Source organism: Oratosquilla oratoria, chromosome 4 (genome assembly GCF_046742065.1).
Source record: "Oratosquilla oratoria isolate Oo_2021 chromosome 4, ASM4674206v1, whole genome shotgun sequence".
NCBI lineage: Eukaryota > Metazoa > Arthropoda > Malacostraca > Stomatopoda > Squillidae > Oratosquilla > Oratosquilla oratoria.
The window spans coordinates 84,628,951-84,731,585 of NC_134780.1; the positions used below are offsets into that span (position 1 = coordinate 84,628,951).

A 102,635-nucleotide genomic window follows, 5' to 3' on the forward strand; every position below is an offset into this window, starting at 1 on the left:
AGGGGTTAGATCGGTAATCCTGTCGACTTGATTGTCTCAGCTATGGACAGAGAACAGCCTTGATTTTGTGTACTACTAGCTTAGTGAGGGGTACCTGATTCCATGAGTAATACCATCCATATCTGCGTTCACTCATAACTGTTTCTGACCTCCCCTCCCCCCCCTTTTTTCAGAAGTTTAGTTCAGCATAACAATGATTGATGTTTACAAATTGGTTTCCACCTTTGTTTTGCCAGTCATAATATGGCATATGTCTCAGGTAGGTTCCGAGAACAGTTATGATCTGACCTTTTTCCTCATTCTCCTTGTTGTTTTACTCATTCGAGTACTGGTCCCCTGTACCCTACCTCTGGTGCTTCAGGTTATAATGTACTACTCATAGTAATTGCCCACTCCGTCCTGAGATTCAGGTAAAATGTTAGATTTAATTAATAGGTGACCCTATAACTACATGTTGTTACAGATGTAGAATATTGTAGTATATCATTAATGGTCCTACTCTGATATAGTACTCACTCATACATGTTGATACAGATGTAGAAAAATGCAGTATATTATTAATGGTACTACTCCGATATAGTACTCACTCATACTGTTTTGTTACAGTTTAACATTATTTTGTTGTTCCTTTGCTTAATGCAATGTTCCTTTTGGATGGTGCTCAAATATTTGGACTCAATGTTCCTATGTGTACAAACATTTCAGTAATATTAGCAAAACTATAACAATGATTATGTGTCATATGTGTACTGACTGGTATTACTCATGAGTGTCTCTGGTCCCCTCAACCCCCTATGTATGTTTGTCCGTGTGACTTAATGTAGAAAAATAACTTGATGAGGACCACAATGGAAATGAGCGTTCATGCTTTTTGTGTTATCCTCGGCAATTTACATTTATTATTTCGAACTGTGTGTTCTTGTCATTATTTGCACTTCATGTACATTGATTTATTACCAAATAAAGTCTATCTATCTATCTTAAATTTTCTAAATCCTCTTCGATATTTTTCTCCTGATATCTCAGTCTTCTGAGCTTCTTATCATCTATGTATATTTGCAACACGTCTGTGAAGTCACATGTTGCTTGTACTAGTTCCATTTCAACGCCTGGCAGTTTTTATGGCAGAGATATGGTAACCTTGGATATAACTAGAAAAACATATCAATGAATGAGAGTGCGGGTTTTTAAAGATACACAGAGATGTGCCCAACCATTCTGAATATTTTGAAATTGAGAGCTATCTTGGGCCTTGCATTGGCGGATACAATGAACGATTTTGGCTGAATCCTGAGATTTTACTCAGTCTTTTCTAAATGGCTAATGGCAATTTATGTATTTATTCTGGTTGCCGTCAGGGTATTTCATTAGGTCAAAAGTAACCTCGATTAACCCTTCCACTGCTGCTTACATCCTATATTTGTCCTGCCTGCCACCAAGTGATGCTATTATTCAGCCGAGAGAAACTGTGCTTACTGACAAAATTGTCAACTGATAATCATTCCAGCCTTGGGGCCCATTTTGTGAGTACGTTTTTATTCTAGTGTTATTGTGCCATCGTATCTTTTATGGAGAGAAAGAAAGAGAGAGAGAGAGAGAGAGAGATGAGGAGGGAGGGAGGAGAGGCAATGGCAAAAACCCAGTCGGGTTGGGGCGTAATGCGGCAGCAACTCTTTGGAACCCATCCACGGCAAAAACATCCATGATCTTCAATAGGCCTGACAAAGGCAAGATGTCCGTGAAAGGGCCTCGGGTACAGGAAGTGTGTCGTACAACAACCTCACCCGCATCCCTGTTTGGCATCTGACCTGGCGGCGGAGGGCGTGCGTATGTATACGTCGTAGTGAGTAGCCGCCGCGCTGCCAGTGGCAGGCCGTGAGCAAGCGAGAGCGCGCTCGGGCATCGGTTTGTGATCAATATGACGGAAGCGGCAGCGCCAACTCTCCCTCTCCATCCCTCTCCCTGTCCTACCTACCCGCCCTCCGCCTCTCTCTCCCTTCTCTGCCTTTCTTCAGAAATTGGGGTCGTAGACCGGAGGGCGTGGGTGGATATACACAAAGCACATGCAAGACACGGTGATCGTCTTGCAAGACAGGTGAGCTAAAATAAATTGACCCTAATTGTGGGCCCCGTATGAAGAATAGGCTGCTATATATTTGATGAAGTTCATATTCTGGAGACGTTGGTGACTTCCTTGCACACCAAGTCATTCGGTAATATTTTATAATCGAAAACTAATTCAGTCATAAAAGAATGCTGCACTTTGAACTTCTGTTTTCTCTCTGCTGTCCTCCTTACATCTCTCCTGTACGATCTTAACTCTACCTCTTTGGTGTGATATTGTTCCCAAAGACAGACGTACTGGTTATTACAGACGAAATACTCCACAATCGTGGGTGTGAGTTTGGATTTGTTGATCATTAGCACTAATATGTCAAAATAAAACTCTCAATATAGTTACTAATTTATCACTGTCACCGAATAATTCGCCATTAAAAAGTTCCACTGGATAATTCTCTATTCAAGCGTAGTTTTTGATGCCGTCGGGCGATTTTATTCAGCTGGAGTTAGAGGGTTAGGTGAGAGCCTCGGGTTACTCTAATGATCTGGTTCACGAGGAAATAGTTCAGCTTGAAAGGACCTCTGGCCATTTCTAAAAACAAATCTCTGTTTACCCATTAAAGTTCCATGGCAGTCCTAGGTGTAATTGTTGCCGACATCACAGTACTCGAACTGAAAGTGTGGGTAGTGACAGTGATGGAGGAGCATCACCACAGCGCATGTCTACATGATGTGCACGTAAATAGTTGCAGTGTTACTTACTATATATAAAAAATGTGTAAAAGCAAATTTTGTCGGGGGAAGACCATCAGCGTTTCCGGTACTGGTGGCATGAGAACGCTTTTTGTCAAACTGTTTTGCCGGCGACCGTTAAACGGCTTTATCAAGATTTGGGGGAACCTCCTTGCTCCTTTGAGTTGACATTGTTAATTAAACATGGTCCTCTTTCCCCAAGTTGAATGAAATAATTTGGTGACAATAATAAAGCACAGGAGTCTGCCGTAGCAACGAAATGGTGACTAAACCATGCAACCTTCTAAGTGTGGGGGCATTTCCCTTAGTTTACCTAAATAGCCTGTCGGAGGAGAGAAAATAAGATATACCAACTCTCTGGCACGATGAAATGTGAAATAAGACATACGTATCAAGGTATGGCGATAGGATTATCAGAAAAAAAAATGCGAAGTAACAAATTTACCCGGTTGAGATAGTTCATGGTCTCAACTATCCTGCCGACCCACCTGAAGCAGGTTAAGAGTGTTACTGCACCACACAAAGATGCAACGAAGCCGTACAAATCAGCGAGGTGATCAGGAAACATCCCGAACCAACGTTTCTGCCTGCTTGCCTCCCTCCCTCCCTCCCGCTGCCACCGTCGCAGTCTCCTACAGCCGCCGCCAGCCAGGCCTTGCCTTGCTTCTCATGCGCATGTACCGGCGGCGTAGCAGCACCGATCTCACTAATTGCATGTTGCACACCGTGCAATTGTTTCAAAGTCGCTTTGCACTGGTCAAGTCGCGGTGACGTAACAGGGGAGGCTACTAGCTATTGATCTTCTTAGGCGCGTGTGTGTACATGTGTGTGTTTACCTACATGTATAAAGTACAGGTATAACATGCACATGGGGTATTGTCTCTACGTTTGCACTTGTCAAATCTAAACTTAAATTCGCTTATACAATTTGGCTGTCCATATTATTCAACAAATCAATGGATTTATGCTCATAAAGTACCATCTCTGCGATTCTACAGGTCAAATTAAACTTGAAATATATCTATGAAATTTGGCTGAACTATTCCTCTATAATTCCGCGGATAAGTGCAGATACATGGAAAGTGTATTTCGCCATGGTCTTGGATTACGTGCTATACTTGTGAAAGGCCGCTATTACATCTTGAGTGAGAGTCAAGAGCTCGTATTGTTCGATCTATGGGCAAGGCTGCAAACATACAAACGCGCACGCGCACACACACACACACACACACACACATAACCAAAATTAAAATTATTAATAGTACTTTCAATTAAGAAGCCAGCATGCCGGATAGTATTATCGCAAGAAAGTATTTTGAAGCATCCTTTGGTTTACAGCAGAACAGAATGAAAACTGCCACACTGTATAGTATGGATTAACAGAGATAGTGTGGATTAATGTGGAATAGTATGGATTAACAGAGATAGTGTGGATTAATGTGGAATAGTGTGGATTAACAGAGAAGCACATGGAAGGTGTGAGCAGAAGGAAGAGAGGATAAACAGACAAATAAAAATATATAAGAAATAAAAAAGGAAGGCAAAGGGAAGGGAGAGGGAGAAGAGTCGGGGGAGAAGGCTATAGAGAAGTAAAAATGGGAAGGAGGGGAGGGGGGGAGGAGACGGTTGAGGAAGCAACGAACAAAGAGGAAGGGGCAGAAACATGGGAAGAGGGGAAGATGAAGAGAAGTGAGAATGTATGAGGAGGATCATGACGAAAAGGTATTTTTGTAACTAGTTTCATCAAACCTGCTCGAAAGAGGCGTTGTTTTGTAGGGACATATTCTTATTTAGTGGGAAAACTCGCCACTGGGAGATTTAAAACATACCGACTTCGAGTAACCCGTTCGGTCGTTGTGTCACGTGTTTATTACAGCTGCCTACGGGTCATTTCTATTCAGGCATGCTAAGATTTATCATCGATCTATAATAACTGCAGTACTCTATATAATATTATATATATATATATATATATATATATATATATATATATATATATGATATATATATATATATATATATATATATATATATATATATATATATATATATATATATATATATAAATTAACCAATTGTTCTGTAACAAAATTTAGCCACCGTGTCACAATGCTGCTCATTGGGAAACACCGTTGTCTGGCGTGGTTCAAACCCGGACGTTTTCGAAGACGCTCAATACCGCCCACGAATCTGCCCCCCCCCCCCAACCTCACTCAACAGTCAGTGCTTCTCTCCCTCCCTCCCTCCCTGCTCTCGGACTAGGAATTTTCCAAGCGCAGGGAATATTCATTCAGAATTAAATCTGGAAGACAGAATCTTGGTTTTGCACTTACAACGTATAAGCGTTATGATCAAAATTTGTATTTACATGTGTATTCAGTGAACAAAACAAAGCTCATGTGTGTGCAATTGATCTCGGATCACGTTTTAGTTTAATCGTGATCAACAGCTATTACCCTCCAGATGAGAGCTAAGAGCTCAAAGCCTATGTGGCCCGATCTATGTACAGTGTGTGTGTGTTTACCTACTGTAATACACAGAAAAGATACACTCGTGTCCTCTTATTCCCCAATTTTCATACACATAATCCTTATAGGTGTGTTTGTGAGGTGGGAGGTTCTTCATTACAAACATTTACATGTTCCTCTTTTTTTTTTTTTTTTTTTTTTTGTGCTCAAATTTTTGGTCTCAATATTCCTGTGTACAAACATTTGAGTAATATTAGTAAAACTATAACAATGTTTATGTGTCATATGTGTACTGACTGGTATTACTCATGATTGTCTCTGGTCCCCTTAACCCCCTACGTATGTTGTCTGTGTGACTTAGTGTAGAATAACAATCTGATGAGGACCACAATGGAAATAAGCGTACATGCTTTTTGTGTTATCCTCGGCAATTTGCATTTATTATTCCGAACTATGTGTTCTGGTCATTATTTGCACTTCATGTACATTGATTCATTGCCAAATAAAGTCTATCCATCTATCTAGCCTTTGTAATTGTTTCTCTTCTGACTGAATAACAACTCAACGATGGTCTTTGTATTCCCGTGGGGGCACCGGCGAGTTTCAAGAGGGTGTTGCTCGCATCTATGTAGGTCTCAAGGAGGTGTTTGACTTGGTGCATCGTGGGGTGCTCTGGGATCTTTTGCGGATCCGTGGAAGTCCTGCGAGGGTTACTGACTTGATGTCTTGCCTGTATTCTGGAACAGGGAGTGCCGTAGAGCGTGGAAGAAGCCTGCCTGGCCTTGTTTACTATCAATTCAAGAATGAGGCACGGGTGCGCCTCGCATGGATCAGGTACTGGCAGTGCTGTGAGGGACTGCCGCCATTGTAGAACATCCAAGGTCACTGACCCTGTCTTGGTTGATGATGATGTTCTTGCGGAGTCACTGGAGGTCCTGGCTGCAACACCCTAATCACTGCCCAGGGAGGCAAGACCGCCGCTGCCAAGACCCCCAAGTCAGCATAATTAGCGAATGTCAACTCCGGTTATATGGGCATCACGTGGTACGCTTCCGTAATGCTGATCCCACTCACAGGGTAATCTTTGCAAGAGACACCTTTTGTTTGACGAGACGAAGGAAGGGGACGCCCACGCAATTCTCGGTTGTAGCAAATTAACCGATCCTGCCGAAATCTATTTCGAATGGGAAGGGCGGCTGCATGGGGGATTTGGGGGAAATTGAGAGGAAAAGGGGCGGGGGGTGGCAGTGAAGCGACGCGCCCCAAAGCGTACACTTCCAATTGATGATGTGGATACCCTACATCTCGCTGCTCTCGCCTCGCACAAGGGCCATTTGTTAAACCAACTCGAGTAGGAGCCGCCTCAATACGCGCGCACTGCTCACCTCCGCAGGTCCATGCCAAGCCTCTCGCTGTTTGCTGCCACCCTACACCTGCACACATCTCACTCTCACTCTCACAACAACAACCATCCTCACTTCCCTTGTAATCATATTCACACATTTTGTATTCATACGCACTCCGCCTATGTGCTGGTGCCATATCTGTATTCCATGAGCATTCATGTATTTTGTATAATGTCACCTCCTAGCATTTCTGCAGGCAGGTTCCTCGTTTATTTACAAGTGTTTCCCTTGTGTTACATATTGCTCTACCTACAAATTCCACCTGGCAACAAGAGGGTGCCAGAATGTGAGCCAGACTCGATGCCTAGGGGCATTATGCGTTAACCTAATTGTGTTTCACTTGTCCAGGCAGAGTGCCTCTCGCCACCACACACATCAGTATGTTTCCATCGTCAAAAAACTGGCGATGTTCTTACCTGGTTTGTCTGGCTGTACTAATTCTCTTTCCATCCTGTATAGAACAAAAAATTCGGGCGGGGAAATTCATTCCTTAATATCTTTATTTTTTTCTTCTTCTTTGTCCTCTGGTTGCTCTTCCATACCATATCAAGAAGTATTATCTATCGATAACGCCCAAGCTTTTCATAGTTCTGAAGATTACAGTCATATCACTCTTCTTTCTTCTGATTTATTGGAAGTTTTATCGTGTGTGTGTGTGTGTGTGTTTAATCGTAGTATACAGGAAAGGAGCAACGCTCGTCGGGTCCCGTCCCTTACTCTCCAATTTATCATACCTACCCTAGATGTGCAGGTGTTTGTGATTCACTATGGTCTTGGATCACGTGTTGGATTCGTGAGCGACAGCTATTACCCTCCCGGATGAGAGCTCGTGTGTATGCTCGAGTGTGTATGTGTGCGTGCCAGCGCATTGTTGGGGGAAACTGTAGGTCGAACCCCAGCCACAACTAACCCCGAGAGCCCACAACAGTGATGCAACAACAAAATCCAAGGAGTAACCTCATTCCCCCCCCCCAATCTCCACACTCCCAGAGGAGCACTGAAGAGGTTACATAAGTAGAGCACGAACAAGAGGGGTTGTCCATGCGGGCGAGGCAGAAGTGTCTGGCGTCGGGGGGTAGGGGTGGGGGTGCAAGTCCGTTAACAGCTTCAATACCGACCGTGGCGGGCGTCCCGCACAGATCACACTGGGTCAGACGGTTTTATTCAACTGAGAGTCGATTTCGATCCAAAGGGACCTTAACTAATCACGACATTCTGGCAAAACCCTCAGCTGAACAAAACTCTGGCGACTGCAGCAATAAATGGATATGCAAATGAATTAATAAATAGATAAACGACGACGCTGCACCACGATGCAGAAGGCAACGACCCTCATAAAACGGCATAGCGGACAATGGGAGAAGTCAAAAGTACTGAAAAGACCAATAGGACGCAAGCAGAAGGAGAAAGGAGGGTGGGGGTCCATTAGAGTTCAGTGCAAGAGGCAGCAACAAGGTCCATCAGATAAATCATGCATGATGATGGCTGTGTAATGTCAGCGTTCGTGTAAACTTGCCCAAGACAGCGGCGCGCTCTAAAACGTGTAATCTAAGCCAAGGGTGAAGCTAGATCTTGTCTTAACACGTGCGGTGTCGTGAGAATTGTTTAAATTGTTATAACACTAAGAGTGCAAACGATGCAAGTATGTGATGCTTTATTTTCTGTATGGGCAGATCATCGAAGCCAAAATAGGGAGGGAAATTTGGGAGAGAGAGAGAGAGAGAGAGAGAGAGAGAGAGAGAGAGAGAGAGAGAGAGAGAGAGAGAGAGAGAGATTGTGATGGGGGGTGGGGTGCTGGGAGTGTGGTACTTGGTGCGACTGTAGGTTTAAGATATGTGCACAACACAAATCATCGCAGGAGGAACGTGCGTCACGCCCGAGAGCGAGCGATGACTGTGCAAGGGTTAGATATAATGGCGGTATTATATGCTTGTCTTCATGTACCCACACATAAAACATACGACAGTGATGAAATATGTGTGTTCTAATCTAATATCTGAGGGTAAACATGGGGGAGACTTCACACTTTAATCCCCAGCACTAGTAGAACCATCAAGCTACTCAGAGTAGAAATTCATTAGCTTCCATCTTTGGGGGACAGCATCGCAACGAAGAAGTCGCAAGGGAGAAACTGCAGGCGAGAGACAGACCAAAACATAAAATGTTAAACTGATCAGCATCCTTCTTGGATAGAGATTAGTCTCCAATCAAAAAAGAATACTGAACGACTAAGCATCGGCTGCATGAAACGGGCAGGCAGTCGATAGGGACATCAAACAGAAAACGGCCTCCTCAAGTGAGAGGATCTATCGAGAGCTTCTCAAGCTCCTTGGATCGGAAGATGCTTTGTAGATATTATTTCATCTTGTGCCTGACGCATATGTTATGTTATGATAAGGGAGAGTGCGGGAGGGGGGGGAGGGATGGGCAGAACGAAAGAGCCGAGTACAGTACAGAAGGACGAAATGCCACCACCACTGCAAAGGCCAGAGGGTGGCTTAGGATACATCCTTCCTATACCCATGCACGTTTTATGTTATTTATTTTTGCCCCGTTGGCAATAATCAGCGCTTCTGCCCATTGGGACAATTTCATGTCGAAAAAGTGGAATCCCAGAGGTAGTAAAGGAACTACTTTAGGGGGGACAATCGAAATCATCACTTCCTGATTAGGGTCTCCAAACATATCGTGTGATTCTGGTCCGTAGAGGTGCCCCCTAGTCCTTAAAATTCCGCCTCTGCAGCAACTTCATGCAGTCAGTATCCCCATACACGAGACCGATTCATATTTGCTGTCCAGAAAAGTGGACCAAGAGGCAACAACTGGGTATTGGGTGGGTGAAAGGCGGGTTACGTATATGCCTTGGTTGGATATATGTGGGGGGGGATAGGCCTTTTGGTATATGTATGTATGCATGTACTGTTTAGAAAATTTACCAAGGACCACTGATGGATACTTGCACGAGTAACGGTTTTGCAAGGCAGTCAGTAAAGCTACCAGTTTTCAAAACCCACGAACGATCTCCATCAAGAGGTGCAGATACTCGGTCTCTGGACTGGGTCAAGTATCTCTCTCTATTATCTCCAACTGTATTTCTTACACTTTTCCATCCTACATGGCAATCGGCAACTGCTCCCCTTCCCTTTCCGGCCGGTGTAGACTTGAAGAAAAAGTCCCACTCTTAGACAGCACAGACGCCTTCCATAAGATCTGTAGGAGGGCATAAGAACCGTTGACAACCACTGCGAGGCTGCGGGTTTTACACTTAGTGAAACTCGATGCAACAACCGATTAATTAAACAATGACCTCGTGAGCGGCGCTGATGATAGTGCGAGGTGGCGATGTCAATGAAGGAAATATTGACAACATAAATTGAGGCTGATCGTGCGAGGTTCTGAGGAGGCTCTACTAACGATTTCCAATAAGCATGGATAACCTGCGCAGGCTGAAGAGACTTTGCACAGATAAAAAAAAATCTATGACTGTGTTATCTCCAATGAGTTTGAGCCTCACTCAAGCGGAAAGCGATGGAAACTCCCCACCCCCCTTCTTTCTCTCTCTCAGCATTCTCGGATAGCCGACATCGAACCATCTCGACTCCCTGCTCACAGACCTCCTTAGATCTTGTATACATCATGTTCTAACTGCACTTGGGACGGAGCCAAGCTTTGGAAAGGGCAAAGAGCAAAGGGCACAGAGATTAGGGGAAAAGGAGGGCACACGGAGCGAGGGAGCCGGGCAGGCGCGCGTGCGCACGAGAATAAAGAACGGGAATGTCGGGGAAGGGGAGAGGAAAAGTGGAGAGAAGGAAGAGGAAACACGCTTGGTCCTTCCGGGTACGCTGATGCAGTCCGACTCTCCGCTCTCGGTGTCGCGTTCTGTCCTGCCAGGCGACTCGAATCGCCTCCGCGTGACTCCCCCTCCCCCTCCCTCTCTCTCGGGAGCGAGGAAGCGAGTCGACTCATTCCTCCCGTACAGAGAGACTTTATTTCTCTTTTTATTCTGACTGCCGCCGTGTCATTTTAATTCATCCCCGTGGCACCCCATCCATCGTCATCTTTGTTCTTTCCGACCCCATCCGGTTTCATTCCTTTATTGGACGGGCTCGGGAAGCCCACTGGGAATCCAGAGGACACCAATCGTTGCAACGAAATCGGTTGACGCCAGGGAGACGAGAGAGAGAGAGAGAGAGAGAGAGAGAGAGAGAGAGAGAGAGAGAAGGGTCGGACATGTCGCTGCGTTTGGTTTGGATTTATTATTATTATACACAGATATAAACATACAACGTATGAAATTTGCGAGGATAATACAATAAAGCATCACGAAACATTCCCATAGTGGCGCTCAGGAGGAGCAACGGGGGGGGGGGGTTGGATAGAGCACTTAGTATTTCGTCAGCAGGAAGTTGGGGTTCTGTCCTCGGGGACAACATCGCACTGAAGAGGACGTGGAATCGCGGAAGAGGTCAAGGAGGAGTGAGGAGGAGGAGGAGGAGGAGGAGGGTGGCAGAACGGAGGCATAGTTGAATCAAAAGTGACCTGCATTATTTTTTGGGTGGAGATTATTCTCCAATCACAATAGTGCTGAGGGACTCGGTCTATAGAATTCCGCTAAAGTGTCTAAAGTATTGACTGAATTAGATTAGAGCCGTCAGTACCTCGTGCAGGAATCGTCTAGGAGGAGGGAGAGGAGACTGGGGGAGGGAAAAAGGAGAGTCAATGACGAGGATAAGAAAGGAGGGGAAGAAAGCGAGGAAGGGGGGGGAGACGAGGGCAAAAAGGCTATTATCAACTGAGGAGTGGGAAAGGTTTGGCAGAAGGAAAGCAGGGAAGGGTGAATGGAACAAGAACGGGGGAGGGGAAATAGGGAGAGGAAGGGGATGGAAAGGGGGAAAAAGGAGTAAGGAGCAGGAAAGAAAGGAACGAAGACTAAGGAGAGAGGAGGATGCACGCTGGAAAAAGGGCAGACGTGGGAAGGAAGAAAGGGGAGTCGAGGGTCGAGCTGGGGGACAACAAAGGCCTTTGGGGGAGGGGGAGGGGGAGAGGAAGAGAGGGAGGTGGGAGAGGAAACGGCGGAAGAGGGGAGGTTGAAGAGAAAAGGATGCCACTAGAATGTTACCTTTTTGGATGAATACCCCGGAAGAAGCATGCTGCTACGAAGATTAACCATCGATTCGGGGAGGAAAGAACCGAGAAAGCCGATTGGGAAGAGGCAGAGCCGTGCACGACGGGAGAGTGGGTTGTCGCTCTTCTTGAAACTCAATATTCCCTCGACAAATATTCCGGGACACGTCAACCATGCATACCGCGCTGCTATATCAGGGTTCCAGTGATGCCTGGTTTGTGTGAATGGGTGCGCGCATTGCATTTCCTACAATGCGTATTGATCTTATGCAAGTTTATGTTGTCTGGCTGGTGTCCGAAATACCAGGTTCCTTTGTATGCAGGATAGTGTGGCCAGTTCCCTAGTCTGTTCTTAATTCTTCTTCCAATCTGCCCGACTGCTTAATTAGTTTCTTATCGTAACATAAACATCGAGGGCGTTCTCGAGATGTTTCCAAGTCATCTTTTTGTACTTGCAAGGCATACCTACCTCGTCGGCTGGCAGCAAACTCGAGGAAATGTCCATGCATTGTCATATTGATACAATTCTGTGAAGTAAAGAATACCCTCTGCGTAAGGGTCGATCTCATAAATTTCAGTCCGTCGCGTGTGTTGCACCTCCGCTCTTCGAAACGATGATGCTCTTCTCAGGATCGAAGAAATGGGCGCTCTCGTCAGCAAGCGTGGTGGAGGACCGCACGGACTTGGCAGACTGGAAGCCTGCCAAGTCCGATATTTACTGACGCCTTGGTTTCATTTCTACGTCGTGGTCCGTGAGCATAAAGAGTACGATCGGTTTTAATTGGTAAATTGAACACTGAAATTTTGGCACTTCTAATTCAGGAGTATGACTCGAGGATGTAAGCTTTTTACAGATTCCTGTACACTGACGTTTTAGAGCAGCCTATTGTTCATATCATGACTTTATTTTGTACTGACTGTAGATTCCCATTGTATTCTTTGGAGTAGCGAACAAAGCTGAGGATGTACGAATTAGCGTAGATGTTACGAATTGTTTGTATACTGTGACGAGTCTTTTTTTTTTCCAAATCATCTGCCTGCCTCCGTTCTGAGTATTTTCAATATTTTTCTTTCCCGACAAGATTTCTTGTGGGAAATGAAGATCACTGTGTCAAATAAGGCAAGATCTTTTTAGCGGTAGGGGATGGTCGGTCACTGAAGTGGCTAGTTGCTTTCTGGATTCATCATAGTGTTGCTGAGGAAATAATGTCCTGGTTTATGTCATCCAAATTTCCATCTCTCTGTGTATTCTTGGCAGTTATCCTGTTATCATGGTATTGAACAAATATTAAGTCACCTATGTATGTGAATGCCTTAATACTGTGTGAGGCGGCAGATGATTTCCTTCGCCGTCGGACGATTTCTTTCTTCCCACCATGAAGTCGACAGAGGCCTCTCAGCTAACCTCGAACAAGCGAAGCCTCTCAGCTAAGTTCGGTGGGATCACGTGCTGACCCCATATCCATATATCTGCTAGAAGACTCTAATCAACTCCAAGTCGCCCCAAGTATATGGTCATAGGTCAACGCTACGGTCGACGTTCTACATTTTGGCAACACCAAGAGTGCCACCCTTCTACATTTTCTTATTGGGTGCTCTCTCGTAGGGCACGCCCATTTTTGTACCATGTATCATTTTAGCTGGGAAGATCTGGCACCTCCAGAGTTTTCTTTGGAGCAGCCAGTCTCGATTTGTATCAGAATAGGTCTAGCAATAAACAGGAGAAAACGACCCAACGGTGTTTCAGCCAAAACACACTCCAACAACTGTTCTAGGTTTTGGGTGGGAAGGTTATATAAGAAAAGGTTGAACAGCATTGCTCCTTTGAGGACACCACTGTACAGTACATCCTCTTTGTCTTCAATATGTGTTGGTCCTACGACAATGAATTCTCTGCCAGCTAAAAATATTGTCATCCATTTCTTGTCATTATTGTACATAACTTTATATGATCTATCTTAGTAGTACATGTCCAGGAATGTCAATTGCCATCACTACTGTCATGATATGTGCTACCTCTTTTTTACACCATTTGATATTTGTTGCACGAGTGCTGGTGGAGTAGTATTACGTCCTAGCGTGAATATGATAGGATGTTTTGTATCCGCCAATGAATGTCGATTCCCTCATTGTACATTATGTACATTATGTTGAAGTGCATGCTGAATTATTTAAATTGTAACATTAAAAATAAAAAATAATTAATTTTATATTGTATCAATTGTTGTAAATGTATATTTGGAAATTATGGCGAGCCGTTAATAGTTGGAGGTGTGAACGAAGGGACTCATGAAGGAAATACGTTCCCGACGTTCGAAACATTTAATTTGTTTATCTAAGCAATATCTGGCGCTCCGCAGATCGGCGTAGTAGTGACGTCATCAGCGAAGCTAAAAAAAAAAAGAAAAAAAAAAGAAAAAAAAAAAAAAAAAAAAAAAAAAAAGGACGAGAGAAAATAGGAGAGACTGGGAGTGTTCCTGTTTTCTTTTCCAGGTAGGCAAGGACGATCTTGTGTTCCACCTGCTGGACCAAGAGAGCCTTGACTCGTGCATCAGCGAGAAATCTTGCCAGAGCTTTGGAGTTTACTTCGAAAAAGGTCGACCCTACTCCGAAGGGAGAGAGGGTGACTGGGCGTGTCAGAAGAATCGTTCTTGACTTCCTAGGGAGGCAAGGACGGTTTACTCGGCGAGCTAAGGACTTGGAATGAGGGCGTCGACTTTGTTGACGCCTATCATTACCCCGGGTCTGGTGTGCTCAGGCTGACTCTTGGCTCCAGAGCTGACCAGGACAATGTAGTCAGTGCAGGTTTAAGGGTATGCTTCATATATGTGCCCCGTTCCAAAGTGTAGTGAAGGTAACCCAAAGGCTGAAGCTGATGCAGTGCCTCAACTACTACAGCTTGAAACACCAGCCGAAATCCAATCCTACTCCTAAACGTAAAAAATTCTCTTAATTGTTATGATTGCAACAAGTTGTTGAAACACAGTGGGGAGGGGACGATTGACGTCTTTATTGTGGGTTATGCGTACATGGAGTGCTATGTGCTTACGTTAAAGGTGTCAATCATCCCCCACCCCGTGTTTCAATAACGTGTTGCAATGATAACATGGCGCAGTGAGTAGGATTTGCAATTGTTTGGAACTTGCAACAGTGAAACATGGGACGATACGCGAATCGGTGGCGCGTACTGAATGAAGCACTGACGGAACTAGACGAATAGGCAACGGTGTACATGTTGGACCATGAGTGCAGTGCCGGCAACAGTATTCATGCTGGACCGTGAGTGCAGTGCCGGCAACAGTATGCATGCTGGACCGTGAGTGCAGTGCCGGCAACAGTATGCATGCTGGACCGTGAGTGCAGTGCCGGCAACAGTATGCATGCTGGACCGTGAGATGCCGTGCGATAGTGTGACGCGCCTTTGTGGACACGTAGTGGTGCAAAGGGGCCTTTCATCCCACCGCTTCGACCTACCCGCCGCGAACGCAACTCCGTACGGAGCCCAGCTGACTCACACAGGCCACGCCCACATAACCTAGGCATTGGTACAACGCCTCTGCTCCATCGCTGCAATTACGTCACTGCAGGAGCTAGCGACCAACTGCCGCTCACACGAGGCATTGATGGTGACAGTCTCGGACGTCAAGGAGGACCAGCACGCATGCGCCGTGTCGGCATGCAAAGGACTCCGCACGAGGCACACGGACCCCCGCCCCCGCATCTTCTCCCGAGAAGACTGGCACCTGCCGTCCAGCTGCCTGACGGCCCTCATCGCCCCTTCGCCACCTGTCAGCATCCCTATCCATACGCTGCCTGACACAGGTGCGGCCATCACGGTGATAGACACTCGCCACCTAGGCATATTGGGGATATCCAGAGCTAGCAATTTACAGCCGCCGCTCCCGGTGGTGACGTACGTGCCCGACATATCTCACATGCCCCCCGCAACAGGACGCTTCCGGCCGATCGCCCTCCACCTGTCGGCATACGCATCCGTATGCTGCCTGACACAGGTGCGGACATTACAGTGATAGGCACTCGGCACCTAGGCCTGTCGGGGACATCAAATACCAGCTTACAGTCGCCGCTGTCGGCGCCGACGTATGTGGCCGACATATCTCGCATGCTTCTCGCAACGGGAGGCTTCCGGGCTACCTTGACGTTTCGAGACAGGGACTGCAACGCCGCCATACGAATTCGTGGGGAGGTCCAAACACCCTTCCTGTCCTTCGGCTTGGCCATAGTCCCACCCGACTTCCCGGAGTCTGTCCTGGCGATGACATACGCGAAGAGGGGAGCCGAGCTAACATTGCCCATTGACAGCTCACCGGCCGCCGTTCGTGACTACTTCCTACGGGAATTTAGCGACGTGCCGGTCTCTAAGGATGACTCCTACACCGCCCCCCTAGGAGGGTACCATGAGGTGGTGATGCTGCAGTTGAACTTTCTCTAGGGAGGAAAGTCTTCAGAAGCTTCTAGTCCTATTTGCATTTTAACAAGGAGCCATGATGAAATACAAGCATCACCAGTCTTGGGTAAAGAGTATGGCAGTTGACTATTTTCACTGGGTTTAAGGGGTTAACAGTGGAACAGTCTATAATTGTTACTCCACATGAAAAAAATTACCTTAAAAATAAACTAGAGGACAATAAAAGTTTAGAACAAAGATTTAAGGTTCAATATGTCTGCTATATGATTACATGAGAATTAGGCATTTGTTACTATGGACCACTGGATGGCCTATAGATTATGGCACAGAGTGAAAGACACCACCCATCATACAAAAAACAAAAACTCAATAATGGATATGATAATTATTATGATGATAATTATAATAATCATCAATTACATACTCGCATAAGATGAAACATATTTTACAATCAATAAATATTTTGTGGCTGTACAACAAACTTCATTTTGGCTGTCAAATCAATCCTTATCTAATAAGAGGGCCCCTATACTCCACAGAATAAGTGTTCTATCTTGAACAACTTGTGACAACATATCCATTATTCTATAGTATTCCTAGAACCAATGATGGGAGCCTGTGCATGGTGGTTCTGAAAGATGGACATAGGACATAAACACATCCCTATTACTTATCTCCAAATCCCATATACACCCTCACCAAGGGACTGGTACTTGGTCTCTGGATGGGGCCAAAGTTCTTTCACATATTTGATTATCTTTCCTGTACCTTTTGATGTAAGGACAACTAAATACCAGTTACTTCTCCCCTCCTTCTACTGTTTCATTATATGGTGATCTCCCATCCTTTTTCACTCAACCTACTTTATGAGAACATCCCTTTGGGATACATCATCCTTTCATTCATTCACACTCTCTCTCCACTTACCACTATCTTTTATTTTATTTCTTCCCTGCTCCAAATCTTCCTTGTGCATCCATGGCCCCCTTTAACCCATCCATCCACCTCATTCTTGGTCTTCCTCTGAATTTCACTTCTACTTTCCACACAATTTTTTTTTGCAAGTTTTTCCATACTCATTTTCTCCATATCAATAAACCATCTTGGCAATCTTTTATCTACACTATCCAACAGCTCCCTTTCCATCACAATTTTCTGATTTGCCTCCACATTTCTAACTCTATCCTATTTCTCAAACACTTCCTCTCAAAACCATTCACACTCTTCCTTTTTGCAGCCTTTATATTCCCAGTTTCTGCTCCATACTGGGTACAATCACTCTTTCATACAACAGTTTCTTCACATTCATCCCCAATTTCCCATCCCAAACTGAGATCTTCCCTGTCAGTATTGTCCATTCTTTTCACTGTTCTGAGCACAACAATAATGGCACCTCTCTTCCAATGACCAGAGACCCAACTTGTCCAACCTTTCATTACAATCTACTGGGCTGGTGACCATTTCGGTTGCTGTCCTTTGCATTCTCTCAATCATACTTATGAGTATATTTTGTTTTTGTTTGGGGACCCCACCACTGTAGCAAGTTTTCTATTATTTTTTTTTTTTTCCACATTTCCATCCATGACGTGAAATGCCATGGGTCTGTTTTCAGGACATACCCAATATTAGTGTATTGATTACATGGTAACATACAGCTAATAATATAGGGGCTGTTGTGAGGTCCTCATACAGACCAGAACCACAAGTCATTTACATGTTACTTTAAAAAATCTCTTATCATAGAGGAATGATGATACTTTTGTACTACACATGTCCCTGCTTTATACTGTTCCTTTAAACCTGTTCTCTTCCAGATCCCCCTGTGCTCTGCTGTGATATGTGTGTGTGTTTGTGTGTGTATTTACCTAGTTGTATTTTACGGGAAGGGGGGCTATGCTCGTGGTGTCCCGTCTTCATATCTCGTTTTATCTAAACTATTTTTAAATTCATATATTGTTTTTGCACACACTATTTTCTCATCTAACTTGTTCCAACTGTCTATTACTCTGTGAGGAAAGCTGTTCTTTTTCAGATCTCTTCTATAGCTGTCTTTCTTGATTTTCTTTCCGTGTCCTCTTGTATTTCTATCATCCCATTTTATTTGGTCCTCTCTATCAATAATTTCTATGCCTTTCATGATTCTGTAAATAGCTATCAAATCTCTTCTCTCTCTACTTTGCTCTAGTGTCTGTAGCTCAAGTTTTGCTAGTCTCTCTTCATATGATAGTTTTGAGAGTGTTGGTGCCAGTTTTGTAATTGCTCTTTGTATTCTTTCAAGTTTTTTTTATACATTTTTTTTGTACTTGGTGAACCACATCGTTGCTGCATATTCCAATCTTGGTCTTATCAGAGTGATTAGTATTTTCTTCATTTCTTCATCCTGGTATGTAAATGCCACTTTGATTGTTCTTATTAAATTATAAGTTTCACCAAATATCTTATTTATTTGTTTGTCAGGTGACATATTATTCATAACAATGACTCCCAGGTCCTTCTCATGTTCAACTTTTTCTTATTCTTTCTTCTCCCAATTTATATGATCCTGTTATTCTGTTTTTGTTTTTTCCAAATTCCATTATACTACACTTTTTAGTATTGAACTCCATCTCCCACTTACTACTCCATTCCCAGACTTTATTTAGATCACTCTGTAGTGATTCACAATCTTCTTCCATGTTCACTTTTTTTAATAGTTTTGCATCATCTGCAAAGCAGCTCATATAACTTTCAATTTCTTCATCCATATCATTAATATATATAGCAAACATTATTGGGGCCAGAACTGTTCCTTGTGGAACACCACTTATTACTTCATCCCAATTTGAGTGTTTGTCTCTTATCACTACTCTCTTATGTGGTACTTTGTCAAAAGCTTTTTTTTAGGTCTAGAAATGCACAATCAGCCCATCCATCTCTTTCTTGTATTATATCTATTAGCCTTGAATAGAAACATATTAAATTGGTGATGCATGATTGTCCTTGTCTGAATCCAAATTGCCTTGGATTTAGCACATTGTTTTTTCTAAATATTTTACCCATCTACTTTTGATAATTTGTTCACAAATTTTTGCTTTTGTACCTGTAAGTAGGGTCTTCTTTATTTCTCCCTTTATCTATAGGTACTATATTTGCTTTCTTCCAATCATTTGGAACTTTTCCTTCTTTCAAGGAACTGTTTATTATGCTATGTATTTTGTCTGCCAGTTCATTCCCGTATTCTTTCAAAATCCAGTTTGCTATTTCATCAGGTCCATGCGATTTTCTGACATCAAGATTACTCAAGTGTTTCAATATTTCATTCTTTGTTACTTCTATTTCTTTCACAGGGGGGACTTTCTCTTTCCATTCGATCTCTTCAGGTTGTATGTTCTCCCTTGTAAACACTGATTTAAAATGCTTGTTCATAATTTCTGACATTTCAATTTCCTCTGTGTATTCAACTCCTCCTTGTTTTAATTTCACCAAATCTTGTTTGTTTTTCAGTTTGTTGTTTACAAATCTGTAAAATAATTTTGGTTGATCTTTAAATTTTCTATGACATCTTTTTCATATTTTCTCTTTTCCTCTCTGCACACTTGTGCATATTCATTTCTATAACAAGTATATACTTTCCATTTTTCAGGTCTTTTGTGTTTCTTCCATTTGGTCCAAGCTTTATCTCTTTTGTCTTTTAACTCCCTACTTTTGTTGTACCAGCACTTTACATATTCTTTTCCTTGTTTTTGTCTTGGGACATACTTTTCCACTCCTTTTTCATAAATTTTTGTCAAATATTCCATTTCTCTTCCACTGTTGTTTCTTCTTTGTATATTCCTTCCCAGTTTTCTTTTTGAAAGAATTCTGTTTTATCAAAGTTTGTTTTTTCATGCATCATTCTTCCTTTTCTATATTGTTCATTTCTTTTCATGTATTTTTCCTCATTTAGTTCCAGTTCAATCAATATGTGGTCACTTTTACTTATTGGTGTTTTATATTCAATCTTTTCCACTATTCTAGGTTCAGATGTGATTATTAGGTCAAGTCTCGATGGTTCTTCTCCATTTCTATACCTAGTGTTCTCCTGTATCCACTGTGTCATTGTATGTTCAATAATCATCTCGAGTAGAACATTTCCCCATGAGCCATCTCCACCCATTACTGTCATCTCTTCCCAGCAGACTTCTTTGCAATTAAAGTCGCCCATCATAACTATTCTTCCTCCATCTTCCATTATCTTATTCAATGTTATCCTTGTGTCTTCTAACATACTTTTATGTTCACTCTCTTCCCACGAGGCTGCTTTTGGAGGCACATAATTTATCATAAACTTTCTGCTCTTCTTACCTCTGTCTTCCATTTTGATCATAATCATCTCTACTGTATTCATTCCATATGTGACACACCTCACATTTATATCCTTCTTAGTCAGGAACATAACTCCACCCCCTTGTTTTGTCTCTATTTCTAATCCAATAATTATATGCATCATGTCCTACACTGTTGGGTGGTAGTGGACCTTTTAATTTCGTTTCTACAATACCCATTATGTCTGGTTCTTTTTCCTTCAGATAATCATTCAGCTCATTCAATCCTGTTATTAATCCATCTATATTTGTATAAGACACTTTTAGTTTGCTGCCACTTCCATTGTATTCTCTATTTCCCTTTTGTTTTTCTCTAGTATGTCATATTTCCTTACTTTCATATTCACTACTCTCCAATAGAATTTCTCTTTTTCTGACTCTGTTCTCGTCTCGTTTTTTTCCTTAGCTTCATGTCTTTTCATTTTTTCCTCCTCTCTTTCTTCTTTATTCGTTTCTCTTTTTATCCATACCTTTTTATATTGTTCACTTGCTGCTAGTTTCCCTGTTTTTGCTAAGATATTCTCTGCCGTCGTTTGTGACCTGAATTTAATCTTAATTGGTCTGGTCTTATCTGTACTATACTTTACGAGTCTATACATCTCTTCAATTTGTTTCATGATTTCAGGTTCATCTTCCTGAACTAATTCTAGTAAACTGCTTACTTTTTCTTTTTCCTCATTGATTCTTGTGGTTCTATTTAGGTTATATTTCTCTTCCATTCCTAATATAATTATACATTTCTTTTTATCTGCTAAGTCTCTTACTATATTCTCCTTCTGTCTCATCACTTTAATAACTGAGTCTTCAGTTTGTTCTTTCATTTGCTGTTTTATTATGTCAGTAAATGCAACTTTACTGTTTTCTTGGATTTTTTTTCTAACCCTGTGCTTCTTTTGCTATGGCCTCTTTATTGTCTTTATCATTCCTCTTTAATTCCTCATTCTTTTCTTTTACTTCTTTTAACTGTCTTTTTAATTCTTCTATTTCTTTAGTTAAGTTTTTGTTCACCTTCTCTAGTTCTTCCAATTTTTCAACTCTCTGCGCAATCTTTGCTATGTTACTGAACCTACTTTCCCAATGTTCGGTCATTTTTCCAAGTTTTCCCTCTAGTCTTGCTAATTGTGGGAGGTTGTTATCCATTTCCCCCTCATTAAATCCCCGGAAATTATTATCCTCACCTTCCATTGTGCTGCTTTTATCTATATTTCTAATCTTTACATTTTTGTTAGTCCCTTCACCAAAATCATTGGTCCTTCTCTTGTTTACAAGACGCCTGGCCTCCTGGACCAAGTCCTCCCCTTCCTCATTTCCTTCCATTTCCCTCAGTAATCCCTCCCCTTCTCCTTTTTCCTCACTTTCCCACTACACCACGAGCTTTCCCCTTTCCTGTAAATACAATAAGGTACTTCCTTTGCGTTGAGATCCATGAAAATTTCGCTTTTTCTTCAGAACTCCAATCTTCGCCGTCCATCCGACGAAAGTGTGTGTGTGTGTGTGCGTGCATATGTGTGTGAGAATTCTGACACCATATTTCCCATACATGTCACAAAAAGTGACTAAATGGGATGGATTGATGGGACTAGGGATCTGGACTCTGTATGTTCCTCCTATAAAAAGTCAAGGCATAAGAGGGTCTGGGATGAGAACTCTAACCAGAATCCTAGTAATTGGGTCATTGTGTATAGTTGTGGTACAGATAAGAGTAAAATGGAAGATTCATGGTTTGTTTGTGAGAAGGAAGGTGGATGTGTTAGCATTTAGTGAAAAAAAGTTGAAGGGGAGGAGTGAGTTTCAATTTGGGAGCGTGTTCAGGATGGTGTATGGAGTGATGAGTGGTAAAAGGCAATGAGAGGTTCTGGTGGTAAGTGATGAGATAAGAAAGTGCTCGATGGAGTGAAGTGAAATGTCTTCGAGAATGATGTAAGTTAGAGTGAAAATGGGATAGGAGATAGGGATTTATGAGTGCATATAGTCCTGGTGGTGAGAAAATTGAAGAACTAACAGAAGCTTTTTGGATAAATTTAAATACATGTCTAAAGAGATAGAGAGTTATGGGCCTTGTAAATGTAGTACAGGTGGGGGTATCTCAATGCCTGAGTAGATGAGCCAATAAATGGAACAGTACAGAGGTTTGGAGTGTCAGATAAGAATTATGGTGGAGATATGATATTGAGAATGTATTTCTATGCAGCAGTACCCGAAGGGAGGATTGGATTTATTTTTCATTTTGTATATATTTTTTTTATTATCATTATTATCATTATTATTACCTTTTACTTATTGATTAATTTCTGAGGAGTAGCTGAGAATGTAGGAAAAGTGGAGGAGGAAAAGGGAGGGACCCAGAGAAGTGGTGAGAGTGAACAAGTTAAATGAAAAGGATAAAGAGAAACAGTACCAGGAACTGACAGTGGTGGTGGTGAGTACAAGAATATTTCAAGGAAGAAGTGACAAGGGTGCAAAGATGATACATGGGACACAGAGGTTCAGGAAGGAAGAGCAGGAGAGGCAGCAAATGGTGGGATGAAATGGTGATGGCAGCAGTGGGAGGGAAGTGAGCATATGAGGATGGGCTGCAAGGTAGAAGAAAGTAAAGGCAAAAAGGAGGGTGAAATAAAATGGGGTAAGAGTTTGACAGAGAATTGTGAAGAGAGTGAGGTGGGGGAAGATGGGTAGTATTTCAAACAATTGCTGGAAGTGGAGGAGCTAGAGGAAAAGATGCATTACAAAAAAAAAATGAAAGTGATGAGATCAGTCAGGTAGAGAGGAAAAGGTAAAAGGTTCAGATGGAAACATGTTAATGGAAGTAAAGGCAGTAAGGGGAAGACGGATAGAATACTTCAGAGTTGTTGAATGTGGAGGAAGTTGGGCACTGATTGATTGTGGCAGTGTGAGGTGCTATGAAAATGAATGTAATGGGAGAGGAAAATGATGAGGTTATGTGAAAAGACGAGGTACAAAAATGGAAGAAATACAGCTGAAGAGAGATCTTGGGGCCAAATCAGAGACCAAGCATCAGCCCCTCAGGGCTGCACCTCCAGATGGAAGTGAAGGTTTTGATGATGATTCCTTCTGATGTCCACCTTGCAAGATCACAGCATGCAGATATCTGTCATTGATCACTATGACAAAGGGAAAGTTAAAAAGAGTCCTGAAACAAGGTGTCAGCCCCTTAAAGGATGCTGTGTTTCGAAGATGCACAGCAGGGAGATGTGCATCATCTGTTTGAAATGCGACTATATTGTTGAGTATATTTGTATATAGCAAGTTGTTCCATTGATATTAAAATATCAAAACAAAGGTAACTCATATACAAAATTCTCCACAACTGAAATTTTGATGAACTTTTGTACAATTTCTTATTAAATACTAAATAACATTGGGTATTCTACAGCTCATAAACCTATGTGTAGGCAATAACACGTTATTCAACAAGTACTGCAAGGCATTTTCCTGAGATAAAGCCAGTGGACTTTGAAGGAGTGAGCATTATCAACAACTTCAGTGATATATGACTTTCAAAGAAGCATGCTTTAGTAGAATGCTGTCCTTATATCTCTATCTGGAAGGCACAATAATACCTACAGATCTTCTGATGGGTTAATTCTCTAACTGGCTCTACAAGGCTGTAACAGGAGCAGCAAATCCTGTCAACTATTAGGATACTATGATCAGAGAATGTTAAGAAAGACAACCTTTTTACTGTTAATAATAAAGAATAGAACTTATTGAACAAAGCCTTACTTGACTTCCCTGTTTGGTACCCACCAAAACAAGTCCCCCACACAATGATGCTCACCTTTTTTATGGGTTGCACAAGCTTTAGATACAATATTCAGTATAAATCTCCATCTGCTAATCACAGTTATGATCTGAAATGTATGTCCAAACCTTATGATAATAATGATTCAGGCATAGTTTCATGATGAAAGCAAATTGGCAAGAGATACAGACAGAAATACACACACAAACCAACCACATCAATAAATAAGTTATACTATATAAATTTGAAGTCTAACAAGCTCTGGTTACAGAGGAAGATGCACAAAATTAAACTATACACATATTAGTTTCCAAGTTGGAGTGTAACTGTAGTCTACAGGAACTTAGCAGACACTAACTTATTGAAATTTGGCTTTTTTTGGTGTTCTCCTATATTGAAGCTCTGCAGTACATCCTTTAACTAAACACAGAATGTTAATCTAAAATTGAATCCTAAATACTTTGATAATTTAGGTATCCTGTTGATTTCATGTAAGATCTTCTTGATAGATCGCAACATCACTGGCCTGGGAAGCAGAGAGATCCCTGGTATGATCTGATGCCTGTTAAAAAAAGAACAACTTCTATTAAACGAGTTCCAACTGATGGAGGGGTCAGTTCTACAAAAGAAATGTTACTTATCAACAGAGTTATAGTTAGGGACATGAACAGACTTCAATATCTTCACTGTAATATCCAAAATTCACTCATTCATTCTATATGCCCAAACCATCCCGGTATTCTTTGATCAGCCAAGTCCTTTTCCAGCCCAGCTCTCTGCAACACCTCTTCAATTTTAACTATCTGAAATGACAAGGTAAGGCAGAGAGTGGGGGATGGAAAAGGAGCTGGCAGATAGGGTTGATCAATGGTGGTTTGGGCATGCGGAAAGAATGAGTGAAGAAAGACTTGAGTGCAGAAGGCAGAGGTGGGTGGAGTGAACTTCCAGGGTAGACTGAGAGTAAGATTAGACAAGGTGAAGGGGGCCTTGTGTAAATGGAGAATGTCTGTTGAGCAGGGAAGGGAGAGGGCATGAGACAGGTGTGTAGAAAATGGTTGTGAATGGATGATAATGTGAGAAAACTCAAAGGGATTTCTCTTTGTCTCCTTTAATTACTCATGAGTGGATGAAGAAGAAGGGTTGCCATTTAATGAACCAGTGGGACTAAATCAGTTTCAGCTGTTGGGGCCTCCTCTGGAATTGCTGTGTCTTGCTGCATTGCTTCCAATTCAAGCAGTGGGCAGGAAGTAGGAATGACCCTTCATCCACAAACAGCTAAGATAACAGGGAAAATAAATAGATAATGAATAGGCGAGAAACAAGGAGTTGAGAAGAGTGGGGGTGGAAAAGGAGATGGGAGATAAGGTTGATGAAAGAGTACTGTGAGAGTATTGGGAAGGTTTGGACACATGGAAAGAATGAGTGAGGAAAGATTAGTAAAAGAAGTGTGGAAGGCAGAAGTGGATGGAGTGAACATGAGGGGTCCACCAAGGATGAGATGGATGGATGGGGTGAAAAGGGAGTTGAGCAAGAGGGGGATGTGTGTTGAAGAAGGAAGGGAGAAGGCAGAAGATAGGGATGAGTGGAGAATGGCTGTGTATGAACAATACTGTGATGAATCTAAGGGAGTGTGTGGGGGATGGGGAGGGTTAGGAATTGGTTATGTATGAATGATATTTTGATGCAGCCTGAAGGGATTTCTCCCTGTCTTCAATGTTTCTCCATGAGGGGACAGGAAGGGGGGTTGCTGATAAAATGAAGCTGCCTTACTGTGGACATGTTGTTTCTTTCTGCATTGCTTCTGATCCAGGGCAGTGGACAAGATGCAGGGATGACCTGACATCCATGATGAGCCAAGATGAGAGGGAGGGAGAGGCATGGATTGGGAGTGGAATGGGTGGGAGTGGAATGAGTGGGAGTGGAATTATGCCATTTGACTTTGGCTACCTCCCTTGTAAGGGGGCAAAAGCCCTTTGTATATGTATGTATCAATATTTAGGGCATGGTTTTATGATTATGTGTTTTTTTGCAGTCATACTAATTACCAACAACTCCAGTGATACTGTTTTTAGTTAATATTGGCATAATTTATTTGTGGCAGTCTATTGCTTCTGTAATTTTTAAAGCATTTGGTCACATCCATATCAAGATAATCGAGATGTGATACATTATTGACAATTTAATGTGAACTTTGAAACACCATGAATTGCCTTGAAGCTCATGTTGTCATTGAAGTCAGCATATCCAGAACATATCGGAAATCTTAGTGTCTCAATATTGACATGGCCACATGCTTTCAAACTTGCAGATATGATAAAATATGGTACAGTGTTAACTAAAAAACCTGATGAGAGTTAACCATTGTTACAGAACTGCCTCATACCTTTTTTTTTTGTAAGATTACAATGTATTTAGTCCTAGTCCTACTACTCAACATTCAAGATAGATCCATCCTCAGACTTCCATTAGTTTGTCTTCCACAACAAACAAAAACAAACATGGCTTCTCAAAGCTCATGTCAAGGTACAAGTAGTAGTGTCACATTTTGAATCTTGATATTGATGCCTACAAATGATTTAAAATTTAGATAGGATCAAATACAGCATAACTTATCTATGTTAATATTAACTAAAAACAATGAATATCATCAGAGTTGATGGTAGTTTTGGTAATTAGCATGACCCTTTATTTATATACATTACATTCAATGCACGGAACTTACAAACGGCTTTAACAGACCAGTAGTCCCCCCTTTATGCAGTTTCTAGGCTCTTCTGTACATATATACATATATACACATATACATATACCTAAGGCTTTTTCTGCCTCACAAGGATGGTAGCCTAAAATACCAATAGTATCTAGTGTTCCCAGGCAGTCCCCCATCAAAGTTCTATCAAAAACCAATGCTGCTTAATTTTGCTGAGCAACTTTATAGTTGATTTCTGGGGTGATTCTATTCTTGACCCTATCCGAGAGTTGACACCTTGATGTGGTGGATAGGCTTGAGAATCTTGATGATTACAAAAGCTATGTCAATAGAGAGAAAATCTCTGCAGGGTTACCCATACCAATTAGCTTACTATCAAATGTATATAAAGTATTCTCCAAGATCCTTACAAATAGACTGAGTCAAGTTTTAGATGAAAACCAAGAGAACAAGCAGGTTTTAGGAGTGGATACTCAACTCTAGACCATTTACAGGCGATTAACCAACTAATCATGAAAACGACAGAATACAATATACCCCAGTGTTTAGCTTTTGTAGATTACGAGAAGTCCTTTGACTCGGTAGAACAAATAGCAATACCAAACTCGCTACGCAATCAGGGTACAAACAAACAGATCGTAAGGATTTTAGAAAAGATTTATGCGAATGGTATCGCTATAATTTGACTACATAAAGATTCAGAAAAGATCAATATCAAAAAAGGAGTAAAGTAAGGCAATACCATTTCACCCAAATTATTTACAGCTTGCTTGGAAGATATTTTCAGAAGGTTGAGTTGGGAAGAGAAATGTTTGAAGATTAATGGCAAATATTTGAACTACCTAAGATTTGCAGATGACATTCTTATTTCAGAAAGAGCAGAAGACTTGCAAGAGATGCTAAGTGATCTAAAAAAAAGTCTCAAAGTAGGTTTAAAAATGAATAAGACCAAAACCAAAGTAATGTTCAACACGAAAGTTCAAAGTAAAAAGATTGTCATTGATAGTGAGAGTCTTGAAGAAGTTGAGGAGTATAATTATTTAGGCCAGGCAGTGGAAGTGACAAAAGATCATGATAATGATATAAAAAGACATATTACAATTTGTTGCAAAGTGTTTGGTAAGTATAATAAAATCGTGAGAGGGTCTCTACCTTTATGTTTGATATGTAAAGTTTACAATCAATGCATTCTGCCAGCAATGATCTACAGGTGTGAGACTTGGAAACTGATGAAGGCAATGGAAACAAAACTAAGGACTGCACAGAGGAGAATGGAGAGATCAATGATGGGAATAACACTTAGAGACCAAAAGAGAGCAAGTTGGGTGAGAGAGCAGACTAGAGTGAAAGATATTGTGGAGGTGGTGAAAGAGAGGAAATGGAATTGGGCAGGTAAGTTAGTGCGAATGACTGATGAGCAATGGATTAAGTGTGTTACCGAGTGGACACTGCAAGATAGGAAGCGTGGAAGAGGGAGACCAGACAGGAGATGGAGAGACGAGATTGAGAAGTTTGCAGGGGTGATGTGGCAGAAGTTGGCACAGTTGTGTGAATCATGGAATGCTGTGAGGGAGGCCTTTGTTCAGCAGTGGCCTCAGAATGGCATATTTAATTTTATTCTATTCTACTATTTTTGAAGCACTGTTCTAAATATTCATGTAAGCTTGGGTGCTCTTTGCTGCCATTTTGTATTTGCTGTGCTGGGTTATTATTGTAAGGTCATGTGCAATCTGCAATTTCTCTAAGAAGACATGTTGGACTACTGCATTTGTGCAAGGCTGTTCCTATGTCAATTAGTATTAGGAGGAAGAGAGGAACAACTGCAAATTTTTAGTTCTTAAATGAAAATGTGAAAGAAAAATAGTTGATGTCGATAGAGATATTGGGGTCAGTCACCAAGTGCCAACAATTCAGTGCTATAGACCCTTCCAAGAAAGAAGGCTACCACCTTGTTTTCAATCCCGTGATGTCATATGGTGAACAAGCACAGTCCTAACATTTGTTTTGCTTTGACATTCTAGTAAACAAATGAAATGCATTATGATGCCAGTTGGTCCTTGAAAGCCCATATGGTGAACAAGCACAGCCCTTACCTTTGTTTTTCTTTGACATTCTAGTAAATAAATGAAATGCATTCTGATGCCAGTTGGTCTTTGAAAGCCCATATGGTGAACAAGCACAGCCCTTACATTTGTTTTTCTTTGACATTCTAGTAAATAAATGAAATGCATTCTGATGCCAGTTGGTCTTTGAAAGCCCAAGCTCCCACTTAGTTTGAGATAAATTCTTCATGGAATGGAAACTGATGCATAACACTGGTATGTAATTGTTTGAACAGTGACCATATCCAAGTCCTGTGAAGACTGTACATACATACATACATATACCAAGGCTTTTCCCCCCTTACAAGGGAGGTAGCCAAAAAGGACAAGGCATAAAATCATTCCCACCCATTCCATCCCCGAAAACACTCTACACCCTCCCTCCCATCTTAGCACCTCCTAGATGACGGGTCATCCCTGCACCCTGTCCACTGCCCTGGGTCAGAAGCAGTGTCGCAGGACACAGCACGTCCACAGCAAGGCCGCTTCATTAAATCAGCGACCCCCCCTCTCCGTCCCCCCATATAAAGGAGAGGACGGGGAGAAATCCCTTTGGGGAAATTCCTAAAAGCAAAGGCAGAGAGGACTGTAAATACACTAAAAATGGCAGTCCTCAGTGGTTGAGGCATGTCCACATGGATCTTGACTTGATGTTAGGTGCCATGGTAACCATAGTCCAAGTGGTAGTATCAATGTTTAACAGGATAAGGTTCAACAATCCATAACAATTTCCTCTTTTCTGTAATAGACTAATCAATGAGAAACAAGACATTCTTCTTTGGACATTCCCTGACTCTGCTTCTCCAAATTAATGCAGACTGCTGAGAAAATCATGCAACACCTTTGTAGCAGGGCACTGTAATCAGTATATTAAAAACTATTTATTCAAAGATGAGAGAGTTCTAACCTATGCAATGATCATAAATACTTATCAGATTTTGTCAGTGAGGGTAATTGGTAGTGATGGGACGAGTACTCGGAATCGGAATCAAGAATCGAAAATATCGGAACTTTTTCTGGTATCAGAATTGGTATTGGAATCAGAAAATTTTAATTGAATTCCCGATTCTGAAAACGATTCTTTGGAATTCATATGTTTGCAACTTGAATTTTTAATGCAGGTAATACAAACATACATATACCTCCCTTACAAGGGAGGTAGCCAAAAAGGAAAAGGCATTAAATCATTCCCACCCATTCCATCCCTGAATACACTCCACACCCCTCCATCCTCCCTCTTATCTTAGCACCTCCTGGATGACAGGTCATCCCTGCACCTTGTCCACTGCCCTGGGTCAGAAGCAGTGTTGCAAGACACAGCACATCCACAGCAAGGCCGCTTCATTAAATCGGCGACCCCCCCTCTCCGTCCCCCATAAAGGAGAAGACGGGGAGAAATCCCTTCGGGCTGCGTCAAATTTTGCTCACACATACTACCTCCCCCCATCCCCCCGCCCATTCCACCTCATGTATCACAACATCATCCATATACAACCATTCTCCATTCACCCCTGTCTTCTGTCCTCTCCCGTCCTTCCTCAACAGACATTCCCCTCTTCCCCAAAGCCCCCTTCACCTCATCCATCCACCTTATCCTAGGACGTCCCCTCATGTTCACTCCCTCCACATCTGCCTTCCATATCTCTTTTACTATGCTTTCTTCATTCATTCTTTCCATGTCTCCAAACTATCCTAATACTCTTTCATCAACCCTATCTCCCAAATCCCTTTCCATCCCTGTTCTCCTCCTCACGTCCTCATTTCTCACTCTATCTAGCCTTGTAACCCCCCATCATATTTCTCAGACACCATCTCAAACACATTCAAACTCCTTCTCTCTTCCTCTCTTATGTTCCATGTTTCTGCTCCATACAGTGCTGTTGGCACAATCACTCCTTCATACAGTCTCCTCTTAGCATCCATTCCCAAATGTCTATTCCTCATTACACTTTTTAATCCACCAAGGCATTTACTCACTTCTCTCAATCTACAAATTTTGACGCCCCTCCTGAAATACCACAAGGCACAGACTCATATGATGTGTCTGAAGAGAAAAGTGATAATGAAAGTGACTTTACCTTCAGCTTTGAAAAATTCTTCTCTGAACCCAAGTACATGACTGGTTTACAGGTGGCTGTGGGTCTCTTCCAAGAGAGAACTGTGGCAACAGATTTTATATTCTCTTCACGTAGGATATTTTCGTTTAGGAATGTCCCCTGTGGGGCTACAAGGAGGTGCTAAGATAAGAGGGAGGGTGGAGGGGTGTGGAGTGTATTCAGGGATGGAATGGGTGGGAATGATTTTATGCCTTTTCCTTTTTGGCTACCTCCCTTGTAAGGGGGAAAAAGCCTTGGTATATGTATGTATGTATGTATGTACGTAGGATATGCTGGGCCCCGCAAGCAGCAAGCCCGAGGTAATGCACTGTAGGCGGTTGGCCTTGGGCATGAATAAAGACAGTACCCACACTCATGTATCACTCGCCTATCACATACTCCATTACTCTCAGTATTAAATTTCTGCTTGCCATCAAAGACCAAAGTATCCTTCTACAAATGTTTTGTTGTTTGTTTGTTTCCACTTCTCGTAATCATTGCTGTATGTCACTGTATGGATCATCTATAATTTCAATCTTGCTCATGAACAGGTAATTGCAGTTAGTTATGAAATCATGAACATGGATGAATACTTTCTTCATATGAAAAATCAATAGAATAAAAACAATATTATAAAGTACTGGTTCTTGATCCATCCTTCACCTGACAACAAAATATTATATGTATTATGTTTCAATATGCATCACATATCATTTTTTACCATAAGCCAGCTAATTTAAAAGTAAAATTGCTGAAGTTGCCACAGTACCACTTTGCATTTCCTAACCTCACCCAATATACATACATACATATACCAAAGGCTTTTCCCCCTTATAAGGGAGGTAGCCAACACCCAATATAATCTGATATAATTAATTTTATAGTTTATAAATGGCTATGGTGCATTAAATACATTTTCTGTATAAATGCTTAAATGGAAAATATTAGTTCCACAAAGTAATTCAAAATTTATGTAACTATACAAAGTATTTCCTCAAAATTACTCAATTTACTGGCTAATTACTAACTCAACACCAGTGTAAGCATAAGAGCATTCAGCCTCAGCCTGCAAAGAAGGCTATATAGAATGTCATATTTGAAGCAGCAAGTAGGCATAGGTAAATTTAGTTAGGTAAACCTTCAACCTGCTGGAAGACTGAATGGGTTCACCAACCAACCATACCACCCACCCACCACAGCACCAGAGAAAGCAACAAATAACTGTAATAAGGTACCATATGATAGAGCAGTGACATACTCAAATATCCCAAGAATCTTAACCAACACTATAGGTCAATGGATGTTGGTGGGGTGCTTGAGTGCATAATGTATGCAAGCATGTTCAGTGCATGTGTGGAGTGGTAAGCAGTCACTCCTTCTTTCTCCAGTTGTTGCTATTATAATATCATTGCAGTCATTTAATACTATACATGTCTGGCATTGGTGAACACCAGACTACTGTAATATCACATCATGATATCATGCTAATAAACTGTAGCTTACCATATTCATCACTAAATTAGCCTTACAAATTAAAAAGAAACTGATGAACACACACAGTTCAACCATATTTGTTTCCATCAGTGATATATGATGTCACTACCTGTTAATTCCACATCTCTTCACTGTAAAGTGCCTATTGTTGGACAGGTGTATACTTCCATCTAGATGAGTGGCAAGGAGACAATTCACAATTCATCACACAAGCCAGCCACTAGCAGGTGACCATTGTTGGTCCCACAAGAACTTGTATATAATAATAAACCAAATGAAAAGTGTAACCTACCATGGAAGATGAAGAATCAAGTATGTCTTCCAGATATGTGTCTTCATCTATTTCTTCTTCAATGTCTTCTTTGTCACTTGTGCTTCTGTCATCATGCAATTCCTGCCCTTCTGATGATCCAAAACAAAAGCATCAGTGAATTTTCACATATATCAGAAAATCATCCCATAATTAAACATAGCTTCATTTCCACACAGTATTCATCTGAATACATCAATTATTAAATATTACCTTTTAAACAACTGGATTTATCTATATCTGAAGGCAATGACAGAGGTGGAAGTTTTGAACCAGTGCTGTTGGAAACAAGATGAAATAATAGTATAAGAATATGTCTTCTCATTCCAATCACATCTATCAATTACTCAACCCACCGGTTGCCCTTAGTCTCTCTTGCAGAAGACACATGGCCTCCTAGTTTTACCTAATTGTAGTATAATGAAAAGAAGCAATGCTCATTGGGTTCTGTCTCTAATTCTCTAATTTTTCTAAGACACTGAGACTCAAATTCATGTACAGTTCCAATGTAACCTATATTCATGTTTTCCACTTCTCATATTTAAATTTGAACTCGTATATTGTTTGTGGGCTTTCTCAATTTACTCCCACGACCTCTTAAAGTCCTCCCATCTTTAATCAGGAGATCTCTTCTGTTATGGTAAAGTGTGACTGAGGTTGAGGCTAAATACAAACACAGGGGCTCTGTTCTGTGTCTTCTACAGTATATTGCCAACTAATTGTGTTTGTGGTGGAGCCTATGATTATTTGCAAACTGCTTTGCTCCATCCATTGTTGCTTTCCAGACTTTTTGCTAGTCTTTCCTCATTCTTTCCATATGCTCAAATCATCTTAGTATTCTTTTATCAATCCTATCTGCCATCTCTCTGCCCTCAGTCTCTGCCTCAACCAATGAATGAAAGTAAAACAAGAATGTAAACATGAATCCAATAATTCTGATAATAAGCAACAGGTGAGAGGAAGTGTGTGTACAAAAATACAAACATGACAAGTTTATAACTTACTGTTTCACAGGAGGAAGACCATTATTCCTTTTTAACGGATCTCCATCTCCTGCACTGGATTTAACAGAGGTCATATCCAAGGACAGGGATTCCAGAGGCCCAGTATTACTCTTCCGATTCACATCACTTTTAATGCTTTCCTGTTTAACTTGCTTTGACCCAGAATTGGCTGGCCCATCCGAAATATGTGACTGTTCTTCAGTTATCAAATTATCTTTCTTGATATTGATGTTATTCTTATTATTATTACTAGATGATCTAGTCTTGCTGTTCACACTGGCACTTTCATTGGAATTACTGGTTCCATTTGGTGTAATGGTCTGCTGATTTGTTTTTGAGTTGGAAGCTGTTGTAATATCTTCTGAGTAGCCTGCTGAATGAGAGCAAGACTGGGAGTCATCATTTGAGAGTGAGGATGAACCTGATGATGTTTCTGCAAAACTGTGTCTTGATTCCTGGGAAAGAGTAAGAACAATCAGAAGAGCATTAAAAACAAATTCAACAATCTAATTCATGCCTATATCAATAGTGACACTTTGGTAGAATTTGAGATAATAATAATAATAATTGTTGCCTCAAGCTTCAATCTATATATCAAAAGGGTTCTGCCTTCTCACAAGGGGGGTAGCCAGCCAAGGCATGTACTTATCTTCCACTCATCCCACACTTATGTATTTCCCTTTTAAAAATATCTTAGCTCCTTGTGGATGAAGGGCATCCCTGCCTGGATCAGAGGCAATGCAGCCAAACACAGCACATCCACAGCAGGGCCTGACAGCTGAAGCCGGTTTACCCCCACTACTTTATTTACATGGTGACCTCCCTCCTCATCTTGTAAGTGAAATGGCAGTGGGGTGGGGGGTGGGTGGCGATAAACCAGCTTTGTTTATCAGGCCTTGCTGTGGAGGTGCTGTTTCTTTCTACATTGCTTCTGACTCAGGCAGTGGGCGGGGGGCAGTTTCACTGACTGGAAATCCATAGCTTCACAATAGCTGGCAATTGTCCTCAGACTCTCCTACATATTACTGTGAAGAAATTTTGGAAGAAAGAGTGATTGTGCTTACAACACTGTACGGAGCAGACTTGGAATGCAAGACAGGCAGAAAGGAAACATTCTAATGTATTTGAGATGAAATGTTTGACAAGTCTCATGTGAGTTACAAGGATGGATTGTGAGAAATGAAGAGGTGATGAGGAGCTGATGGACAGGGGTGATGAAAGGTTACTGGGATGGACTGGGCATATGGAAAGAATAAGAGAAGAAAAACTGGTAAAAGGGGTGTGGAAGACAGAGGTGGACAGAGTGAACTTGAGGAGTACAACCAAGAATAAGTTGACCTTGAGGTCCCTCCAGACTCCACTGGTACTGGTGATACTTGACAGCTTTCAAAAGGAGCTCCATGTTATCATATGATTTCTTCAGATGGTCTGAGTGGGCAATAGAGATGCTGGGGGTATTTAATTCCTTTTAAAAAGACCACAATTCCTACACTTTCTGATTAAAGAAAAGTACACAATGCCCTACATAGGACAAATCTGATAGCTCTGAATGCATGTACACATTTATGTACACCTATGCATGTATATCTCAAAAACTAGAGGTGATAAGAGAAAACTGGTTTCATATCTGAAATCAGCACCCCAAAATTACACTGGCACAACTATTCTTATGCGTCCCTCAATTTTTATGTAAACCAGTGTAACCATCTATATATAGTTCATAACAACCACACTAGAATAGGTCTCCACAGCATGGTTTCCAATATAATCAGCAAATCACACAAACAATTTACAAATACTACAGAATGGAGCACTGAGAGTAATAATAGGATGCACCAAAACCATCACAATAGGACACCTGCTCTCTGAAATCAAAATCTTTCCAGTAGAACATCATATGAAAAAAATAGGAACACAATTCTATGCCAAAACCCTGAACAATGCACACCCTTCACACTACATCTCACAAGCACACCAACAGAACATAACAGTAAAACTACCCCAGCAGCATACTACTCAAATATTTACAATGACCTACCACCCAAACCATATGAAACATCTATACGGAAACACATTCACACCCAGATAATTAACCAAGCCCTTCGAGTAAGACCACTTAACTCAATACTACAACAATAACCCCCACAGAGAAAGCCCTCCCAACCCAAACAAGAATCACACTAGTATGAGTGTGTTCTGGAGCTCATCCATCATTAAAACAATCCCATCACAGAATAGGATGAGCTACAGACTCAAACTGCGTCAAATGTAACCACCATAAAGAAGACACAGAACACCTCATACTACTATCCCCTACACTGGCAATACATAGACAACACAACAACTTTTCTCTAAGTGATTTATGCTCCCAACCTGAAGCTGTTACTGGATTCTTGGAGGTTGCAGCCTGTCTTCTGTAAGATGGACCTGGGGCAATGCATTGACTCACTACCTCTCTTGTATGGTGGAAGAGGCCTTCTGGTATATAGATTGCTTAGTAGACAGTTAGCGGAGAAGAAGGATACAAGAACTTGTATTGATCTCCAATACTTATAAATTTAAAGAAATACTTACACTTTCATTTTCTCTATGGCTATTAGCCACAGCTAATTTACTTTCCTTTAACAATTGTATCAGAAGAGGAGATTTCTGGCCTGTTAATCAGAAAAAAATTACATGAAGATATCTATATGGATTTATTGAAGGACTTTGAAATAATAAATAATTTTAATCAAAAGCTGGAGAAAACTGACACCTGAGAAATACATGGGTAGAGTAAACAGACAGAAAAATGAAACAAGACAAGGTAAGGAATGAGACAAAAATATTGATGAGTTAAACACCATGTGAGGACGGAGCCTCTATTTGTACAGCATCTTGCTTATTACAGCTTTTTCAAGTACTGTACAAATAAAGGCTCCATCCTCACATGGTGTTTAACTCATCAGTCTTGTTGGCAACTGCTACTTTCATGAGGAAGAAAGAAAGAAAGAAAGAAAGAAAGAAAGAAAGAAAGAAAGAAAGAAAGAAAGAAAGAAAGAAAAAAAAAAAAAGTTTTAGTTCAACAAGAGGAGCTTGCTGTTCAGTAACATGGCTAAATATTTGTTTCCTGGTTTTATGGGCATCACAATGAACAGTGTCACTGAGGATTTTTTATGAGATGCCGACATCCTGTTAAGTCTCAATCATTTTTTTCCCAAAAAGAGAAGGGAATATTAAGAAATAAGACTGAAAGGAAGAGATGTTGTTTGAGGAAAGGAGAAAATGGGATGAAAATATAAGCAGAATATACAATATATACACATATATCATAACAGCATGTAATAAATTAAAATGACAACTTCATCTTTATATAGAGGACATCCATCAGAGTAGCATCAACCCTTAGCATGTGATGACACTGACATAAGTGTCATGAGGCATGAGTGAGTATACAAGAATGCCAGTGCTGGCGTACTGATTGTACTTTTTGAAGTTGTAGCTGAGTGACCCCCGTACTCTGTGAAGAGGCTTGATTGCACTTTCTGTGGCTATCAACATTCTGGACAAAAGAGAACAAGTCTTACAGCTATAACTTTATAATGTGTGTATTGTGATGCATCATCAAATCATTGTACATCAAGCAGCCTACTATGCACACAATTATTCGACTCATATTGAAGAGGTTAAAGGCACCACATAAGATCTAACAATGGGAGAGAGAACTAATGTATGAAGAATGGCTACACAGGGTAGTCATTCACTTTTAGGCCCTTTGCCATGGAGATATTCCTAAAGGTGAAGTCATCTGAAATCAGTCATATTTAAATCTGCAGAATATATCCCAGAGCAAAGGAGATGATAGAGTAAGTCTTATTCTATTTGTCATATTTCATAGGCTGATTTCATTGCATAAGAAAAGATAAAGTTAGAAATACAAAAGAGAAAGAAACAGACAGACAGAGAGAGAATAGAGGACAACATCAAAGCAAAAGATACATAAGTCAAACAAGGTGCTACAAAATATTCACATAGTGCTGCTCACCATTTTCCCGTCCCAAACAAAGTTGTGATTTGATGTCATCCCTGCCTGGAAAGTCCCAGTGTGCCTTATGTCCTGACTCTGGCCCAAATACTGCCAAAGAGAAGTCAAGGCCAAGACACTGAAGAAAATCATAAACCAGGGCAGCTGCAAGACTACCTTCGAAGCTTCCAAGTAATTGTTTTCCTTCCACATTCAGAAGTGGAATATCTTTCTGATGAGGAACCAAGATAGCACTGTCAGTTAATAGCAGAGTATATTACTTAAATTATAGGATTACATTGTAAAAATAAATGCAGACTAAAACTACAGTTATTGTAAATTGTAAGGTGTACTAAATCCACCTCATTCTCAGTTTTTCTCTCAAGTTTACTCCAACCACTTTTGCCTTCCATGCTTTTTGCAGTTATTTCTTCACTCACTCTTTCTGCATGATCAAATCATCCCAGTAGTCTTTGATCAATCCCATCTGCTAGCTCCTTCCAGCTCCACCCTCTGTCACACTTCCACATTTCCTACTATTCATCCTTGTAACAGCCACCACACTTTTTAACCACTGCATCTCAAACATATTTATGGTCCTCCTTTCTGCCTCCATTAAAATCCAAGAACACCCCCCTACACTATCATGGGCACAACCACCTTTCTATACAGCCTTTCATTTGCGCTTATTCCCAGATACCTATTTCTTATGACATTTTTAATTCCCCAATGATATTTACTTGCTTCCTTTACTCTATATTGTAATAAACCTCCACCCCTACTCTATTTCCTGCTACATGTGACCAATGATCATAAATATCTAAAGCTCTTCACTTTCTTTAGGTCCTCTCTTAGGTGCACTAGAATTCCCAACTAAGTTTATTATCATTAGGAAAACTTGACAAGTAAATTATTTTTTTCATCATAGTCTGGTGATCTGTCAAAAGTAAAGCAAATTATGTCACCATGCACAAGTATTATTTACTGACTTGCTTCCCAGTCTTACCTCCTTAAAATCTTCCTCTAAGGCCAAAAACACGCTAGCCCGGAGCTGCGCCTGAAAGAAAAAGAAATGTACATTTACATATTATCCTTCAAATCAATGTAGAAAGTATGCATGTGTGCACTGGAATTATTCCACGACTTTTTTATTGCAACATAAGTATACCCCCTTTGATCCAGTGACAACTACCATGGATGTTCTTACCAAAGGCTTTTTCCCCCTTACAAGGGAGGTAGCCAAAAAACAAAGGCATAAAATCCACTCCCACCCATTCTATCCCCACATACTCCACTCCCACATGAATTAAGTCATCCAAGGAATGGACCTTAACTAGAAAGGGTTAAAGCAGTGTGCTAAACATTACTTTTTGTAATTAATGATTTCATAGTTGCCTGGAGTTTTTTTTTTTACTAGAAACCCAGTCTCACAACAGATGGCAATGATTGTTAAGCCCTCCCATAGCCTAGGAAGAAACTCTGGACTGAAGTCAGCATTTCTGTATTTATTTACCTACAGTAGAAGCTCGATTTAACGAACTAATTCAGCCAAGGTCCACTCCGCTAAAGTGAATTTCCCGTTAAATTGAGCGAGTGAGTGTTGGTGTAACAGTGTTGCCAGAGCGGACTGTAAAAATGATACGTACCTAAAAATTCCCTAGTGTACACACACACACATACAGTATATATATCATTGTAAGTGAATTATAGGCAGCACAATCATGAATTGCAAACGAACAGCAATGTGCAGTAATTTGTGTGTGTGTGTGTGTGTCGTGTAACAATGATATGAGCTGTCTGTGAATTTCGCGGAATATTAGTCATAGCTTCGTGTTTGGTTCGATGTACATAATTCTAGCGATTAATAGGACTGGGCAGTTGGTTTTTGGATAGTGAGCGTTATTGTTGTGTTGTTGCAGAAAACGTAGTTTGTCGTTATAGAGGTCTTTTTTCGTGGTGATTACTCTCGCGTACTGATTTTGAATTTTCCCATCAATTTACTGTTTCATTATTTTGTTTTCCTATTATACCATCTATTTCTACTTGAATATATTTCTGCTACAATTATACTTTATCATATACTGAATTATATATTATTGTGTATGTATATATATATATATATATATAATGTATTATATATATATATATATCTATATATATATATCTATATATATATATATATACAATATATATTTATATACCTCCAAAATAAATTATAAATTTTTCCTTGACTCCACCACCACAATCTGGTAACATCTGGTAACATTGGACTCTGAGACACGCATGTGGCCAGTTGACGGAAAATGCTCAACTTAGCGGACTGTTCCCGCTAAATTGAGCTATTTCCGTAGACGTGTGTCTGGCCGGCTATTGGAAAATGGTCAACTTAGCGGACCATTTCTGCTAAGTTGAGTTTTTTCGTTATTGCTATTTGCAGTTCGCTAATTTGAGCTTCCGCTAAATTGATATCCGTTAAATCGGGCTTCTACTGTGGTTGTATTTTGCGGGAAGGGGAGCTACGTTCATGGTGTCCCGCCTTTGTACTCGCAGTGTCTAGTTTGCTTTTAAACTCATGAATGGTTTTTGCGCACACTATTTCATTGTCCAGTTTGTTCCAAGTGTCCACCACTCTATGTGGAAAACTGTTTTTCTTCAGGTCTCCTCTGTAGCTATGTTTTCTGATTTTCTTTCCATGCCCTCTTGTGCTTCTCTTGTCCCAGTTTAACAAGTCCTCTCTATCAAGTATTTCTGTGCCTTTCATGATTCTGTAGATGGTCAGTAGGTCCCCCCTCTCTCTTCTTTGCTCCAGTTGGTAACTGTGAGACTGTTTCCATGTCTCCAGCTAAATGTAACAGGATGGGACTTAGACATCATTCTTGCCATCATCAACCCCACTTTTTCTAATGAACTCCAGAAACAATCACCATACTTGAGCAATGCACTCCACATGAGAGTTCAATATCTAAGCTTCATTATATCAGGAAGCAAAATTTCATTGTATATATATACACTGGAGTCCCAAAATTCAACAGGATTGGAGATGGTTAAAGAAAATGGAGAGAGTGAGTGGTTTGAGGTAAAGGTGGGACTTCGTCAGGGATGTGTTATGTCGCCTTGGCTGTTCAATTTATACATGGATGGGGTGGTGCGAGAGGTAAATGCAAGGGTAGTGGGTCAGGGATTGGAGATGGTTAAAGAAAATGGAGAAAAGTGGGAGGTGAGCCAGCTGTTGTTTATAGACGACACTGCACTTGTGGCAGGATCAGAGGAGGGATTGAGGAAGTTGGTGACAGAGTTTGGGAGAGTATGTGATAGAAGAAAGCTGAAGATAAATGTGGGTAAAAGTAAGGTGATGAGATGTACAAGGGGTGAAAGTGGCAGTAGACTGGAAATGAGCATTAAGGGAGAGCGACTGGAGGAAGTGGATAGTTTTAGATACTTGGGTGCAAATGTGGCAGGAAAAGGTGGAGTGAAGGTGGAGGTAGAATGTAGACTGAGAGAAGCAAGTAAATGCCTTGGTGGATTGAAGAGTGTAATGAGGAATAGACATTTGGGAATGGATGCTAAAAGGAACATGGAACATAAGAGAGGAAGAGAGAAGGAGTTTTAATGTGTTTGAGATGTGGTGTCTGAGAAGTTTGTTGGGGGTTACTAGGATAGATAGAGTGAGAATTGAGGCGGAGAACAGGGGTGGAAAGGGAGTTGGGAGATAGGGTTGATGAAAGAATATTAGGATGGTTTGGACACATGGAAAGAATGAGTGAAGAAAGACTAGTAAAAGAGGTATGGAGGGCAGATGTGGAGGGAGTGAACATGAAGGGACATTCTAGGATGAGGTGAATGGATGGGGTGAAGGGGGTTTTGGGGAAGTGGGTATTGTCTGTTGAGGAAGGTTGGGAGAGGACAGAAGACTGGGGTTATTGGAGATTGGTTGTTTTTGTTTGTTGTTGTGATGCTTGTGGTGGAATGGGCGGGGGGATGGGGGGTGAGGTAGTATGTGTGAGCAAAATTTGACGCAGCCCAAAGGGATTTCTCCCTGTCTTCTCCATTTCTGCATGGGGGAACGGAGAGGGGGGGTTGCTGATTTAATGAAGTGGCCTTTCTGTGGATGTGCTATGTCTTGCGACACTGCTTCTGACCCAGGGCAGTGGACAAGGTGCAGGGATGACCCGTCATCCAGGAGGTGCTAAGATAAGAGGAAGGGTGGAGGGGTGTGGAGTGTATTCAGGGATGGAATGGGTATGAAAGATTTTATGCCTTTTCATTTTTGGCTACCTCCCTTGTAAAGGGAAAAAGCCATTGGTATATATATGTATGTATTGAACTGGGTTTGTTTTTTGAGGATTTTGATTGTTTAGTGTTGAAATTTATTTAGGTGCCTTCCAGTGGTGATTTCTTTGAGTATGCCATGGGTCTGGGGAATGTGACAATTACTCTATGTCTTCTAGCCCCCCCCCCTATATATGTTAGGAGTCGGGTGCATATGTGAGGTACCTCTTAAATATGAGTCCAATTCTTTTGCACAGCATTGGATGCCTGATGCACAATGATGTATTACAATATTCGCATTATAGAATATTAAGTCACCATTGATTTATTTGTTCTCATTCAAACTGAGTAATAATAAACACAGAAAACATGATCAAGCCAGTTCACAGAGTTCATGGTAACTCAGCTACAACTACAAAATAAATAGAATCACGACGTCGACGGCGGCATCCTTGTATACCCACTCGTGTCTCATTCATGATGCATATGTAAGCATTATTGTATGGAAGAGGTTACAATCACATTCCATTTCTAACTGTAAAGTCATTATCCGAAAGACTTGGGAATATGGTTTGTGCACTTAACTTTCTCTATTTCATGCACTTCAGCATAAATTAATTCTAAGTTTTGGCACATTAAGCCTCATTAAGCCTGTGGCATGCTGAGGAGGGTGAATCTGAAGAGGTGGTGACCCTAGGCATCCAAATTGGGAGGAGCATCCAATCAGATCATTTGGGAACAAGAACTTAATAAATTTGGTTTATTTATATTTAAATTGAATAAAGTGTTTATTTTATGTTTCATCTGTGTTAAAATCCCTTCCTTTCTCATATTTCTCAATTCCATGAGGCCTTATACTTGAATCTTTGGGGCATACAGTCAAGGAGTTGGCCCCTGGAATTACCAGATCTCTGCACAACACTGAAGATGGCTAGTCTAATAGCTGCTAGTGCTAGCAACTAATTAACTCATCTGACAGTGTTGACACTATAATGGTTTGGAGGCAAGTTTATTAACTTTCTGTTGACATTGGGGAAGAAGAGGGGTAGCTTACAAATTACTAGCACTAGTGGCTACTAAACTAGCTCCCTGACCTAATTACAAAAATTTCAAGCTTTGCTTATATCATGTTCCATGTTGTGTCACATTATGGGTGTGGCACTGTAACTTATGAAGTTGGTCCGTGACAGATGTATTATATAACTAGACCCACACATCATCCAATAATATGGCTCTTGCTACTTATTTTTAAAAGTTCCCATTGATGTTAAATTTAACCAACTAGTATGCTATCTTATGATAATAAGATGTGAAACCAAAAAGAATCAGCTATCTCTTAAGTGTTCCAGTTGCAGGGGACTTACGAATCAGAGGCAGAGGAGAACACAACTGGGGCATTTTGCTGCTGTGGTCAAAGGGCATCAAAACAACGATGGTGCAGAAATGTAATGCCATCTCAAATCATGAGAATTTCTTGACATGATTCAGATAGAAATTGATAAATTGTAAACCTTCTTCACACAAAAATAAAGTGGAAGGATTGTGTGAAGCCAGGTAAATAGGAATATACAGTGGCCGAAAAAAAAGTTACATTTTGAGCGCAAATAAAAATATTACACGCGAATCGACTTATAAATCTTATTCTTGTTCCCGCCATACGAGAAGTGGTGGAACTAGTGCTGATGTAGGATGCTTGGTCTCTCTTTACTCCCTTCTACCCCCACGCCTCACTCCTCTGAGCTACCATAGCTCGATGAGAGAGGATCACCTGAAGGCTGCTCCCGAGCGCCCCTTATTTTACTCGAGGGCCGCCTTTCCCGCCCTGTATCTCCACTTCTACCGGGCACAATGGTAAAAAGTCAGCTTTCTTTGGCGCAGAAGAGTCGGGCCCTGGCTCTATTAGAACAAGGAATGTCTGTGATACGCGTGGCGGCTGAGCTGCAGGTCACAAGAATGACGATTTACCGCCTCAAGAAAGCAGGTGGCGCTCTGCCCCCGGGTACCACACCACGAAGGAAGGAGGGCTCCGGCCGGCAAAGGAAGACTTTGCCACGCACAGACCACATTCTGAAGAGAGAAGTGATGTTAGACCCTAGTATAACGGCCTTAGAACTAAAAGAAAAACATCCGGAGCTGCTCAAGAAGGTCGCAGTCAGAACGATACAGCATCGACTTCAGAAAGACTTGAAATTACCAGCACGTCGAGCCGCCAAGAAACCTCTTCTGACTGAGAACATGATAAAGAAAATGCTGCAGTTCTTCAAGAAATATCAACACTGGACATCAGAAGAGTGGAAGAAGGTCATGTTCAGTGACGAGAGTACGTTCCGGCTCATCAGGGGTATTTTGAAGATCATCAGATGCCCAAGTGATGCCTCCCGCTATGACCCAAAGCACACAGTCAAAACCGTGAAACATCCCGACAGCGTGATGGTATAGGGCACCTTCAGCGGGAATAAGGGCGGAGGTGGCTTATTCTTCCTATCCAAGAACATCACTATGAAGTCAGACAACTACATCGATGTTCTGCTTGACCACATGATGAAGTTCTGGGAGATACACAACAGCAACTTTTTCATGCACAACGGCGCACCAGAACACAAATCAAAAGCAGTCAAGAAATTCCTCGAGGACAATCATATTGACATTCTAGAGTGGCCTGGTAACTCCCCTGACCTCAATCCAACCGAAAATGCTTGGAAAAAAAATAAAGAACACCCTGCAGAAGGAACGACCCAGCAGCATACTGGAGCTGAAGGATACCCTGAAGAAGCAGTGGATTTCGATGGACCCGGAGTATTTTGCCACTCTTGCCGCTTCCATGCCCAGGAGGATTGAGAGGGTCATCAAGATGAAAGGAAATATGACAAAATACTAAAATGTAAAAAAATTTGTATAAGTATTGCGATCATAAAAGGTGAACATAACCCATTTAACTTGTATTTTTGTGTTTATCTAACCAAAAATTCTAATTGTAATTTTTTTTTGCAGCCACTGTAGACTAGGTCTATAGATGTAACTAACTGGCATCTGTTGTTGGCACTTGTATGTGCTCCCCCTATAAAAAGGAGGGACACAGGCCATTGGACTCTCACTCTCACATTCCCGCCCGTCTTCATACTCCTCTGTCCTCTGTATTTGTGTAAATAATTAATTTTTGTTAATATTTTTATATTATGTAAATTAAATAGTTTGCACCTCACCTTTAATTTCAATCCCAGTGTAAAACATATTGAAGGCATTAAGCATGCTAGCAACTGAATTGATGGAACCGATCAAATCGTGGCCAGGTTTGATACAGCAACTCAAATACAATACGCTAGTCTGACACTTTGGTTGTTGCTAGACAGTTTTGGCCAGCTGTGGGAAAGAACCTAGATTGAAAAAGTTAAGTACACAAGAAAATAATGAAGGAGACTGCAAGAGATCATAAGGCCTACACTAGGCAGTTCCATGTCCATTACCACCTGTCATCCCCATCCATAAAGTTGTCTAACCATTTCTTATAACAACCAATTGTTTTAGTGCTCAATGCACGGTTTTTAAGTCTATTCCATTCCTTAACCACCCTATTAGTAGACCAGTTCTTACCCATTTCCTTTTTAAATCTAAAATGGTCCAATCTAAATTCATTACTATGATTCCTACCCTGTTGTCTTAATATGATGACCTTGTTTGCATCACCTCTGTTAGATAACCCTGCACTCTGCATCTTTCTAGAGATTGTAAGTTAATGTGCCTAAGCCTCTCTTCATAAGGTAAATTTCTGAACCCATGTATCGTTTTGATCATTCTTCTCTATATTGATTCTAGTGAACTGATGTTCATTCTATAGGATGGAGACCAAAAATAATAAAGTACTGGAGATGGGTAGGTGATATAGCCCAAGCTCAAACAATACACGAGTCCTAATCTAAGTATGATAATTGGAAATCAAAGATATAGATTAAGTTGGAACCGTGCATGAATTTGAGTCTAGATATTTCAGAAAATTAGAGAACAGGAGACAGAGACAGGACCCAACAAACATTTCTCCTTTCCTGTATACTACAATTAGGTAAACACAGGATCCCCCAAGAGAAATACCCAGAGTACCACCCATTTTACCAGGTAAAAAGGGCAATTACGGTGACCAGTATGGAAACCTGATTGAAGTTCATTTAGAAGATAATTTTCTACCAGCCTATAAATACCCACATCAGTTTTGCTACTCTCTTGATACAGTTGTACCACTCTAATTCTAGGTCATCTGGCACTATGCCTGGACTGATTGAAACATGGTTTATTGGATGGGCAATTACACAGGCACTGTCCTTCTCAAAATGAGCTGAGATGTTGTCCATACCAGTACCCTTACTGGGGCTCAAGTCTTCTAATTGACCACCTCATAGGATACGAGTGCATGCTCCAAATTGAAAATCCTTTCACTGATGTTGAGTTTTCTATAAAATATATTTACTACAACAAATCTGTATCTACCTGAACTATTTGGAAGTGCTTGAACAAGAAGCTATGGTGGTGAAGAATTCATTGAAATGATTAACCACATTTAGATATGTAAAACGCGAGATCACCAGAACCCCTATATGCCCTAATTAGTGGTATTTTTGCTTCTTTCAGCTAGGCTAATCTTTCTTCCACCCACTTCATCCACCTAATACAGTATAACTTGGTTAATATACCCCGATGCCTTTGGACCTACAGTATGTGATGAAAACAAGAGACAAATTGTAAAAATAAGTTCCAATATGTTAATGTTGACCTATCTCATTTCATGCCCACAGTATATTAGGCACACTTATTCCTCACTAGTTTAGGTTAATTAGATTCACACTAATTCTGTTATTCCAAAGGTTCAAACACAAATTCACTAATTTAAAAAAATTTCATGTTTTCATGGGAACTCCCTGATTTACTGGGAAAGCCTGAAAATTCTCAAGCTCTATTCATTGCAGACACAGAGAATGCTATATAGTGATTTATGTCTGAAAAGTCCTGAAGGGCACAGCACCAAAACCATCACAAAATGGAGGTGGTATCAAAATGAAATACCCCCCAGGCCCAGGTTTGGTAGAAACTGCAAAGGTCCATAAACAGTTGTTCCCAACAACTACGGCCGCTTTCAAACGAGTTTCCGTATGCACGTTCGAGTGCACCGCATTTTAACTTTCAGTGGAGTTCAATGGTACCTTTCACATGATGCATTTTGCGGTCCCATTGAACTCCATTGAAAGTTAAAACGCAGCGCACCCGAATGTGCATATGGAAACGCTCATGTGAAAGTGGCCTAAAGAAGATCAGGGCAGAAAGCTTCACCTGTGCTGGCCTGAAACACTTCAACTGTCTCCCAAGTGAGATAAGGGACCTATCGGGAGCCAGCACAGAGGCTAGACAAATTCCTGGACAATATCAAATATGATAAATATCTCAGATGACCCTCCAATCCTGCAAAGCCAAACTTCAGGAAGTGGCAATGAATTCAATTGCAGTCCAGTTTCAATATAATGTATGAGGCTTAGGCAGAGACATGGGAGTGGCATGTCCCCAGACTGGCCAGCGAATGGACAATACCCCCCAACGGACAAAAACCCAATCAGTGTAAAATGTGACTGTCATACCTGGACAAAAAGTTGAAAAACCCAGCCCAGTGCCAGTGCCAATCTACAGGTTGGATTAAGTTAGGTTATGTCCTCCCCTCCCCAATTTTCCTATTGGGTTTTTGTCTGTTATGAATATTGGATTTTTATCCGTTAAGGTTTTGTCATGTGTTCAGACTGGCCATAGCGCCATGGTGATGGTACACCAAAACCTACCTACATTTCTTCAAGACCTTTACCTGTATTTTTCCAAGAACTCCACTTGTCTGTAGTGTTTTGGTCACAAGATCTTTCAGACTTGCATCTTCTTCTTCTATTGACATAGTGGAGATAGTCTAATATAAATTGTTGAAATTACACCTTCACCTTTTCTCAACCTTCACTTGACTTGAATTTTTGTTATTTCGAACACAAAACGTAAACAGTGTTACCGATATTTTGAAGTTAAAATGATTACATGGCAACTGTAGAATGTTTATGCATCCGTTGAAAAACCGCTAAGTTTAGATATGACAGAAGAATTGTAACTATTGTAAAATTAATACCAAAACATAAATACATTGCATCACAATAATTACAAATTACGATAAAATGTTTATCTCACGATGCGCAAATATATGTTTATTTTACATTTAAATTGTCGTTGTCACTGCGAAAGGATAAAAATTGGATAAACAATAAAGAAGTAAATACATAAAATAATTTTTCATGTTCCTATGATTACTGTAATTATTTAAAAATCCAAAACACACACACACCCTACATGAATTTGAGTCTATGTTAGAAAATTAGAGAATAAGAGACAGAACCCAGCGAGCGTAGCAACTTTCCTGTGTACTGCAATTAGGTAAACACACACACACACACATATACTATTTAATTAGGTGAATACTGGGCGTAGTTTGTTCTGCCTATATGTCCAGATCTTGTATGTTAATATATAGTCCTTGGCCGGCGTGCAGCGAGAGTAACAGCGCAGCTTCATAATTAAATTTCACGTTTTGATGTATCCAATATTTATCCAGTCTTCTTTCAAATGTAGATCACTCGGGGCTTCTACAATAGTTGATGGGAGGTTATTCCATGTGTTGAGTATTCTTTCCGCAAAGAAGTTTTGCCTCAGCCTTGTACACATATGTTCTTCATTTATACTTGTGTCCTATTGTAGCTGGGCCTGCACCCTCATCGAGCTGCAGGTATCCCCGTTTCGTACTTTCTAGTTACTATTTGATATGCCTCTATCTTATCACCCCTCAGTCTCCTGTATACTAGTGTAGGCAGCTGCAGCACTTTCAGTCATGAGCCCCAGAATCACCTTTGTTGCTCTTCTCTGTACTTTCCAAAGAGGTTATATATTTTTTTTCTAATTGGACTCCAGATCATGTTACCATATTCAAGATGAGGTCTCACTAATGCAATATAAGGTTTCCTGAAAATTTCGTGGTCTAAGTATATGAAAGACCTGATAAGCCCCATAACTGTACTTGTTTTGTTAATGTTTTCATTTATGTTTTTCAATTCAATTGCTCACCCACCATTATGCCCAGATCTTTTCCTATGTCAGCTCTCTCTAAAGATACTACTTGGCTTTCATTCCTCATTGTATACTGCCTGTGTTCATATGACTTAGACCTTGACACTGTCAAATCTTGCAGTTCTTAGGGTGAAACTGAAGTAGCCATCTCTCTGACCACTCTTGAAGTCTATTTATGTTGTTTTGGAGTATATTTCTTGGTAAGTGGAGTTCACTATCTCTCTTAAACCCTTTGTATCATCCACAAACATGTATAAAGTTGAGACTATATTATCAAGCAAATCATTGATCTATAATAAACAACAGAGGTCCAATGACACTACCTTGAGGCACTCCACTTGACACCTCTTTCCATTCTGATGATGAGCCCCCAACAACAACTCACTGTTTTCTCCCTAATAGTAATGCTGAAATCCACAAAAAAAGTTGTCCACTGATACCATAGATTTTTAACTTAAAGATGAACCTCTTGTATGGCACTGTATCAAAGGCTTTTTAAATATCCAATCTAGCTCACCCCCTCTGTCAAGTGCTTCAGTCCAGACATTCATCTCATTCAACATTTGCAATGCAATTGTTCTGCCACTCATAAAACAGTATTCTGTCTCTTATTATAGATTCCAGAACTTTACAAATAACACATGTGAGACTTATGGATCTATAGTTACTTGGATTTTTCCTACAGCCCTTCTTAAACATTACAGATACTTTTGCTCTCTTCCACATCTCTGGTACTTTCACTCATGAGTCCAACATTTGATCCAAGACCATGGTGAATCATGTATATATGCAGTGGCACTATGGTCACCCAGTACTTAAAAGAATATAAGGAAAATCGAGAGAATCCAGAGAGCAACTATGAAGATGATGGCCCCATATGAAGACAGATTGTCAAAACTAGAATTACAGACTCTGGAACAAAGGGGAGAAAGAGGTGACTTGTTGAACATCTACAGAATTATGAGAGGTATAAAAGTCCTTGACAGAGAAGACTTACTAAATTGGGATAAGAAAAACACAAGAGGACATGAAGGAAGTTCAAAAAGGACAGTTATAGAGGAGACCTGAAAAAGAAGAGCTTTCCCCACAGAGTGGTGGATGTATGGAACATACTAGATGAAACAATAGTGTGTGCAAAAACAATACACAAATTTAAGAACAAATTAGTCATGGTGAAATACAGAGAAAAGACACCACAAGTAAGACACACCGTAAGATACAACTAGGTAATTATATATATATATATATATATATATACACACATATATATATTTATATATATATATATATATACACACATATATATATATATATATATATATATATATATATATATATACGTATACAATATACATATACACATTATATATATATATATATATATATATATATATATATATACATATATACATATATACATATATGTCATCGGTTCTATGGACGTGGTCAGTCTCTTCACCCACGTCCCCGTGGATGAAACTATTGACATGATTTGTAGTAGGATCTACCACGACAGAGAAGCAGGAGACACCCCCTTGGCGATACCTGAAAACACACTACGCTGTCTCCTTCGCGCGTGTACCAAAGAAGCCCCGTTTTATGGACCTGATGGTAATATGTATGTCCAAATTGATGGTGTTGCCATGGGGTCCCCCTTAGGCGTCCTCTTTGCTAATTTTTATATGGGCACCATAGAAAGGAGAATATTTCTGCATCACCCCGAACTTCTACCTTCTGTTTATGTAAGGTACGTAGACGATGTTTTCATTAGTGCAGAAAATGAAAACAGTATTTTACAAATCGTGAGCACCTTTAAACGTCATTCCTCCCTTGACTTCACCCATGAACTCGAAGCCAATTATAAACTCCCCTTTTTGGACGTTTTAGTTCACCGAGGCCCTCACTCTTTCTCCACCGAAGTATATGTGAAGGCTACAAACCTGGGTTTTTGTCTCAACGGTGCTAGCGAGTGCCCAGAGAAATACCGCAGGAGTGTGATAAATTCCTTTGTTAAAAGAGCCCTCACACATTCTTCTACTTGGACTTCCACCCATGCTGAATTGCAGAGAGTCTCACAACTCCTTGCCAATAATGGTTACTCAAAACAATTGGTTGATGAGACAATAAAGCGACATCTAGACAGTTTCGTGACACAAGCCCCCTCCACAACAGAAAAACCTTGTCATATTTCCCTCTTCTATAAAAACTTCATGTCTTCCGCACATAAAGAAGACGAAAAGGCTTTAAGAAAGATCATCAGCACACATGTCATCCCTACAGACCCCCATGCCATCCTGAAGCTCATCATTTTTTACAAAACAAAAAGAACATCAAGCCTCATCATGAAAAATAGTTGCCTCCCACAGACAAGGCCTTTACAAGAGGTGAATCTTATATACCAATTCCATTGCAACTTTGGTGACTGCAGTCGCCTCAATTCACGGTATATAGGTTCAACCACTACCACCTTGTCAAAAAGGATGACGGCACATTTACAGGATGGGGCAATACTCTGTCACACTGGTAACACACATGGACACTCCCTCACCAGGCAACAACTAGAAACACAAACAACAATACTGTATCGTGAACAAGACAGAAGGAGATTAAGGATGGCTGAATCAATTTTTATTCGTCTAGATCAACCCTCCATCAATATCCAGCTACAGCCTGAAGTTTCTCTCCCATCAATGAGGAAGCCCAACCAGCAACCTACAGGGAACCCGTCGGCACTCCGTGGGTAGCTAGGCGGACACGACATCTCCCCCGCCACACCTCATATGACTTCCTGTCCCAGTGTTTCTTCGCGGGTACAAAATCTCCCCCGCCACACCTCGTATGTCATTCCTGTTTTCACAGTGTATATTGTAACTCCTGAAGATGACCTCTGATTGGGTCGAAAGACGTCTAGAGTAAACACCATGTACCTTGGAGATTCTATCAATACCCTGACCTCCAACCTCCGCTCTCTCATTCGAAATATCGAGAGTACTTCTTACAAGTTGAACAATGCTACTACTGCTGTAGACTTCAACAAAGCCTGTATTCAAAATGGCCTCCTTCCAAAATATATATATATATATATATATATATATATATATATATGTGTGTATATATATATATATTTATATATATATATATATATATATATATATATATATATATATATATTGTGAAAGACAAACAATTCTGATTTCTGATTACTAAAATATCTAGAAAAGGCAATAATATCATACAGCTGGGCTGGTGCTTAGATTCCTATAAGATCAGTTTAGTTGAATCCTGTCCAAGTTTCTGATATATATGAGAAAAATATAAACTCCATATGTGGTCATTTAAGGTGTGATAGATTAACAACTACTCGGATTAAGGAAAGGGAGGCACAGGGAAATGAGATAAAGTCATAACCTAGGCTAGGCTACATGAACGACATTCACAGTCTGTATTCACCTATTACCTAATTGTAGTATAAAGGAAAGGAGCTACACTTGTAGGATAGTCTCTTACTCTTCAATTTATCATATTCATACCTAGTTTTATAGTTATGCATGGTTACAACTTAATCTATATCCTTGTATTCCAGTTATCATAGTTAGATTTTAATCCACGTATTACTTGGGCTATATCACCTTCTAAGATATTCATAGTGTATTTAATTGTAGTATACAGGAAATTAGCAGTATTCGAGGGATCCTGTCTCCTATTTTCCTAATTATAACTAGATTCAAATTCATTCATGGTTCCAACTTGGTCTACATCCTTATTTCCCCATTATTTTTATATATTAATTCATACACAGTATTGTTCCAGCTTGGGCTGTACAGTATATCCAAAAATATTCCAAGTAAGTATCTGTATGTAAAATGTATTTCTACATATATATGTATTATAATCCAATATATAAAGAATTAGTAAATATTTGCAAACAAATATCACTTTCCCCGAGCATTAGGAATAAACATGAAGTCATTTTATATCTGGCGTTTGAACAAACATAAGACTGCAACAAAGATTTTCGTGTTTCCCGCCATCTTGCAAATCTGAAAGATTGGATTGCAACTGAAATTATGTACGAACATGTTCAAGAATTATTGAAATAATAAATACTGAAATGGATTTCACTATTATAATTTTTATTTACTAACAAATTTCACCATTTGATAGATCGGTAATTCAAACAATTTATACATGTCACATAGTTCAACCTGTTATTCTTTACCACGTATACACTCACTCCTTTTATATTATTCATACAATAATTTCTACATCCTTGATCTAAAAATTATATAAAAGTCATTATTAATGTTAAACAGGCATGCATATGTTGATTATGAATATATTAGCTCATAATGTTTTCATAAGCTCAGTAACAGTTGTTAACTCGACCTAAATAGATACAATGTGCCGTGGGGTCTCATATGTACGAGTGAAGATATCTTGACTGTTAAATTGATACAGCGTACAGTCTGATCAGTGGGACAACTACTACATTGAGAGTGGTGAGGTAAAAGTATGTCAAAGGGAATCATTTTACAAGTGCTGTATCCGTCACTTTATCAATAATTTCAGATGGCAATGGCAACATCGTCACCGATAGCCAAGCCTGCTCGGCCGCCCACTGTGGTTCGTATCCGGCGCATGGGTGGAAAAACTGTGCAAGATTGTGACGTTTACATCGGAAGGCATATGTATCAAGGAGGGTGGAGGTTAAAGAAGTCAGAATGGTACAACCCCCACTCTGTGAAGAAATGCGGGAGTGCGCTTGAAGCTTGCTTAAAGTTTGCAGAGTATTTATTCGACGGAGCGGGCAAAGTACTTCAAGAACAGTTGCCGTGCTTGGCAGGCAAAACACTTGGTTGTTGGTGCAAGAGAAAGTTTGGTGACTACTGCCACGGAGACGTTATCGTGATAGCGTTTGAATTGATTGTGTTGAATCGAACACCCAAAGACCAAAAGCTGTACGATCTGATCCATAAAAGATGTGGGCCTGCTCTTGCAGAGATTCAAAAGAAAATTAACGGTTGATATAATTAAGTGTTGAGCAAATTTATTTTGTAATATTTCCTAGGTTTGTCAACAATAAACATCAGAAAATATGTTGTTTTTAATTATACATGTATTTCGTGTCCAGACGATAGTATGTGAAATTGTTTGAAATTTTAATTGAGATGAAGCTCAATCCAGCAGCTTGGTGTCATTCTCGACATACGGTATTCAACTATGACCAGAGCCTGGAGTTGCAAGCTCCTTGTTGTAAGGAACCATTTGCCAAAGATTAAACTAAATTACTCTGATAGTATACGTGTAGGTGTCCAGTGGGTTTTTATTTTCATTACATCCATTTCATGCAATCATATGTGGCGTTTCTTTTCCGTAAAATTTTAGAAGTGCTCATCTGCGTGATATAGCAATAGAAAATTAAATAAATCGTAAATCATAATACATCAATGTAATATACTTCATTCTTGGCAGTAAATAATAATAGGAAAGGTTGCTAAAACTATAAACATACAAACGTAGCCGCTTCGGTTGCTTGAGATGCCATCTTTGTTTTGGTAGGGGCTGAGGCCAAAGAAATTACAATATGGTTAATTCGTCTATTCTAACGTAATTCATTAATGCAGTACCTGTAATCCATAAAAACAAAGATGGCGTCTAAGCCTAAGGGAGTAGAAGCGACTTCATTTGTTTCTGTATAAGTTTTAGCAACGTTTTCTGATATTGATTTTCGACAAGAAAATATTTATTACATTGATGTATTATAATTGACAGAATTAATACTTAGTTTTCTAATGCTATGCCGCGTAGGTGTGCACTTATAAAAAAAAAAAAAAAAACCTTGCTGGTAACATTTTCTGTTGAGTACTACCGTCAACCATGCCCATGTCCAACTGACAAGCTGAACAGTAGTGGTGGGCAGCTACCGGTAAAGTTACCGGTTTTATCGGTAACAGCTTTGACGGTAGCTTACCGGCAATAATTCTACTACCGTTAAGGTTCCGTTAACCGATAAGCTATACCAAACACTCGTGGAGCGGTAAGCACGTCTCGGCTTGGTGGTACTGAGTGACGGTAGTGGTGGGCAGCTACCGGTAGTTACGGGTTTTATCGGTAACAACCTTGACGGTAGCTTACCAGCAAAAAATCTGCTACCGTTTAGGCTCCGTTAACCGATAAGCTATCCCATAATACTCAGAGAGCGGGAAGCACGTTTCGGCTTGTTGGTACTGAGTGACAGTACTGACGGCCCTACGTAGGATGAAAATTAACAGGAACGTATTCAACGTGCTAGATCGTCCTGCTCCCTTCTCGGCCCACAGATGCACAGTACGAAATGTACGTATTCGAATATGAAAATTAACAGTCGTGCTAGATCGTTTTGTTCGCATCTCGGCCCGCAGGGGTTCAGTGCAAAATGTACGTATTCGATTAGTCAGCCTATGTTCCGGTGGGCATGTATCCAAATGGATGCACATAATAAAAAATTAAAATAAAACATATGCGTGTGTTTTTTGTCCATTTAAAGGTACTATAATATAAATATAGGGATCGTAGAGTCCTGCTATTACAAAATTAACGTAATTCCAATAAAATAAATGACAACTATGAACAATTGAAAAAAATATATAAGAGGAACTTGGTAAAAAAAAAACATTATGAAAATGACCTACATATGTCAATTCATCTCGCACAAAACCTTTAAAACCTCAATTGTACAAAAAAAAAACTTTGTCCTGACTAAATGAAAAATGGGTGATTTTGGAAATGAATTTTTATGTGTAATGTGTAAAAATGATGCATGTAATTATTTTTCTTTTATGAAATTGTGTTTCTATGTGAAAAATATATTCTTTGTATGAAATTGCACTTACATAGAGACGGAAGTGGAGTGTGAGAGGGGGATTGGTGAGTAGGCCTATGCACTGAGGGAGAGTAGGTAATGCTGTGACCTTACACGCACCCCCTCCCTACTCCCCGCCCACGAGAGTTGGAGTAACGACTCGGAGCGCAGGATTTTTATAGTGACGACGTTACAAAATTTGTGACTACACACCATAGTAGGATGAAATTTGTTTAGATTTAAGTCATAAAGGCGACTCGAACTTGGGACGTCACTACTACCTCACGAGTCTTTTACCGGTAAATTACCGGTAATTCCGGTAACGGCATTGTTGTTTACCGGTAATTCCGGTATTGAAATTAGCGGTATTTGCCCAGCACTACTGAACAGTACATTAGGCAACAATGCACTTGACGGTGATCTCCCAAGCACTAGTGGTGGGCAGCTACCGGTAAAGTTACCGGCTTTATCGGTAACAACCTTAACGGAAGCTTACCGGCAAAAATTCTGCTACCATTAAGGCTCCGTTAACCGATAACTCGATAAGCCAGGGGTGAAATTCATCACCAGGGGGGAAATTTTGATTTTCTGGGGGTGAATTGTAACCACAATAAGTTTACGGGGTAAGGAAAGCAATTATAGGTTTTGGCCGATCTGGCCTGTCACCTGGGCTGGAATTATACCTGTGCTGACCCAAGTTAATCTTAGGATTAGAAAAAAACAAAAGGATTTTTAGTAATATTTGCATATTATTTAGAATGCACCTTTTGAAACAAACTATCTTGGAGAGGAGGGGGGAATGACACTCTGGCAAATGATGAAAGTGGTGCATGGGCCAAGCAAGGCTGAGAACCACTGCGATAAGCTATACCATAACACTCAGAGAGCAGTAAGGACGTCACGGCTTGGTGGTACTGAGTGACGGTAGTGGTGGTCAGCTACCGGTAAAGTTACGGGTTTTTATCGGTAACCTTGACGGTAGCTTACCGGCAAACATTCTGCTACCGTTAAGGCTCCGTTAACCGGTAACTCGATAAGCTATACCATAACAATCAGAGAGCGGTAAGCACGTCTCAGCTTGGTGGTACTGAAGGGCCCAGTGTCCCGCTAATTTTATCGGTTAAACTTTTACCATTAAGCAAGTATGTACCGCTAAGGTCTCGGTAATTTTTTACCATGAAAACCGGTTTTTTCGGCACTTTTTTAATTTCTTAATTGAATTAATGTTATTTCTGTGATCAGCATACGAAACTATTAATTGCGATAGTTTCATCGAAAAATTCCGCGTGTCGCCAAACGAAGACCCATATATGTGTATATATATATATATATATATATATATATATATATATATATATATATATATGCTTAAGTGATGAAAATGCCAATATGCTTCTGTTTCTAAATAAGAATATGAGCTAATTTGTATGAAAAGATAACTGAGGAAATAAAAAAAAAAAAAAACATGCTGACAATGAAATCTAATATATCCTTGAGTATTCACCTTGGTCTTTGGATCACGTGCTGGGCTAATTTGTATGAAATAAGTATTAAAACAAGGGAGCATTGAAACAGTATTTAGGAAAACTTTTATTACAAATTAGTCAGGTTAGGTTAGTTTTTAAGAAAACATTTATTACAAATTAGTCAAAGCTCATTATATGTGTATGTGTGTGTGTGTATTAACAAAATTCCCACTCCCACATGCACCCTCCAAACATGAACCCATGCATGCAGACAGACGCGGATGAAAGTTGATACACCACACCCACCCTCAGACACCCTCCATTCGCTCACTCGCGCGATAGATAACATACTATAGTAGCACCAATTAAAGTTGGACTTTTTCCCTTTACAATGACATAACAATCAAAATAATATGTAAAATAGAACCAGAGATATAGCTTATTAAAGGACAAAAACATTGATTTTTCGAACTCGACTCGAACTTGGGACGTCATTACTACCTCACGAGTCTTTTACCGGTAAACTGTCGGTAATTTCGGTAACGGTATTGTTGTTCACCGGTAATTCCGGTATTGAAATTAGCGGCATTTGCCCAGCACTACCAAACACCATCCCACCGGTACCAAAATATTTGCATTTTGTAATAGGGATTAACAAATAGGTTAATTTGATTCCACTGCTGGACAAAAACCTCTCTCGAACTATTCCATAACTTGCAAGACTGCACCAACCTCTGCTGGGTCATCCTTACAATACCATCTTGTCCCTTCAACTTTTGTCTGGTTTCCCTCTTGCTTTTCCTCGTTTCATACATTTTAGGACATTCTTTGTAAATTATGGGACATTGTAAGATAAGGTGATTCATTTGGTTGTATATTATAAAAAGTAACAGTGGTTAAAGTAGAAACATGCAGCAACAACAAAAAACAATCTTAAAACGTATTGATTACACAACGTAACAAAAATTTTCAAAAGTTATCTTTATCGTATTTTTTATCAAATTTCTGCAGGTTCAAAAATATAGTTATTATTTCTGTATCATTGACCGTCATAGAAACCCATCGTCTTTCAATTGTATCATATATTCGGAATTATGTTCCTCGACTAAATGTACATCTATTTTTCTTTTTCTTTTTTAAATTCTGATATTTTCAGAATGGCTACTAGAGGAAGTAAAATTTATACAGAAACATTTTGCTTTGTGTGTGGGTGTTTTATATAAAAAAAGTAGCACATAAGGTCGTTGTCACGGCTCGCGTATGAGTCAGGCTAGTCGCGACACGAAAAACAAGTTTAGGCCGTCTGCATATGGACGAATGAAAATTCAGGCAGGGTAATTAAAGTTCGTTAAAATTAGATATTATTACTTTAACAAAAACAACATACATGAACATATAATAACAGCATATTACATATGGCATGGCAAGAACTAATTTTATATTACCAAGTATTTGTTTTGTTTTTGTTTGCAACACGAAGTCCAAGTGGGCGAGACGAAGTCATAATTATGGTGTAGACGAGTCTTGATACCGGTTGCGAGGTCGCAACAACGGTCGGGGTGGGGGTGGGGGCAAATAGTTTAAGGTGAAGCTTATGGATAACTTCTGGTAGTCGGGAACAAGTAAGATATTTGATAATTTTTCTTAAGCAGAAAATAACAGTCTAGTCGCTCGTCAAGCTGCAATCTGGAGAATGCCCGATGCAATTAACAAAAACGAAGGCTGAGCACTTCGCTTGAAGAAGACGGATTGTAGTTGTGGTCCAAAGGACTTATTTAGTGGAGTTGCAATCGACGAATGTAGAAGAGGTTCTACGTGCGTAGATTCAGATGGGCCCCCGGCTTCAGCTTCTTTTCTTGCCTTCTCTTTCTGATTTGTTCTCTCTAGTCCCTCTCGGTAGTCTTTTTGCTTCTCTATTGACATTGTCCAGGTCGATCTCTGCATCGCCTTTACTTACTCCGTGAATGGGAGCAGACCTTTTGAGTAGTTGTAAAGCGTCTGTAGAGCGATAGTTTAAAGATCTTCAGCCAATGGGAAAGCGGAGTGAGCTTTTCCCGCTAAATTATGGTACGTTTCTCAGCTTGGCGTCCTTGGATAATACGCAATGGGCGCGCTTCAACAGTCTGGTATTGCGCGATGCTTAAATGTTTTAAGAAATATATACATTACAAATTATAATACAATATAAAATATACATAACATATATTCACGCAAGGCGTGCCTTAGAATTACAAACAGGAGACTATTCACACAAGGGTGTGACAGCACAACCACATAATTCTACTCACGTTAAGGACGTGACAGTCGTGAAAGGTACCTAATTGTTGATAGCGTACAAACTATTTCTGAATGCCCATGGGTGACCAGGACAAACCATGGGCCCCTCGTATGATATGTGGAAGCTGTCGATCTTCTCTAGAAGGATGGTTAAGAGGTACAGGAAAGGAAATGCCTTTTGCCATTCCCAGAGTATGGAGAGAGCCGAAGAACCATCACGATGATTTTCTTTTGAATGATTGATGTTACAAAATACAGAAAAGTAAAAGGAAGACAACCTCTTCAGTATCCAGACATACCATAATCTAGAGCACCTGTCCCACATGATGACAGCTCACTAGTACCACAACCTACAGAAAATATAAGTATACTTCTCGTCCTACTCTAAGTCTTACTTGTAACTTGAACGTTAAATATTTACTACGCATTAATTTCCCTAAAGATATACGGAATACTAATGTTATTCACGTATTTGTTAAAGTTACTATATGCAGTTATTTATATTCAGAGGGAAGATGCAATGGATATTTCGTCTGAAGACTCAACAAGTAGCAGCCAAGAAATGAAGGAAGTATTCATACCAAGAACGACTTCAGAGCCTCACTTTCCAAATCAGAATGAGCCAGATGATTTGATCAGGTATTTAGGTCTTACTAAGCCAGGAGTTGAACTCCTTACATCAAGGCTGAAGGACTAGGGGGAGACTGCAGGATAGCTGTGTCCCGGAAACGACATGAAGAATTTGAAATTTACCATGACATTAGTAATGGTCTGTGTTATTGTAAATATGTGATTAGTTCGTTTACTGCTCTCGGACTCGAACTCCTGCAGAATGGCGACTGTTCATAGAGAGCTCAACACGAATTCTGAAAGCAGTGTTGCTCCACAATGGAAATTAAGATCTAGTCCGTTAATCCTTAAATAACGATGTTCATTTCTTATTAATGGATTAACTTTTAAGTTGAAATTTATGATAATGGACTAGTTAACTCCCGTTAATAGTTCATTAACTTCATACATTCCTTCGTCTTCAGATTTTTTGTACAAATTTTAATGAGAATATGACAATATAATTAGATAAGTCATTGTAATTCTTTCCAACAAAATAAATATGCATTATTTTTGGTAAAAAAAAATGTGCTTCGGAAAACGAATAAACGAAAAGAGTGTAAAAATATATCTGTGGAACACATGACACGTTTCCTTTTTGCTGACATAAGCTCACCAACAGTATATATAAGTAGGGTTGACGTACGGTAGCTATGCTAATAGGGGGATGGCCGTGGAATTTTTGTCCGACTACATGCTTGTTATATTGCGGTTTGCATTTGTGCACATACATGCTCCCTTTCTCGTCCGAAAACTTTGGAGCAAAAGAAAATACGAGTCCCTCGCCGTCTCTAGCCTTGGGGTCTATCACCTTATAAGTATATTGATTTTTATTCATTATTATTATTATTATTATTATTATTATTATTATTATTATTATATATATATATATATATATATATGTATATATATATGTGTATATATATATATGTATATATATATATATATATATGTATATATATATATATTACTGACAGACCAGACCAGTTTCTTATTTGGTTTAAGTTGTTACCTATCATCAACTGCTCAAAGTACTACCCTCCACATCTGACACTGCCTATCAAACGTTCGGATTGTGCTCTTTGTCCATCCTCATGATAGCTCTAGTTCGCCGTTTCTGTATCCTGTACTGGTCCAGATCCCAGCCACTGTTGCAGAATGGCGCAACTCTATACTTTCCAGTGTCTCACGCGACGTCACAGCACTCCTCGACATTGAACAATGTCCAATGCACTCCTCGGCAGATTTCAGAGTTTCATGTTTAAAAAATGTCCCACAGTTCTTTAGGGTCCTCAAGGGTACCAGGTACCTCAAACTGATTAGAAACTACTACTGCATATTCCTGGACACACGCATCATCCCTAAGCTTCTCCAGATGAAATCCAGGTGGATTACATCTCCGGGTTCTCCCTGACTTGACACGCAGTCTGAGTGTTCCAACCACAAGTCTGTGATCAGTCCCAAAGAATTCAACCCTCCAGTAAACTCTACAGTTCCGTAGGATCATCCAACAAGTACTAATAAGTATGTGGTCGACCTCCTTTGCCATTCCGCCGGCATCGGTGTGGCTCTCGTCTATGGGACCAGGAACCAGCAAGATTTAGCCTTCTGGACTCTGCAAAGTTCAGACGGAGAGAACTACTGTACAGTATAATGTTCCTAGTTCTAGAACCACGAGGAAATACATACTTCATAGCCAGCTCTGTCGGTGCCAGTAACAGCATTGAATTCGCTCGAAACAACAAGTATTTTTCGTGGTGGGCACTGATCCACCGTAGAGTCAAGCTTGGCATAGGGCAACTTCTCTTCAACTATATACGCCTCGGTAGGAGCCCAAAATGGACTATCAACATAAGCAACTTCTATAATGGTACATACAGCTACTGCTAGGTGGGTCCCATCGGTGGGGCCTGACCAAAAGTAGGTGTAGTCCTCACTATTGATCTCACTTCTGCCTGGTCTTCTTATCTCTGAGAGGGCCACTTTATCCAGTCCAAACTTACTAAGCTCCGCCAACGAAAGTTAGATGAGGCAACTGTCCTTCTGGTACCGTGTAACCCAGTACTACCTGCCGCATTGTTGGATTGTCGGCGACTACACCGGCTCTCCCACTGTTCACCCGACAATGAGGAGGGCGTGTTGAACACCCAGATGGATTAATAAAAACAAATAAAAGGGGTGAAAGAATTCTGAGTCGATGGACTCACTAACCCACGTGTTTGCCGTGCGTGGCAACCGTGTAAGGTCTGGAGACGCGAATCATGGAGGCCGAGTGATATTCCACTATTGTGGTTGCCTCGTTGGACCTCTACTCAAGTCGGGACGGGTGGTTTCTCTTAGATCGGAGAGGCAAATCGACTGTGCTGCCTGGCTTTAATATTTTTGTAGGGCACACCCTGAGTCAATTACCACCTAGGCCAACACCGCACGATCCACGGCTGTCTACCCGTAGTATCATGGTCTTGGGTGTATATACTCTCCTGTAATGGGATGGATGTAACGGTATCGTTACATGATCTCCATCGAGCGTTACTTGTAGACACAAGATGTAACGGGGTCGTTACATCATCTCAGAAAGGGGTTACTTCCACACACAATTTGAGTTTTGTTCTTTATTCTTCACACTTCAAGATTCTTAGTCACACTCTGTTACACAGTCTTAACACTAGGGCACGTCACTAGAACCGACGCTCGCCCGCGTCTTGTCAGAGAGTTTTGTTCCCCGGAAGTGCTGAATGGACAAGTTCTTGAGTTGCCTTTTATCGTGATCTTAACATTTATCTTTAGTTATTTTGTTGTCCCACATGGGTGGGGCAACTGCATTATTTACGTATTGATGTCTACTATCATACATGTTAATTATATATCCAGGGGAGGACCGTCAGTATACGTAATATCGTATGTCAGTACTGGGTGGCTACTAGATTGATCGCGTGTGTTCGTCTGTGTGTGTGTGTGTCGTTTGGTGGTTGACAGTGCTGTTCACACGAGCACGTAATGTTGAGTCGGCGTTTGTTTGAGAGGAGTGCTTAGGTCAGCGTTTGATGCTTGTGGTGGACAGTGAGTGAGGAAGTGGGTTATATGACTGGGCAATACTACTCGTCATGTATATGAGGCGTATACACTCCCATGACTCCTGGGACTATCTTGTTTATAAAATCTTAGTCTCCCCTCGTTGGATTCCGTGGTGGGCGAGGGAGTGCGAAGACAAATCATAGACATATGTATATGACAACCATATTTGACACATACAGTGGGGGTGGGCTTGCAACCTGCGCCTGTCAAAAATCACCAAACCTGTTATGTGGGTTACTGGGGGTGTTGCAAATTAGGCATAAACCCGTCGAACCCGGCCTAGGGTGAACCAGAGGCGGGCTTTCCGTGTGAGAGCCTGAATAATTCTTTGTCCCAAGAAGATCGATTACCCTTTTTATCAGCGGAGTTTAGAAATATTAAACTGGATATAGTGGCTCACTCAGAGGTAAAAGACCAGGAAGTGGCGAGATCAGTAGTGAAGGTTACACCTACTTTTGGTGGGGCCAATCTCGTAGGAGTAGCTGTAAGCATATCTAGCCGACTACAATACGCCGTTATTAAAGTTACTCCAGTTGATGATCATATGATGCTAGTGAGGCTGAAGCACACCTTGGGTTTTGTTACAAGCCATGTTGCAAGGAACGAACAATGAAACAGGTTGGACAATTCACACGTTTATTAATTTATGGGTTATGCGTACAGGAGGGCGCGTAAGAAGTCTAAGACGTCACAATTTTAAAGTGATTGGTAAAAGATGTTCTTCGAGTGAAAGTGAGCATTTCTTCTTTAACCGGGTTGTTAATGCGTGGAATTCGTTACCTTCCACTGCCGTTGGAAGTAACACAATAACAGCATTTAAAAATAGACTAGATAAAAACTTAGACACTAATCCGCAAATAAAATATTATCCCTTGCAATAAAAGATCTGACAGCCCGGCAATTAATTGTAATTGTATAGGATAGTGGTAACAGTAGTGTTAGTTCATCTATCGCCTAGTTACCCGTTTTCTTAACTGTAACTTAGTATAGTAAACACAAACAGCTTCGTTAGGGCCAGTAGGTTTGCTGTTGTTTGTTCTTCCTTTGGCTTCGAAGGGGCGCGTTTTTCGCTACACAGGGCGAAGGCGCTGCCACGCCTAGTATAAGTATGTTTGCAATTCTACCTAGCAGCTACGCGCTCTGGGCGCGGTTACGTGCGTGTGACATCGGCATGCTTCCGAATGTCTGCACTTCTACCTACGTTCCATCTTATTCCTAATAGGTGCCTGTTTGAGTAGTCATTCGTGTCTATGTGGCAGCGTGGTCACGCCTGGTATGTGTGGCCCTGCTTGACTCTCCCACGAAGTGTTCTATGCCAAGCTTAAATCTATAGTTGATCTGTTCCCACCACGAAGATACACTTGTTTTGAGTGACTTCAATCTAGTTATTGACACCAACAGAGCCTGCTATAAAGTATTCATTGGTCCCACGGTTCTGGAACTAGGAACATTAACAGTTCTCTCCTTCAGGATGGGGATTATTGGTTCCTGGTTCCCGAAACGATTGCAACACCGGCTGACATGATATAGTAATTCTGAAAAATCGACCACATACTTGTTAATATTCGTTGGAAGATCTTGCAGAACTGCAGGGTTTATCGGGGTGCTGGATGCTTTGGGACTGACCATAGACTTGTGGTCGCAACATTCAAACTGCATGTTATTGTGGCAAAGTAGCATGCAGTTGATACTTTAGGGTCTATATGGGGCGCCCCTACGGACCAGAGGCACACATAATTTTGTCTGTGATAGAGGAAAACTCTGTTCATAGAGAAATTATGACACTTTTATACTACGACTATCCCGCTGTTATGCTGTCCCCCAACCCCTTGTTACTGTCCTGTACCTTTTCTCTGATTTTTTTTTTTTTTTTTTGCCTACCCTGTGGTGGGGGAAGAGAATGCTACCACCAAGTCTTTCCACTTGAGTCGTAAAAGGCGACGAAAAACCGGGACTGGGGATGGGATTAGGAGTCCTTCTACCTGTAGCCCCAAAAGGGGACATTCCTAAAAAAAAAAAAAAAAAAAAAAGTAAAGGCATAAGTGGGTCTGGGAGGTTTCCAACCAGTGCCCTAAGGTTTGGGTCTTTTAATGTGTGTGGATGTGGTACAGATGAGAGTAAAAGGGAAGAGATAGGCAGTATGTTTGTGAGGAGAAAGATGGATGTGCTGGCTTTGATTGAAACTAAAATGAAAGGAAAGGGCAACTGTGAGTTTGGGAGTGTAGCTGGGAGGTACTCAGGAGTGAAGAGTGGGCGAGGGGGAGAAGGGGTGGCTATACTAGTAAGTGAAAAGATAAGTAAGCGGGTAGTGGAGTGGAAGGGGGTTTCATCAAGGTTGATGTGGATGAAGGTGAAGCTGGGAAGGGAGATGTGGATTTTTGTAAGTGTGTATGGGCCTGGTAGTGAAAAGAGCGTAGAGGAAAGAGAGGCTTTTTGGGTAGATATTGTGATGGCCCACCATCCTCCATGTATATAAAATGTCTGTATCTGTATGTCAATCTTTAATTGTAAGATAATTATGTATGCACTGTAAATTGCTTGTATACGTTGTGATGGCCCACCATCCTCCATGTATCTAAAAATATCTGTATCTGTGTTATCCTGTACTTGTTAGGTAATTACGTATGTACGGTAAAAACTGCTTGTATACTTTATGGGATCTACTCTCTCTAGGCCGACAGACGAGAACTAGTTCTGTCCGGCTCATCCTTCGCCTTCCTCCCGTCCTCACCAACTGTATATATAATGCATCGGCCGGCTCCTAGCGAGCGCACTTTCGTTGGCTGAAGCGACGCGTAACTTTATCTCTCCCATATTGCTTTTGCTCTAGTACCGTGGCGTCACCACGTAATCTATATTCTCATGACTTGGTTTTCGGTGGAGGAATTAATTGTCAATTGATCAATTTTGTTGTTGTAAAGTTCTTATATTTGTTTTGTTGGCTTTTTGTTATAAATTAAATTAGTTATTTATGTTAACTTCCGTTTGGATTTGCCTTACCCACATTAAGGCCACTAAGTACGAACCCCTCCTAGACATATTTCCTTATATCCTTGCGGAAGGCATAACAATATAAATTAGTGCATAGAGAGATTAGGGAGAAATGTCAATGTAGTTGCATTGGGAGACCTTAATGCTAGGGTAGGAAATGAACCAATATACGGAGTATGGGGTTCCAGGTAAAAATCGTAGTGGAGAATTGATGGTGGAGAAGTGTCTTGAAAGAGAGTTGATGATAGCAAATACAGTGTTTCGGAAGAAAGTCAAGCATAAGTACACATGGGAGAGGGTGGTGACTGGAAGGGTGGCAGATAGAGCGTTAATGGACTATATAGTAATGACCAGGAATATGATAGGAAGAGTTAAGGATGTACATGTTCTAAGGGAAAAGAGTGGGGGGATATCAGATCACTATCTGGTGGAAGGTAAATTGAGAGTGGAGAAAAAGGAAAAGGGCAGAAGGTAGGGAGGTACTTAGTGAACTGCTTAAATGAGAGAAAAAAGGAGAATGAGTATAAGAACCTGAAACAGGAGTGGGAGGTAGTAAAGGATAGAGTAGAACTAGGAGTGGAGGAGGAATGGGGATGGTTCAAGGAGGGAGTCATAAGGTATGCAAATATGGTGTGTGGAACAAGGAGGGTGGGAGGAAATGGAAGGGTAGTGAGTGGTGGGATGAGGAAGCAAAGAAAGGTGTAGAAGAGAAGCAGGCAATCATAGATTGGTTACAAATTGGGACGAGGGAATCGTATGAGAGGTACAAAGTAAAGAGAAGGGAAGTCAAGCATAAGATATAGGAAGCAATGAGGAGAGCAAATGTAAAATGGGGTAAGAATATGACAGAAAATTTTGAAAGTAATAAAAAGATGTTTTGGAAAGAAATGAAAAGAGAAAGAGGAGGCGAATCAAATAGAGAAGAAAAGGTGAAAGGTGCAGATGGATAGATGATAATGGAAGAGAGGGCAGTGAAAGGAAGGTGGGCAGAGTATTTTAGGGAGTTGCTAAATGTGAAGGAGGAGAGGGAGGGAAAGGTAGTTGCAGTGGGAAGCGCTAAGAAAATGAAAGTGATGAGTGAGGAAAATGGAGGAGAAACAGGGAAGGATGAAGTGAAAGCAGCTGTTAAGATGATGAGAGCAGGTAAGGCACCTGGGTTGAATGGATGCCATGCAGAATGTCTGAAGATAGGAGGTACAGTTATGGTGCACTGGCTGGTGAGGTTATTTAATGTTTCTTTAAGTGAGGGTAGAGTGCCGGAGGACTGGAGGATTGCCTGTATAGTTCCGCTTTAAAAGGGAAAGGGGGACAAGTGTGAGTGTAGTAGTTACAGAGGGATCGGCTTGTTGAGTGTAGTTGGGAAGGCTTATGGGAGGATCTTGATTGAGAGGACTAGGAGAGGAACAGAGGGAGTACTTGGTGAGGAACAGCGTGGGTTTACGACAGGTAGGGGTTGTGTAGATCAGATTTTTGTTGTAAGACAGATATGTGAGAAAGCTATTGCAAAAGGTAAGGATTTTTTTGGGGGGGGCTTTTATGGATCTGGAAAAGGCTTACGACAGGGTAGACGGGAAGGCACTGTGGGAGGTACTGCAGATATATGGGATAGGAGGAAAGCTGTTAAGAGCAATCAAGAGTTTTTACGAGAGTAGTAGAGCTTGTGTTATGATTAGAAATGGAGAGAGTGAATGGTTTGAGGTAAAGGTGGGACTTCATTAGGAATGTGTTATGTCACCCTGGCTGTTCAATCTTTACATGGATGGGGTGGTGCGAGAGGTGAATGCAAGGGTAGTGGGTCAGGGGTTGGAGATTATTAAAGAAAATGGAGAAAAGTAGGAGGTGAGCCAGCTGTTGTTTGCTGACGACACTGCGCTTGTAGCAGGATCAGAGGAGGGATTGAGGAAGTTAGTGACAGAGTTTGAGGTGTGTGAAAGAAGGAAGCTGAAGATAAATGTGGGTAAAAGTAAGGTGATGAGATGTATAAGGGGAGAGAGTGACAGCAGGCTGGAAGTGAGCATTAAGGGTGAAAGACTGGAGGAAGTGGATAGTTTTAGATACTTGGGTGCGAATGTGGCAGGAAAGAGAGGAGGGGGTGGAGGTAGAATGTAGATTGAGAGAAGCGAGAAAATGCCTTGGTGGATTAAAAAGTGTAATGAGAAATAGACATCTGGGAATGGATGCTAAGAGGAGGTTATATGAAGGAGTGATTGTGCCAACAGCACTGTATGGGGCAGAAACATGGAACATGAGAGAGGAAGAGAAAAAGAGTTTGAATGCGTTTGAGATGAAATGTCTGAGAAGTATGATAGGGGTTACTAGGCTAGATAGAGTGAGAAATGAGGTGAGGAGGAGAACAGGGGTGGAAAGGGATTTGGTAGATAGGTTGATGAAAGAGTATTGGGTTGGTTTGGACACATGGAAAGAATAAGTGAAGAAAGATTAGTAAAGGAAGTGTGAAAGGCAGAGGTGGAAGGAGTGAATATGAGGGGACGTCCTAGGATGAGATGGATGGATGGGGTGAAAGGGGCATTACAAAAGATAGGAATATCTGTGGAGGAAGGACGGGAGAGGACAGAAGATAGGGGTGAATGGAGAGGGGTTGTGTATAGATGATGCTGTGATGCATGAGGGGGAGTGGGTGGGGGATGGGGGGGTGAGGAAGTGTGTATGAGAAATAATTTGACGCAGCCCGACGGGATTTCTCCCCGTCTTCTCCTTTTATGCATGGAGGGACGGAGAGGGGGGTCGCCGAATTTATGAAGCGGCCTTGCTGTGGATGTGCTGTGTCTTGCAACACTGCTTCTGACCCAGGGCAGTGGACAGGATGCAGGGATGACCCGTCATCCAGGAGGTGCCAAGATGGGAGGGAGGGTGGAGGGGAGTGGAATATATAGGAAATGGAATGGGTGGGAGTGGTTTCTATGCCTTTTTCTTTTTGGTTACACCACCCCCCCCCCCGTGTAGGGGGAAAAGCCTTTGGTATATATATATGTACGTATGTTTAATCTGAAGAAGCTCAGGGATGATGCCTGTGTACAGGAGTATGCGGCAACAATTTCTAATTGGCTTGAAGTGCTTGGCAATCTTAAGGGCCCTGAAGAACTGTGGGACACCTTTAAACGTGAAACTCTGAAAACTGGCGAGGAATGCATTGGACAACGTCCAATGTCGAGGAGTGGTGTGGTGTCGCATGAAACACTGGAGAATATAGAGTTGGGGCGTGCTGTCAGAATGGCTGTGGACCTTGACCAATACAGGACTCAAAACGGTGAACCAGAGCTCTCATGAAAATGAGCATGAAGAGGTACGTCAGGGGACTCGCTGAGGATGCCGAAGGCCATTTTAATGCAGTTGACCTAAACCTGCATACCGAGGCCCGAAAAAACTCCGTTCCAAATATGTGACCCAGAGGAGTAGTCCGAACAGCTGATGGCGGGCTAATGTCATGCATGGAGGGGTGTAGCTTCTCTGTTGGGCACTTTTACTTACAGTACCAGCCCTTCAGTGTGTACATTGAACACCCGTGGTGACAAAACACAGAAATGACGCAGGCCCACCTTCACTTCAGTCCACTCGCTCTAACCATTTCCAATCCTAACACAAGTACTAATACTCATGTAAAATTTTTGACTACCCTTTACAACTTTATTCCAATCCCATATATATGCCATACCACCTACAATGCATTCCTGTCTACCCTGTCATAAGCCTTCTCCAATCAATGAGGAAGTTATTTGAAATATTTATGGCCGGTGCTACTTTAGCGTGCGGCCTACCTGCACTTTTACACATTAGCGTGAGGCATACCTAGGCTTTTTACGGTTGGTGTGCAGCCGACCTCCACTATAAGAGTGTTATACTACAGGACGATAAAAACAAATTAGATAATATTGAATAATGATATATTATTAATGACTTACACTTAATCATACATATAGTAATTTTTTCTCAGTACTTTCTAGCAAAAGTGATCCATTTGTGACTAGAAAAGTTGAATATTAACGCCTCTCATTTTCTTAATGGCATCTAACCATGATCGTTCAGCTTGAGCGTGTGCTTCTGTCAGTGAATACACAATGTTCTTATGGTTCACCGTGAGGTGACGATAACCCATGACATTTAAATTACCATATGTGGGCCATTCATCCAAATGAATCGCTTAATGTATATTTACATTCCCGCTCAGTGGTTGGTAATTGTGTTTTTGTCACGCCGTTCCACACGAAAGTATCGCCACAATATACCATCCGACGACCAAATCTTGCCTCGTCAATTTGAACGGGGTTGTCGTTTGTCCCAATCGTCTTACCTCGTTCACGATAAGAAATAAGGGTTTTACTCACCTTTCTGTATATATCATACCAGTCAGTTATCGAAATGGAAGACTTTCCTGTTACTGCCGTATTCATGGGTATTTTCATAACGGAAAAGACCACCAGTTCTAAGATTTCGCACAAACTCAGATTACAGTGTAATTTGTTGTTGATGCCTGTTAAAACAAAAGTACCATGTACCCGCGGGACGGGTAAAGATAGACCGCACACTAAGGTCGTTTTATACTGATTGATCAGGAACACTCGGGTATTGCGGTAATCAAATCAAATCAGCCATCCTGAGTCCACTGCTGAACAAAGGCCTCCTTCATAGCATTCCATGATTCGCATGACCGCGCCAACCTCTGCCACGTCACTCCTGCAAACTTCTCTATCTCGTCTCTCCATCTCCTGTCTGGTCTCCCTCTTCCACGCTTCCTATCTCGCGGCGTCCACTCAGTAACACACTTGCTCCATCGCCTACCTGCCCAATTCCACTTCCTCTTTTTCACCGCCTTCACAATATATTTCACTCTAGTCTGCTCTCTCACTCAACTTGCTCTCTTTTGGTCTCTCAGCGTTATTCCCATCATTGATCTCTCTATTCTCCTCTGTGCAGTCCTTAGTTTTGTTTCCATTTCCTTCGTCGGTTTCCAAGTCTCACACCCGTAGATTATTGCTGGCAGAATGCATTGATTGTAAACTTTACGTTTCAAACATAAAGGTAGAGAGCCTCTCAGGATTTTATTATACTTACCAAACACTTTCCAACCAATTGCAATACATCTTTTTATTTCATTATCATGATCTTTTGTCACTTTCACCGTCTGGGTTAAATAATTATACCCCTCAACTTCTTCAAGACTCTCACCATCGATTACAATCTCTTTACTTTGAACTTTCGTGTTAAACATTAGATTTGCTCTTATTGATTTTCAAACCCAGCCTACTTTGAGACTTTCTTTGTTTAGATCACTCAGCATCTCTTCCAAGTCTTCTGCTCTTTCTGAAATAATAATATCATCCGGAAATCTTAGGTGGTTCAAATATTCGTCATTAATCTTCAAACCTTTCTCTCCCTAACTCGACCTAAACTGCACGTTAAATTAGCACCGTTTTAACCCTTCCTCGGATGTTGAGACAGCCAGAAATAATATGTAAGTCGGTCGAACTCTTTTCCATCGCCAATAACCAGTACTTCTATCCATGGCGGCAAATTCACGCCGAAGATGTGGATGCATCGAAATGGCAAAAGCGAGATTAAGGGATGGCAGAAAAAAGGAGAGATAGTAGAAGTTAAATATTGTCAGGTTTCTTGAATGAAGATCCAAGGTGATCCTGGTTTTTAGGTGGTGCCACCATAGTCTTCGCATCAAAACCCAACCTCAGGAAACACAACGATGTACAGGTCAGATGTGGGGTTAATGTCTTGGAGTCAAAACAAGAGGTAACCTATCTTGGAATACCCTTAGATCAGTCCCTCCCAGGGAATGCCATAACGGATAAGATTGTATCCAAGTGTTCACATAAAGTCAATTTTTTGTACAGAAAAGCCAGAAATTTTGATCTGGAAACAAAGAAGCTTCTGGTCTCAGCATTGTTACACCATCACTTTGATTACGCTTGTAGCTCTTGGTACAGCAGTCTGAGCAGAAAAAAAAAAGTCCCGGCTACAGGTTACACAAAATAAGATCATTAGATTCATACTAAATTTACCTCAACGTAGTCATATTGGTATTGAAGAATTTAGCAAGGTAGGAATGTTACCTGTAAAATATCGTGTCCAGCAGCTGAAACTAAACCAGGTTTACAATGTCGTTCATAATTCTGCTCCCTCAAATGTGTGCTGTAATTTTACATTATCGGCTGAGAACCGAACCCGGAACAGTCAAGACTCTCTTACTGTACCTCATGCAGGTCCCTTCACCAAAAACAGTTTTCACTTCACAGGTGCTCAATTATGGAACTCGCTACCTGTGACCATTAAGAAGTCAAATAGCAAGGTTACCCTCAAGAAAAAAGTCAAGGGTTACTATATGTCTCAGCTATGGACAGAGAACAGCCTTGATTTTGTGTACTACTAGCTTAGTGAGGGATACCTGATTCCATGAGTAATACCATCCAAATCTGCGTTCACTCACAACTGTTCTGACCTCCACCCCCCCTTTTTTTTGTTCTTCAGAAGTTTAGTATAACAATGATTGATGTTTACAAATTGGTTTCCACCTTTGTTTTGCCAGTCATAATATGGTATATGTCTCAGGTAGGGTCCGAGAACAGTTATGATCTGACCTTTTTCCTCATTCTCCTTGTTGTTTTACTCATTCGAGTACTGGTCCCCTGTACCCTACCTCTGGTGCTTCAGGTTATAATGTACTACTCCCTAGTGCTCATACTAATTGCCCACTCCGTCCTGAGATTCAGGTTAAATGTTAGATTTAATTAATAGGTGACCCTAGCTGCAGTGTAGCATTCACTATAACTACATGTTGTTACAGATATAGAATATTGTAGTATATCATTAATGGTACTACTCTGATATAGTACTCACTCATACATGTTGATACAGCTGTAGAATAATGCAGTATATCATAATGGTACTACTCTGATATAGTATTCACTCATACTGTTTTGTTACAGTTTAACATTATTTTGTTGTTCCTTTGCTTAATCCAATGTTCCCTTTTGTGATGGTGCTCAAATTTTTAGTCTCAATATTCCTATGTGTACAAACATTTTAGTAATATTAGCAAAACTATAACAATGTTTATGTGTCATATGTGTTCTGACTGGTATTACTCATGATTGTCTCTGGTCCCCTTAACCCCCTACGTATGTTGTCAGTGTGACTTAGTGTAGAATAACAATCTGATGAGGACCACAATGGAAATAAGCGTACATGCTTTTTGTGTTATCCTCGACAATTTGCATTTATTATTCCGAACTATGTGTTCTTGTCATTATTTGCACTTCATGTACATTGATTCATTACCAAATAAAGACTATCTATCTATGTATCTATATATCTATCTAACGTACTGAATGAACAAACTTTATGCAGCCAATATCTCATACAGAGTATGTAATTTGAATAATATTTAGGTCATAACCTTATTCATATTTAGCCCTCCCCCCTCCTCTCTCTCTCTCTCTCTCTCTCTCTCTCTCTCTCTCTCTCTCTCTCTCTCTCTCTCTCTCTCTCTCTCTCTATCACTATCTCTCTATATCTCTCTCTATCTCTCTCTCTCTCTCTCTCTCTCTCTCTCTCTCTCTCTCTCTCTCTCTCTCTCTCTCTCTCTCTCTCTCTCTCTCTCTCTCTCTCTCTCTCTCTCTCTCTCTCTCTCTCTCTCTCTCTCTCATGTGAACATCTTGAATTGAAAAAAATATATATATTAGCTATTTTAGTAATTAATAATATAATAAATAGATCGAATTTTTAATGCAGCAATAAGAACTAATTATGTATTTAGTTATTCCAACATACAATTCAAATAAAAACAATAAAAGGCCGATGGCCTAAAAAATTACATCTATAAATTACATTTTTATTGGTAAACTGACAGTAAAACACATTTTCAACTCTATTAATTAACTATGGTACATATTTACCGAGTTATCATAACTATGAGGCATTATGGGTAATATGATCTGTTTACTGCTTCTGTTAGGAAGACGAAATACTGAGTAAGGTCAATAACAAAAGAATTTAATTAGGTTCGGCAAGCGTAAACACGTAAGTAATTCGCCAAGAATATAAGTGATCTAGGACATTTAAAAGAAAAGAAACAAACATTGGTAAGATAAATACAATTTAATGGAATTGGGGTTGAATATCCAAGGTTGACAATCTGCTTACAAAGTTAGACAGCTCTGTAGGCGATACTCACTGATTAAGATAGTAATTCAAACAGTCATAAGATGAGAAAGTATTTGTCATTCCTCTCGCGTCTTGGTTTCTGATATATTGTCATGAGTGTTACTTACGAAAGAATGGTTTTGAAATGTCATTGTCAGTAGAGATGAAAGTTTACCTGTGTTAGGTGTAAGTGTTGTTCCAAATTTATCGTGGTTTTGTATATGCTTCTAAATAGGTGAAGCACTAAAAGTATATTTGCACTAGTTTATATATTATCCATGTTTTACAAAATATGAACTTGTGCAATGGGAATGAAGCTACGTTTCCTTGTACTAGTGATTTGGAGGAAATTGCATCTCTAGTCTCAATTCTGTGCATGAATTGGTATGCAGGATCTTAGATTGAATGTTACGGTTCTATTCTAGTATGACACAAACACATTTTTCTCTCTTCTTTTTCTATTAAAGGAAGATTGTTTTTTTCCAAATGAATGATTAGGTTAGGTTATATTAGGAGCTAAGTTTTGTATTAAATATCCGTGATTACATGATTCAGGAATTTTACCAATATTTTATTATATTAACTATGTAAGTTTCATGTTAAATATCCATATTTGCATGATTCTAGAATTTCACCAATAGTATATAGTTAACTTTGTAAGTTTGTTAAATATGCGAGTTTGTGTGATTTTGGAATTTTACCAATATCACATCATTTACTTAAATATTAAACAAAACTGGGTTCCTGTACACACATATACCAAGGCTTTTTCACCCTTACAAGGGAGGTAGCCAAAAGAGGAAATGCATTAAATCATTTCCACCCATTCCATCCCTGAATACACTCCACACCCCTCCGCCCTCCCTCTTATCTGAGCACCTCCTGGATGACGGGTCATCCCTGCACCCTGTCCACTGCCCTGGGTCAGAAGCAGTGTCGCAAGGCACAGCACATCCACAGCAAGGCCGCTTCATTAAATCGGCGACCTCCCCTCTCCATCCCCCCATTGCATAAAAGGAGAGGACAGGGAGAAATCCCTTCGGGCTGTGTCAGATTTTTCTCACACATACTACCTCACCCCCCATCCCCCTGCCCATTCCACCTCATGCAATCACAACATCATCCATATACAACCATTCTCCATTCATCCCTGTCTTCTGTCCTCTCCCGTCCTTATGGAAACTATCATCAGAGATGCTGTTGAACATTATTTAAAAAGTAACTGTCTGATAAATGATAGCCAGCATGGTTTCAGATGGAAACGTTCTTGCATGACTAACTTACTCGAATTCTACAACACAGTTATATTGAATTATAACAAAAGAGCCAACCAGATTTAGTATATCTAGACTTTGCCAAAGCTTTTGATACCATCCCCCAAGAAAGACCACTTACTAAATTAGCTTTACACGGAATAAATGGTAGCCTATTAAGTTGGACTAGTAATTGGTTGAGTGAGCGAAAACAGAGTTGTTTTAAATGGAAAAACTTTTGGAAGGAAAAAAATGTTATGAGTGGAATACCTCAGGTTTCTGTTCTTAGGCCACTTCTATTCATACATACATATACCAAGGCTTTTTCCCCCTTACAAGGGGGGTAGCCAAAAAGAAAAAGGCATAAAATCATTCCCACCCATTCCATCCCTGAATACACTCCACACCCCTCCACCCTCCCTCTTATCTTAGCACCTCCTGAATGACAATTCATAGTATATATAAATGATATAGACCACAGATTAAAATCTACTGTTCCCAAATTTGCTGATGGTACAAAACTGTGCAGAATGGCAAATGACCACTTAAACCAATTAGATATTCAAGAAGATTTAAATTACAGCAATGGTCTGAAAAGTGGCTAATGAAATTTAACACAAGTAAATGCAAGGTAATGCACATAGGTAAAAATAACAGTACAATTACAAGTTATTTGAAAATTTGTTAACAAAAGAGGATAATGAAAAGGATCTTGGCATAATTATTAGTAATGATCTCAAATCATGTAAGCAGTGTATTTCAGCCTCTGAGAAAGCAAATAAGATTCTAGGACTGATTGTGCAATCTTTTGACTTCAAAAGTCCATCACTTAGTAACAAGCTATATAAATTGTTAGTTTGTCCACATTTGGAATATGCTGTTTCCGTATGGTCACTGAATCTCATTAAAGACATTGACAGATTGGAAAAAGTACAACGACGAGCCACAAAACTGATTCCAAATATAAAAAATAAATCATACAAAAATCAACTAAAACATATAAATCTGTTTTCCTTAAAAAGTTTTGGAGGTCGAAGAAATTAATGTATGATAAATTCATCTATTCTAACCTTACCTACCTAACCTAACCTGCATTTAGTAATGTGGTACCTGTAATTGTAGAGGTCATCAGGGTAGTCATCTTGGACCTCCGAATCTATCAAAACAAAGATGGTGTCTAAAGGTCTCGACATGACCTTGTTAGCTCTTAGTAACTTCTTCTGTTATTGATTTCCACCAAGAAAAATATTTATTACATCGATGTATTATAATTTGGAAAATTGATATTTAACCACTTCAGCATTGGCTGCTATATGTACGATTCATTATGCTACCTCCATTAGGGTGTTTCCATTTTTGACATCACATTGATCTACTGTGCGGCCACCACCCAGCACTTCTAAGCTACCAGAAGAGGCTGGATGACCGCATTGTGAACAGCTGCCCAGGATGTAACACTTCACCCCATATCATACAACACATAATGGAAGACTGCATTATACACAATCATGCACGCAAACAACACAACATACACTCTATTAAGGATTTGTGGGAAAACTCAGTTTCGGCTGTGGCATTCCTTGGGGAGATGGGACTGCTCGGACAGACAGTCTAGGGAACGACAACAAGAACAACAACAACTGTGGCCCTGGCAGACCAATTCTATGTCAAGCACTGTACATGAGTATTTTTATTTTTTATTACTGTTATGATTATATACTTTTTCTCCATTTTAATGCTGACTACTAAGTTTGTCTTATACTCTTAGCAAGATGAGCCATCTGGAGTGTGGGTCGGTGGTATGGGCTCGTCTGGGACAGAGTTGGTGGCCTGGTACAGTGACCATGTTGGCTCGATGTCCTAAGGATTATGTTCAGAGCCTACGCAAGATTCCCATTGCAGTTGTCAAGTTTTTCAATGAAAATGAATTGTAAGTTACAGTAGACAAGTTTTTGACTTCCAATTCAAAAAGATTTGTATCATTGATATGTCTTTTATATGAAATTTTGTACCATTTCAATATTTTAAAATATTTCTATTGATTTACAGTCAAGACATACATAAAACAGAGCACATTCAACCATACAATTGTGAGAAGAAGGAAGAGATGATCAGAAAAGGACAGAGTAAGTGGTTTTTTTTTTTCATCTTTTTTCTATTAGCCTTAAAACGCTACTCCTCCAGGGCTATCATGCAGTTGAGTAGAATCATATGAGCATTCATAGATACATACATACATACATATACCAAGGCTTTTTCCCCCTTACCAGGGAGGTAGCCAAAAAGGACAAGGCATAAAATCATTCCCACCCATTCCATCCCCGAAAACACTCCACACCCCTCCACCCTCCCTCCCATCTTAGCACCTCCTAGATGGAATCAGGAAAGTAGTTATGGGGCTAAAGGTTTGGAATGAGTCATTCTCCAGTGGCTGAGTGAAAACACCTCGGGTGCGACCAGAGTCAAGGCAGAAATGCTGATGCTTGTCCTTGGGCTGAAGAGGTAGATAAGTTTCCATTATATATATTGTTGTTTTTATTCAAAACTGTATCTTAGAATTTCCAGTACAGGTATTCGTCTATTTACACATGTTGTAGTAACGTGTTTTCACTTTGATGCACCATGTAATACCAGAAATTTATTTCAAATTACATTTTTCAAGTCACTTTTACGGATTTTGGGCCAATTGCATTTTCAAATCTTATGCCAGCGACCCAGGTGGTTGCCTGATACACTAACCACTCCCACTCCCTGTATACACAACTACTGCTGCCATTTTCTTTGAATGTTTGCATCAACATGGGCACATTAGCATTTTCCCTTGCAGTGTGTGTTTATTTGCAGAATAAATTTATTTTTGTGACATGTGGTGTGTCATCCCCTTCCCATACCCATGGTGGGGGAATCCACTCTATTTTCTATTTGTGTGATTTTCTAATTGCACAGTGGCAAAAAGAATGCATGTATCATGTAAATAGATGAATACCTGTATTATAGATACTTCGCTACTTTAATCAAGGATTTTTTCCAGGTTATTTTAGTTGTAGTAACTCTACAAAATTGAAGTGAGATGCTGTTTATTTCATAAGTGTATTTATGCTTGTCTTCACACTCTCCCTGACATGCATGCATATGAAAGCCAGAAAAAAAAATCACATATGGGAAGTAACTGACAAAAAAATATGTATCATTATTGTAGGCTGAGCAGAAAAACTTATTCCTTCATGGATGGAGAAAGCCTTATGAACTGGAAAATGCCAGAGAAATCTCCATCATTTTAGAAGGTGACTCAACATGCATGATCAGATTGAAGAGGTGGTTAGGTAAGATTAATACATAAAAATGGAGCAAATCTAATAAGAATCTAGACCAAACCGCAGCTCATGGTAGGTGAGGTAATTAATGCATACATATACCAAAGGCTTTTTCCCTTACAAGGGAGGTAGTAAAAAAAAACAAAGGCATGAAATCCATTCCCACCCATTCCATCCCCACATACTCCACTCCCATTCACCCCTCTCCCTCTGTCTTAGCTTTGCTCCTCCTTGATGATGGGTCATCCCTGCATCTCACCCACTGCCCAGGGTCAGAAGCAGTGTCGCAAGACACAGCACATCCATGGCAGGGCCACTTCATTTAATCAGCAACCCCCCATCCCCTCATGCAGAAATAGAGAAGATGGGGAGAAATTCCTTCAGGCTGAGTCAAATTATTTTTTCACACATACTCCCTTGCCCCCTATCCCCCACCCACTCCCTTTCATACATCACAGTATCATCCATACACAACCATTCTCCATTAACCCCTATCTTCTGTCTTCTCAAATCCTTCCTCAACAGACATTCCCCTCTTTCCCAGTGCCCCTTTTACCCCCATCAATCCATCTCATCCTTGGTTGCTCCCTTATGTTCTGTAACCTGTAACTGGTTGTTGCCAGTGTAACCATTAAATGGTTGTGGTCACATAAGGTGGACTTAATGCGGGGGAGATAAACTCCAAGCCAGAGTTTCTTCTATTTATTAAAAACAATCTGGAGTTATTAACAACAGGCTATATATGGCCCTTTGGGCAAATACAGTAAGTGCCGGGCTTTAACATCGGACACACCTGTGTCTGGCAGGCACTTGACTTGGCCAGCTCTGTGCCTAGCAGGCTCTTGACCTGCCCAGCTCTGCCTCTGGCAAGTACTTAACCTAACCAGCTCTGGTGTCTTGGTTGCATAGGGGTGTGCAAATAAAGGTGGTTAGTGGATTGTTGTAAGTAAAAGTGTTAGTTCGCTATTCTTATGCATTGGAGTCAGTTCTACTTATGAGGGTTATTTGTATGGTTGGACATGGTATGTATATGTTAGCTAATGGGTAATATGATAGGGGCAGATATAATAAAGGGGGTTTAATGGGTTTCTTTGGTGACATTAGGCATCTTCGTGTGGCGAAATCCCGTTTGTCTGAGTTAGACACTGTGGTAAGGTGCTTGTTCTGGGAAAGCAAAGTCAGCAAGTGGGGGGGGCGAATGCTCTGTTGCATGCATGTGGATCATGTGTGTGGTAGGTGATGGTTAGTAATGGTTACAGTTCACTCTTTCTACCTCTGCCTTCCACACCTCTTTTACTAATCTTTCTTCACTCATTCTTTCCATGTGCCCAAACCATCCTAATACTCTTTCATTCACCCTATCTCCCAACTCCCTTTCCACCCCCTTTCTCCTCCCCACCTCCTTGTTTCTCACTCTGTCCAGCCTAGTAACCTCTATCATACTTCTGAGGAACCTCATCTCGAACACATTAAAACTCCTCCTCTCTTATGTTCCATGTTTCTGACCCATATAGTGCTTTTGGCACAATCACTTCTTCATACAATCTCCTCTTAGCATCCATTCCCAAATGTATTTTTCATTGTACTTTTGAATCCTCTAAGGCATTTACTTCTCTCAATCTACATTCTGCCTCCACCCCCACTCCTCCCTTTCCTGCCACATTCGCACCCAAGTGTCTAAAAATTCACCTCCTCCAATCTCTCTTCCATAATACTCACTTCCAGTCTGTTGCCACATTCTCCCCTTGTACATCTCATTGCCTTACTTTTACTCACATCTATCTTGAACTTCCTTCTTTCACACACCTTCCCAAACTCTGTCACAAACTTCCTTAATCCCTCCTCTGATCCTGCCACATGCACAGTTTCATCAGCAAACAACAACTGGCTTATCTCCCACTTTTCTCCATTTTCTTTAACCATCTCCAATCCCCGACCCATTACCCTTGCATTTACCTCTTGCACCACCCCATCCATGTATAGATTGAACAGCCAAGGCGACATAACACATCCCTGACAAAGTCCCACCTTTACCTCAAACCACACACTCTCCATTTCTGATTCTAACACAAGCTCTACTACTCTTGTAAAAAAAAAAGTCCAATAATGCCAATAGATGAAGTAGTAGGGAAGTTTAGGGTGCCAGGTAAGAATGTTAATAGAGGGATGACGTTGGACACATGAAAAAAAATGAATGAAGAAAGACTATCAAAAAGTGTGAAAGGCTGAGGTAGATGGAGTGAACCAGAGTGGGATAGATTAAGAATGAGATGGGCGGAGGGGGCTCTGTTTAAAAGGGGAATGTCTATTGAGTAGGAAAGGGAGAAGGCAAGAGATAGGTGTGAATGGAGAATGATTGTAAATGGAATATAAACTGATGCATCCTGAAGGGATTTCTTCTTGTCTTTTCTATTTTCACTCGAGAGGATGAGTAGGGAGGGTTTATGTAAATGAAGCTGCAGACCCTGGTGTGCATGTGCCTTGTTTTGCTGCATAGCTTCTGACCTGGCAATGGGCAGGGGACATGGATGATTCTTCGTCCACAAGGAGTTAAGATAAGAGGGAAACGAGTGACAGGTGGGATGGGTGCATGCCTTGGTTGGCCACCTCCTTTTTGGTATACAGATGGATAGACAAATCTGTCACTGCCATTACAGCTGCCAGTCATGTAGGCTCTTCCTCATTACTATCCTAACACAACTGCTTCCATTTCTGTGGATTCCAGTCACAGTACTTCTCATCAGAATCAGCCCTTCTGATGTGTTGACATGAATTACAAGTAGTTTCTTCAATGGCATGCAACTGGGGTACCCCATATCCTTATGAAGTTGTCTTTGCACTGTGTAAGGACTTTTCCACCAAACATCTGGGGTTCCCATGTTGAAAGCTTCAGATCATTATAATTTTGTTTCTTAGAAAAATGTCAAAGTCTTGGATGCAGCTTTATGTTTCCAACCAGAATAAGATTTAAGAGTGGGTGTGCACAAGGCCAGTTTTAAGCCTATTTGACCGGTTTGATCAAATTGGGCTAAGTGCCTCAAGGGGGCCCTGCACAGAAGTGTTTGAGCCCAGGTCTTAAGCAGAGAACACTGTGATAGACTTCATTTGAACTGGTAAGAAAATAATAATACTGTAGACCTTATAAACAGGGATTTGTCAGTGAACATGTGAAGTTATTGCCCCAAATTGTATTAGAAAAATAAATTAATTTTCATATTGTCTCAATATATGAAGCATTTAATATGTTTTGGCCAAGACTGGCATACATACATACATACATATACCAAGGCTTTTTCCTCCTTACAAGTGAGGTAGCCAAAAAGGAAAAGGCATAACATCATTCCCACCCATTCCATCCCTGGATACACTCCACACCCCTCCACCCTCCCTCTTATCTTAGCACCTCCTGGATGACGGGTCATCCCTGCACCTTGTCCATTACCCTGGGTCAGAAGTAGTGTTGCAAGACACAGCACATCCAGAGCAAGGCCGCTTCATTAAGTCGGTGACCCTCCCTCTCTGTCCCTCCATGCCTAAAAGGGGAAGACTGGGAGCAATCCCTTTGGGCTGCGTCAAATTTTGCTCACACATACTACCTCACCCCCCATCCCCTCACCCATTCCACCTCATGCATCACAACATCATCCATATACAACCATTCTCCATTCACCCCTATCATCTGTCCTCTCCCACCCTTCCTCAACAGACATTCCCCTCTTCTCCAAAGCCCCCTTCACCCTATCCATCCATCTCATCCTAGGACGTCCCCTCATGTTCACTCCCTCCACATCTGCCTTCCATACCTCTTTTACTAGTCTTTCTTCACTCATTCTTTCCATGTGTCCAAACCATCCTAATACTCTTTCATCAACCCTATCTCCCAACTCCCTTTCCACCCGTTCTCCTCCTCACCTCCTCATTACTCACTCTATCTAGCCTAGTAATACCCATCACACTTCTCAAACACATTCAAACTCCTTCTCTCTTCCTCTCTTATGTTCTATGTTTCTGCCCCATACAGTGCTGTTGGCACAATCACTCCTTCATACAGTCTCCTCTTAGCATCCATTCCCAAATGTCTATTCCTCATTACACTTTATAATCCACCAAGGTATTTACTCACTTCTCTCAATCTACATTCTTCCTCCACCTCCACTCCACCTTTTCCTGCCACATTTGCACCCAAGTATCCGAAACTATCCACTTCCTCCAGTCGCTCTCCCTTAATGCTCACTTCCAGTCTACTGCCACTTTCACCCCTTGAACATCTCATCACCTTACTTTTACCCACATTTATCTTCAGCTTTCTTCCATCACACACTCTCCCAAACTCTGTCACCAACTTCCTCAATCCCTCCTCCGATCCTGCCACAAGTGCAGTGTCGTCCGCAAACAACAGCTGGCTCACCTCCCACTTTTCTCCATTTTCTTTAACCATCTCCAATCCCTGACCCACCACCCTTGCATTTACCTCTCACACTCCCCTATCCATGTACAAGTTGAACAGCCAGGGCGACATAACACATCCCTGACAAAGTCCCACCTTTACCTCGAACCACTCACTCTCTCCATTTCTAATCCTGACAAGCTCTACTACTCTCATAAAAACTTGACAGCTCCTAGAAGCTTTCCTCCTATCCCGTATATCCGCAAAACCTCCCACAGTACCTTTTTGTCTACCCTGTTGTAAGCCTTTTCCAGGTTCATAAAGGCCCAAAAAACATCCTTCCCCTTTCCTATAGCTTTCTCACATATTTGTCTTACCACCAAAACCTGATCTACACAACCTCTACCCGTCCTAAATCCACACTGTTCCTCACCAATTACTCCCTCTGTTCCTCTCCTAATCCTCTCAATCAAGATCCTCCCATAAGCCTTCCCAACTACACTCAACAAACTAATCCCTCTGAAACTACTACACACACTTGTCCCCTTTCCCTTGTAAAGTGGAACTATACAGGCACTCCTCCAGTCCTCCGGCACTCTACCCTCTCTCCAGCAAACATTAAATAACCTCACCAGCCAGTCCACCATCACTGTACCTCCTTTTTTTAGACATTCTACATGGCATCCATCCATACCAGGTGCTTACCTGCTTTCATCATCTTAACAACTGCCTTCACTTCATCTTTCCTTATTTCTCCATTTTCCTCACTCATCACTGTCATTTTCTTAGCGCTTCCCACTACAACTACCTTTCCCTCCCTATCCTTCACATTTAGCAACTCCCAAAAATACTTTGCCCATGTTCCTCTTACTACCGTCTCTTCTATAATCATCTCTTCATCTGCACCTTTTACCTTTTCTTCTCTACCTGATTTGCCTCTTCTTCCTCTCTTAATTTCTTTCCAAAATATCTTATTATTACTTTCAAAATTTTCTGTCTTACTCTTACCCCTTTTCACATGTGCTCTCCTCTTTGCCGCCTTTACCTTTTGCTTTACTTATCTATTCTTTTCTTTGTACCTCTCATATGACTCCCTCGTCCTATTTTGTAACCAATCTGTGAAAGCTCGCTTCTTCTCTTCTACAACCTTCTTTGTTTCCTCATCTCCCCATTCACTACCCTTCCTTCTATTTCCTCCTGTCCTTCTTGTTCCACACACCATCTTTGCACACTTTGTGACTCCCTCCTTGAACCATCCCCATTCCTCCTTCACTCCTAGCTCTACTCTATCCTTCACTCCCTCCCACTCCTCCCTCAGCTTCTTCTACATACTACATGAAAATAAAACATAGATTTCGAACTTTTTGAACTGCTATCAATTTTCTGATTAGGGCCCACAGGGCCACACAGTAGCTCAGTGGATATTGTGTCAGACTCATGATCAGGTGGTTTTGAGTTTAATTTCCGGGACCCACTGTGTGCTTCTTGCATTGGTTCACGACAGCCCTGGCCAGGTGAAGAGGAGACCCAAACATTGGTCTAAAAAACGCAGCGGCTTGCCACAAATCTTTCTACTTATGTTTCTCCTAGTTTGGCAACTGAATGACTTTGTAAGTCTGTTACCATGCATCAGGAGAGGGGCAAAAAGAGGAAAAATTACATTGCAATATAAAGAGTAAAATGGCCTGTAACAATTGCATGGTGTTGGATGACCACCTTAGGTGAGAGATTTGTAAACATGTACAATGTTCTGATTAAAAAAAAAGTCTGAAATTTGATTTTACAAAAAGACATAAGGTAGATGGGTGTATGTTAACTGTTTTATGACCCTTGTGAACAACCCTGCAGACATCCATGTCTGTAACTTCATAAATTTCCTATTGTGTTTTATATGTTGTGTTCAAAGATGTTCATCATATCATTATCATCTTGTGATAATTGAGGTTTCTGTAGAAAGTAAACTAGTAACAGGGATTTATCGAATTATGCAAGGGATGCCTTCCTGAAGGGATTGTGTAATGTTAAAATTTTGTCAAGTGAACATGATTACTGAACTAAACTATGTGTACATGTGTGTGTGTTTGTATTTACCTAATTGTAGTACACAGGAAGGGAGCAATGCTTATTGGGTCCCATCTCCTATTCTCTAATTTTCTGACATAATAGCACCACCTAGGCTCAAATTCATTTTTCACTCTTCTCGTGATTTTTGCATCATCTTCAAACATGTATAGCTTGATGTTCCTTTCATCATTCTCATGATTTTTGCATCATCTTCAAACATGTATAGCTTGATGTTCCTTCCATCATGTCATTGCCATAGACAAGAAACATTGGTGCAAGTAGTGAACCATGTGGAGCTCTGCTCATTACTGCTCTCCAGCTTGACATCTTGTCTTGTACTACTGTCCTTATGTATCTTTCCTTCAAAAAGTCTTTAATCCAATCTAGTAGTTTGTTTCTCAGTCCTCCAGTGTGCTCCAATTTTCATACAAGTTGAATGTGAGGTACTTTGTCAAATGCTTTCTCTAGGTTGAGGCATACCCAGTCCACCCACTGATGTCTCTGTTGCAGCACATCAGTCACTCCCAAGTAAAAGTGTGCATGCGCATGTGTGTGTCATAGATTGATTTCCGTAAGTTGAAGCTTATGGGTATGTGGGTCTTGTTCTGGTGGTTAGTCCCTGTGGCTAACAGTTTCTCCATGCACTGCATATCCACAGGACGAGCATATGTATATTTAGAACCATTCATTGGAGTTCCTGTTTTAGCACTGGCATGAATTTTATTGGCATTACTCCTTATGGTCCTAATTGTGCTCTCATTCAGCTTCAGTGCACCCACAATCACTGAAGTTTTCTACCACTTATCAATGGGAAAGAGGGTAATGTCTGTTGAGGAAGGACAGGAGAGGGCAGAAGATAGGGGTGAATGGAGAATGGTTGTGTATGGATGATGCTGTGATGCATGAGAAGGGGTGGGGGAGTATGTGTGAAAAATAAATTGACCCAGCTTGCATGAGGGGACAGATAGGGGGAGGGGTTGCCGATTTAATGAAGTGGCCTTGCTGTGGATGTGCTGTGTCTTGTGACACTGCTTCTGACCCAGGGCAGTGGACAAGATGCAGGGATGACCCATCATCCAGGAGGAGGCAAGATAAGAGGGAGGGAGGGGGGTGGATGGGAGTGGAGTATGTGGGGATGGAATGGGTGGGAGTGGATTTTATGCCTTTGTTTTTTTGACTACCTCCCTTGTAAGGGGGAAAAAGCCTTTGGTATAGGTATGTATGTATCAGTTCTCTCTAGGACTTTTAGTTTTTGCTCTAGGGTTAAGGTCTTCCTAGATCTCTTTGGTGTACTGCCACTTGCTGCAGAAGTCGAAGGGTGCTTGAAAGCCATGGTAAAAACTGCAGTAAGGCACTAAGATTAGAAAGACATTAATTCTAGCAGTGCTGTGCATGGGGACAGCGTGTTGGCAGCACGCATGGGAAACACCTGGTGACACCTGGTAGCCGTATCACAGAACTAAACCAGCTGTGTGCACCTTGATTTTCATAACATTGTGTTATTCTAAATAATCCAAGATATAGGAAAAAATGACAAGGATTTTTACCTTGTGTTGTTCCAAAAATGTGTATTTTAAACTTGTGTAATTCGAGAGATCTCTGTACAAGTGAAAATAACTCCAATCTGAGCGTATAATTTTTGTACAAATCCCAGAAGTCAGCTGAGTAGCATATGGTTTTGCTATAAGAAGGCTTACCAGTGCAACTCACAAAGGAACACAACTTTGTCACAAATCTGAACTGTAAATGAGCTTATGATTTTATGACAAATATTTAGTAGTGTAATTATATTTCCAACTAAATTTTTGTCACTGTATGTATGTAGCGTTTTGCATGTGTGTTTGTATGATTAATTATTTTTTGTCTTTTCAGGCATTTATAAGAACCAGAATCATGGAGGTGTTAGCCTTCTGGCAAAATTTGAAGCAGATATTATAACAGCTGAAAAACTGACTGGTGGAGACATGGAAATCTTCAGGACGATGGAAGAAGAAGCTGGAAAAAGAAGGATTGATTACAGTGATCTTGGATTTGGATCGCCTAAAGTCAAGAAGCAGAAAGTCAATAGCCGGGGTAGTGATATTGGTGAAGTCCATGAATATAAAAAATTAAGCATTGGAAGGTTGGGTCAGGGAAGAGTCATCCAACACAGAGTCAGAATTATGGAGCAGCCAAAGAAAGAAAATGCAGAGCAGGATATGAAGGCGGGTAGCTCTTGGTTTAAATGTTACACATGTGGGTATACATGTACACGTGTCAACGTAATTGTCTGGCACAACAAAGGTCATATAAAAAAAGTATTAGACTATGATTCAGGTATCAGAATTCCAGGTAGAAAACGTAGAAAACCTGGTCTTACCAAACCTAATAAACCTAGCAAGAGGAAGAGCAAAGATAAAAGTAAAGATGCAGTCATTCATGCTCAGACAAATGGTGAAGTTTCACCACTGACAAAGAAAGATTCTGAAGAAGCCCAAAAACTTCTTATGGATTGGAATGAAGAAGAAGATGAAGGTGACAAGGGAGCTACTGCACATGATGACCAAGACACAAATGGGAGAGATCTTTCTGATGGGAATTCTAGTGATGAAGATGATTATCCACCTCCACAGTTTAGGCTTGAAAGAAAACCAGCACCCAAACAATCAGAGTTGAATTCTGCCTTTGATGCACTTCTTGCTGATACACCTGGCAGTGCTGGTCTTTCAAGTTATCCTAATTCGAGTTATTTGAATAATGATTCGGATAGTGAAGGTAGTGGTTGGGAGAAATACTATGCTAAAAGTGATATAGATTCAGATGAGGAGAGGGAGCAAGAGAATGAAATCAAAGAGGTATGTGAAGCTGAATCCAATTTGCAGTCAGAAAATAATCTTCAAAAAAGTGAAGATAATAGTCATGAGGAAAAGCTAGAGCAGAAACGGGATGCATACAATGAAGATGAATTAAATATAGAGCAAGAAAATAAATGTGACAAAGAAAATGGAGTATATTCAGAGCAAAAAAATAAGAATGACAAGGAAGATGGATTAGGTTTAGAGCAAGACAATAAGAATGACAATGAAGATGGAGTATATTTAGAGCAAGACAATAAGAATGACAAAGGAGATGGATTACAGGCAGATCAAGAAATTAAGAGTGACAAAGAAGATGGATTACATTCAGAGCAAGAAAGCAAAAGTGACAAAGATGGATTATATTTAGAAGAAGAAAGTAAGAGTGACAAAGAGGAAGGATTATATGTAGAGGAAGAAAGTAAGAGCGGCAAAGAAGAAGCATTATATTTAGAACAAGAAAGTAAGAGTGACAAAGAGGAAGGGTTATATTCAGAGCAGGACAGTAAGAGTGATATTGATGTTGAAGATGGAGATCCTATTGTTGTCAAAGGCCGGGAAGATTTTATAGATGTCACAGGGTATGGCACCGAATCATCATATCCTATAGATTTTAAAGTCAAGCCTACAGATGCTACAGATAGTAACAGCAAGTCACTGGAGGCAGCTAAAGATTCCTTAGAGACCCAGGGTGATGCATCACTTGAAGAGAAAGAAGACTGTATCAGTTCGAATCCGAAGTCTTCATGCTCTTTATCTCCAGCATCTCCTGCAAGGCCTGACTATGAAGGTACATCAGTAACAGCTGGATTTAGCATGCAAAAGGAAGAAGCACCCAAAAGTATAATTGATTTTCATACAAGCTCAGAGCATGAGCATAAAGACACATCAGAGACAGATGAAATTGTGATGCAAAAGGAAGAAACTCCAAAGAATGTAAGAGATATTCATTCGCCTGTGAACATCAAGTATGATAGCAAAACAGAGGAAATGGACGAATATGGACCTGGCGCTACCACCTCGTATGATTATTCAGTATCAAGGTGGAGAGATGATTATCCTATTTCAGAACAAAACAAATATAAAGATAGTGTTTCAGAAATGAGAGATGATACGTTTAGTTCTAGCAAATGTGACAGTAGGACTGAGAGAAGGTTACAGGGCTACAGTTCACCTGTTTCTCATGATTATAGAGAAAGAGTGGAAATGAGAGTGACTGACTCGCCTTCTCTTGTGTCCTCCAAGTACAAAGAAAGGCTTGAGGTAAGAGATGATAATTCTTCACCCATTCCCTCTGAGTACAAAGAAAGGTCAAAGATGACGTGTGATTATCTTCCCTCTGCTCCATCACCTGAAAATAAGGAAAGTGTTGAGGCAAGAGAGGATGACCTCTCTCGTAGTCCCTCTCCACAATGTAAAAAAGAAATAAAAGATGATGATTATCGTACAACTTGTTCAGAAATACTTGGGTACAAAGAGAAGTCTGATAAGAGAGAGAAAGGCTTCCTTTCTCCTGATGGGAGAAAGGAGAGGGAAAGGGAGGATGAATATCATTCTTTTAACATTAGTAGCAAGTATGAAGGGAAATTAGGGAGGAGGGATGACTATTACTCACCGGGCATGAAATACGATGACAGGGGGGAGAAGAGACATGATTATTACGAAACTGAGTATGGGATGAAAGGAGATGAAAGAGATGATAGTTACCCTTCCTCTGCATCAGGTAGTAAGTATAAAGAAAAGTTTGAGAGAAGAGAGGACTATTATTCCTCCAGCACTGCTACAATATATGATGAAAAGATAGTAGGGAGAGGACATGAAAGGTATTCCTCTGCCATTGGTGCTTCAAAGTATGAAGAAAGTTTAGAGAGGTGTGACGATTACCCATCGAACCCTGATACTCCCGAGTACGACCAGAAGGTGGAAAGACGGGAAGGTTATTATTCTCCAGAATATGAAGGGAAAACAGAAAGAGGAAAGGAATATTACTCTTCCTCGGATTATGAGGAAAGAACAGAGAGAAGTGATGATTACTTTTCTATTACAGAATCTTCTGCAAAATACGAGGGCAAATTGGAAAGGAGAGGTGACTATTACTCCTCAGCTTCCCCCAAATATGAGGATAAGGCAGGCAGGAGTAAAGATTATTACTCTCACCCTTCAGTCTCCAAGTATGAAGAGAAATCCGAGAGAGGAGAGGATTATTACTCCTCTCCCTCGTCCTCCAAGTACGAGGAGAAGCTTGATAGAAGAGGTGACTATTACTCTGCAGCTCCTAAGTATGAAATCTCAAAAAAGAGAGATTATTATTCCTCCTCCTCAACAAAGTATGAAGGAAAGGAAGAGAGAAGGCTGAGCTATTATTCGTCCCCAAGATACGAAGAAATGGAAGAAAGAGGAAACGTTTACACTGCCTCTAAATTCGGGGACACGTCGGACGACGACATTCACGAAGACGACTCTCCTAAATATGTAAAGGCAGGAAAAGAAATTGAAGAATATCAGACCTCGAGCAGCAGCAACACAAGTAAACCTGATGAGAAGGAAAAACCGACCGTGGTTGAGGTTTGCACAACCAAACCTCATGAACCTGGTGAAAGCATTGGAGAAGTGATGACCAGTAGTGCTGGTACCACAGGTTCTGGCACAACATACATGTTAGTTGCAGTGGATGACCAGGGGAACACAGTGCCAACTCCAGCTCCAGCACAAGGAAGTGGCAATCTGATGGCAGTGGAGGCAACAATGGAGGATGGTAGCACCAGAACGCTTTACATTGACCCCTCACAATTAGGCCCTAATGTCGACCTCAATAACCTCAATTTGATGCTGCACATAGACACAAGTGGACAGGAGCATGTCATCATCCCTTCATCTGCAGACTCTTCAGGGAGACATCAAGGTATGGAATCTTGAAAGTGATTTTTTTTTTACTGTTCAAAGTACAGAAGACTTATAGGAATACTTGTGCAATTTGTGTGAATGAGGAATATGTTGATAGAGTTGTTTAAGAAGTGTTGAAAATGAATGAATGGAAATGACAAGCAATTTTTACTTTTTTCCATAATCATAAATTTATTGAAGCTTTTCAATTACAATATATAATTTTTAATGTTCAGTAGCAAAGAAGGGACTGAACAATTTAATTTGCAAATTGATTATAAGAAAAATGTCTCTTGCTACTTTCTATATTCATTCAATGTGATTTTGGTCTGCATTATTATATTAAATTAACAATTTAATAATTTTATGACCATTTTGAGCTTTTGTAAATATATGTATACATATGTACATTTTTTCATTCACCATTGTAAATTTTTAATCATTAAATTGAACATTTTACAATACAGTCAGATATTCCTTCTAGAAACAGTAGTTTTATGTAATGGGCTTGGAGAAGCAAACTTGTCCCCCTAGCACTGCATTAGTCTGATCACCTGTAGGTGCTCTTGGTGCCTGGAACCAGCTACAAGTAGAAATAAAGCATAATCAGTTTGAATGTGTTTTAGTTTGTATCAGAAAGAGCATACAACTTGGGGATATTTTTAACATAACTTTTGTCTTGAGTTTCACTGACTGAAAACCCACAGTCCAACAGTGGCTTTCAATGGTTCCTGGGCCCTCCCATAGCTCTCTCTGGGAAGAAATTTTGGATTGATGTCTACATTGTAATGGTGTGGGCCCATTTCTGTATCACTGTTGAAAGTAATAAGAGGAAGCAAACAGTTTCCAGTTGTCAGCTGTGTATATGAAAAGGTAGGAAAAATACAGTTGAAGTTGATAGAAGTCTTGGGCCCAGATTGAAGATCATGTGTCAGCCTCTTGGGGCTGCACCTCCAGATAGAGATGAGGGTGGGGGGGGGATGGGTTTTGAAAATGGGCAACAGAAAGACAATTCTCTTTCTTGTTGCCCATCTTGCAGGACTACCACAAACAAGTACCCAGTATATGTTAGAGGGCAGTAATCTCACCAACTCGAGAAAAGATGATGGTATTCTTAGGAAAATTTAATTGTTAGCCAGAGTAGGAGTTTGTAAATGCATATATTGTAGTCAAAGTGAATGATAAACTTTAGTTATGCGACATTTTCCCTTATACAAGGTGATGAAAAGTGTGCTAAACGCCTTGTCACATGAGCTCCTGTCTGTTCATAGTGGAGATGTGAGCTAAAGATCTTTATTATTTTGACAGCACCAGTCATACACATCAGGAACCAGCCTCATGGTATTGCATTTAGCGTACAATCTGGTCAACCCCTTCAGCATGGTGATGTACTTTATTGATTTATGGTTTTGCAAATGCCAGAAGACAGTTTTATTCAACTGAAGGGTGATTGTAGGACAAAATGGGGCCCCTCTTGGGGTCCCCATTTTGCCTGTTAGGTCAGCCCCTCATTTGAATGAGATTGTATTTGCCAACCTGCTAGTGTGAGTTCCATGAACATGACTAGTTGAGCAGTGTCTGGCAGCAGCATGTAGAGTAAGTCTTTTATGGTTATTATTATTGTTTACATTTATCAAAAAACCTTTTCCCCATTATGAGGGGAGCAATTGAGTCAAAGCATTCACCCACCCTACATCCATCCATCCATCCATCCATCCATCCATCTATCATAAGTATTTACTGTCCACCCAATACATCAATCCCTATTACTACTTCTCTTAACTTTAACAACTCAGTTTGCTAACAAACCACGTATTGGCAGGTGATTAGAATGTCTATCACCTAATTTGGCTTAACACATATATAACAGACCAAAGAGGACTCAAAATTCTAGAACAACTTCCCAACCTAAATAAACTGCAGCAGTATCCCTGCTAGACAATCCCTCCAACATAATCAATATACAACATCTGACATTACAATGTGCTCACCATCCCTACAAACCCAAGCAGCATGGTAAACTGTACAAGACCTCCCCTCCAAGCAGTTTCCAGTAAAGGTCACCTTGGAACTGCAAGAGAAAAGTTAATCCATGTACAAGGAAACCTTCACAAACAAAAAACAAACTGACAAGAGTACATAGAGGAAATAGACAAAAACCTAGAGACTTTTGACATTAACCAATTCCCATCCATAGAAAAATAATGGACAAAATTGCATTGGCCTTCCAGAATGCAACTATAAAAACATGTTCCTAGAGGCTTCACAAAAAAATAAATAAATAAATAAAATAGAATAAATAAATTAACTCCAACTGTACACATGAGATAAGAAAAAAGAAATATAGTAAAAAGGAAACACAACCCAATAGAACAAATAGAAAAACACCAATAGACAAAAACAGCACCAAACAAATAAAGAACAGGCAGAAAGAAAATTGGGAAAATCAAACAAATGAAATTGATGGGAAAGCAACAACCACTTGTGTAAAGCAGTAAAAGCTATCAAAAACTAAGAATTCCCTCCCCATCCAAGAAGCAGTTGGAGTGATCCAAGGGAAAGTACCATCACCTAAACCAGGGGTTCTTAACCTTTTTCCTCCAATTCCCCACTTTTTAGTGAGCCAACTCTCCATTTCCCACCACAGCATCAGTGACAACAAGAAGACACCAGAAACAAACAAAAAGAAACAAAAACACATCGATTAAAAAAAGAAAAAAAGACTGGTTCTTCTGTCCAACCGGTCATTCCCCACTTGGCAACTCCGCCATTCCCCACCAGTGGGGAATTCCCCACAGGTTAAGAACCACTGACCTAAACAGAAGTATGACATCATCAACAAATACTTCTCCAAAACAAGTTACAAACCTACAATGCCAGACAATAGATAAACAATAAAAAGAATTAGGAAAATAAAACCAGACACAGGTACCACCCTTCATTTCACCAGCAGAGATGTAGAATGGGCAATAAGGAAATTGAAAAACTTGCATGCAGGAAGCTTTGACAAGGTCATGAATATCCACCTAAGATATCTGGGCCCAACAAGTGTATAAAGACCTTAACTGATGTCTTCAACCACTATTGGTTATACAATAAAATTCCTGCCAACTGGAAAAGAACTGCCACTAGAAAACCCTGTATCATAAAGAGCATTTTCACTAGTCTCTGATCCCAGACACCTTCTACACAACCATCAAGAGGTGCTGAAATGTCTGAAGTCTTACAAGTGTTTCCCAGCAGACTGGGAAATACATCCTCAGCCAGCTATGGGATTTCAAAGTGGAGGGAACGGGAAGAGTACAACAACGAATCTCTCTGAGTATAAGGAAAGTCTCCCACCAGGAAGAGACTTGAACAGAAAGGACTGGGTTACGCTTAACCTCTTCAATACAAGTCAAATTCTCATGGGCAGCATGAGCTGCCTGATGCTCGATGACTCGATAATGCATCACAATACTCACATTGTAAAATATAAAGTTACAGCTGTGTTACTTAATCTCTTTCACTCTGATGACCACAGAAAATATGATCAAGCCAGTTCACAGAATATGGGGATCACTCAGCAATCAAATACTGGCGCAATATATTATAAGGTGGGGATCCAACAAGAAATATTCTTATTTCCCCACAAACCAATACTAGGTAAGCAAAACTACAAACTAAATGTACTCAAGATGCCGACACAGGCATCCTCATATACATACTCGCGCCTCACGACGCCTTCGTAGGTGTCATTGTATGGAAGGGGTTAACAGGGCAAGGACAAGGGTTGCAAAGACTGGAGACAGCCTGCTTAGGTGTAGTTCAAAATCCCAGTGCAACATTTCAGTGTGATGCAGAACCACAGACAATTCTCCACATTCATTGTGATTGCCCCCCTAAGTCAGCCATGTTCTGACACTGATCTGAAGAAGGCAAGCAATACATACATACATACATATACCAAGGCTTTTTCCCCCTTACAAGGGAGGTAGCCAAAAAGAAAAACCATTCCTACCCATTCCATCCCAAAAAACACTCCACCCCCCTCTACCCTCCATCTTATATCACCTGTAAATGGATCGAGAGATGGCTTGATAAGATTCAATTGATTGACTAGTGTCTGGTATCCAAACTGATGAAAAGATTAGTAGGAAGAATTACAACAAAACTACCCACCTCCTCTAACCAGTGTGGATTCAAAGAGAGCCACCCCACCAGCACACAGCTCACAGATATCCCCCAACAAATGCTGGAAATTTTCAACATGAAAATTCCAACAGAAAAAAAATGTTATGGTAGCTATTGGCATAAACAAGGCAATGGACAAAATCCTCTGACACATCTATCTGTATCCCAAGGGCTTCTTCCCCCTTGCAAGCGAGGGGTAGCCAAGTCGAAAGGAACGTACCCATTCCACTCCTATCCACCACACTTTTCTTCTTCTTATCTTAGCTCCTCGTGGATGAAGAGTCATACCTGTCTCCTGCCCACTGCCCTGGATCAGAAGCAATGCAGCAAGACACAGTACATCCACAACAAGGCCACTTCACTTAATTGGTGACCTTCTCTATCCCTCACATGCTGAAAATTGAGAAGACGGGGAGAAATCCATTTGGGCTGTGTGAAATTATCATTCACACCTAACTACTCTACCCCCCCCCCATCCCCCACCCCTTCCTTGCACTGTAGCATCATCTATACACAGCCATTCTCCACTCACCCTACCTGCTACCCTCTCCCCTCTTTGCTCAACAGACATTCCCCTCTTGCTCAATGCCCTTTTCATCCCATCCATCCATCTCATCCATGGTTGTCTCCTCAAGTTCCCTCCATCCACCTCTGCATTCCACACCTCTTTTACTAATCTTTCATCACGCATTCTTTCCATGTATCCAAACTATCCCAATACTCTCTTTCATAAGCCCCATCTGCCATCTCCTTTTCCATTCCCGGACTCCTCCTGATCTTGGTTCTCACTCTGTCCAACCTTGTGACCCTTGTGATTGAAACAAACACCACGTGAGGATGGAATTAGACTTGTCAGCAACTGCCACTTTCATCAACTTGTAACCCCTACCCTACTTCTCAGACAATTCATCACAAACATGTTTACACTTCTCTCTGCCTCTTAAATTCTAAGTCTCCGCCCCATACAGTGGCATTGGCACAATCATCCCTTCATGTAATTGCTACTTGGCATCCATTCCCAGCTGCCTATTTCTCATGACACTTTTTAATCGCCCAAGGCATTTACTTACTTCTTTCAATCTACAATCTACCTCCACACCTCTCTTTCCACTCCTTTCCTCAGACACATACATACATACATATACCAAAGGCTTTCTCCCCCTTACACGGAGGGGTAGCCAAAAAGAAAAAGGCATAGAAAACACCCCCACCCATTTCATTTCCCATATATTCCACTCCCCTCCACCCTCCTCAGACACATACTATCAAAAAAGATCATAGAGACAGATATTCACAACAATGACAAGAAATGGCTAAAAAAAATCCTGGTAAGGAGGCAGTGGCCAGTAACCTACATACATACATATACCAAGGCTCCTTCCCCCTTACAAGGGAGGTAGCCAAAAAGGAAAAGGCATAAAATCATTTTCACCCATTCCATCCCTGAATACACTCCACACCCCTCCACCCTCCCTCTTATCTTAGCACCTCCTGGATGACGGGTCATCCCTTCACCTTGTCCACAGCCCTGGGTCAGAAGCAGTGTCGCAAGACACAGCACATCCACAGCAAGGCCGCTTCATTAAATCGGCGACCCCCCCTCTCCGTCCCCCCATTGCATAAAAGGAGAAGACGGGGAGAAATCCCATCGAGCTGCGTCAAATTTTTCTCACACATACTACCTCACCCCCCATCCCCCTGCCCATTCCACCTCATGCAATCACAACATCATCCATATACATCCATTCTCCATTCACCCCTGTCTTCTGTCCTCTCCTGTCCTTCCTCAACAGACATTCCCCTCTTCCCCAAAGCCCCCTTCACCCCATCCATCCACCTCATCCTAGAACGTCCCCTCTTGTTCACTTCCTCCACATCTGCCTTCCATACCTCTTTTACTAGTCTTTCTTCATTCATTCTTTCCATGTGTCCAAACCATCCTAATATTCTTTCATCAACCCTATCTCCCAGCTCCCTTTCCACCCCTGTTCTCCTCCTCACCTCCTCATTTCTCACTCTATCTAGCCTAGTAACCCCCATCATACTTCTCAGACACCTCATCTCAAACACATTCAAACTCCTTCTCTCTTCTTCTCTTATGTTCCATGTTTCTGCCCCATACAGTGGTGTTGGCACAATCACTCCTTCATACAGTCTCCTCTTAGCATCCATTCCCAAATGTCTATTCCTCATTAACCTAAAACAACTAAATTGCAAAGACAAACCAGCATGGATTCAAAGAGGGCTGTTCCACCAGAACACTACTCATAAACATCTCCCAACAAGCACTGGAAGTATTCAACAAGAAAAATCCACCAGAAAGTCTTGATAGAGTAGCTATGGGCACAAAGCATTTGATGAAATCCCCAAACTACTATTGAAAACAATCGCAGCCAAATATTCAAAACAATGACAAGAAATAGCTAAATAACTTCTTAGCAAGGAGACAGTGCAGAGTAACCCAAAACAACCAAATCTCTGGAACAAAAAGAGAATACAATGGTGTCCCTTAGAAGTGACCCCCCCCCCCCAACCCCTAATGCAGAACTTAATTAACACTAGAGCTCACTCACATGTAATGCCATAAAGAATACAATGTTAAAAGAACTTAGGAGTGTTAATGAATCTGGACCTTAAATCCATGAAACTATGCATTAGTGCCAGGAGTTGGACTAATAGGGCATTAGGACAGTTACAAATAAAAGTGCAGGGGTAAGCATTAAACTTTTATCAGGTGATAGACCCATCCTTGACCATGTGGTACAGTTTTGGTCTCCATCCTATAGAATTGGTACAGAGGAGAATGACCAAAATGATACAAGGGATTAGAAATTGACAATATGAAGACAGGCTTAACTTACACTGTCTGGGAAGAAGAAAAGTGTGGCATGATCAAGTAGAGGTATTCAAATGGGTCAAGGGCTTTAACAAGGGTGATAGAGGCAAGGTCGTCATATCAGGACAGCAGGGCATGACTCTTTGTGATGTTTGAATTGGACAAATTTAGGTTTGACCACTTCAGTACAAATCAAATTCTTGCATGCAACATTGGCAACCATATGTACACTGCATCATACTATTCCTATTATAAAATATAAAGTTGCTGCTGTATTACTCATTCTCTTTTACCCTGAGTAATAATAAACACAGAAAACATGATAAAACCAGTTCACAGAATCCAGGGATAACTTCTGTACAACTACAAAAATATATACATATAATCAAGATGCCAATGCCAGCATCCTCATGTACCCACTCACGGCCCATGACGCCTACGTGGGCATCGTGGTACTGAAGTGGTTAAGGAAATGGGAGGCAAGAATTGGCTCACCAAGAGAGTGGTTAACAAATGGAATAGACTTTGTAACTATGTAGTGAGTGCTAAAACAATGGGTTGTTTTAAGAGAGGATAATTTTATGGATAGGGATGACGGGTGGTAAGGGACATGGAACTGCCTAGTGTAGGCCTTATGGTCTCTTGAAGTCTCCTCCTACTTTGATAAACAAGACCAATGGCTCAAAGATAATAGAATGGAAGCATCACCCCAGAAAGCGTCATTGCTTGATTTAGATAATCATAGAAAGAATGGAGAGAGAGGAAAAATTAAAAGTTCAAGTCCTTCCAATGGGAAAGGACCCTAAAATTGTAGGCCTCACTTTTGATACTTGCATGACCTTCAGCATATTGGATGTCTGATAGTGAAAATGAACAATTTTCCCTTCTCTTTTGTCTCTTCTATGTAGATACAGAGATAAAAGGAAAATGAAAGAGATAAAAGAAAAGAGGAGGTACAAGGACCTTTGAATATGCTGGAAAGGCACCTGGAGTGCAGGGGTGTCATGCAGAGTGTCTGAATAAGGGAGGCACATTTAAAGTGGATTGGCCAGTGAAGATGTTTAGTGCATGTTAGGAGGGGAGGGTGTCAAAGGATTGGTGGAGTCCTTGTATAGTTCTGCTTTACAAAGGAAAAGGGGACAAATGCAAATGTGTTTTAGAGGGGTTAGTTTGTTGAGTGTAGTTGGGTAGGCATTTAGGAAAAATTTTGTGGTAAGTCAGATTTGCAAGAAGCTTGGCAAAAGGTAAGGATGTATTTAGAGGCTATATGGATTTGGAGAAGGCTTATGACAGAATATAAAAACAAGAATGGAGGAGACTGCAAGATACCATAAGGCCACCACCAGGCAGTTCAATGTCCCTTACCATCTGTTATTCTTATCCATAGAATTATCTAATCTTCTCTTAAAACAACCAATTATTTCAGCACTCACTACATGGTTACTAAGTATTCCATTCATTAACCACTCTATTGGTCAACAGGAAGGCAATTTGGGAAGTATTGCAGATATGTGGGATTGGAAAAAAGCAGATATGGGCAGTAAGAGTTTTTATGAGAGTGTTAGAGCTTGTGTTAGGATTGAGAATTATGAGACTGAGTAGTTTGAGGTGATGGTGGGACTGCATCAGGGATGTGTCAAATTGCCATGGCTGTTCAATGTGTACATGGATGGTGGGCATAAAGGAAGTGAATGTGAGGGTGATGGGCAGGGGATTTGAGATGGAAAGACATAATGGAGGGAAGTGGGAGGTGATCCAATGGTTGTTTGCAGGGGACATTGTGCTTGTGGCAGGGACAAAGGAGGGACTAAGATAGTGATGGAGTTTGGTAAGATATGAGATAGGAAGAAGTTGAAAATAAATGTGGGTAAAAGCAATGTGATAAGATGTACAAAGGGAGCGGGTAGCAGCAAATTGGAATATATCTTAGAGGAGGAGAGAGGCTAGAGGAAATGGATGTTTATAAATATTTTTGGTCGCATGTAACAGGAAATGGAGGTAAATTTTAGAGAGAGGGAAGCAAGTAAATGTCTTTGAGAATTGAAAAGTATCACAAAAAGTAGTATTTGGGAATGGATGGAAATATAAGATTATAAGAGGGGTAAGACTTGGAATTTTAGTGAGGCAGAAATGAGAAATTTAAATGTTTGAAATTAAGTATCATATAGCACGAGGTTACAAGGATGGATGGGGTGAGAAATGAGGTGAAGAGAAGAGTGGGAGGTAGAAAGGGAGTTGGAATATAGGGTTGATGAAAGACTATTGGGATGGCTTTGGCACATGGAAAGAATGAGCACAAAGATTAGCAAAAAAAAGTGGAAAGCAGAGGTGGATAAAGTGAACTTTAGGGGACAACTATAAATCTGATGGATGGATAGATAGGGTAAAAGTAGCCTTGAGCAAGAGGGTAATGTCTGTTGAACAGGGAAGGGAGAAGGCAGGGGAAAGGTGTGATTAGCAAATGGTCATGTACAGATTATATTTTGATGCAGCATGAAGGGATTTCTCCCCATTTTTTCTATTATTTTGCATGGGAGATGAGGAGGGAAGGTCACCATGTAAATGAAGTGGCTCTTCTGGGGATGCACTGTATCTCGCTGCACTGCCACTGACCCAGGGCAGTGGGCAGGAGACAGGGATGATCCTTCATCCAAGAGGAGCTAAGATGAGAGGGAAACAAATGGGAGTGGTTGCATGCTTTGGCTGGCAACCTCCCTTTTAACCTCTTCAATACAAGTCAAATACTTGCATGCACATTAAGCTGCGTGATGTACAATGATGCAACACAATACACGTTATAAAATATAAGGTTACAGCTGTTATATTCATTCTCTTTCACCCAGAATGTTTATAGCCACAGGAAACCTGATCAAGCCTGTTCACAGGATACAGGGGTCACTCAGCTACAACTACAAAATGAATATAATCAGGATACTGACACCAGCATCCTTGTATACTCAATTGCACCTCATGATGCCTACATAGGCATCGTCATATTCTAGGGGTTTAGGGGGAAGAGCCCCTTGGTATTTAGAAAAAGAAACCTGTTGAAATTCATCCCAAGCACAACTGTAGTCAAGGGATGGAAACTAATTACTGTCTTCAAACAGTGCATAAGAAGTACCCTGGAGTATGCTTCCACAGCATGGTTCCCAAAAATTAGCAAATAGATATACATACTCTGAAAACTGTACAAACAAGCATTGAAAGCAGTAACCTGTTGCACCAAATCCACCCCAAAAGGATACCTGCACACAGAAACAAAAATCATCCCCTTTGAAGACCATATGAACATGATAGGTACATTTCTATGCAAAAACACTCATCTCCACACATCTCCACATATCCATCTCATCATATCACAAAAGCAGTATCAGCTGAATGTAGAAAAAGAAAGAAAGAAAAAGAAACAGCAGCAAACTACTTTTAACATATATAACAACCTGCCATTTGTACCACACAGTACAATTTGTTGACTAATCCATTGCTTCAGGTCTTTCTTGTAGGACCCATGACTCTCAGGTAACTGGTGATGGCTTCTTGGCAAGCCCACAAGTCACTCAGGAAAAACTAAGTGAGGTTTTGGGCCCAATCTGGATACCAGGTACCGTCCCCCGGTGTCACATCTTGTGGAGGTGGAGAATAGTGAACAGGATTTAGGGATCAGTTGGTTGAATATTCTCTCAAGTCTTCAGTCTTCTGCATCCTCTTTTGATCTCAAAGTGCATCCATGGGCAGGACCAACACTGCAGCATCACCACACAATACATCCACACAAGTACACATTATATTCCCAATCACCAAATAAGATCTTCAAGACAGGCCACCAATCTCAATACTCCCAAAACCCCTGAAGACATCAACCCTACAGAAAATCTCACTTGTAAATTAAGAACCACATGAGAATGTCTGCATTCAGAACACCATACAACATTAAAAATGTATCAATACAGATTAGGCCTGGCCACAGAATCAAACTGCCCTACAAGCAATACCA

General features: G+C 40.8%; 3 protein-coding genes across 3 annotated transcripts; 2 read left to right on the forward strand and 1 right to left on the reverse strand.

Moving 5' to 3' along the window:
- Positions 1-19,328: 19,328 nt before the first annotated feature.
- LOC143025010 (uncharacterized) lies at positions 19,329-48,421 on the reverse strand. The gene is made up of 8 exons (XM_076184615.1): positions 48,172-48,421; positions 39,073-39,123; positions 38,088-38,298; positions 36,638-36,717; positions 34,064-34,518; positions 33,273-33,337; positions 33,042-33,151; positions 19,329-24,909 (listed from the first exon to the last, which is right to left on the reverse strand). Exons 1-8 carry the CDS (start codon positions 48,253-48,255, stop codon positions 24,835-24,837), a joined length of 1,131 nt encoding a protein of 376 aa, XP_076040730.1. The 5' UTR covers positions 48,256-48,421; the 3' UTR covers positions 19,329-24,834.
- Positions 48,422-48,727: 306 nt separating this feature from the next.
- Positions 48,728-54,563, forward strand: LOC143025011 (uncharacterized). Its single transcript, XM_076184616.1, has 3 exons — positions 48,728-48,779; positions 53,277-53,310; positions 54,036-54,563. Exon 3 carries the CDS (start codon positions 54,036-54,038, stop codon positions 54,489-54,491), a length of 456 nt encoding a protein of 151 aa, XP_076040731.1. The 5' UTR covers positions 48,728-48,779; positions 53,277-53,310; the 3' UTR covers positions 54,492-54,563.
- Positions 54,564-74,679: 20,116 nt separating this feature from the next.
- On the forward strand, positions 74,680-92,970 carry LOC143025012 (uncharacterized; the record flags this gene model as incomplete). The annotated part of the gene is given in 5 exon segments (XM_076184617.1): positions 74,680-74,771; positions 77,916-78,077; positions 78,197-78,273; positions 87,785-91,648; positions 92,938-92,970. Coding segments are annotated over 4 exon segments (4,132 nt in total), but the record flags the coding sequence as incomplete, so codon positions are not given.
- Positions 92,971-102,635: the final 9,665 nt, after the last annotated feature.

What these genes read in the sequence shown, in the direction of transcription:
- LOC143025010 (XM_076184615.1), bottom strand. Translation starts at nt 48,255, where the DNA reads ATGTCAATAGAAGAAGAAGATGCAAGTCTGAAAGATCTTGTGACCAAA. An exon ending in GCCATAGAGAAAATGAAAGT is followed by an intron (nt 34,519 to 36,637) that starts GTAAGTATTTCT and finishes ACTCTTTCCCAG; the next exon opens with GAATCAAGACACAGTTTTGC. An exon ending in GGTCTTCCTCCTGTGAAACA is followed by an intron (nt 33,338 to 34,063) that starts GTAAGTTATAAA and finishes TGTTTCCAACAG; the next exon opens with CACTGGTTCAAAACTTCCAC.
- LOC143025011 (XM_076184616.1), top strand. Translation starts at nt 54,036, where the DNA reads ATGGCAATGGCAACATCGTCACCGATAGCCAAGCCTGCTCGGCCGCCC.